This window comes from Triticum aestivum, chromosome 6B, assembly GCF_018294505.1.
Source record: "Triticum aestivum cultivar Chinese Spring chromosome 6B, IWGSC CS RefSeq v2.1, whole genome shotgun sequence".
Lineage (NCBI taxonomy): Eukaryota > Viridiplantae > Streptophyta > Magnoliopsida > Poales > Poaceae > Triticum > Triticum aestivum.
The window spans coordinates 729454913-729599091 of record NC_057810.1 but is presented as its reverse complement, the minus strand read 5'-3'; the positions used below and the strand labels follow the sequence as shown (position 1 = coordinate 729599091).

At 44.4% G+C, this 144179-nt stretch overlaps 4 protein-coding genes, 3 long non-coding RNA genes and 2 pseudogenes across 8 annotated transcripts in view; 6 read left to right on the top strand and 3 right to left on the bottom strand.

Annotated features, from left to right (window-relative positions):
• The window catches only part of LOC123135279 (uncharacterized), an 11200-nt gene extending 2252 nt beyond the window's left edge, over positions 1–8948 (top strand). The window contains exons 2-5 of the mRNA XM_044554332.1: positions 1–1162; positions 1878–1976; positions 2096–3041; positions 6927–8948. The exon at positions 1–1162 is cut by the window's left edge and continues 871 nt beyond it. Coding sequence (XP_044410267.1) covers positions 1–1162; positions 1878–1976; positions 2096–3041; positions 6927–8901 — 4182 coding nt within the window. The 3' untranslated portion in view covers positions 8902–8948. The remainder of the gene's footprint in view (positions 1163–1877; positions 1977–2095; positions 3042–6926) is intronic.
• Positions 8949–36994: 28046 nt separating this feature from the next.
• On the top strand, positions 36995–48216 carry LOC123139828 (uncharacterized). Its single transcript, XM_044559530.1, has 5 exons — positions 36995–37842; positions 38357–40389; positions 41105–41203; positions 41323–42268; positions 46195–48216. Exons 1-5 carry the CDS (start codon positions 36995–36997, stop codon positions 48167–48169), a joined length of 5901 nt encoding a protein of 1966 aa, XP_044415465.1. The 3' UTR covers positions 48170–48216.
• Positions 48217–62423: 14207 nt separating this feature from the next.
• Positions 62424–65738, top strand: LOC123135278 (disease resistance protein RGA5-like). Of its 2 annotated transcripts, none has more exons than XM_044554330.1 (2): positions 62424–63200; positions 63715–65738. In XM_044554330.1, exons 1-2 carry the CDS (start codon positions 63064–63066, stop codon positions 64442–64444), a joined length of 867 nt encoding a protein of 288 aa, XP_044410265.1. In that variant the 5' UTR covers positions 62424–63063; the 3' UTR covers positions 64445–65738. Both variants share the same exon structure in this region, with proteins under 2 accessions (XP_044410265.1, XP_044410266.1).
• Positions 64765–68170, top strand: LOC123139826 (uncharacterized). The gene is made up of 3 exons (XM_044559529.1): positions 64765–65746; positions 66427–66561; positions 66676–68170. Exons 1-3 carry the CDS (start codon positions 64765–64767, stop codon positions 67857–67859), a joined length of 2301 nt encoding a protein of 766 aa, XP_044415464.1. The 3' UTR covers positions 67860–68170.
• Positions 68171–80841: 12671 nt separating this feature from the next.
• Positions 80842–83049, bottom strand: LOC123135277 (uncharacterized). Its single transcript, XR_006465901.1, has 3 exons — positions 82804–83049; positions 81635–82159; positions 80842–81295 (listed from the first exon to the last, which is right to left on the bottom strand). It is a non-coding gene; the product is annotated as an uncharacterized lncRNA (long non-coding RNA).
• Positions 83050–91317: 8268 nt separating this feature from the next.
• Positions 91318–101398, top strand: LOC123139825 (uncharacterized; annotated as a pseudogene).
• Positions 101399–109628: 8230 nt separating this feature from the next.
• LOC123135276 (uncharacterized) lies at positions 109629–111643 on the bottom strand. The gene is made up of 3 exons (XR_006465900.1): positions 111397–111643; positions 110228–110752; positions 109629–109887 (listed from the first exon to the last, which is right to left on the bottom strand). It is a non-coding gene; the product is annotated as an uncharacterized lncRNA (long non-coding RNA).
• Positions 111644–119921: 8278 nt separating this feature from the next.
• On the top strand, positions 119922–130012 carry LOC123139824 (uncharacterized; annotated as a pseudogene).
• Positions 130013–138040: 8028 nt separating this feature from the next.
• LOC123135274 (uncharacterized) lies at positions 138041–140249 on the bottom strand. The gene is made up of 3 exons (XR_006465898.1): positions 140003–140249; positions 138834–139358; positions 138041–138494 (listed from the first exon to the last, which is right to left on the bottom strand). It is a non-coding gene; the product is annotated as an uncharacterized lncRNA (long non-coding RNA).
• Between the last annotated feature and the right edge of the window lie 3930 nt (positions 140250–144179).

Genomic DNA, 144179 nt, shown 5'->3' with positions numbered 1-144179 from the left:
TCAACCATATCTGCTTCTCCCATCCGCTCACTCACAGTTTTTGGGTCTGCTCAAAGTGCACCGATCCTTTCAAATAATCAAGCGTTACGGGTGTTAGATTTGGATGTTCAGGGAGATCCATGTAAAAACTATCTTGGAACTATAGGGAGCCTTTTTCAGTTGAAGTATTTGGGACTCCAAATGAGTGGAGTTGTTGAGCTTCCTGAACAGATAGGGGAACTGCAGTTTCTTGAGACTCTTGATCTTACCAAGACTTCCATCAGAAGGCTGCCAACAAGCATTCTTGGCTTATGGCGTTTGGTATATTTACTTGTCTGTAATGTGGAATTGCCAGATGGAGTTGGCGACATGCAGTCTCTGGAGGAGCTTTCAGGGATTCAAGTTAACACCACCAACTCAACAAATTCACTGTTGGGTGTGGGACAGTTGACTAAACTGAGGATTGTCCAACTAATATGGTCCATTTCCGATGTGTGCGGTGATATTAAAGGATATGAGGATAATCTACTCTTGTCGCTGAAGGAACTATCCAAGCTCCAATCTCTAAGCATCGAAAGCAAATATGGTTCTTCTCTCAGTTTCTTGGATTCTTGGTCACCTCATCCTCAGTCTCTTCAGAAACTCTATTTGAGCGGAGGATATTATTTCCCCAGAATTCCAGAGAGGATAATCTCGCTTGTCAACCTTGATTTCCTCGACATCAGGGTTTATCAAGTGGAAGAGGAAATGATGAATGTTTTGGGATCCCTGCCAGCTCTGTTAGTTCTCAGCATATCATCGCAGGTTGCAGCCGCAGAACAAAGGATAGTGGTTCAGCCCGGGTTGTTCCACTGTCTGACGAAATTTACACTCACTTGCTTGAATAGTTGGACAGGGTTGGTAACCGAACCAGAGGCTCTGCCGAAGCTAGCAAGGCTTGGGCTTCTGTGCTACGTGCAGGGACAGAGAGATCCTGTGTTTGGTGATTATGGCATCAAGTATCTCAGTTCTCTCAAAAATCTCCATGTTGAGATCACCTTGGGGGACGCAGGGATTTGGGAGGTTGCCACAAGATCCTCTAACATTCCGCCGCCACAAGTTCAAATATCGGACGGACATAATATGGTGGAGGAAGAGGAAATCATCGAAGCGGTGGAGTCCTTGTCTACACACATTGAAGAAGGTAAGAATAATTGATTCATATTTAAGCCCTATTCTTTTCAATACATAAAAAGAAATGGAATGGGTGTCAAGGCTAATATATAGTTCTTGTCTTAGTTTACTGAACAAGGACTACAAGTGTATCATTCATAGCTAAATTTGCGTGTGTAGTGCTTGACCAAGGGATATGATGGTCAAAGATATAGGTTGGAGTTGGATACATGTATTTGACGAGTTGATCCAAATTACACAAATATTTTTTTTGGCGGAATAAATTGTACAAATATTGTGTATTCATGTTTCTGTAGGAATATATTCTGTATTTATGTTGCATCATAAAATGTAGGCTATTTTTTGTGGATTAGAACGTGCATTATTTGCCACATTATGCACTCTGTTAGCCAAACAATTTGCAATGGTTATAGAGTATTGCAGAACACCTTTTTCTCACTTTCTTCCTATTAGCTATAGAGAGTAATCATAGGGGGGCTGCTGGAGTTGCCATTCCACAACTAACCAAATAAAACAGCTACGTTTGTGAACTTGCCATCATGGGTGTGTCTAATTATTGTGATGTTGTTGTAAAGAATCTACTATAGCATATTCGCCACTGCTAAATGCTAATTATGGCATTATTTGTTTCTATGAACTTCTGAAAGTCGAAAGCAACGCTTTATTTCTCGGCTGATACAGGTTTTACATTTCTGACAAGTGTTGGTCAAATTTCTTACCTGCAGAATCTACTATCTACAAAGATGCTCAAATGGACCCGCAACATATTGTGGGGGTGGATGTGGAAATGGATTCCCAATCTTCACAGAAAGGCACAGCAGAAGGTAAGATGGGTTCCTTAGCATATGAGGTTACAAATGTGGGAAGAGAGCATGGTGGTAGTTTAATTACAATGACTGGATGCAACATTAACCAACTACTCGCGATTGTTGCAACTGTGCAGAGTATAAAGCTGAGGCAGGGAGCGTCTCCACCTGTGATGGCATGTCTCCAAGAATCCATCCACACAAACTTGCATCAGCGAGCTCTAAGCTAACTTTCCACAACCGTGAAAGCATGGAGGTGGCTTTGGTGAGTGTGACAACTGGGGCCATAAAACTCGTCCTAGAGAAGCTAACCGCCCTTCTCGGCGACGAGTACAAGCGTTTCAAGGGTGTGCGCAAGGAGATCAAGTCCCTCACTAGCGAGCTCATTGCCATGGAGGCTTTACTCCTGAAGTTGTCAGAGGAGGAGGATCCTGATGTGCAAGATAAATTTTGGATGAATGAGTTGCGGGAGCTGTCCTATGATATGGAGGATGGCATCGACGACTTCATGCAAAGTGTCGATGACAATGACGTAAAGCCAGCTGGCTTTATTGAGAAGATCAAAACCTCACTAGGGAAGTTGGGAAAGATGAAGGCTCATCGTCGGATTGGAAAAGAGATCCATGATATGAAGAAACAAATCATCAATGTGGGTGAGTGGAATGCAAGTTACAAGAGTGGTGAGACCTTCCCCAAGACCATCAATGCGACCATTGACCCTAGAGCTCTTGCTATCTTCGAGCATGCATCAAAACTCGTTGGAATTGATAAACCAAAGTCTGAGATAATCAAGTTGTTAACGGAAGAGGTTGCCCATGCACCAGTGAAAGAACAACAACCGAAGATAGTCTCCATTGTTGGATCTGGAGGTATGGGAAAGACAACTCTTGCAAACCAAGTGTATCAAAATTTCAAAGGACAATACGAGTGCAGGGCTTTCATATCGGTGTCACGAAATGCAGACATGATCAATATCTTGAGAACCATTCTCAGTCAACTGGCTAAAAATAATTATGGTAGTACAGATGTGGGGAGTATACAACAACTCATCAGCAAGATCAATGATTTCCTAGCGGACAAAAGGTGCATGCTATCTTTATCTTTTCTTTTCCCTTTTACTTGAAACTTGAATTTATACAAAATATTATTTTGACATGTCATAGGAAGACTATACTAGTGGAATTTGTTGAACAGTTCCATGACATACTATGTTTATATTGTTTTCCCTATATCATGTTAGAAAAAATTGATTTTCAAATGTTTGTAGTAATAAAGACTGGGTTGATGTTTTAAACAAGAAGAGAAATAGAACGGATAGAGTAATGAATGTGTTCTGGTTTAAATAAAAACCATCTGCTTTGCATGAAAATCGCCCAATTTGTTCAAATCCTATTTGAAATTTAAGCGGACATGGTTGGCTGGCCGACTACCATATCACTATCCGTAGATGTGTCCAGACCGTTCACGGATAGACGCCGTGTCCGTTTTAGAGGTTCACGTTGGAGATTCCCTAATGTCCTTCTCCTTTGATATTCTACGTTCTTCAAGACATAGCTACTCCGTTTGTTGACTAATATATGGCATAAGTTTGTGTCAGAAGTAGAGCCCCGTAACCTGCCCTCAGTATTTTATGTGTGGAAAAAGTCCATTGCCTCACACTACTGACAACTTGGCTCACTTTTTTGTCCTACTAATTCTCCCTGAGCTCTTTTAACATCCTGTACTATAATTTCTGGTGCAATTACCTCACGAACTACTTTAGACCGTGGTTTTGACGATACAAACAAAATGTCTGCGTTTTGCCACAGACTAACAAAAAAATAAACACATACAAATTAACGTGGAAGGTAAGTAGCAACCTGAACATATCCCTAGCCTACACACCATTCACTGCTAGAAGGGATACTTTCATTCTTCCTTTTCTCATTCTCCCTACATCTTATAATCCTAACCTCTTCGCCAACCCGTCCCGTTGGTGCCAACCAGCACAACGTCAACATCAGTGCGTTCATCAGCGATGCCATCTCTTCTTCCTTGTTCTTCGCCAATTTTATTTCTCGTTCCTATTTATATCCTAGAATAATCTTTCTTTCTTTTTCTCTCTCTTTATTTCTTGGAACACTCTTCCCTTCTCCGTATCATGGACCACCTAGCCACTTTAGTTCCTTTTTTCCTCTTACTTCTTGGAAGACTCTTCCCTTCTACAACACCATGAACCATCTGGCCAATGTAGCGTCGTTTTGATATGTTTTCTTCCCCCAAGTGCTCAGCTTGCTACACTTACTCGTTTTCTTCCTCAGAAAATTTCTACTCGTCCTCCTCTTCCTCAGACTTCAACAATCTGTCAGGTAATATGCGGAAGCAACCGGAGACATTGAGCCAGATGGTTCATGTAACTAAATATATTTAGATTTTTCTAAATATTCTAATAATTTAGCATGTGATTGGACGTCCATAATTTGTGTATTATTACGCCTTTGCCCCATTGATAATTAATGAAACTAAATTTCTCATTAAAACTATGATGGAAATTGTCATACCCCATAAATCAAAGTGGGGAAACATGTGGGGCAACACTGTTTGACAAATACGCCTGAGGAAACAAGAAACAAATGATGTTTTAGACCATGTAGTGCAATTTTAAATACGTTCATATTGCATGTGTCAGACCAAGCATACATTTTATTGTATCTCAACCACACATCCATCATCCATTAATGGACCAGATTGCATGTATGTTATATCACATCAAATTCATGTATTTACTAATTAATTTTAATCATCTCAAGACTCCACAACACCTTAATGGGAAACATTGGACCTTAATTAGGAAATAAATAATCACATCATATACCACGTAACTGAAAAAACACATCAGCCCTAATTTCCGTAACACCTTAATTAGGAATCATTGAATCTTTTCTTTACTAGAAAAAAATTGGCACAACATATATCACATAGCTGAAAAAACACACCGGACGAAAATCACATGTCCACACGTCTCACCATCGTAACTGCTGCTCCAAAACTGCCTCCACTCAGGTAAAAAAAACTTCCTGTGCACCGTAACCCCTTGCTCGTGCCGCTACCAACGAACATGCGTTGTTGGCTCGCCATGCCTACCCGGATCTCCCCGGTCACATGCCACTCCCGACTCGACAAGTCGCACCATTCTCCATCCAGCAAAATATATCAAACAACATCAATATAAAAAACTCAAAAGGGCATATCCAATTAGTGTCGGCCATCGGACAATTATCAATACGACGACCTTGATTGCTCCATGAGAGCTCAACATGTTTAGCATTAAATGAATTGCATACCATATATAACATCAATGCACTCACATAATTAACACGTAATTGATGTCCCACCCAAGGTTTTGGATCCCGAGTCAACTTTTTTTCTAGTGGGGCAACAGAATTCGCCGTTACCACAATTTTTTGAATGAGATTTGAAAACCAAATTTGAATTCAATTTTATTAACATACTATAGATTATCACTGGACTGCTTTTCGTCAACAATCACATTATTGCGCTCTGGTTAGATCACATCTATAGTTTACTTTCCTTTGAGTGTTCGAATCCCGGCATGACCATACTTTTTTGCTAACCTCCCTTTTCTACACTCATCAAAAAAGGTGCAAAAATAAGCAGGGACGAACCACAAACCTGCAACTACACGAATCGATACTGAAGCCCGTGTTTACCACCACACCAGCACTAGCAATGCATTTATGGGAGTTCCCGCTATATTTAACCATATCTGTAATGTTTAAATTCAAACGTTTCAAAATAATTTGATTTTTTTTCTTGGTACATAGATTTCTCGTGTGTCAACGAGAAACGCAGATACCGCCCGATATCTGAATATTTCGCTGGGTACCCAAAACCATGGTCCTACCTAATATAAGCATGTATGAAATTAATTTCCTCTCCTTTTGTTTGTCTTTTAGGAAAGTGATCTCACCTATATGGTGTGATTTCGGAATTCTTAATTACCTATTATTTATGTGATTGAATTGAATTGGTACATGCCAACTCCTTTTTTAGTGTGAGAAAAAAAACCAGCATGGAGGGGTGGTGGTGGTGGTGGGAGATGGATGTGAAAATAAACAATGGAGACAAAAATAAACCGTGCGTACTGAACTACCAACTCCTTTTTTAGAAGTAGAGATAGATGGTGGTTCTGTAGGAATGTGATCCACGTCACCATTGTTTTCACCTGAAGACTGCCACGTGTCACCTTTTTTTCACCTCCACATCTCCCTTCTATGGGCATCTTTCCCTTCCAGACCAGATCCACAATGCTTCCATTCGCTCTTCTTCCTCTCATGTCTCATCCCGCCAACTCAATGCCGCAATGCTCTCTTGAGATCTGCTCCGATGAGGGCCTCAGCTACTATTTTGGCCCTACAAAGCCATGCACCTCCGGCGATTTAGCCATCCAAAATAAGTAAAATTATAATCTATGAGGTTCACTAAGCCAATTTTTAAATGAAAAGCATGGCCAAATCAATAGTCTAGGAGGTTAAGCCTACAATTTTACTATATATTGTATATGTGTAATTTACTCTATTTTGGCTTTAATCACTCAATCTGTGCGTCCACACCCAGGTTCTTGCCTTGGTTGCTAATGAACACCTAATCGACGCCCCGTTGACAAAAAATATGTATATATGATTATTCATCTTTTGATCCATATCTCGCCTTTCAACATAATTGTACAGTATTGTTCTATTTCATGGTCACGCCTCTTGTTTAAACAATTGCTTACCCCATTGCGCTCAGTAGTGCGCCAAACTAATAGGCGAGCACAACCAATTAAGTCTGTATCATATGCCCTTTTGGCACTTGTGTTTATCCTCTTCTTGTTGTTAATATTAAAGTGTTCGGTTTATTCCGTATCTGTGTACATAGTACACTCTTTATTTCAAAGTATGCTAATATTTATTTGTCCATGTACAGGTATTTTGTTGTTGTTGATGATATATGGGACATGGATACATGGGATATTATTAAGTGTGTATTCCCTACTACAAGTTCTAGCGGTAGAATAATCACAACTACTCGTATAAATGATGTCGCTCATTTCTGCTGTTCATCCTTCAATGGCCATGTTTATAATATAAGGCCTCTTGACATGGGGCACTCAAGGCAGTTATTTCACAGAAGATTATTTAAGTCTGATAAATATTGTCCTTCATACCTTCAAGAAATTTCTGAGCAGATATTGAGAAAATGTTGTGGCTCACCTCTGGCGATCATTGCGATATCTGGTTTGTTGGCTAACTCAGAAAAAACAGTGGATCTATGGGATCAAGTGAATGGTTCAATTGGTCATGCACTTGAAGGGAATTCTAGCGTCGAAGGAATGATGAAGATATTATCACTTAGTTATTTTGATCTGCCTCCTTATTTAAAAACTTGCCTCTTATATCTCAGCATTTATCTAGAAGATTCTACTATTGAGAAGGAGGGCCTTATAAGAAGATGGATTGCTGAAGGATTCATTCATAGAGAAGGCAGGTACACGTCATATGAGTTAGGAAAAAGATGTTTCAATGAACTACTCAATAGAGGTTTGATCCAACCTGAGAAGATAGATAACTATGGCAAGGTTAATAGTTGTCGAGTTCATGACACAATTCTTGATTTCATCATGTCCAAGTCTACGGAAGAGAACTTCGTTACATTACCTGTTGTTCCCATTCTAAGAATTGGGGACCAAAGCAAAGTTGTTCGTCGACTCTGTCTACAAGGTGTGAAAGGAGGAGATTCAACAGTACTGACAACAGGTCTAATGTTGTCCCATGTCCGATCACTTGTTGTGGCTAGAGGTCTTGTGGAAATCCCTTCATTGGAGGAGTTCAGACATCTGCATGTTCTTGACTTTAGCAACCAATTATTGAAAGAGCACGATCTTCAAAATATAATGAGGTTATTCCAGCTGAGGTACCTGAACCTCAAAGGTACAAAAATAAGAAAGCTGCCAGAACAAATCGGGTGTTTAGGGTGCTTAGAGATACTGGACCTAAGAGACACTTTTGTGAAGGTATTGCCCGTGTCTATTATTAATCTCGGGAAATTGAGGCATCTACTTGTTGATCATGTTAAATTTCCTAATGGTATTGCAAAGATGCAAGCATTGGAGACGTTGGAGTATGTGAAGGTCCCGATTCAGCCCTTTGACTTCTTGTACGGCCTTGGCCAACTAAAGAATTTGAGGAAATTGGGGCTTAACCTTCGTTTTGTGGTTGATTCTGATAGTGACACCGAGGATATGGATGTGGTTTGGGAGGACCGCATCAAAGCTTTCACCTCTACCCTGTGTAAGCTAGGAACCCAGAACCTTCGCTCTCTCCTTATTGTGTCGGGGAAGAGCCTTTTACGAGAACCTTTGTGCATGCCTACCCTGGAGAAACTTATTACCCAGTATTCAACCGTCCCGCGGGTTCCGGAGTGGGTTAGCTCTCTTAGAGACCTCAAACAGCTGCGGATTCATGTGGGGGTAGTCAAGCCGGATGATCTCTGCATCCTTGGAGCTTTACCCAGTCTGCTCATTCTGCATCTGGAGGAAGAAACGGAGTCAAACGACCAGCTCATAATCAATGCTGAAGTTGGGTTCCCAATCTTGAAGATTTTTATTTATGTTGCAATTGTTTGCCCAGAAGATGTGATATTTACAGCAGGATCCATGCCTAAGCTAGAGAAACTCGCGCTTAAATGTTTGCGTGCAGTTGAAGCCGACTATCTGGACTTTGGAATCCAGAACCTCCCCTGCCTCAGTACTGTCAAAGTAGAGGTCCCGTATGATTCTCTTCAAGCCGTGAAGACTGCCATGGAGAGAGCAGCCAGTGCACATCCCAACCACCCTACTATTGTCACAGAATATGGAAGGGCGAGTAGTAGTAGGATTAGGACTTGTAGCCGACTAGGTTAGCTTGTATTGGTCCTAGCTACTATATATACCTAAGGTATACCCCTGTAAACTTGTACCGTGAGTTAAAAGCAATAAAGAAACGCACAATACGTGCGTCTGGCCATCAGATCGATTCTTTGTGTTGTGCTTGTTACGTGAGATAGCTAGATCGATTTGGAACGCTTCCGGCTAGAAGTGCTCATACGTACTAGTACTAGTAGACTATCAGGCAAAGGATTGATTACTAGCTGAAGGCTAGCTTTGCTACGGTGCATCTCGGGGTAAAGCACTTCATCGACTTAGTCAGCGAGCTCCGTTCATCATCGTCGTTCGTCGTCGGTCATTGCGTGTTGCCGGAAAATACTTGGCGACGCAGTCTGGGCAAACAATCGGTATCAGAGCAAGATTGATCTTCTAGTAACGAGAGAACATGTCGGACGATGAGAAGGACAAGACCAAGCAGATGGCAGAGTACTCTGGTGCGGCTAAAGTAATTGCTGCTCCGGTGAGATGGAGTATCCACAATTAGAGCATGGGAAGTTCGTGGTGTGGGCGCTCGAAGCCAATGAGCTCTAGGAAGCCGTCGACCCCGTCGGCAACGAGTACTTGAAGGTTGGTGCCTTGTATCGGAAGGATCGCCAGACTATGACGGCCATCTGCTCGGTGATGCCGATGGACGTGCAACAACATCTAATCTCGAAGACATCAGTGAAGGAGGCGTGGGACACGCTCAATGCATTGCATCTAGGGTACTCGCATGTGCGCGAGGTGAACTTGCAAACTTTGCTGAAAAGTTACGAGAATTTGAGGATGGGCGAGGATGAGATGGTGGACACCTTTGCAGCAAGTGTCGCAACGATGGTAAACGAGATTCGCGGTCTCGAAGAGAAGTTGGAAGACGTCTATGTGGTCCGGTGTTTCCTACGTCACTAATAGAAAATAGTGCATCAGTCTTTGTTCCAGAGGGCCTTTAGTCCCGGTTCTGTAACCGGGACAAACCGATCGGGACTAATGCTCGTCACTTTTACTCCTGGTTGGCTTATGAACTATGACTAAATTAAAGGAGCTCCACGTGTCCACCGTGGGGCACCCAGGCAGGAGGACCTTTAGTCCCGGTTGGTAACACCGACCGGGACTAAAAGGTAGCCACGGGTCAGCAGCTGCCAGGCGCGGTTTTTTTTAAAGGAGGTGTTTAGGGGCTTGGAGGGTTTAGGTGTTTTCATATTGTGTTTCCCTTTCATTTTTTGTGTTTACCCTTCAATTATTTTACATTTAGGGTTTCATTTTTATTTAATGTTTTCCATTTAACTCGACCCTAGCTACTACATATAGCAATGAAGGGACCATTACACAAGATCGTCATGAATATATATAGAGAGAAGTGACCTCTCTTTCGCCGTGCTTGGTTGAACAACAAGTTTCGTATATCTATCCGATGCTACTACATATATACAATATAATATCTCTTACGATCCCTGACATCATCCACCAAAATCCATTTGCCCTTCCTAATGGTATTCTCCTTCTTTAGGTATGACGTGGTCAACAAAGAATCCCGCCAATTCCTCTTGAATTCCTCATATGCGATCATGTGGTAGGAGTTCGTTCCGGTTCTCCCATATCTAATTTAAAGAAGGGGGTCAATACATGTATATATGAATGAAAGTCAACACAACTGATGAATAAAGAAAAATTGTGAATATTGTTTACGTACTTCAAATTATTCGTCAGAGAAGCCCCGCTCAGAGGTCGAGTAGCGAATGAACTCATAGTATCAACATAAATTATTCGCGGGTGCCTGCCACAAGCCCTTTACGATAATAGAGTTCAATCAAAATGATAATCAAGCATGATAATGGTATTGATGAAACTAGAATTAATGAGAGATGCGCAGAACTAGCTAGTACTGCTTACTTTGGGGTGTGTAAATCACAACACCTTCTTCAGACCCGGAACCATTCTGGTGAACTTCTTCCAAACCCTGTCCGGCAAAGAAAATGATTACTTGATATCAAGAAACGAATGAAATTGCCGATATGGTACGATAATGATTGAACTTACTTATGGAGCACTTCACACATGTCCTCTCACAGCTTAGGCTCTTTACGTCTCGAGTCTAAGATAGTTACTACTCCCCCGTCAAGCTTAATGTATAGAAGAATAAAGTGAATGCGGCACACACATAACTCATCAATTACAGTACTTAACCTCGAGTAAGCGAAACCTAATATGCACAAGACAGTGACACTCACCTGAAGTTGTAAGGAAAGAGTATTTCCCTTTTGTTTTGATGTCGAAGGAACACGTCGAGCAAGTTTTCCTTAGTAACATTGGCTCTGTTTTGTACCGTCCATTCGTTTACGGTATTTGGGCTAATGAACCCGATGTCACAGATTTGTCCTGTCTTGCATTCGACGATCTTTAATCTGCATAATATAGCGAGGATAATTATATATACGTGCAATGAGTGAGCTAAGCTAGAAACTTAATTACAGAAATAATACTTACGGACACTAGCAAGTCATGAGAGTTTTGTCGAGGGTGTCTTGATTGAGTAACTGAAATAATTCCACAAATTCAATAAGCATCAGGTCGACTCCAATGAAGTCGTGCTCATCTTTAATTCCCAGCAACAGACTGTCGGTCCCATCCTTGTTGCAGGTTTCCAAGTACCAGTCATGCAATCTTCGCAACATCATTGGTAGATGCAGGAGCTGATCAGGTTTGACGAAAGGCTTCCCGTGCTCATATCTGGAGGGCGCTACTACCTAAGCCATTTCAAACTGTACACCATCACCCACATAATCACCAAGAGTGGTACCCGGCGCTAGCCCTGGATGATTAGTGATATTGCTAGACACCTTGAGCGGGGCACGATTGCTTCTCCTGTTCACCGAGTTGGGGATTTTTTCCCGCTTTCTCTTGCAGCACTGGTAGTAATTCCCAATCGCCGTGCTTCATCATATGTCCCTTTAATACAACGATCATAGTGTGATTGCGGCGGAGGTGGTGGTGGTCGCTTAAGGGCATCTAGAGTGCTCCCTGCTTTAACCGGATCTGTTATTTCCTCCGGAGGTGGATGTTTCTGTTCAAATGGGCCTACACTTCGGTAGGCACGATGTCCTTGGTTTCCTCGTCAGGCCTCTCATATGGTAAGTTTGGAGGAGCCCTAAGGCTTGGACCAGCTCTGAATTTCTTGCCCGTTGTACTGCTAGCCGTCGTAGCGGTGGCACCTCTCTTCCACTATTGCTGAGGCGACAGAGTCCGCTGACGCGCTAGAAGAGGCGGAGTCCACTGACGCGTCGGAGATAGCTGAGGCGGAAGAGGACTCTGATGGGGGGCCTACTCCGCCGAAGTCCGCTGAGGCGACGGAGATAGCTCACATGCCGAAGACGACTCAGGCAGGTGACGACTGAGCTTGACTATGAGGAGTCTGCCGAGGGGCCTCCTCCAGCTGAGTCTGCTGAGGCGGCGTCTAGTTTGGAAGCTTGATGTTCTCATTTCTCCATAGATAGGTAGTCCTTAAGGTATTTTCCAGAAAAAACTCCCCTTCACCTGTAGGGTAGTCAAGCTCCAGCCCTCAAATCCGTCCATTATTTCATCCACCCCGACAACAGCAAAGCCATGTCGAATCGGACGGTAATGGAAAGTTCCGTCAGCTCGAGGAGGTAATACATAGCCGACAGCTACCTTCAAGGTCAGGTTATGTCATTTCTCCATTAGCACACAATGTTCATTCTCCATGATACCATCCACGGGGTAGTGAGGAGCCGTGATACCAGGCTGAACGAGCTTCATGGAAGCCATGATGCTTCTGCGCTGAGATGGTGGGGTAGCTTCAGGGACAATATCCAATGAAGGCTCTTCATTCCGCTGAGATGGTCGACCCGTAGCTCGCTGCCTCTCAAGTTCCTGTAATTTCGCTAATCTTTCATTGATCTTCGGCGTTTCGCTCCATTCCTCTTTCTTCTTTCTCTCTCAGCTTCTATAACCAGTGCTGTTGGGAAACCCATGCACCCGCGGACTAATCGAGTTACTTTCCACTAACCAACAAATTTGCCAAGGGCAATTTCATTCTAACATGTCTATAATTATGTTCCTTGGTGACCGTGCCAAAAATAATACACCTTACATAAAGGAATGGAGGGAGTACTACGTAATCAGTAATAAAGAATCACCCTCTCTAATTGCATGCACTCACATTTATCTTTCCTCCATACCATCGATTGAAGTGAGATTTAGTTGCCTTTTATTGGGCCGCAAGTTATTTAGTTTCTCCTAATTAAGTTGCTAACTACCAAATTAGTTTAGGGTATTTTCGTCCAAAGTTCTCCTCAATTATGTGCTTTGATAACTGTGCAGAAAAATAATACTCTGTACATCTTAAATAAAGGAATGGAGTATTTGTGATGTTTTTGTTAATCTTAAAATCTAAAGTATTGCAAGGTGAGATATGTACATACATTTACTGCAGGTGGCCCTGGATGGCAAAAACACAGCAGAATTTCTTGTGCCAGCCCAAAACGCGGAGCAGTGGTTAATCAAGATTGAAGACAGCTTCTTCTTCCGCGAGCTGGAGAATAGGCCTTCGCCACGAGAGCTGCAGCGTCGGGATCTGGAGGCCACACGCTGGGCCGGCTCTCCTACTGGGGATCCTCTCACTCTCCTCAGGATCTCCTCCGATGAGGTGCTATAGGGCAAACGGTATTGAGATTTCGAGCACAGGTGTGAAAAAACAAACAGAGTCAACGAGAATAGGGATGGGGTGGGGTGGTGGGGAGGGAGATATCTCGATTGTTTCGTTTTGAGAGAATTTCATATCTAGTAAATGAGCACGTGCAATGCACGTTGATATTAGGAAGAAAATCAACTGCACGTTGATATTAGGTAGGATATCAATTACGTGTTAATTATGAGATTAATATAGATGTTGATATTTGGTATGATATCAATTGCACGCTCAACATGTTGAGAGATCACCATTGAAGCAATCTAGGTCGTTGGATTGGCATGATTTGATGACCGAGATTAGTTGGATCCGCCCCTTTGTGTCTTTTTTTATTGGTGTAGATAGATTTTTTCAGAAATAACTAAGTAGCATGGTGGCCCGCGACATGGGCCGGCAACTTCTTTGTTATCCCCGGTATTTATTTATTTGATTTGAAAAATAGGGTTGGGCTCTCAACCCACTTGTATTAACTAGAACAGAAAACGCGTGGCCGGTGTTCACAAGACAGATTAGATCGGAACGGAGTTCTGCGTCCTCCCCACATAGTTGAAGGGATGATGATGGCAAAGCCTCCACCTCGCCTCCCATATCCACGCGCTGCCATGGCCTCAATGCGGCCTTGGGTGCGGTGCCGCCAATACCGAGGATAGTGGGCCTAGGAAAGGTCCATGGCTCCATGCCTTCAACCGCACAATTCATTGACATGTGCTTCGTGTCAAGCAGAAACACAGATGTGTTTCCCAAAAAAGTGAAGCAGTCTGAAGTACAGTTGCGCTTCTATGCGTCCTCAAAAGTGAAGCACAGTTGTGTTTCTGTACGAAACATAAAAACTGCGATTCTGTGCTTTCAAAAAAAGTGAAGCACATATGTGCTTCCACCTGAAGTACAACTGTGGTTTGCTTCTGCAAAAATGAAGCACGGGTATGCTCCGGCGTGAAGTACACATCCTACGAAAGCACAAGTTAATGTTCTTTGTAGCACGGGTTAGTACAGTTGGAAAGCCTAGGCTATTACTTGTTGGATGTATATATTAGGCTGAAAAAAATAGTTTGTCAAAACCTATCAACTTATGATATAGTTTCAAAGACCTCAACGCAAGAAACGCAATGACAAAAAGGGTTCATGATTTGGACACGCGATTCAAGGGATAAAACATTTTGAAGAATAAATCTACAAAACAAACGTCTGTGCCTCTTCACTAATGATTTCGCTGCAGGTGTCAGTGACTCAAGAGACCAAGTCTGTACACTTGGTAGATATGCATATGATGCTGATGCTGCACCATATGATGCTGATGCACATCTGATGAAACTCCCGCCTGCTTGCCTAGAAAACAAGAGAAACTTTCTAACACATCTGATGCTGATGCAGCACCCGAAGATGTCAGTTTATTCTTCCCCATGATATCATTGAAGGGCAGAAAGCCTGTCTTACTCGATGACAGCGCATGGGTCGGTCAAGTTTTACATAGGATACGACAACGTGCACGGTCAAGTGGACAGATGTGCAAGTATATTATAAGCCAGAGAAACTCCGCCTTACGACCAATAACTGCCACTGGCTTGTTCATTTTATTCAAATAATATATTCCCTCTGTTTTCAATTATTAAATGTTCTAGACTATTTTTTCCTAAATCGAATGTATATAGATGCATTTTAGTGTGTTTGTTCAATCATTTGTATCTAGTCTATATCAAAATATTTAAAACATCTTATAATCACCATAGAGCTAGTATGTTTCAATTTTCTAGAGTTGATATGGATGTTAGCGCTATACGTCTACCTAACGCCAACACCAGCAACCTTCCGTTGGAATGCATATGTAGAGCTGCGAAATAGACAAGCAACTCCATCTTATTTCTGGCTACTGTTGTCTATTTCCTTTTGTCGACAACAAAGGGTTTCTTTTGGACTAGTGCTCACGCACTCCATCTTATTTTACTAGCAAATTCATTGCAACTTGTTCTATCATATCAACAGAAAAGTACGACAACAGATAAGTTCGACGACAACTTGCAGTCTTGGTAGTAAGCATGCATGATTAGGCTGGCCATAATGGGGGTATCATAGTCGGTATCATGCACTCAGGAATAGCAAACATGATGATGTGACAGAGAATTAAAGAAGAGAAAGAGAGGGTTAGAGTAACATAGGTAGATACCGTAACATAATAAATCCTATACTACTTTGTGTCATGCATGGCCATAAATAATGTCATCTGTGATACTACTCTATGATACTATGCACTATGAAGGTAGTATCATACACTAGTATCATATGCATGATACTAGTATATGATACTCCCCACTATGAATAGCCTTAGGCATGCATGCACATGACACGGATCTAGAGGACTTAACATTGTGACAGCTTTTGCCTTGGTTAACTAATCATCTGAGGCCAACAACCGATAAAAGTTACATGAGTCCCAACATAGATCATTCACCTGATAACAAACGATTAAAAAAATCATTCACCTGGTAACAGAACAACATAGATCAATCGAAATAAAACAGACATGATCTCAATAAACATTGTGACAGCTTTTGCCTTGGTTAACTAATCATCTTGGACTTGGTCGTTTCCCCCTCTATTTTCGCTTCTAGATTTCAATTCGACGGGTTTTGGCTTTTAGTGGACGGGTTCTTTCATTTGGTTACGATGAAGATCATGTCTCTTCTGAGCGCGAGAGTCAGATCTTCGGCCCTATGGATGACTGGCATTTTTTCTCTTACCACCTTCGGAATTTCCTTAGGGGTTGGGGTTGCAATCATGCGGCTGCTGCCCTCTGGGCTTTCGGCTGCTGGCTGGCAACACCGGTACGAGCTTGAGGGCTCACTTATGCAACTACACCAGCAGGCTGAAATTTACTGGAAGCAACGAGGTACAATCATCTCGATTCTTAAAGGCAATTCCCCAAAGACGTATTTTTTTGCTATTGTGAATGGCCGTCGTCGCAGGTGCTCTATTGTTAGCTTGCTCGTTGATGGTGCAAGGATTGCTGACCCACACCTGATCATGGACCACATTTTCAATTTCTGCCCTTCCCTATTAGCTGCCAGACCAGCCTCGGGTTTCATTTTATCCCCTTCCCTTTGGGCCCAGGACAGACGGGTTTCAGACGACGAGAATGTGGCCCTTTTGATCCCCCTCTCTATTGAGGAAATTGAGCTGGCCATTAACTCGGCCAATGTTAATTCGACGTCGGGCCTGGACCGTTTCTCGATCCCTTTAAGAATTTTTGGCCCTCTCTCCGCTCCTTGGTTTGTAGGATCATCCAAGGTTTCTGGCTTGGCACTGTTGAGATTTCACGTTTGAACTATGCTGTCCTCACCCTTATGCCCAAAGTTAAGGGTGCTGATTCCATCTCGCAGTTCCGTCCCATTGCCTTGATTAATAATTTTGCAAAGTGCCTGCTAAAGGTATGGCGACTAGGCTGAGTCCCGTTGCTCATCGCATCATTAGCCCTTCCCAATTTTCTTTCATCAAAGGAAGATTTATTCTAGATGGCATTCTCAGCTTGCATGAGATTGTTCATGATCTTAGGAAGAGGGATACCAGGGCTACTATTCATAAGCTTGACTCTGAGAAGGCATACGACTCGGTTAATTGGGATTTTCTCCACCACATGCTTCTTACCAAGGGTTTTGACCCCGCAATTGTTCATAGACTTATGCAGCTTGTTTCAAGTGGCCACACATCGGTGGTTGTCAATGGATGAGTCAGAAAATTCTTTGCCAATGGTCGTGGCCTCGGGCAAGGGGACTCGGCCTCCCCCATTCTGTTTAATTTTGTTGCTGATGCTTTATCTTGTATGCCTGATCGGGCAGCCTCGACCAGTCATATATCCCCCGTTATTTCTCACTTCCTACCTCAGGGGATCACTCATCTCCAGTATGCGGATGATACGATCATTTTAGTGGAGCTGAATGATTCCTCTATTGCTAATCTTAAGTTCATCCTTCTCTGTTTCGAAGCCTTGTCGGGGCCCAAAATCAACTTCTCTAAGAGCGAGGTTATTGTTACAGGAGTCAATGAGGCCGAAGCATTGTGTGTTTCCCAGCTACTCAATTGTTCTAGGGGGGGGGGGGGCTGGGCTTTCCCTTCAAATATTTGGGTCTCCCTATTTCCCCTTCCGTTTAACTTCACCACTGATTAATTTTTCCTTGTATCTCTTTATCCTCTATGGTAGATCATCTCCACCATCTCCCCAATTAACTCACCTGCCTATTGATTGTTTGATTTCAAGATCGATCCTTTCACGTTAAAAAACAACTAGTATTGTCATGGAATTGTCACGTCAAATGTCCTAGCGTAAGGACTTAGGTGTGGAGCCATCACAACGTGGTTAGCTTGAAGGGGTCAAATGGGACAAGGGACACGGAGAGTTATACTGGTTCGGACCCTCGCGGTGGAGGTAATAGTCTAATCCAGTGTAGGGTGGTTATTGCTTGGGTTTCGATTACCAGGAGCGAATATGCTTGACCTAGTTCTCGATCTCTTCTTTTTCTGCCCTAACTCGCCGTCGGGTCGTCCCTTTATATACACAGGTTGATGCCCGACGGCTTACAGAGTCCTGGCCGGCTCATAGACAACGTGTCCGGCTCGGTGACTAACTAAACCTGCCTTACAATATAAGTTATTCATATGGCGGTTCATCCTCTTGGGCCCTAAGTCGCCTCTGGGTCTTGGGCCGTCAGCGGGCTTGCTATGACCCGCCACCTTCATGGATAATCGCGAGTTGTATGACCCGGCCCCTCCTGGGCGGTTCATACCCAGTAGTTATATACCCAACAAGTATGGTGGCCTGCGACATGCGCCAACAACTTCTTTGTTATCTCCTGGTATTGTTTTCTTTATAGAAGGGGAGGAGGGGGTGGCCCTCACCCACTTTTATTTCATTAAAGAGATACAAATAGCTAGGAAACGCATCATTACAAAGCGCTCGATCACAACTTGAGAGTATCTACGACTGGATCAACCCTTAGATAGTCCATATGGCTTGGTTCCCTGTGGTGGAATCAGCCTAATGGGGTTCAAGTCCTGAACTTGGTGCTCACATTTTTCTGGAACCAACACACAATGTTCAAATCCAATCAACAATAGGCTGAATGTCTCCCCCCCCCCTAAGTTTCTTATAGTGGAGTGGTACCCTTAGATACTTGAAAGGGAAATCACCAATTTTGCAACACAAGAACTGGGCAAAAGAATTAGCTAACTCCTCACTCACATTAATAGTATGGAAGCCAGAAGTATGGGTAGTTAGTGATATATTATATTAATTGAAAATGAGATAAGGTGACAAATCGGCTGATCTAACGTGACAATTTTGACCGTCACCGTAGATAGACTTATGTGACAAAACTAGAAAAGGGGTGCCGTCGGGATTTCAATTTTTGTGATGATGCTTTGGTGATGGATTGATTGACGGTCATTGCAAACCTTCACAGATACATTTTTTGGTGACGGCAAAATGTTTTATGTGACATAAGTGGGTTTTCACAAACCAAAAATTGTTCTGTAGTGGGGGCGAGGGGGTTGCGGCGGGGTAAGCGATGCCTTCTTCACCAACGCCATTGTATTGTCCGTCACCTAGGCCGACGGACACACTCCCGTTTGGACACATTTCATAAAAAAATTTATTAGATAATCTACATTTCTTATTTAAAAATAGATCTTGTTCATCCCTAACTTAACTTCTTTATTTAACATTCACAACTTATTGTATATCTCCAAGAAAAATACAGAATATCGTAGACAACATCTATTACGCTGTTGGCTCGGACCTTACATGGAAGGAGAAGAATGATCTTATCTCCTTTATTAATGATGTTCAGTCGTTTAAGGGCACTTACAGAGCTGCTCAAAATACTACAGGATACGTGCCACTAGTCGACACCTTGAGAAATAGCAACATTCATCGAAAATGCATGATAATTTTTTTACTATATATTGTGCCACTACTTCATCTTTTTCATACATTATTCTTAAATAAACTATACTTCTTACTATGTTACTATTATGTTCTTCAACAAAAGCTCTCAAGAGTTGTTGTGCCTGCAGGGTTGAATGTGCAAGGTGAGATGACAATTATTTGCCATGAGAAGACCAATTTTGAAGGCGCATACTCAACTGAAGCCCTACCAGATGGACGCCTCAAAATTGATGGATGGAGGCAAATATTGAATGAGTGCATACCAGTAATTGGAGACCGGTGGATCTCTATGCTCCACCATGGAGATGCGGGTGTTTTCCTATTCTTTTCAATTTTTTCTAAAAGAGAGGAGTAGGTCCTAATAATTGTCATGATCGGTAGTAATTAACTAGTGGATGTTTATACTGTCAATCATGTTTTGACTGTTATGTGATGGGTAGCTAGCTAGCTAGGATAACAATAATTAGTTGGTGCATTTTTAGTCATGCTTGATAACAATTAGCTAGTGGTTAACGTATGCTGTAATGTATCGTAATTTCTTATCACAATCACTATAATGTTGCAGCATATTGCAATTTCTAGTATGGGTTTTATGCAAAATGCAGCCATGACATCAGAAATGCAGTTGTGGCTACAAATGTTTTAATTTGCATGCCTAAGCTTTCAATGGTGGGCTCTCTAATTGGCCTACCACTGCTACAACTTTCACCGTTGACGGGCTTCTAGGCACACCTGCCACTACATAGTAGCTACTAGTGGCGGGTGTGCACCTGCAACTGATGCCATGTTAGCAATGGTGGGAGGTTAGTGGCGGACGCGCCTAAGAGCCTTGCCCTCCAGTACTGGGTTTTTGCTGCCCGTCACTGCTAGGCATTCCTGCAGTAGTGCCAGCGCCTGCATTGAGGAGCTCTTGATGTCAAGCTTTGGGGGTGGTCTTCCTATTTCGATGGTCACCGAGGACAGGTATGGCCGCCTGCGGGGATGGGCTAGATAGCACTTAATTCCAAAAATCTAGAAAGTTCCTCCAATTATAACTTTTAAGGGTTCAGCTAGAAATGCTCTCGGGGATTAATTATTTGAACTAAATTTTTAATTAAAATTATATCTTTTTGTGGACAGGGCTAGAGATGCTCTAAGCTAGAGAAAAGCTTCAGCAAACCGCCCGCAAGAGAGCCATAAATAAGGTCATTCAAGCACAACACTGGAATCACTGTGGGAAGTACAACACGTTAATGACAATTTTTCAAACGGATATGCTATAGTTTGAGAGCTCCGTCTTGTGAGAAAAGAGGGAGATAGAGTGAGAGGAGAGGGCAGATGCATTGTGCAGAGGATATTGTAGAAGAAGAAGAACTTGGGGATAAGGACGTTGTCTGGTGGAGAATATTCTTTAGATAGAAGGGGGCCCACTTTCTTTTTTATGATAGGATGGTCTCTGGTGGAGAATGGATGTAAATTATTATTGCGTTAATTGCTAGATGCACACACGGTCATACCAAAGGAATGTTTCCAACTAATTCGATGTTACTTCGGTGGCAATAACCAGTAGGATCCATCTGTGATGAAAATTTATTTGGCTATGATTTACCTTGTTCTTAGATTTAATGTGACAGTCCAATTTATTCGTTCGGAACACCAAACTTGAAGCCTTATATATATTTTTCTTCTTCATATTACTGTGTTTTCATGTTTCTGTATTTTCTCATCATATGTTTCAAATGGGTCCCTAGTTTTTTCCTTTTGGCAAATATCCATATGGTATGTATTAACTATCATAGGTCCTTACAATCAGACCCTTATAAAAAATAGAAATACATTCTAAATTGTCGGGATGCGAAGTCTTCTTCCTCTTGCATCCATCGCTGGGGTGCCGTCAGCATAGCTCAATGTCCTCTTCGGGTGTCCACCATGAGGGAATAATTTTTTTGATCCCGGAAGCTTGTAGAAGCAACGGCTAGAAAGTCATAGATCCAGACAAGAGGATGCAGGTGGCCGCGATCAGCAAGGCAAATCACCATCCCAGAGAAAAAAACGATAAGGGCGTGTAGAAACTTTGAAGACCACAAAAACAGGCCGAATCAAGAAATATCCATTGAAAACCTAAGCCGTCTGGATCCCGAAAGCCCACTGCAGACACAACTCCAGATGCCCTCCACTAGTGGGAAACCCACCAAAAGGAACAAGGATAGGGCGAGGAGAACATTATTCCTACCCTGGGGCAATGCCGCTGCTTCAAAGCAAACGCAAACACTCTCTAAACATGAACTGAAAGAAATGATCCATGCCGTTGTACGACAAGTCCAGGATGTGATGTCGGGATCGCCGTTATTTAGAAGCATGCACTGATGCCCTCTTCTCGATGATTCAGCCTGGCCGGACAACCGATGAAGAACTCCATGTTGGATCCCTCCGGCCGCCGCCAACTTCACCAATGCCCTTGTTGCCACTGCCTAGCAAAGACCACCGCTCGAGCACTGCTACTTCTTGAGCTTGCGTTGGTTTTCCCTTGAAGAGGAAAGGGTGATGCAGCAAAGTGGAGATAAGTATTTCCCTCAGTTTGAGAACCAAGGTATCAATCCAGTAGGAGACAATGCACAAATCACCAAGACCTACACAAACAATCAAACAAACTTGCACCCAACGAGATAAAGGGGATGCCAATCCCTTCATAGTTACTTGCAAAAGTGAGATCTGATAAAGATAGATGAAACGAAATATAAAATAATTTTGGTATTTTTGGTTTATAGATCGGAAAGTAAAATATTGCAAAATGGTAGATTGGAAACTAATACGATGGAAAATAGTAGATCAGAATCTTATATGATGGAAAATAGACCCCGGGGCCATATGTTTCGCTAGTGGTTTCTCTCAAGAGAGCAAATAATATGGTGGATTAACAAATTACTATTGAGAAATTGATAGAAAAGCGCAAAGTTATGACGATATCTAAGGCAATGATCATGAATATAGGCATCACGTCCGTATCAAGTAGACCAAAACGATTCTGCATCTACTACTATTACTCCACACATCGACCGACTCTTGCCTGCATCTAGAGTATTAAGTTCATGAAGAACATAGTAACGCATTAAGTAAGATGACATGATGTAGAGGAATAAACTCAAGCAATATGATGTAAACCCCATCTTTTTATCCTCGATCGCAACAATACAATACATGCCTTGCTGCCCCTACTGTCACTGGGAAAGGACACCGCAAGATTGAACCCAAAGCTAAGCACTTCTCCAGTGCAAGAAAAACCAATCTAGTTGGCCAAACTAAACCGATAGTTTGAAGAGAATTACAAACATGTCAAATCATGCATATAAGAATTTAGAGGATATTCAAATAATATTCATAGATAAGATGATCATAAATCCACAATTCATCGGATCTCGACAAACACACTATAAAAGAAGATTACATCGGATGGATCTCCAAGAATATCGAGGAGAACATGGTATTGAGAATCAAAGAGAGAGAAGAAGCCATCTAGCTACTAGCTATGGACCCGTAGGTCTGTGGTAAACTACTCATGCTTCATCTGAAGGGAAATGAAGTTGATGTAGAAGCCCTCCGAGATTGAATCCTCCTCCGGCAGGATGCCGGAAAAGGCCCCTAGATGGGATCTCACGGGAACAAAAGGTTGCAGCAGTGGAAAAGTGTTTCCGTGGAAGCTTTTGGTGATTTGGGGATATTTGGGAATATATAGGCAAAAGAATTAGGTCGGGAGAAGCACGAGGGGCCCACAAGGGTGGGGGGGGGGGAGGGCGCCCTCCATCCTTGTGGCCGCCTCGAAGCTTCTCCCGACTTCATCTCCAAGTCTCCTGGTTATCTTCTGGTCCAAGAAAAATCATCGCGAAGGTTTTATTCTCTTTGGACTCCATTTGGTATTCCTTTTCTGCAAAGCTTAAAAACAAGGAAAAACAAAAACTGGCACTGGGATCTAGGTTAATAGGTTAGTCCCCACAATAATATAAAATAGCATATTAATGCATATAAAACATCCAAAACAGATAATATAATAGCACGAAACAATAAAAAAATTATAGATACGTTGGATACATATAAAGCATCCCCAAGCTTAATTACGTTGGCCGCCTCAAAACAAAAGTCAATATTGACATAAAAACAATAATACTTCAAGCATACTAACAAGGCAATTATGTCTTCTCAAAATAACATGGCCAAAAAAAGTTATCCCTACAAAATCATATAGTCTGTCTATGCTCCATCTTCATCACACAAAATACTCAAATCATGCACAACCCCGATGACAAGCCAAGCAATTGTTTCATACTTTTGGTGTTCTCAAACTTTTTCAACTTTCACGCAATACATGAGCGTGAGCCATGGACATAGCACTATAGGTGGAATAGAATATGGTGGTTGTGAAGAAGACAAAAAAGAGGGAGATAGTCTCACATCAACTGGGCATATCAACGGGCTATGGAGATGCCCATTAATAGATATCAATCTGAGTGAGTAAGGATTACCATGCAATGGATGGACTAGAGCTAAAAAACTAAGTGGGTGTTCATCCAACTTTCTTGCTCATGAAGACCTAGGGCAATTTGAGGAAGCCCATCGTTGGAATATACAAGCCAAGTTCTATAATGAAAAATTCCCACTAGTATATGAAAGTGACAACATAGGAGACTCTCCATCATGGAGATCATGGTGCTACTTTGAAGCACAAGAGTGGAAAACGGATAGTAACGTTGCCCCTTCTCTCTTTTCTCTCTCTTTATTTGGGCCTTCTCTCTTTGTTTTGGCCTTCATTTCTTTTTTTATTTACTCACATGGGACAATGTTGTAATAATGAACATCATCACACTTTTATTTACTTTACAACTCAAGAATTACAACTCGATACTTAGAACAAAATATGACTCCATATGAATGCCTCCGACGTGTACCGGGATGTGCAATGACTCAAGATTGACATGTATGAAAGAATTATGAAAGGTGGCTTTGCCACAAAAACTCCCTCCGTCCGAAAATACTTGTCATCAAAATGGATAAAAAGGAATGTATCTAGAACTAATATACATCTAGATACATCCTCTTCTATTCATTTTGATGACCGGACGGAGGGAGTACGATGCCAACTACATGATCATGCAAAGCAATATGACAATGATGAAGCGTGTCATAATAAACGGAATAGTGGAATGTTGCATGGCAATATATCTCGGAATGGCTATGAAAATGCCATAATAGGTAGGTATGATGGCTGTTTTGAGGAAGGTAATAGGTGGGTTTATGGTACCGGCAAAAGTTGTGCGGCCCTAGAGAGGCTAGCAAAAGTTGATCATCTCATCAAAGCATACATTCCAACTCCGAGATGCTTACTCCAGTCCTTAGAAGGATTGCTGGAGCTTTGCATACTTGTTAGCGTCTTTCAGGATTGTCAAAAACCTTCTGGTTGTATCACATACAACCTTTCCTCAAGAAAACTGTCAAGGAAACAATGGTTTTGACATCCTATATGCAAGATTTCATAAATAATGCAATAACTGCTAATCCAATTCCAACAGACTCTTAGCATCGCTACGAGTGAGAAAGCCTCACCGTAGTCAACTCCTTGAACTTGTCGGAAAACATCTTTAACGACAAGTCGAGCTTTCTTAATGGTGATACTTACCATCATTGTCTGTCTTCCTTTTAAAATCTGTCTTTACGCAACGGCCTTACGACCATCAAGTATTTCTTCCAAAGTCATGGATCCTCTCTCAGATTTTATGGCCTCGAGCCATTTGTTGGAATCCGGGCCCACCATCGCTTCTCCATAGCTCGTAGGTTCATTGTTGTCTAGCAACATGACCTCTAAGACAGGATTGCGTACCACTCTGAAGTAGTATGCGTCCTTGTCGACCTATGAGGTTCGGTAGTGACTTGATCCAAAGCATCATGGTCACTATCATTAGCTTCCGCTTCAATTGGTGTAGGTGCCACATGAACAACTTCCTGTGCCCTACTACACACTGGTTGAAGTGATGGTTCAATAAACTCATCAAGTCTCCACCATCCTCCCACTCAATTCTTTCGAGAGAAACTTTTCCTCGAGAAAGGACCCATTTCTAGAAACAATCTCTTTTGCTTCCGGATCTGAGATAGGAGGTATACCCAACTGTTTTGGGTGTCCTATGAAGATGCATTTTTTATCCGCTTTGGGTTTGAGCTCCTCAACCTAAAACTTTTTCACATAAGCGTCGTAGCCCCAAACTTTTAAAACACGACAACTTAGGTTTCTCCAAACCATAGTCAAACGGTGTCGTCTCAACGGAGTTACGTGGTGCCATATTAAAGTTAGTGCGGTTGTCTCTAATGCCTAACCCATGAACGATAGTGGTAATTCGATAAGAGACATCATGGTACGCACCATATCCAATAGGGTGCAACTATGATGTTCGGACACACCATCACACTATGGTGTTCCATGCGGTATTAATTGTGAAACAATTTCCACAATATCTTAATTGCGTGCCAAAGCTCGTAACTCAGATACTCATCTCTATGATCATATCATAGACATTTTATCCTCTTGTCACGATGATCTTTAACTTCACTCTGAAATTACTTGAACCATTCAATAATTCAGACTTGTGTTTCATCAAGTAAATATACTCAACATCTACTCGAATCATCTGTGAAGTAAAAACATAACGATATTCACTGCATGCCTCAGCACTCATTGGACTGCACACATCAAAATGTCTTACTTCCAACAAGTTGCTATCTTATTCCATCTTACTGAAATCGAGGCTTTTCAGTCATCTTGCCCATGTGGTATGATTTGCATATCTCAAGTGATTCAAAATCAAGTGAGTCCAAACGATCCATCTACATGGAGTTTCTTCATGCGTATACACCAATAGACATGGTTCGCATGTCTCAAACTTTTCAAAAACGAGTGAGTCCAAAGATCCATCAACATGGAGCTTCTTCATGCGTTTTATACCAATATGACTTACATGGCAGTGCCACTAGTAAGTGGTACTATCATTATTATCTTATATCTTTTGGCATGAAAATGTGTATCACTACGATCGAGATTCAATAAACCATTCCTTTTAGGTGCAATACCATTGAAGGTATTATTCAAATAAACAGAGTAACCATTATTCTCCTTAAATGAATAACCATATTGTGATAGACATAATCCAATCATATCTATGCTCAACGCAAACACCAAATAACAATTATTTTAACACCAATCTCGATGGTAGAGGGAGCGTGCGATGCTTGATGACATCAACCTTGGAAACACTTCCAACACATATGGTCAGCTCACCTTTAGCTAGTCTCCGTTTATTTCGTAGCTTTTATTTCGAGTTACGAACACTTAGCAACCAAACCGGTATCTAATACCCTGGTGCTACTAGGAGTATTAGTAAAGTACACATTAACATAATGTATATCCAATATACTTCTATCGACCTTACCAGCCTTCTCATCTACCAAGTATCTAGGGTAATTCTGCTCCAGTGGCTGTTTCAGAAGCACTTAGTTTCGGGTTTGGGTTCAACCTTGGGTTTCTTCACTAGAGTAGCAACTGTTTTGCCGTTTCATGAAGTATCCCTTCTTGCCCTTGCCCTTCTTGAAACTAGTGGTTTTGCTAACCATCAACAATTGATGCTCCTACTTGACTTCTAATTTCGCGGTGTCAAACATCGCGAACACTTCAAGGATCATCATATCTATCCCTGATATGTTATAGTTCATCACGAAGCTCTAGCAGCTTGGTGGCAATGGCTTTGGAGAAACATCACTGTCTCATCTGGAAGATCAACTCCCACTCGATTCAAGTGATTGTTGTACTCAGACAATCTGAGCACAAGCTCAACGATTGAGCTTTTCTCCCTTAGTTTGCAGGCTAAGAAAATCGTCGGAGGTCGTATACCTCTTGACGTGGGCACGAGCCTGAAATCCCAATTTCAGATCTTGGAACATCTCATATGTTCTGCGATATTTCAAAAATGTCTTTGGTGCCTCAATTCTAAACCATTTAACATTACCGAACTATCATGTAGTCATCAACATGTGTATGTCAGATGTTCGCAACATCCACAGACCACGTTCGAGGTCGAACACACCGAGCGATGCATTAAGGACATAAGCCTTCTACTGTCCGCATAATTGCTACTGTCAACTTTCAACTATATTTTCTCTAGGAACATATCTAAAACAGTAGAACTAAAGCGCGAGCTATGACATAATTTGCAAAAATCTTTTGACTATGTTCAGGATAATTAAGTTCATCTTATGAACTCCCACTCAGATAGACATCCCTCTAGTCATCCAAGTGATTACATGATCCGAGTCAACTAGGTCGTGTCCGATCATCACGTGAGACGGACTAGTCATCATCGGTGAACATCTTCATGTTGATCGTATCCACCATACGACTCATGCTCGACCTTTCGGTCTCTTGTGTTCCGAGGCCATGTCTGTACATGCTAGGCTCGTCAAGTTAACCTAAGTGTTTCGCGTGTGTAAATCTGGCTTACACCCGTTGGATGTGAACGTAAGAATCTATCACACCCGATCATCACGTGGTGCTTCGAAACGACGAACTTTCGCAACGGTGCACAGTTAGGGGGAACACTTTCTTGAAATTTTAATGAGGGATCATCTTATTTACTACCGCCGTTCTAAGCAAATAAGATGCATAAACATGATAAACATCACATGCAATCAAAAAGTGACATGATATGGCCAATATCATTTTGCTCCTTTTGATCTCCATCTTCGGGGCTCCATGATCATCATCGTCACCGGCATGACACCATGATCTCCATCATCATGATCTCCATCATCGTGTCTCCATGAAGTTGTCTCGCCAACTTATTACTTCTACTACTATGGCTATCGGTTAGCAATAAAGTAAAGTAATTACATGGCGTTGTTCAATGACACACAGGTCATACAATAAATAAAGACAACTCCTATGGCTCCTGCCAGTTGTCATACTCATCGACATGCAAGTCGTGATTCCTATTACAAGAACATGATCAATCTCATACATCACATATCATTCATCACATTCTTCTTGGCCATATCACATCACATAGCATACCCTGCAAAAACAAGTTAGACATCCTCTAATTGTTGTTTGCATGTTTTACGTGGCTGCTATGGGTTTCTAGCAAGAACGTTTCTTACCTACGCAAAACCACAAAGTGATATGCCAATTGATATTTACCCTTCATAAGGACCCTTTTCATCAAATCCGTTCCGACTAAAGTGGGAGACACTGGCACCCGCTAGCCACCTTATGCACCAAGTGCATGTCAGTCGGTGGAACCTGTCTCACGTAAGTGTACGTGTAAGGTCGGTCCGGGCCACTTCATCCCACAATACCGTCGAAACAAGATTGGACTAGTAACGGTAAGCATATTGAACAAAATCAACGCCCACAACTACTTTGTGTTCTACTCATGTAAAGAATCTACGCAATAGACCTAGCTCATTATGCCACTGTTGGGGAACGTAGCAGAAATTCAACATTTTCCTACGTGTCACCAAGATCTATCTATGGAGAAACCAGCAACGAGGGGAAGGAGAGTGCATCTACATACCCTTGTAGATCGCTAAGCGAAAGCGTTCAAGAGAACGGGGTTGAAGAATTCGTACTCATCGTGATCCAAATCACCGGAGATCCTAGTGCCGAACGGACGGCACCTCCGCGTTCAACACACGTATAGCCCGGTGACGTCTCCCATGCTTTGATCCAGCAAGGAGAGAGGGAGAGGTTGGGGAAGACTCCATCCAGTAGCAGCACAACGGCGTGGTGGTGATGGAGGAGCATGGCAATCTTGCAGGGTTTCGCCAAGCACCACGGGAGAGGAGGAGGGAGAGAGGTAGGGCTGGGCCAGGGAGAGGTGAAACTCATGTGTATGCAGCCCCAAATACCTCAACTATATATAGGGGAGAGGGAGGTGGCTGCGCCTCCCCTAGGGTTCCCACCCCAAGGGGTGCGGCTGCCCCCAAAACCCATCTAGGGTGCTGCCAAGGGGGGAGAGGGGGAAAACTTGCCCCCCACGTAAGGTGGAAGCACCACCTCCCCAAACCATAGGCGCCTTGGGCCCTTGTGGGGGGGCGCACCAGCCCACCTGGGGCTGGTCCACTCCCACACTTGGCCCATGCAGCCCTCCGGGGCCGGTGGCCCCACTTGGTGGACCCCCGGGACCCTCTCGGTGGTCCCGGTACGTTACCGATAAAACCCAAAACTTTTCCGGTGACCAAAACAGGACTTCCCATATATAAATCTTTACCTCCGAACAATTCCGGAACTCGTCGTGACGTCCGGGATCTCATCCGGGACTCCGAACAATATTCGGTAACCACATACAAACTTCCTTTATAACCCTAGCGTCATCGAACCTTAAGTGTGTAGACCCTACGGGTTCGGGAACCATGCAGACATGACCGAGACGTTCTCCGGTCAATAACCAACAGCGGGATCTGGATACCCATGTTGGCTCCCACATGTTCCACGATCATCTCATCGGATGAACCACGATGTCAAGGACTCAATCAATCCCGTATACAATTCCCTTTGTCTAGCGGTATTGTACTTGCCTGAGATTCGATCGTCAGTATGCCGATACCTTGTTCAATCTCGTTACCGGCATGTCTCTTTACTCGTTCCGTAACACATCATCCCGTGATCAACCCCTTGGTCACATTGTGCACATTATGATGATGTCCTACCGAGTGGGCCCAGAGATACCTCTCCGTCACACGGAGTGACAAATCCCAGTCTCGATTCGTGCCAACCCAACATACATTTTCGGAGATGCCTGTAGTGCACCTTTATAGCCACCCAGTTACGTTGTGACGTTTGGTACACCCAAAGCATTCCTACGGTATCTGGGAGTTGCACAATCTCATGGTCTAAGGAAATGATACTTGACATTAGAAAAGCTTTGATGTGATCCCGTTATCAACGACATCCAGTGTCCATGGTCAGGAAACCGTAACCATCTATTGATCAACGAGCTAGTCAATCAGAGGCTTACTAGGGACATGGTGTTGTCTATGTACCCACACATGTATCTGAGTTTCCTATCAATACAGTTATAGCATGGATAATAAACGATTATCATGAACAAGGAAATATAATAACAATAACTAATTTATTATTGCCTCTAGGGCATATTTCCAACAGCAGTTTGCAGTCGGAGGGCAACACTTGCAGTTGAGTGCCTAGTGCCTGACATGCAACTTCCTTCCCCTCGACAAAACACTGGTAAGTTGTAGTCGTGTTGAAGACATGCAATTGCAGTCAGGGCGACACTTGCAATCGTGTTGAAGACATTTAGTTGCATGCGGTGGCGACACCTGCAGTTACATGCTTAGTGAAAAACATGCAACTGGCCCCTCCTCCGATAAAACAACACTAAGTTGCAACAGCGTTCAAGACATGCAGTTGCATTCGTGTGCAACACTTGCAGTTGCGTGCCTAGTGCCTGACGTGCAACTTTCTTACCCTCGACAAAACACCGGTAAGTTGCAGTCGCATTGAAGACATGCAGTTGCATTCATGGCAACACTTGCAGTTGCGTGCTTAGTGGCAGACATGAAAGTGCTCCCTCCCCGAAAAAAAACACCATAGAGATGCAGTCACGTTGATGACATGCGGTTCCAGATGGGGCGACACTTGTAGTTATGTGCCTAGTGGTAGTAATGCAACTGCCTCCCTTCCCCGACCGACAAACACCACATAGTTGCAGTCAAGGGCGACACTTGCAGTTGCATGCCTAGTGACAAACATGCAACTTCCCCTCCCACACAGAAAAATAGAGTTGCGATCGAGGGTGACACTTGTAGTTGCATGCCTGGTGGCAGACATGCAGTTGACCCTCCTGCAAAATAGCACGGAGTTAGAGTCAGGCCCGACACTTGCAGTTGTGTACCTAATAGCGGACATGCAATCCCCCCGCCCCCAAGTTTTTTAATAAAAAAATGGTACAAAAAAGTTTTAAGAACAATAGAAAAGCAAGAGAAGGTTGAAAATACAAAATGCAAAAATAAAAATCATCGTCACAAGAAACATAGACAAAAAACATTACACACCTACAAAACAAACACAAAATATAATGATGATACAAAATGGTTTCGCCCGATAGTTCTCAACCGATTCCCCTCCCTCTTCCGACGATATGGTTTTCCCGGTGAAAAATTGCAGCCTAAAAAACAAAAAGGGAAATCCCAAAACTAGACAAGAAAAAATAACCACTAAAGGTCAGCCCATACCGCATACCCGGCTGACACTAGAGAAACAGAAAACAAAGAAGAAAATGAAACAGGTCGGTCGCGCACCTAAAACATTTCAATTTAATACAAAGACAAGCATAGGAAAATCTAATGGCCAAAGAGTTGATTGGGACTTGGCTAAAACTTAGTTTAACAATCCGGTATAAACCCAAAAATGGAAAACAAAATAAAAAATAAAAGGTAATAATAATAATAATTTACAAGGCTTGTAAGCTAAATCATATCGCATGCCTTGCGGTTGCAGGCGGGTTCTAACACATGCAGTTGCAACTCTAGTGCTGGACATGCAACTAGCCATCATCCATCCCCTCCAGTTGTAGTCACGTTGTACCCCTTGCAGTTGCAGACGTGTTGCGGCAAGGGCAATTGCAACTCTAGTGATGGACATGCAACTAGATAAACTTCTCTCCCATCAAGTTACAGTCAAGTTGTACTCCTAGTAGTTGCAGACGGGTTGTGACACATGTAATTGTAGGTTGCGTTATAGACACTGACACAACTCACGTTACATACAACGAAAATGACCATGAAAAAAGCATAGAATGGAAGTTAGTGCAATAGAAAAATAAATAAATATATAATATAAAGAATAACAATGAATAATAAATCAGAAAAAAGAAAAACAAGAATAAATTATCAAGAAGGATAAAATAAAAAATAAAAGGGAAACAACGTATAATTAAATAAACAAATAAGAAAAAAGAACACAAAAAATGAAGAAGAGACAAATAAGAAGGAAAAAACCATACATATGCAAAGGAGTAAATGAAAAATGAAAAATAGACAGAAATAAAAACGGCAGCCCAGCAAACAAATGAGAAAAAAGACAACTGACAATGAAAAAGGCTCCAAGCCCTGGGCAGCCCACCACGCAAGCAAGACTCACCCCGACAGAAAAAACAAATGACAAATTGGAGCAAGCCAACCCAAAACGTCATACATGGGCTGTTTACAAATCATCAAAAGAAAAAAGCAAAACAAATCTAACGCCAGGCCGGTCGACTAAGACTTTACTAAAACTCAGTCGACTGAGTTTTAGCGCTTCCGATAAAAAAAATATAAGACCGTTGAGATGACTACTCTTGACATCTAATTGTCTTTATATTTGTGGAGGGAGTACCTATTGTTCAGAAAGTAGTTGCTGAAAGTGCATCAATTCAGTGCATCAAATTTACATAAGAAGCATGACATTCCCTTTATATATAACATAACTGTGCCCAATACATAGCATCTATCCAAGAAATACCAAAGGGCAGTGCAGTCAGTCATACCAAAAGCAAAGCAACATTTTAATACAATATACCTATAAAGTTCATCCCCCTTACTTTGATTTCTCTCCACATGCAGCCCATCCACCTCAGAAAAAAAATTAGTTTTTTATGATAATCACACACTAATTACTTTCTCCTTGCTCCATGTGGCCAACCCGCAAATTAGTCCCAGTGTTTCTACGTCCCTATCTGTCCCTAATCAAGTTCACCACCGATTAATTTTTCCATGGATCTCTTTGTACTCTACGGTAGATCATCTCCACCATCTCCCCAATTAATTCACCTGCCTATTGATTGTTTCGTTTTGAGATCGATCCTTTCACTTTAAAAAACAACTAGTATGGTGGCCTACGACATGCGCCAACACTTCTTTGATATCTCCGTGTATTGTTTTCTTTATAAAGAGGGGGGGGGGGGGGGGCTCACCCCACACTTTTATTAAAGAGAGACAAATAGCTAGGAAAAGCATCTTTACAAAGCGCTTGTTCACAACTTGAGAGTATCTACGACTGGATCAACCCTCACATAGTTCAGGCTTGGTTTCCTGTGGTGGAACCAGCCCAGTGGGATTCAAGTCCCGAACTTGGTGGTCAAGGTATGGTGTAAGGACCCCCGCAAAAAAAAAGGTATGGTGTAAGGATATGTGTGGATAGCGGAAGATAGGTGAGGCGACAATATTCATGGCAATGATCACTTATATAGGCATACGTTGGGTAGACAAATTACTATTGGGCAACTGATAGAAAAGCGTATAATTATGACGATATTCATGACAATGATCATGTATATAGGCATTACGTCCGTCACAAGGAGACAGAAACGGTTCTGCATCTACTACTATTACTCCAGCAATCGATCGCCATCCAACATGCATGCAAGACTAGGTTATTGGCAACCATGAGCCCTGGGCCGACCTCGGCGACGAAGCGAGCCACGGCGGGGATCACCACTTGGACCGAGAGGACGCGGTCATCGACCACAACAGCGGGAAGGGACTCGTGGGCGGCGCAACAAAAGGAGATGGAGGCAGGAGAAAAACACGATGAGATGAACGACAGAGAGACCTAGAGACGTCCAGGGTTGAAAAGGGAGGGGAAGTCACCGTGGTCAAACACCCCAGACTGGAAGGAGGAGAGAACATGGACATGGAAGGAGATACCTAGTCGCGGAACAAGGGCAGTGGGGGCAGCTTAATGGCGGGATACCTCATCTTCGGCGGTAGCATCAGGGCCCCGGCCAAGGCGTCGTCGAGCAAGCACCGGATGTGGGCTGATGGTTAATGGCTTTCGGAGAAGGTGAGGAGCGAGGACGGCAGGCATCGGTGGTAGTGCGGGTGGCGCCACGCTCATCACCTGGCTTGTTGCTAGGCGGCATGCAAGAGCGAGACTGAGCCATCTGCTCCTTTTCCCATTTATAACTTTTAGGAGATCGGCTAGAGATGCTCTTAGGATTAATTCTTTGAACTAATTTTTTTAAAATTATTATATCTTTCTGTGGACAGGACTAGAGTGGCTCTAAGCTAGAGAAAAGCTTCAGCAAACAGCCCGCAAGAGAGCCCTGTGAGAAGTACAACACGTTAATGACAATTTTTCAAACCGATATGCTATATTTTGAGATATCCATCTTGTGAGAAAAGAGGGAGATAGAGTGAGAGGACAAGGCAGATGCGTTGTGCAGAAGAACTTGTAGAAGAAGAACTTGGGTATAAGGACGTTGTCTGGTGGAGAATATTTTTAGATAGAAGGGGCCACACGGCCCCACATTAATTTTTATGGTAGGATGTCTCTGGTGGAGAATGGATGTAAATTATTATTGCTTAATTGCTAGATGCATGCTGATGCACACACGGTTATACCAAAGGAATATTTCTAACTAATTCGATGTTGCTTCAGTGACAATAACAAGTAGGATCCATCTGTGATGAACATTTATCTGGCTGTGGTTTAACCTTGTTCTTCGTTTTAATGTGACAGTCCAATTTATTCGTTCGAAACACCAAACTTGAAGCCTTTTATATATTTTTCTTCTTCGTAGTACTGTGTTTTTTATGTTTCTGTATTTTCTGATCATGTGTTTCAAATGAGTCCTTGCTCTATGATGTATTAACTATCATGTGTCCTTGCAATCAGACCCTTATAAGAAATAGAAATACATTTAAAATTTTGGGGATGTGAAGTCTTCTTCCTCCCGCATCCAATGGATGGGGTGCCGTGAGCATAACTCAATGCCATCTCTGGGTGTCCACCTCGATGGAGTAATTTCTTTTACCCCGGAAGCTTATAGAAGCAACTGCTAGAAAGTCGTAGATGCATACCAGAAGACGTCGCTGGCCGCGATAAGGGAGGCAAATCACCGTCCCGCAAAAAAAAACCGATACTGACGTGTAGAAACTTTGAAGACCACAAAAACCTGCTGAATCAAGACAGGTCCATTGAAAACCTATGCCGACTGGACTCCGGAAGACCCGCCGGAGACACAGCTCCACACCCTCTGCCGGCAATAAACACATCAAAGGAACGTGGGCAATGTCGTTGCTTCACCGCTTCAAACCAAACACGAAGACTCTCTAAAGATGAACTGAAAGAAATGACCCATGCCGCTGTACGACAGGTCCGCGATGTGACGTCAGGCTCGCCACCATCTAGAAGGATGCACTGGCAGCCACTTCTTGATGATTCGGCCTGGCCGGACAAACCAATGAAGAACTCCATGTTGGATCCCTCCGGCCGCCGCCAGCTTCACCAATGCCCTTGTTGCCATTGCCTGGAGAAGACCGCCGCTTGGGTACACATCTCCTTCGCCATCCAATAGCAACCATCCAACGCCTTCACAACAACCTCCTTCATCCGGAGCTCCCTGCCGGCGGTGGCGTGAGGGTTTGATGACGGGTTGGCGGTTGGGGTTACACGGTCGCCCGCGTCGTCGACTCTTCTAAAAAATGGTTCTTTTTTTTAACACAGTACAGACTCAGACACTTATACATACGCATATACACTCACCCCTATGAATGCACGCACGCACACCCTAACTCTATGAGCACTTGGAGAGACTGAGTCGGTACATCATCTTGAGATTGACAAAGTCGCCATTGACGCCTTCGTAATCGACGGGTACATCTCGTTCCACTAAACGCACATCGCAGAAAGGCCTAAAATAAATTCAGAAAAATAATGCGAGCATCAGTGTCAAGTCTAAGACTTGAACCCTGGTGGGATGGGGATACCACGGTCCCTCTAACCATTCAAAATCTACCGGCTGCGAACCAATCTGTGGTTGGATGGTTAGAGGGACTCTGGTATCCCCAGCCCACCAGGGTTCAAATCCTAGTACTCGCATTTATTCCGGGATTTATTTCAGGTTTTCCGGTGATGCGCATTCAGTGGGAGGAGACGTTCCCGTCGACGACGAGGTGCCTAAGGTGACTTCGTAAATTTCAAGATGATATGCCGGCTCAGTCTTTCGGAGGTGCTCATAGGGGTAGGGTGTGCGCATGTGCGTTCATAGGGATGAGTGTATGCGCGTGTATATGAGCGCTTGTGTCTGTACTGATGTTAAAAACAAAATCTACTCTCTCGATACTAACAGACAGGATATGGTTTGCATATAGGAGTTTGTACAGCTGGGTGTATGTACCGATGTGGTTTGTTTAAGAAAAAGGCCCCTCATTGATCGCCCCTAATTAATTCATATACTAAACTACTCCCTTTGAGAAGTGACAGGCCATAAATAAATCCCTTGAGCGGTGCTATGATACTTCTCTACGCCTTCTCATCTAGAGAGCTCATCTAGAGAGAGAAGAGAAGGAGAAACACACACACACACACAGAGAGAGAGAGAGAGAGAGAGAGAGAGTTTGAGGGGGGGATGATGGAGGGTGCTGTGGTAAGCGCTTCCATGGGTGTGATTGGCCCGCTCCTGGCGGAGATCAGCATCTTGTGTGCGCGCTTGCCCGATGGCCGCCCAAAACGGGAGATGGAGTTCTTCGAGGAGAAACTGAGGAGCATCCAAGAGATGGTGTCCTCCCTCCACGCCGTGAAGATGTCGCACATGGTGGAAGAGGACACGCTGCTGAAGAAGATGTGGGCGAAGCAAGCGAGGGAGATCGCCTACGACACGCAAGACTTGGTCGACCTCTTCACGCACGGCGACGGTGATGGCGACAGCGCCGGGGTTATGCCCAAAAAGACTGCTGGGCGTGTCAAGATGCTAAAGAGGTTCAGAAGGCGCCCCAAGAAGCCCATATCAGATCTTGAGATGGTCAACAAGATCCAAGAGCTTAAGGTTCGTATGGCGGAAGTGATTGAGCGGCACAAGAGGTTCAAGATCGGCATGGAGCCCAGCTTCCCCCCAGAACAAGACATACCCAGTTGGCGCCCAGCTATGTCCATAGATGCTCATTTGTCGGCACTCTATGCCGGGGGGGACGGACTTGTTGGTATCGATGGCCCCAGGGACGAGCTCACGGCTCTGCTCATGGTCATGGATGACAAGCAACAATTGAAGGTGGTCTCTGTTCTGGGTCCTGAAGGTATAGGAAAGACTACACTTACCAAAGAGGTATTTAACGATATTCAAGGAAAATTTGATTGCTCCGCTTTTGTGTCAATGTCCCAAAACACAAGCATTCAGGAGATTCTTCAAGCTCTTGGATCACAGCTCAGTGCCCAACAAGGTGCCAGCATAGAGGCATGCCAAGAGGAGCGACTCACGCATAAGCTCATACAAGTACTCAAGGCCAAGAGGTTCATCTCTGTCCATCAACATGCAATTACTCTGTTTCTATACAAAATTACTGTGTTATGTTCCAGCTCATATCAGTTGCTACCGCGTTGTGCACATTTGTCCTTTGTTGTTTATGAAGGAAATCCACAAGTAGTTCGTTAATTTTGAGTCTACTCATTCAAATTAAACTAGTAGTACTACCTCTGTACACTAGTATAAGACGTTTTTGTAGTTCAATTTGAACTGCAAAAATGCCTTACATTAGTTTACAGAGGGAGTTGTAATTAAGCTGCTTCAGTCTGAAATTCATCTGCCCATCAATATGAGATTATTCTGGTTTAGTCAAAAGTAGTATGTCATGTTCATTGCTACTCTGTTTTAGAAAAAAAGAGAGAGGATATTTTATACATTCTGGTATGTTGGATGCATACATGTAGTCTTGTATCTGAAAATAGGCTCGATACGTACAGGAATTACACAGTGCTTCTCTCTAGAATGTGTTGACTAAATGTTGATTCTTAAACCGCATGACAGGTACTTTGTCGTGCTCGACGGTGTGTGGAGCACACGTGCATGGAGATTGATCAGATGTGCCTTGCCTGGAAATAATCTTGGCAGTCGAATATTGATGACGACATGCATCGATGACATAGCTATGTCATGTTGCTCAACTGCTGCAGACTCGATATATCGAATGAAATATCTTCCGGAAGTAGAAGGAACAAGATTATTCATGGAGAGAACATTTGGCCTTGAAAAGCAGTGGCCTTATTCCTTAGAAGAAATTGGTACTGAAATGCTGAGAAAATGTGGTGGGTGGCCAATCTTAATCCTCACCATAGCTAGTTTGCTGGCCAGCAAGTCAAGTTCAGAAGAGCAATGGAAAGTGATACAAGGTTTTATTGATTTAGCACTTGAGGGTCACCTCAAAAAGAAAGGTTTAGCACCTGAGGAGAGCCAGGCCCACAGTTGCGACAGTTTTCAAGGAGTGAAAAATATATTGTACATCTGTTATAATGACCTTCCCCAGCAGTTGAAGACATGCTTACTGTATCTATGCTTGTATCCGGAAGGCTATATCATCAGCAGAAACAAATTAGTAAGAAGATGGATAGGTGAAGGCTTCATCGGCATGAGAAGTGAACATGACAACTTGGAAGAAGTAGGGCAGCGCTATTTCAATGAACTTATTAACAGGGGGATGGTCCAACCTGTGGGAATCCAGTATGATGGTCGAGCTGAAGCCTGTCAAGTCCATAATTTGATACTTAGTCTAATTGAATCCATATCTGCTGAAGAAAACTTTGGTATGTTGGTTGATGGAAAGGCTCAAGAATTCCGCACAACAGACAAGGTCCGACGGTTATCTCTCAACTACCATGGTCAAAAACATTTTCCAATTCCATCAACCATATCTGCTTCTCCCATCCGCTCACTCACAGTTTTTGGGTCTGCTCAAAGTGCACCGATCCTTTCAAATAATCAAGCGTTACGGGTGTTAGATTTGGATGTTCAGGGAGATCCATGTAAAAACTATCTTGGAACTATAGGGAGCCTTTTTCAGTTGAAGTATTTGGGACTCCAAATGAGTGGAGTTGTTGAGCTTCCTGAACAGATAGGGGAACTGCAGTTTCTTGAGACTCTTGATCTTACCAAGACTTCCATCAGAAGGCTGCCAACAAGCATTCTTGGCTTATGGCGTTTGGTATATTTACTTGTCTGTAATGTGGAATTGCCAGATGGAGTTGGCGACATGCAGTCTCTGGAGGAGCTTTCAGGGATTCAAGTTAACACCACCAACTCAACAAATTCACTGTTGGGTGTGGGACAGTTGACTAAACTGAGGATTGTCCAACTAATATGGTCCATTTCCGATGTGTGCGGTGATATTAAAGGATATGAGGATAATCTACTCTTGTCGCTGAAGGAACTATCCAAGCTCCAATCTCTAAGCATCGAAAGCAAATATGGTTCTTCTCTCAGTTTCTTGGATTCTTGGTCACCTCATCCTCAGTCTCTTCAGAAACTCTATTTGAGCGGAGGATATTATTTCCCCAGAATTCCAGAGAGGATAATCTCGCTTGTCAACCTTGATTTCCTCGACATCAGGGTTTATCAAGTGGAAGAGGAAATGATGAATGTTTTGGGATCCCTGCCAGCTCTGTTAGTTCTCAGCATATCATCGCAGGTTGCAGCCGCAGAACAAAGGATAGTGGTTCAGCCCGGGTTGTTCCACTGTCTGACGAAATTTACACTCACTTGCTTGAATAGTTGGACAGGGTTGGTAACCGAACCAGAGGCTCTGCCGAAGCTAGCAAGGCTTGGGCTTCTGTGCTACGTGCAGGGACAGAGAGATCCTGTGTTTGGTGATTATGGCATCAAGTATCTCAGTTCTCTCAAAAATCTCCATGTTGAGATCACCTTGGGGGACGCAGGGATTTGGGAGGTTGCCACAAGATCCTCTAACATTCCGCCGCCACAAGTTCAAATATCGGACGGACATAATATGGTGGAGGAAGAGGAAATCATCGAAGCGGTGGAGTCCTTGTCTACACACATTGAAGAAGGTAAGAATAATTGATTCATATTTAAGCCCTATTCTTTTCAATACATAAAAAGAAATGGAATGGGTGTCAAGGCTAATATATAGTTCTTGTCTTAGTTTACTGAACAAGGACTACAAGTGTATCATTCATAGCTAAATTTGCGTGTGTAGTGCTTGACCAAGGGATATGATGGTCAAAGATATAGGTTGGAGTTGGATACATGTATTTGACGAGTTGATCCAAATTACACAAATATTTTTTTTGGCGGAATAAATTGTACAAATATTGTGTATTCATGTTTCTGTAGGAATATATTCTGTATTTATGTTGCATCATAAAATGTAGGCTATTTTTTGTGGATTAGAACGTGCATTATTTGCCACATTATGCACTCTGTTAGCCAAACAATTTGCAATGGTTATAGAGTATTGCAGAACACCTTTTTCTCACTTTCTTCCTATTAGCTATAGAGAGTAATCATAGGGGGGCTGCTGGAGTTGCCATTCCACAACTAACCAAATAAAACAGCTACGTTTGTGAACTTGCCATCATGGGTGTGTCTAATTATTGTGATGTTGTTGTAAAGAATCTACTATAGCATATTCGCCACTGCTAAATGCTAATTATGGCATTATTTGTTTCTATGAACTTCTGAAAGTCGAAAGCAACGCTTTATTTCTCGGCTGATACAGGTTTTACATTTCTGACAAGTGTTGGTCAAATTTCTTACCTGCAGAATCTACTATCTACAAAGATGCTCAAATGGACCCGCAACATATTGTGGGGGTGGATGTGGAAATGGATTCCCAATCTTCACAGAAAGGCACAGCAGAAGGTAAGATGGGTTCCTTAGCATATGAGGTTACAAATGTGGGAAGAGAGCATGGTGGTAGTTTAATTACAATGACTGGATGCAACATTAACCAACTACTCGCGATTGTTGCAACTGTGCAGAGTATAAAGCTGAGGCAGGGAGCGTCTCCACCTGTGATGGCATGTCTCCAAGAATCCATCCACACAAACTTGCATCAGCGAGCTCTAAGCTAACTTTCCACAACCGTGAAAGCATGGAGGTGGCTTTGGTGAGTGTGACAACTGGGGCCATAAAACCCGTCCTAGAGAAGCTAACCGCCCTTCTCGGCGACGAGTACAAGCGTTTCAAGGGTGTGCGCAAGGAGATCAAGTCCCTCACTAGCGAGCTCATTGCCATGGAGGCTTTACTCCTGAAGTTGTCAGAGGAGGAGGATCCTGATGTGCAAGATAAATTTTGGATGAATGAGTTGCGGGAGCTGTCCTATGATATGGAGGATGGCATCGACGACTTCATGCAAAGTGTCGATGACAATGACGTAAAGCCAGCTGGCTTTATTGAGAAGATCAAAACCTCACTAGGGAAGTTGGGAAAGATGAAGGCTCATCGTCGGATTGGAAAAGAGATCCATGATATGAAGAAACAAATCATCAATGTGGGTGAGTGGAATGCAAGTTACAAGAGTGGTGAGACCTTCCCCAAGACCATCAATGCGACCATTGACCCTAGAGCTCTTGCTATCTTCGAGCATGCATCAAAACTCGTTGGAATTGATAAACCAAAGTCTGAGATAATCAAGTTGTTAACGGAAGAGGTTGCCCATGCACCAGTGAAAGAACAACAACCGAAGATAGTCTCCATTGTTGGATCTGGAGGTATGGGAAAGACAACTCTTGCAAACCAAGTGTATCAAAATTTCAAAGGACAATACGAGTGCAGGGCTTTCATATCGGTGTCACGAAATGCAGACATGATCAATATCTTGAGAACCATTCTCAGTCAACTGGCTAAAAATAATTATGGTAGTACAGATGTGGGGAGTATACAACAACTCATCAGCAAGATCAATGATTTCCTAGCGGACAAAAGGTGCATGCTATCTTTATCTTTTCTTTTCCCTTTTACTTGAAACTTGAATTTATACAAAATATTATTTTGACATGTCATAGGAAGACTATACTAGTGGAATTTGTTGAACAGTTCCATGACATACTATGTTTATATTGTTTTCCCTATATCATGTTAGAAAAAATTGATTTTCAAATGTTTGTAGTAATAAAGACTGGGTTGATGTTTTAAACAAGAAGAGAAATAGAACGGAGAGAGTAATGAATGTGTTCTGGTTTAAATAAAAACCATCTGCTTTGCATGAAAATCGCCCAATTTGTTCAAATCCTATTTGAAATTTAAGCGGACATGGTTGGCTGGCCGACTACCATATCACCATCCGCAGATGTGTCCAGACCGTTCACGGATAGACGCCGTGTCCGTTTTAGAGGTTCACGTTGGAGATTCCCTAATGTCCTTCTCCTTTGATATTCTACGTTCTTCAAGACATAGCTACTCCGTTTGTTGACTAATATATGGCATAAGTTTGTGTCAGAAGTAGAGCCCCGTAACCTGCCCTCAGTATTTTATGTGTGGAAAAAGTCCATTGCCTCACACTACTGACAACTTGGCTCACTTTTTTGTCCTACTAATTCTCCCTGAGCTCTTTTAACATCCTGTACTATAATTTCTGGTGCAATTACCTCACGAACTACTTTAGACCGTGGTTTTGACGATACAAACAAAATGTCTGCGTTTTGCCACAGACTAACAAAAAAAATAAACACATACAAATTAACGTGGAAGGTAAGTAGCAACCTGAACATATCCCTAGCCTACACACCATTCACTGCTAGAAGGGATACTTTCATTCTTCCTTTTCTCATTCTCCCTACATCTTATACTCCTAACCTCTTCGCCAACCCGTCCCGTTGGTGCCAACCAGCACAACGTCAACATCAGTGCATTCATCAGCGATGCCATATCTTCTTCCTTGTTCTTCGCCAATTTTATTTCTCGTTCCTATTTATATCCTAGAATAATCTTTCTTTCTTTTTCTCTCTCTTTATTTCTTGGAACACTCTTCCCTTCTCCGTATCATGGACCACCTAGCCACTTTAGTTCCTTTTTTCCTCTTACTTCTTGGAAGACTCTTCCCTTCTACAACACCATGAACCATCTGGCCAATGTAGCGTCGTTTTGATATGTTTTCTTCCCCCAAGTGCTCAGCTTGCTACACTTACTCGTTTTCTTCCTCAGAAAATTTCTACTCGTCCTCCTCTTCCTCAGACTTCAACAATCTGTCAGGTAATATGCGGAAGCAACCGGAGACATTGAGCCAGATGGTTCATGTAACTAAATATATTTAGATTTTTCTAAATATTCTAATAATTTAGCATGTGATTGGACGTCCATAATTTGTGTATTATTACGCCTTTGCCCCATTGATAATTAATGAAACTAAATTTCTCATTAAAACTATGATGGAAATTGTCATACCCCATAAATCAAAGTGGGGAAACATGTGGGGCAACACTGTTTGACAAATACGCCTGAGGAAACAAGAAACAAATGATGTTTTAGACCATGTAGTGCAATTTTAAATACGTTCATATTGCATGTGTCAGACCAAGCATACATTCTATTGTATCTCAACTACACATCCATCATCCATTAATGGACCAGATTGCATGTATGTTATATCACATCAAATTCATGTATTTACTAATTAATTTTAATCATCTCAAGACTCCACAACACCTTAATGGGAAACATTGGACCTTAATTAGGAAATAAATAATCACATCATATACCACGTAACTGAAAAAACACATCAGCCCTAATTTCCGTAACACCTTAATTAGGAATCATTGAATCTTTTCTTTACTAGAAAAAAATTGGCACAACATATATCACATAGCTGAAAAAACACACCGGACGAAAATCACATGTCCACACGTCTCACCACCGTAACTGCTGCTCCAAAACTGCCTCCACTCAGGTAAAAAAAAACTTCCTGTGCACCGTAGCCCCTTGCTCGTGCCGCTACCAACGAACATGCGTTGTTGGCTCGCCATGCCTACCCGGATCTCCCCGGTCACATGCCACTCCCGACTCGACAAGTCGCACCATTCTCCATCCAGCAAAATATATCAAACAATATCAATATAAAAAACTCAAAAGGGCATATCCAATTAGTGTCGGCCATCGGACAATTATCAATACGACGACCTTGATTGCTCCATGAGAGCTCAACATGTTTAGCATTAAATGAATTGCATATCATATATAACATCAATGCACTCACATAATTAACACGTAATTGATGTCCCACCCAAGGTTTTGGATCCCGAGTCAACTTTTTTTCTAGTGGGGCAACAGAATTCGCCGTTACCACAATTTTTTGAATGAGATTTGAAAACCAAATTTGAATTCAATTTTATTAACATACTATAGATTATCACTGGACTGCTTTTCGTCAACAATCACATTATTGCGCTCTGGTTAGATCACATCTATAGTTTACTTTCGTTTGAGTGTTCGAATCCCGGCATGACCATACTTTTTTGCTAACCTCCCTTTTCTACACTCATCAAAAAAGGTGCAAAAATAAGCAGGGACGAACCACAAACCTGCAACTACACGAATCGATACTGAAGCCCGTGTTTACCACCACACCAGCACTAGCAATGCATTTATGGGAGTTCCCGCTATATTTAACCATATCTGTAATGTTTAAATTCAAACGTTTCAAAATAATTTGATTTTTTTCTTGGTACATAGATTTCTCGTGTGTCAACGAGAAACGCAGATACCGCCCGATATCTGAATATTTCGCTGGGTACCCAAAACCATGGTCCTACCTAATATAAGCATGTATGAAATTAATTTCCTCTCCTTTTGTTTGTCTTTTAGGAAAGTGATCTCACCTATATGGTGTGATTTCGGAATTCTTAATTACCTATTATTTATGTGATTGAATTGAATTGGTACATGCCAAAGCAAGCACAAAAAGACAATAGGAGGGTCATGAATCATTTGGATTTTTAGTGTGAGAGAAAAAAAACCAGCATGGAGGGGTGGTGGTGGTGGTGGGAGATGGATGTGAAAATAAACCATGGAGACAAAAATAAACCGTGCGTACTGAACTACCAACTCCTTTTTTAGAAGTAGAGATAGATGGTGGTTCTGTAGGAATGTGATCCACGTCACCATTGTTTTCACCTGAAGACTGCCACGTGTCACCTTTTTTTCACCTCCACATCTCCCTTCTATGGGCATCTTTCCCTTCCAGACCAGATCCACAATGCTTCCATTCGCTCTTCTTCCTCTCATGTCTCATCCCGCCAACTCAATGCCGCAATGCTCTCTTGAGATCTGCTCCGATGAGGGCCTCAGCTACTATTTTGGCCCTACAAAGCCATGCACCACCGGCGATTTAGCCATCCAAAATAAGTAAAATTATAATCTATGAGGTTCACTAAGCCAATTTTTAAATGAAAAGCATGGCCAAATCAATAGTCTAGGAGGTTAAGCCTACAATTTTACTATATATTGTATATGTGTAATTTACTCTATTTTGGCTTTAATCACTCAATCTGTGCGTCCACACCCAGGTTCTTGCCTTGGTTGCTAATGAACACCTAATCGACGCCCCGTTGACAAAAAATATGTATATATGATTATTCATCTTTTGATCCATATCTCGCCTTTCAACATAATTGTACAGTATTGTTCTATTTCATGGTCACGCCTCTTGTTTAAACAATTGCTTACCCCATTGCGCTCAGTAGTGCGCCAAACTAATAGGCGAGCACAACCAATTAAGTCTGTATCATATGCCCTTTTGGCACTTGTGTTTATCCTCTTCTTGTTGTTAATATTAAAGTGTTCGGTTTATTCCGTATCTGTGTACATAGTACACTCTTTATTTCAAAGTATGCTAATATTTATTTGTCCATGTACAGGTATTTTGTTGTTGTTGATGATATATTGGACATGGATACATGGGATATTATTAAGTGTGTATTCCCTACTACAAGTTCTAGCGGTAGAATAATCACAACTACTCGTATAAATGATGTCGCTCATTTCTGCTGTTCATCCTTCAATGGCCATGTTTATAATATAAGGCCTCTTGACATGGGGCACTCAAGGCAGTTATTTCACAGAAGATTATTTAAGTCTGATAAATATTGTCCTTCATACCTTCAAGAAATTTCTGAGCAGATATTGAGAAAATGTTGTGGCTCACCTCTGGCGATCATTGCGATATCTGGTTTGTTGGCTAACTCAGAAAAAACAGTGGATCTATGGGATCAAGTGAATGGTTCAATTGGTCATGCACTTGAAGGGAATTCTAGCGTCGAAGGAATGATGAAGATATTATCACTTAGTTATTTTGATCTGCCTCCTTATTTAAAAACTTGCCTCTTATATCTCAGCATTTATCTAGAAGATTCTACTATTGAGAAGGAGGGCCTTATAAGAAGATGGATTGCTGAAGGATTCATTCATAGAGAAGGCAGATACACGTCATATGAGTTAGGAAAAAGATGTTTCAATGAACTACTCAATAGAGGTTTGATCCAACCTGAGAAGATAGATAACTATGGCAAGGTTAATAGTTGTCGAGTTCATGACACAATTCTTGATTTCATCATGTCCAAGTCTACGGAAGAGAACTTCGTTACATTACCTGGTGTTCCCATTCTAAGAATTGGGGACCAAAGCAAAGTTGTTCGTCGACTCTGTCTACAAGGTGTGAAAGGAGGAGATTCAACAGTACTGACAACAGGTCTAATGTTGTCCCATGTCCGATCACTTGTTGTGGCTAGAGGTCTTGTGGAAATCCCTTCATTGGAGGAGTTCAGACATCTGCATGTTCTTGACTTTAGCAACCAATTATTGAAAGAGCACGATCTTCAAAATATAATGAGGTTATTCCAGCTGAGGTACCTGAACCTCAAAGGTACAAAAATAAGAAAGCTGCCAGAACAAATCGGGTGTTTAGGGTGCTTAGAGATACTGGACCTAAGAGACACTTTTGTGAAGGTATTGCCCGTGTCTATTATTAATCTCGGGAAATTGAGGCATCTACTTGTTGATCATGTTAAATTTCCTAATGGTATTGCAAAGATGCAAGCATTGGAGACGTTGGAGTATGTGAAGGTCCCGATTCAGCCCTTTGACTTCTTGTACGGCCTTGGCCAACTAAAGAATTTGAGGAAATTGGGGCTTAACCTTCGTTTTGTGGTTGATTCTGATAGTGACACCGAGGATATGGATGTGGTTTGGGAGGACCGCATCAAAGCTTTCACCTCTACCCTGTGTAAGCTAGGAACCCAGAACCTTCGCTCTCTCCTTATTGTGTCGGGGAAGAGCCTTTTACGAGAACCTTTGTGCATGCCTACCCTGGAGAAACTTATTACCCAGTATTCAACCGTCCCGCGGGTTCCGGAGTGGGTTAGCTCTCTTAGAGACCTCAAACAGCTGCGGATTCATGTGGGGGTAGTCAAGCCGGATGATCTCTGCATCCTTGGAGCTTTACCCAGTCTGCTCATTCTGCATCTGGAGGAAGAAACGGAGTCAAACGACCAGCTCATAATCAATGCTGAAGTTGGGTTCCCAATCTTGAAGATTTTTATTTATGTTGCAATTGTTTGCCCAGAAGATGTGATATTTACAGCAGGATCCATGCCTAAGCTAGAGAAACTCGCGCTTAAATGTTTGCGTGCAGTTGAAGCCGACTATCTGGACTTTGGAATCCAGAACCTCCCCTGCCTCAGTACTGTCAAAGTAGAGGTCCCGTATGATTCTCTTCAAGCCGTGAAGACTGCCATGGAGAGAGCAGCCAGTGCACATCCCAACCACCCTACTATTGTCACAGAATATGGAAGGGCGAGTAGTAGTAGGATTAGGACTTGTAGCCGACTAGGTTAGCTTGTATTGGTCCTAGCTACTATATATACCTAAGGTATACCCCTGTAAACTTGTACCGTGAGTTAAAAGCAATAAAGAAACGCACAATACGTGCGTCTGGCCATCAGATCGATTCTTTGTGTTGTGCTTGTTACGTGAGATAGCTAGATCGATTTGGAACGCTTCCGGCTAGAAGTGCTCATACGTACTAGTACTAGTAGACTATCAGGCAAAGGATTGATTACTAGCTGAAGGCTAGCTTTGCTACGGTGCATCTCGGGGTAAAGCACTTCATCGACTTAGTCAGCGAGCTCCGTTCATCATCGTCGTTCGTCGTCGGTCATTGCGTGTTGCCGGAAAATACTTGGCGACGCAGTCTGGGCAAACAATTGGTATCAGAGCAAGATTGATCTTCTAGTAACGAGAGAACATGTCGGACGATGAGAAGGACAAGACCAAGCAGATGGCAGAGTACTCTGGTGCGGCTAAAGTAATTGCTGCTCCGGTGAGATGGAGTATCCACAATTAGAGCATGGGAAGTTCGTGGTGTGGGCGCTCGAAGCCAATGAGCTCTAGGAAGCCGTCGACCCCGTCGGCAACGAGTACTTGAAGGTTGGTGCCTTGTATCGGAAGGATCGCCAGACTATGACGGCCATCTGCTCGGTGATGCCGATGGACGTGCAACAACATCTAATCTCGAAGACATCAGTGAAGGAGGCGTGGGACACGCTCAATGCATTGCATCTAGGGTACTCGCATGTGCGCGAGGTGAACTTGCAAACTTTGCTGAAAAGTTACGAGAATTTGAGGATGGGCGAGGATGAGATGGTGGACACCTTTGCAGCAAGTGTCGCAACGATGGTAAACGAGATTCGCGGTCTCGAAGAGAAGTTGGAAGACGTCTATGTGGTCCGGTGTTTCCTACGTCACTAATAGAAAATAGTGCATCAGTCTTTGTTCCAGAGGGCCTTTAGTCCCGGTTCTGTAACCGGGACAAACCGATCGGGACTAATGCTCGTCACTTTTACTCCTGGTTGGCTTATGAACTATGACTAAATTAAAGGAGCTCCACGTGTCCACCGTGGGGCACCCAGGCAGGAGGACCTTTAGTCCCTGTTGGTAACACCGACCGGGACTAAAAGGTAGCCACGGGTCAGCAGCTGCCAGGCGCGGTTTTTGTTAAAGGAGGTGTTTAGGGGCTTGGAGGGTTTAGGTGTTTTCATATTGTGTTTCCCTTTCATTTTTTGTGTTTACCCTTCAATTATTTTACATTTAGGGTTTCATTTTTATTTAATGTTTTCCATTTAACTCGACCCTAGCTACTACATATAGCAATGAAGGGACCATTACACAAGATCGTCATGAATATATATAGAGAGAAGTGACCTCTCTTTCGCCGTGCTTGGTTGAACAACAAGTTTCGTATATCTATCCGATGCTACTACATATATACAATATAATATCTCTTACGATCCCTGACATCATCCACCAAAATCCATTTGCCCTTCCTAATGGTATTCTCCTTCTTTAGGTATGACGTGGTCAACAAAGAATCCCGCCAATTCCTCTTGAATTCCTCATATGCGATCATGTGGTAGGAGTTCGTTCCGGTTCTCCCATATCTAATTTAAAGAAGGGGGTCAATACATGTATATATGAATGAAAGTCAACACAACTGATGAATAAAGTAAAATTGTGAATATTGTTTACGTACTTCAAATTATTCGTCAGAGAAGCCCCGCTCAGAGGTCGAGTAGCGAATGAACTCATAGTATCAACATAAATTATTCGCGGGTGCCTGCCACAAGCCCTTTACGATAATAGAGTTCAATCAAAATGATAATCAAGCATGATAATGGTATTGATGAAACTAGAATTAATGAGAGATGCGCAGAACTAGCTAGTACTGCTTACTTTGGGGTGTGTAAATCACAACACCTTCTTCAGACCCGGAACCATTCTGGTGAACTTCTTCCAAACCCTGTCCGGCAAAGAAAATGATTACTTGATATCAAGAAACGAATGAAATTGCCGATATGGTACGATAATGATTGAACTTACTTATGGAGCACTTCACACATGTCCTCTCACAGCTTAGGCTCTTTACGTCTCGAGTCTAAGATAGTTACTACTCCCCCGTCAAGCTTAATGTATAGAAGAATAAAGTGAATGCGGCACACACATAACTCATCAATTACAGTACTTAACCTCGAGTAAGCAAAACCTAATATGCACAAGACAGTAACACTCACCTGAAGTTGTAAGGAAAGAGTATTTCCCTTTTGTTTTGATGTCGAAGGAACACGTTGAGCAAGCTTTCCTTAGTAACATTGGCTCTGTTTTGTACCGTCCATTCGTTTACGGTATTTGGGCTAATGAACCCGATGTCATAGATTTGTCCTGTCTTGCATTCGACGATCTTTAATCTGCATAATATAGCGAGGATAATTATATATACGTGCAATGAGTGAGCTAAGCTAGAAACTTAATTACAGAAATAATACTTACGGACACTAGAAAGTCATGAGAGTTTTGTCGAGGGTGTCTTGATTGAGTAACTAAAATAATTCCACAAATTCAATAAGCATCAGGTCGACTCCAATGAAGTCGTGCTCATCTTTAATTCCCAGCAACAGACTGTCGGTCCCATCCTTGTTGCAGGTTTCCAAGTACCAGTCATGCAATCTTCGCAACATCATTGGTAGATGCAGGAGCTGATCAGGTTTGACGAAAGGCTTCCCGTGCTCATATCTGGAGGGCACTACTACCTAAGCCATTTCAAACTGTACACCATCGCCCACATAATCACCAAGAGTGGTACCCGGCGCTAGCCCTGGATGATTAGTGATATTGCTAGACACCTTGAGCGGGGCACGATTGCTTCTCCTGTTCACCGAGTTGGGGATTTTTTTCCCGCTTTCTCTTGCAGCACTGGTAGTAATTCCCAATCGCCGTGCTTCATCATATGTCCCTTTAATACAACGATCATAGTGTGATTGCGGCGGAGGTGGTGGTGGTCGCTTAAGGGCATCTAGAGTGCTCCCTGCTTTAACCGGATCTGTTATTTCCTCCGGAGGTGGATGTTTCTGTTCAAATGGGCCTACACTTCGGTAGGCACGATGTCCTTGGTTTCCTCGTCAGGCCTCTCATATGGTAAGTTTGGAGGAGCCCTAAGGCTTGGACCAGCTCTGAATTTCTTGCCCGTTGTACTGCTAGCCGTCGTAGCGGTGGCACCTCTCTTCCACTATTGCTGAGGCGACAGAGTCCGCTGACGCGCTAGAAGAGGCGGAGTCCACTGACGCGTCGGAGATAGCTGAGGCGGAAGAGGACTCTGATGGGGGGCCTACTCCGCCGAAGTCCGCTGAGGCGACGGAGATAGCTCACATGCCGAAGACGACTCAGGCAGGTGACGACTGAGCTTGACTATGAGGAGTCTGCCGAGGGGCCTCCTCCAGCTGAGTCTGCTGAGGCGGCGTCTAGTTTGGAAGCTTGATGTTCTCATTTCTCCATAGATAGGTAGTCCTTAAGGTATTTTCCAGAAAAAACTCCCCTTCACCTGTAGGGTAGTCAAGCTCCAGCCCTCAAATCCGTCCATTATTTCATCCAGCCCGACAACAGCAAAGCCATGTCGAATCGGACGGTAATGGAAAGTTCCGTCAGCTCGAGGAGGTAATACATAGCCGACAGCTACCTTCAAGGTCAGGTTATGTCATTTCTCCATTAGCACACAATGTTCATTCTCCATGATACCATCCACGGGGTAGTGAGGAGCCGTGATACCAGGCTGAACGAGCTTCATGGAAGCCATGATGCTTCTGCGCTGAGATGGTGGGGTAGCTTCAGGGACAATATCCAATGAAGGCTCTTCATTCCGCTGAGATGGTCGACCCGTAGCTCGCTGCCTCTCAAGTTCCTGTAATTTCGCTAATCTTTCATTGATCTTCGGCGTTTCGCTCCATTCCTCTTTCTTCTTTCTCTCTCAGCTTCTATAACCAGTGCTGTTGGGAAACCCATGCACCCGCGGACTAATCGAGTTACTTTCCACTAACCAACAAATTTGCCAAGGGCAATTTCATTCTAACATGTCTATAATTATGTTCCTTGGTGACCGTGCCAAAAATAATACACCTTACATAAAGGAATGGAGGGAGTACTACGTAATCAGTAATAAAGAATCACCCTCTCTAATTGCATGCACTCACATTTATCTTTCCTCCATACCATCGATTGAAGTGAGATTTAGTTGCCTTTTATTGGGCCGCAAGTTATTTAGTTTCTCCTAATTAAGTTGCTAACTACCAAATTAGTTTAGGGTATTTTCGTCCAAAGTTCTCCTCAATTATGTGCTTTGATAACTGTGCAGAAAAATAATACTCTGTACATCTTAAATAAAGGAATGGAGTATTTGTGATGTTTTTGTTAATCTTAAAATCTAAAGTATTGCAAGGTGAGATATGTACATACATTTACTGCAGGTGGCCCTGGATGGCAAAAACACAGCAGAATTTCTTGTGCCAGCCCAAAACGCGGAGCAGTGGTTAATCAAGATTGAAGACAGCTTCTTCTTCCGCGAGCTGGAGAATAGGCCTTCGCCACGAGAGCTGCAGCGTCGGGATCTGGAGGCCACACGCTGGGCCGGCTCTCCTACTGGGGATCCTCTCACTCTCCTCAGGATCTCCTCCGATGAGGTGCTATAGGGCAAACGGTATTGAGATTTCGAGCACAGGTGTGAAAAAACAAACAGAGTCAACGAGAATAGGGATGGGGTGGGGTGGTGGGGAGGGAGATATCTCGATTGTTTCGTTTTGAGAGAATTTCATATCTAGTAAATGAGCACGTGCAATGCACGTTGATATTAGGAAGAAAATCAACTGCACGTTGATATTAGGTAGGATATCAATTACGTGTTAATTATGAGATTAATATAGATGTTGATATTTGGTATGATATCAATTGCACGCTCAACATGTTGAGAGATCACCATTGAAGCAATCTAGGTCGTTGGATTGGCATGATTTGATGACCGAGATTAGTTGGATCCGCCCCTTTGTGTCTTTTTTTATTGGTGTAGATAGATTTTTTCAGAAATAACTAAGTAGCATGGTGGCCCGCGACATGGGCCAGCAACTTCTTTGTTATCCCCGGTATTTATTTATTTGATTTGAAAAATAGGGTTGGGCTCTCAACCCACTTGTATTAACTAGAACAGAAAACGCGTGGCCGGTGTTCACAAGACAGATTAGATCGGAACGGAGTTCTGCGTCCTCCCCACATAGTTGAAGGGATGATGATGGCAAAGCCTCCACCTCGCCTCCCATATCCACGCGCTGCCATGGCCTCAATGCGGCCTTGGGTGCGGTGCCGCCAATACCGAGGATAGTGGGCCTAGGAAAGGTCCATGGCTCCATGCCTTCAACCGCACAATTCATTGACATGTGCTTCGTGTCAAGCAGAAACACAGATGTGTTTCCCAAAAAAGTGAAGCAGTCTGAAGTACAGTTGCGCTTCTATGCGTCCTCAAAAGTGAAGCACAGTTGTGTTTCTGTACGAAACATAAAAACTGCGATTCTGTGCTTTCAAAAAAAGTGAAGCACATATGTGCTTCCACCTGAAGTACAACTGTGGTTTGCTTCTGCAAAAATGAAGCACGGGTATGCTCCGGCGTGAAGTACACATCCTACGAAAGCACAAGTTAATGTTCTTTGTAGCACGGGTTAGTACAGTTGGAAAGCCTAGGCTATTACTTGTTGGATGTATATATTAGGCTGAAAAAAATAGTTTGTCAAAACCTATCAACTTATGATATAGTTTCAAAGACCTCAACGCGAGAAACGCAATGACAAAAAGGGTTCATGATTTGGACACGCGATTCAAGGGATAAAACATTTTGAAGAATAAATCTACAAAACAAACGTCTGTGCCTCTTCACTAATGATTTCGCTGCAGGTGTCAGTGACTCAAGAGACCAAGTCTGTACACTTGGTAGATATGCATATGATGCTGATGCTGCACCATATGATGCTGATGCACATCTGATGAAACTCCCGCCTGCTTGCCTAGAAAACAAGAGAAACTTTCTAACACATCTGATGCTGATGCAGCACCCGAAGATGTCAGTTTATTCTTCCCCATGATATCATTGAAGGGCAGAAAGCCTGTCTTACTCGATGACAGCGCATGGGTCGGTCAAGTTTTACATAGGATACGACAACGTGCACGGTCAAGTGGACAGATGTGCAAGTATATTATAAGCCAGAGAAACTCCGCCTTACGACCAATAACTGCCACTGGCTTGTTCATTTTATTCAAATAATATATTCCCTCTGTTTTCAATTATTAAATGTTCTAGACTATTTTTTTCCTAAATCGAATGTATATAGATGCATTTTAGTGTGTTTGTTCAATCATTTGTATCTAGTCTATATCAAAATATTTAAAACATCTTATAATCACCATAGAGCTAGTATGTTTCAATTTTCTAGAGTTGATATGGATGTTAGCGCTATACGTCTACCTAACGCCAACACCAGCAACCTTCCGTTGGAATGCATATGTAGAGCTGCGAAATAGCCAAGCAACTCCATCTTATTTCTGGCTACTGTTGTCTATTTCCTTTTGTCGACAACAAAGGGTTTCTTTTGGACTAGTGCTCACGCACTCCATCTTATTTTACTAGCAAATTAATTGCAACTTGTTCTATCATATCAACAGAAAAGTACGACAACAGATAAGTTCGACGACAACTTGCAGTCTTGGTAGTAAGCATGCATGATTAGGCTGGCCATAATGGGGGTATCATAGTCGGTATCATGCACTCAGGAATAGCAAACATGATGATGTGACAGAGAATTAAAGAAGAGAAAGAGAGGGTTAGAGTAACATAGGTAGATACCGTAACATAATAAATCCTATACTACTTTGTGTCATGCATGGCCATAAATAATGTCATCTGTGATACTACTCTATGATACTATGCACTATGAAGGTAGTATCATACACTAGTATCATATGCATGATACTAGTATATGATACTCCCCACTATGAATAGCCTTAGGCATGCATGCACATGACACGGATCTAGAGGACTTAACATTGTGACAGCTTTTGCCTTGGTTAACTAATCATCTGAGGCCAACAACCGATAAAAGTTACATGAGTCCCAACATAGATCATTCACCTGATAACAAACGATTAAAAAAAATCATTCACCTGGTAACAGAACAACATAGATCAATCGAAATAAAACAGACATGATCTCAATAAACATTGTGACAGCTTTTGCCTTGGTTAACTAATCATCTTGGACTTGGTCGTTTCCCCCTCTATTTTCGCTTCTAGATTTCAATTCGACGGGTTTTGGCTTTTAGTGGACGGGTTCTTTCATTTGGTTACGATGAAGATCATGTCTCTTCTGAGCGCGAGAGTCAGATCTTCGGCCCTATGGATGACTGGCATTTTTGCTCTTACCACCTTCGGAATTTCCTTAGGGGTTGGGGTTGCAATCATGCGGCTGCTGCCCTCTGGGCTTTCGGCTGCTGGCTGGCAACACCGGTACGAGCTTGAGGGCTCACTTATGCAACTACACCAGCAGGCTGAAATTTACTGGAAGCAACGAGGTACAATCATCTCGATTCTTAAAGGCGATTCCCCAAAGACGTATTTTTTGCTATTGTGAATGGCCGTCGTCGCAGGTGCTCTATTGTTAGCTTGCTCGTTGATGGTGCAAGGATTGCTGACCCACACCTGATCATGGACCACATTTTCAATTTCTTCCCTTCCCTATTAGCTGCCAGACCAGCCTCGGGTTTCATTTTATCCCCTTCCCTTTGGGCCCAGGACAGACGGGTTTCAGATGACGAGAATGTGGCCCTTTTGATCCCCCTCTCTGTTGAGGAAATTGAGCTGGCCATTAACTCGGCCAATGTTAATTCGACGTCGGGCCTGGACCGTTTCTCGATCCCTTTAAGCATTTTTGGCCCTCTCTCCGCTCCTTGGTTTGTAGGATCATCCAAGGTTTCTGGCTTGGCACTGTTGATATTTCACGTTTGAACTATGCTGTCCTCACCCTTATGCCCAAAGTTAAGGGTGCTGATTCCATCTCGCAGTTCCGTCCCATTGCCTTGATTAATAATTTTGCAAAGTGCCTGCTAAAGGTATGGCGACTAGGCTGAGTCCCGTTGCTCATCGCATCATTAGCCCTTCCCAATTTTCTTTCATCAAAGGAAGATTTATTCTAGATGGCATTCTCAGCTTGCATGAGATTGTTCATGATCTTAGGAAGAGGGATACCAGGGCTACTATTCATAAGCTTGACTCTGAGAAGGCATACGACTCGGTTAATTGGGATTTTCTCCACCACATGCTTCTTACCAAGGGTTTTGACCCCGCAATTGTTCATAGACTTATGCAGCTTGTTTCAAGTGGCCACACATCGGTGGTTGTCAATGGATGAGTCAGAAAATTCTTTGCCAATGGTCGTGGCCTCGGGCAAGGGGACTCGGCCTCCCCCATTCTGTTTAATTTTGTTGCTGATGCTTTATCTTGTATGCCTGATCGGGCAGCCTCGACCAGTCATATATCCCCCGTTATTTCTCACTTCCTACCTCAGGGGATCACTCATCTCCAGTATGCGGATGATACGATCATTTTAGTGGAGCTGAATGATTCCTCTATTGCTAATCTTAAGTTCATCCTTCTCTGTTTCGAAGCCTTGTCGGGGCCCAAAATCAACTTCTCTAAGAGCGAGGTTATTGTTACAGGAGTCAATGAGGCCGAAGCATTGTGTGTTTCCCAGCTACTCAATTGTTCTTGGGGGGGGGGGGCTGGGCTTTCCCTTCAAATATTTGGGTCTCCCTATTTCCCCTTCCGTTTAACTTCACCATTGATTAATTTTTCCTTGGATCTCTTTATCCTCTATGGTAGATCATCTCCACCATCTCCCCAATTAACTCACCTGCCTATTGATTGTTTGATTTCAAGATCGATCCTTTCACGTTAAAAAACAACTAGTATTGTCATGGAATTGTCACGTCAAATGTCCTAGCGTAAGGACTTAGGTGTGGAGCCATCACAACGTGGTTAGCTTTAAGGGGTCAAATGGGACAAGGGACACGGAGAGTTATACTGGTTCGGCCCCTCGCGGTGGAGGTAATAGTCTAATCCAGTGTAGGGTGGTTATTGCTTGGGTTTCGATTACCAGGAGCGAATATGCTTGACCTAGTTCTCGATCTCTTCTTTTTCTGCCCTAACTCGCCGTCGGGTCGTCCCTTTATATACACAGGTTGACGCCCGACGGCTTACAGAGTCCTGGCCGGCTCATAGACAACGTGTCCGGCTCGGTGACTAACTAAACCTGCCTTACAATATAAGTTATTCATATGGTGGTTCATCCTCTTGGGCCCTAAGTCGCCTCTGGGTCTTGGGCCGTCAGCGGACTTGCTATGACCCGCCACCTTCATGGATAATCGCGAGTTGTATGACCCGGCCCCTCCTGGGCGGTTCATACCCAGTAGTTATATACCCAACAAGTATGGTGGCCTGCGACATGCGCCAACAACTTCTTTGTTATCTCCTGGTATTGTTTTCTTTATAGAAGGGGGGAGGGGGTGGCCCTCACCCCACTTTTATTTCATTAAAGAGATACAAATAGCTAGGAAACGCATCATTACAAAGCGCTCGATCACAACTTGAGAGTATCTACGACTGGATCAACCCTTAGATAGTCCATATGGCTTGGTTCCCTGTGGTGGAATCAGCCTAATGGGGTTCAAGTCCTGAACTTGGTGCTCACATTTTTCTGGAACCAACACAACAATGTTCAAATCCAATCAACAATAGGCTGAATGTCTCCCCCCCCCCCCTAAGTTTCTTATAGTGGAGTGGTACCCTTAAATACTTGAAAGGGAAATCACCAATTTTGCAACACAAGAACTGGGCAAAAGAATTAGCTAACTCCTCACTCACATTAATAGTATGGAAGCCAGAAGTATGGGTAGTTAGTGATATATTATATTAATTGAAAATGAGATAAGGTGACAAATCGGTTGATCTAACGTGACAATTTTGACCGTCACCGTAGATAGACTTATGTGACAAAACTAGAAAAGGGGTGCCGTCGGGATTTCAATTTTTGTGATGATGCTTTGGTGATGGATTGATTGACGGTCATTGCAAACCTTCACAGATACATTTTTTGGTGACGGCAAAATGTTTTATGTGACATAAGTGGGTTTTCACAAACCAAAAATTGTTCTGTAGTGGGGGCGAGGGGGTTGCGGCGGGGTGAGCGATGCCTTCTTCACCAACGCCATTGTATTGTCCGTCACCTAGGCCGACGGACACACTCCCGTTTGGACACATTTCATAAAAAAAAATATTAGATAATCTACATTTCTTATTTAAAAATAGATCTTGTTCATCCCTAACTTAACTTCTTTATTTAACATTCACAACTTATTGTATATCTCCAAGAAAAATACAGAATATCGTAGACAACATCTATTACGCTGTTGGCTCGGACCTTACATGGAAGGAGAAGAATGATCTTATCTCCTTTATTAATGATGTTCAGTCGTTTAAGGGCACTTACAGAGCTGCTCAAAATACTACAGGATACGTGCCACTAGTCGACACCTTGAGAAATAGCAACATTCATCGAAAATGCATGATAATTTTTTTACTATATATTGTGCCACTACTTCATCTTTTTCATACATTATTCTTAAATAAACTATACTTCTTACTATGTTACTATTATGTTCTTCAACAAAAGCTCTCAAGAGTTGTTGTGCCTGCAGGGTTGAATGTGCAAGGTGAGATGACAATTATTTGCCATGAGAAGACCAATTTTGAAGGCGCATACTCAACTGAAGCCCTACCAGATGGACGCCTCAAAATTGATGGATGGAGGCAAATATTGAATGAGTGCATACCAGTAATTGGAGACCGGTGGATCTCTATGCTCCACCATGGAGATGCGGGTGTTTTCCTATTCTTTTCAATTTTTTCTAAAAGAGAGGAGTAGGTCCTAATAATTGTCATGATCGGTAGTAATTAACTAGTGGATGTTTATACTGTCAATCATGTTTTGACTGTTATGTGATGGGTAGCTAGCTAGCTAGGATAACAATAATTAGTTGGTGCATTTTTAGTCATGCTTGATAACAATTAGCTAGTGGTTAACGTATGCTGTAATGTATCGTAATTTCTTATCACAATCACTATAATGTTGCAGCATATTGCAATTTCTAGTATGGGTTTTATGCAAAATGCAGCCATGACATCAGAAATGCAGTTGTGGCTACAAATGTTTTAATTTGCATGCCTAAGCTTTCAATGGTGGGCTCTCTAATTGGCCTACCACTGCTACAACTTTCACCGTTGACGGGCTTCTAGGCACACCTGCCACTACATAGTAGCTACTAGTGGCGGGTGTGCACCTGCAACTGATGCCATGTTAGCAATGGTGGGAGGTTAGTGGCGGACGCGCCTAAGAGCCTTGCCCTCCAGTACTGGGTTTTTGCTGCCCGTCACTGCTAGGCATTCCTGCAGTAGTGCCAGCGCCTGCATTGAGGAGCTCTTGATGTCAAGCTTTGGGGGTGGTCTTCCTATTTCGATGGTCACCGAGGACAGGTATGGCCGCCTGCGGGGATGGGCTAGATAGCACTTAATTCCAAAAATCTAGAAAGTTCCTCCAATTATAACTTTTAAGGGTTCAGCTAGAAATGCTCTCGGGGATTAATTATTTGAACTAAATTTTTAATTAAAATTATATCTTTTTGTGGACAGGGCTAGAGATGCTCTAAGCTAGAGAAAAGCTTCAGCAAACCGCCCGCAAGAGAGCCATAAATAAGGTCATTCAAGCACAACACTGGAATCACTGTGGGAAGTACAACACGTTAATGACAATTTTTCAAACGGATATGCTATAGTTTGAGAGCTCCGTCTTGTGAGAAAAGAGGGAGATAGAGTGAGAGGAGAGGGCAGATGCATTGTGCAGAGGATATTGTAGAAGAAGAAGAACTTGGGGATAAGGACGTTGTCTGGTGGAGAATATTCTTTAGATAGAAGGGGGCCCACTTTCTTTTTTATGATAGGATGGTCTCTGGTGGAGAATGGATGTAAATTATTATTGCGTTAATTGCTAGATGCACACACGGTCATACCAAAGGAATGTTTCCAACTAATTCGATGTTACTTCGGTGGCAATAACCAGTAGGATCCATCTGTGATGAAAATTTATTTGGCTATGATTTACCTTGTTCTTAGATTTAATGTGACAGTCCAATTTATTCGTTCGGAACACCAAACTTGAAGCCTTATATATATTTTTCTTCTTCATATTACTGTGTTTTCATGTTTCTGTATTTTCTCATCATATGTTTCAAATGGGTCCTTGCTCTATGATGTATTAACTATCATGGGTCCTTGCAATCAGACCCTTATAAGAAATAGAAATACATTTAAAATTTTGGGGATGTGAAGTCTTCTTCCTCCCGCATCCAATGGATGGGGTGCCGTGAGCATAACTCAATGCCATCTCTGGGTGTCCACCTCGATGGAGTAATTTCTTTTACCCCGGAAGCTTATAGAAGCAACTGCTAGAAAGTCGTAGATGCATACCAGAAGACGTCGCTGGCCGCGATAAGGGAGGCAAATCACCGTCCCGCAAAAAAAACCGATACTGACGTGTAGAAACTTTGAAGACCACAAAAACCTGCTGAATCAAGACAGGTCCATTGAAAACCTATGCCGACTGGACCCCGGAAGACCCGCCGGAGACACAGCTCCACACCCTCTGCCGGCAATAAACACATCAAAGGAACGTGGGCAATGTCGTTGCTTCACCGCTTCAAACCAAACACGAAGACTCTCTAAAGATGAACTGAAAGAAATGACCCATGCCGTTGTACGACAGGTCCGCGATGTGACGTCAGGCTCGCCACCATCTAGAAGCATGCACTGGCAGCCTCTTCTTGATGATTCGGCCTGGCCGGACAAACCAATGAAGAACTCCATGTTGGATCCCTCCGGCCGCCGCCAGCTTCACCAATGCCCTTGTTGCCATTGCCTGGAGAAGACCGCCGCTTGGGTACACATCTCCTTCGCCATCCAATAGCAACCCTACAACGCCTTCACAACAACCTCCTTCATCCGGAGCTCCCTGCCGGCGGTGGCATGAGGGTTTGATGACGGGTTGGCGGTTGGGGTTACACGGTCGCCCGCGTCGTCGAGTCTTCTAAAAAATGGTTCTTTTTTCAACACAGTACAGACTCAGACACTTATACATACGCATATACACTCACCCCTATGAATGCACGCACGCACACCCTAACTCTATGAGCACTTGGAGAGACTGAGTCGGCACATCATCTTGAGATTGACAAAGTCGCCATTGACGCCTTCGTAATCGACGGGTACATCTCGTTCCACTAAACGCACATCGCAGAAAGGCCTAAAATAAATTCAGAAAAATAATGCGAGCATCAGTGTCAAGTCTAAGACTTGAACCCTGGTGGGATAGGGATACCACGGTCCCTCTAACCATTCAAAATCTACCGGCTGCGAACCAATCTGTGGTTGGATGGTTAGAGGGACTCTGGTATCCCCAGCCCACCAGGGTTCAAATCCTAGTACTCGCATTTATTCCGGGATTTATTTCAGGTTTTCCGGTGATGCGCATTCAGTGGGAGGAGACGTTCCCGTCGACGACGAGGTGCCTAAGGTGACTTCGTAAATTTCAAGATGATATGCCGGCTCAGTCTTTCGGAGGTGCTCATAGGGGTAGGGTGTGCGCATGTGCGTTCATAGGGATGAGTGTATGCGCGTGTATATGAGCGCTTGTGTCTGTACTGATGTTAAAAAAAAAATCTACTCTCTGGATACTAACAGACAGGATATGGTTTGCATATAGGAGTTTGTACAGCTGGGTGTATGTACCGATGTGGTTTGTTTAAGAAAAAGGCCCCTCATTGATCGCCCCTAATTAATTCATATACTAAACTACTCCCTTTGAGAAGTGACAGGCCATAAATAAATCCCTTGAGCGGTGCTATGATACTTCTCTACGCCTTCTCATCTAGAGAGCTCATCTAGAGAGAGAAGAGAAGGAGAAACACACACACACACACACACACAGAGAGAGAGAGAGAGAGAGAGAGAGTTTGAGGGGGGGATGATGGAGGGTGCTGTGGTAAGCGCTTCCATGGGTGTGATTGGCCCGCTCCTGGCGGAGATCAGCATCTTGTGTGCGCGCTTGCCCGATGGCCGCCCAAAACGGGAGATGGAATTCTTCGAGGAGAAACTGAGGAGCATCCAAGAGATGGTGTCCTCCCTCCACGCCGTGAAGATGTCGCACATGGTGGAAGAGGACACGCTGCTGAAGAAGATGTGGGCGAAGCAAGCGAGGGAGATCGCCTACGACACGCAAGACTTGGTCGACCTCTTCACGCACGGCGACGGTGATGGCGACAGCGCCGGGGTTATGCCCAAAAAGACTGCTGGGCGTGTCAAGATGCTAAAGAGGTTCAGAAGGCGCCCCAAGAAGCCCATATCAGATCTTGAGATGGTCAACAAGATCCAAGAGCTTAAGGTTCGTATGGCGGAAGTGATTGAGCGGCACAAGAGGTTCAAGATCGGCATGGAGCCCAGCTTCCCCCCAGAACAAGACATACCCAGTTGGCGCCCAGCTATGTCCATAGATGCTCATTTGTCGGCACTCTATGCCGGGGGGGACGGACTTGTTGGTATCGATGGCCCCAGGGACGAGCTCACGGCTCTGCTCATGGTCATGGATGACAAGCAACAATTGAAGGTGGTCTCTGTTCTGGGTCCTGAAGGTATAGGAAAGACTACACTTACCAAAGAGGTATTTAACGGATATTCAAGGAAAATTTGATTGCTCCGCTTTTGTGTCAATGTCCCAAAACACAAGCATTCAGGAGATTCTTCAAGCTCTTGGATCACAGCTCAGTGCCCAACAAGGTGCCAGCATAGAGGCATGCCAAGAGGAGCGACTCACGCATAAGCTCATACAAGTACTCAAGGCCAAGAGGTTCATCTCTGTCCATCAACATGCAATTACTCTGTTTCTATACAAAATTACTGTGTTATGTTCCAGCTCATATCAGTTGCTACCGCGTTGTGCACATTTGTCCTTTGTTGTTTATGAAGGAAATCCACAAGTAGTTCGTTAATTTTGAGTCTACTCATTCAAATTAAACTAGTAGTACTACCTCTGTACACTAGTATAAGACGTTTTTGTAGTTCAATTTGAACTGCAAAAATGCCTTACATTAGTTTACAGAGGGAGTTGTAATTAAGCTGCTTCAGTCTGAAATTCATCTGCCCATCAATATGAGATTATTCTGGTTTAGTCAAAAGTAGTATGTCATGTTCATTGCTACTCTGTTTTAGAAAAAAAGAGAGAGGATATTTTATACATTCTGGTATGTTGGATGCATACATGTAGTCTTGTATCTGAAAATAGGCTCGATACGTACAGGAATTACACAGTGCTTCTCTCTAGAATGTGTTGACTAAATGTTGATTCTTAAACCGCATGACAGGTACTTTGTCGTGCTCGACGGTGTGTGGAGCACACGTGCATGGAGATTGATCAGATGTGCCTTGCCTGGAAATAATCTTGGCAGTCGAATATTGATGACGACATGCATCGATGACATAGCTATGTCATGTTGCTCAACTGCTGCAGACTCGATATATCGAATGAAATATCTTCCGGAAGTAGAAGGAACAAGATTATTCATGGAGAGAACATTTGGCCTTGAAAAGCAGTGGCCTTATTCCTTAGAAGAAATTGGTACTGAAATGCTGACAAAATGTGGTGGGTGGCCCATCTTAATCCTCACCATAGCTAGTTTGCTGGCCAGCAAGTCAAGTTCAGAAGAGCAATGGAAAGTGATACAAGGTTTTATTGATTTAGCACTTGAGGGTCACCTCAAAAAGAAAGGTTTAGCACCTGAGGAGAGCCAGGCCCACAGTTGCGACAGTTTTCAAGGAGTGAAAAATATATTGTACATCTATTATAATGACCTTCCCCAGCAGTTGAAGACATGCTTACTGTATCTATGCTTGTATCCGGAAGGCTATATCATCAGCAGAAACAAATTAGTAAGAAGATGGATAGGTGAAGGCTTCATCGGCATGAGAAGTGAACATGGCAACTTGGAAGAAGTAGGGCAGCGCTATTTCAATGAACTTATTAACAGGGGATGGTCCAACCTGTGGGAATCCAGTATGATGGTCGAGCTGAAGCCTGTCAAGTCCATAATTTGATACTTAGTCTAATTGAATCCATATCTGCTGAAGAAAACTTTGGTATGTTGGTTGATGGACAGGCTCAAGAATTCCGCACAACAGACAAGGTCCGACGGTTATCTCTCAACTACCATGGTCAAAAACATTTTCCAATTCCATCAACCATATCTGCTTCTCCCATCCGCTCACTCACAGTTTTTGGGTCTGCTCAAAGTGCACCGATCCTTTCAAATAATCGAGCGTTACGGGTGTTAGATTTGGATGTTCAGGGAGATCCATGTAAAAACTATCTTGGAACTATAGGGAGCCTTTTTCAGTTGAAGTATTTGGGACTCCAAATGAGTGGAGTTGTTGAGCTTCCTGAACAGATAGGGGAACTGCAGTTTCTTGAGACTCTTGATCTTACCAAGACTTCCATCAGAAGGCTGCCAACAAGCATTCTTGGCTTATGGCGTTTGGTATATTTACTTGTCTGTAATGTGGAATTGCCAGATGGAGTTGGCGACATGCAGTCTCTGGAGGAGCTTTCAGGGATTCAAGTTAACACCACCAACTCAACAAATTCACTGTTGGGTGTGGGACAGTTGACTAAACTGAGGATTGTCCAACTAATATGGTCCATTTCCGATGTGTGCGGTGATATTAAAGGATATGAGGATAATCTACTCTTGTCGCTGAAGGAACTATCCAAGCTCCAATCTCTAAGCATCGAAAGCAAATATGGTTCTTCTCTCAGTTTCTTGGATTCTTGGTCACCTCATCCTCAGTCTCTTCAGAAACTCTATTTGAGCGGAGGATATTATTTCCCCAGAATTCCAGAGAGGATAATCTCGCTTGTCAACCTTGATTTCCTCGACATCAGGGTTTATCAAGTGGAAGAGGAAATGATGAATGTTTTGGGATCCCTGCCAGCTCTGTTAGTTCTCAGCATATCATCGCAGGTTGCAGCCGCAGAACAAAGGATAGTGGTTCAGCCCGGGTTGTTCCACTGTCTGACGAAATTTACACTCACTTGCTTGAATAGTTGGACAGGGTTGGTAACCGAACCAGAGGCTCTGCCGAAGCTAGCAAGGCTTGGGCTTCTGTGCTACGTGCAGGGACAGAGAGATCCTGTGTTTGGTGATTATGGCATCAAGTATCTCAGTTCTCTCAAAAATCTCCATGTTGAGATCACCTTGGGGGACGCAGGGATTTGGGAGGTTGCCACAAGATCCTCTAACATTCCGCCGCCACAAGTTCAAATATCGGACGGACATAATATGGTGGAGGAAGAGGAAATCATCGAAGCGGTGGAGTCCTTGTCTACACACATTGAAGAAGGTAAGAATAATTGATTCATATTTAAGCCCTATTCTTTTCAATACATAAAAAAAATGGAATGGGTGTCAAGGCTAATATATAGTTCTTGTCTTAGTTTACTGAACAAGGACTACAAGTGTATCATTCATAGCTAAATTTGCGTGTATAGTGCTTGACCAAGGATATGATGGTCAAAGATATAGGTTGGAGTTGGATACATGTATTTGACGAGTTGATCCAAATTACACAAATATTTTTTTGCGGAATAAATTATTGTTTCTGTACGAATATATCTGTATTTATGTTGCATCATAAAATGTAGGCTATTTTTGTGTGGATTAGCTCGTGCCTTATTTGCCACATTATGCACTCTGTTAGCCAAACGATTTGCAATGGCTATAGAGGATTACAGAACACCTTTTTCTCACTTTCTACCTATTAGGTATAGAGGGTAATGATAGTGGGGCTGCTGGACTTGCCATTCGATAACTAAACAAATAAAACCGCAACTTTTGTGAACTTGCCATCACGGGTGTGTCTGATAATTTAGGTGTCGTTGTAAAGAATCTATAGTAGTATATGTTCCACTGCTAAATTCTAATTATGGCATTTGTTTGTATGAACTTCTGAAAGTCGAAAGCAACACTTTATTTCTTGGGGGATACAGGTTTTACATTTCTCATAAATGTATTGGTCTGCAGAATCTACTATCTACAAAGATGCTAAAATGCTCCCTAAGCCTCCCACCTATGATTTCAAAAGTTGGGGCCCACAACATATTGTGGGGGTGGATGTGAAAATGGATTCCCAATCTTCACAGGAAGGCCCAGAAGATGGTAAGATGGGTTCCTTAGCATATGATGTAGTTTGAAAGCAACTGAATTAATACTAGTTTAATTAGAGACTAGATGCAACATTAACCAACTACTCATGATTGTTGCAATTTGCAGAGTACAAGGCTGAGGCAGGGAGTATCCATTCCACCTATGATGGCATGTCTCCGAGCGAGAATTCAAGTAAGAGTCAGAATATTGCCAGCAATGCTCAGATGACAACTTCTTTTTCAACTGAATGTCAAGTGTATGGGAGGGATGCAGAAAGAGACAAGATAATAGACCTGTTGATAAAGGGGGAATCTGGTGATCTGAATATTTTGCCAGTGGTTGGTATTGGTGGAATTGGGAAGACAACGCTTGCTAGATATGTATACCATGATAAAAGAATTAAAGGTCATTTCGATTTGCAAATGTGGGTCTGTGTATCCACCAACTTTGATGTAGTGGGTCTAACACTTCAGATCCTAGAGCTTGTATGTGAAGATAGATCGTATGAGAAAAAAAGCAGCTTGAATAAGTTGCAGGAGATCCTTTTGGAGAATATTAGGAACAAAAGATTTCTGCTTGTATTGGACGATATGTGGGAAGACACGGACAGGAGTGGATGGATTAAACTCTTGGCTCCATTGAAAAGTAACCAAGCAAATGGTTGCATGGTACTAGCAACAACTAGAACAAAATCAGTAGCAAAAATGATACGAACTATGGATGAAATCACATTGAGTGGTCTGGATGAAAAGGAGTTTTGGCTGTTCTTCAAGGCATGTGCATTTCGCAATGACAACTGTGAGCATCATCCTTGTTTGCAATCTATTGGGAAACAGATTGCTAAAGCACTGAAAGGCTGCCCACTAGCTGCACGAAGTGTTGGTGCACTTCTGAGCACAGATGTTAGCTATAAGCACTGGACGGCAGTTTGGGACAAATGGAAATCTCATCAAGAATATCCTGATGATATTTTACCCATCTTGAACCTCAGTTATGATTATTTACCAGTCCACCTTCAACGTTGTTTCTCATACTGCTCTTTGTTTCCAAAGGACTACCGATTTAATGAGGAAGTTTTGGTCTATGCTTGGATGTCACAAAGTTTTGTGCAGTGCGAAGACCCTGCGATGAGATTGGAGGAAACAGGGCAGAAATATTTCGATAGATTAGTGGATTTGGGCTTCTTCCAGAAGGATGGCTCACTCTGTGTTATGCATGATCTAATGCATGAATTGGCAGTGATGGTTTCATCAAATGAGTGTGCTACTGTACATGGATTGAAACCTGAGAGGTTTGACAAAATACCATAAATTGGCAATTCGACCAAGTGTTCGCCATTTTTCAATCATAACTACTGCTTTTGATAAAGATGAAAATATCAATTTTCCTAGTGAGAGGCTTGACAAAATACCATAGAAGGTTGGGCCTTTGCAAAAAATTGAGGACCTTGATGTTGTTTGGGTGAAGCAGCATAAATATATTAGGGTCCATACGTAGTTTATGCAAGGAGGCAAAATGTTTACGGTTCCTAAGAATCTATGTGACAGGTGCTGACGTCAGCTCTATAAACAGTTTGATAAATCCATGCCATCTTCACTATCTTGAATATGTTTGTGTATACAAAAGGAATATATTTGTATATGGAGTCGACCGTGCAGAGAGAGCCTTGGCTCAGTGGTTGGGTATGTGGTTGTGCAACCCAATGACGCGAGTTCAATTCCCAGAATTGACAGGTGATGCACAGGGGTTTTCTCCCGTTTATTGAGGATCAAGCTTGATGTGTGGTGGAACCACTCGTGAAGAAATATCTTGATACTCATTTAAAAAATTCTGAGGATCATGTTTATCTTGGTACTCATACTAAAATGGCCGTATGCATCCTTAGTTGGTGCAGAGGCCGGGAAGTGAAACTCTCCCCATTTTAAAAGACATCACGTCCCTCGCGTCGCCCCCGCCCTGGACGACTCGGGGCCTCCAACCCTAGGCACAGCCGCCGCCCCCTCCTTCTCCCCTCCTTGCACCGCTGCCGGGTTACGCTGTCGGGTGAAACCCGCGTGGCAGACGGCGGCGGCGGGGGGATTCCCTCTCCCGACTCCCCTTCTTCTGCGGGCGGCGGATCTAGGCGGCTGGCGGCGGTGTCCTGCGGCGGCAGGCCTCGGCGAGCGGTGGCGGGGCGCGGGGCACGCGGCGGCGAGCCTCGGCAGGCGGTGGCGGCTGCGCGCGGAGCAGACTCCGGGGCGGCGGCGCGGGCTTGGATCCATCGCGGATCTGATCCTGTGTGCGCGGCCTCGGCCTCCCCTGCTCGGCCGGAGGGTCTCGGTGGGCGGGCTTCTCCGTGCTAAGATCTGGCAGGCGGGATCATCCAGATCCCGACAAGGACGGCGGCGACCCGTGCACGAGAGATGGAGGTCTTCGATCAGATCTGGGTGAAAACCTGCCGTTGGCTATTGCCAAGGCCGGCGATGGCGACGATGTCTGCGTCGTTCCCTTTCTGAAGGTATCGCCATGGAGATGTTCAAGGCCACTCTCTGCGACCTCCGGGGGAAACCCTAGATCAGTAGATCGGATGACGGCGGCTCTTTGGTGTCGTTTCCCCCCTGGGGGCGTCATTCTTGGAGGAGCACACAGACTCGAGGGACTAGAGGACAACGACTTTGGTGGAGCGGTGCTTCATCTTACCATTGATGGTGGCGGATCTCGACGGCATGGTGCTGTGGAGACTCGGTGCCTGATACGCGGAGGTGGACTCGTGCAGGAGGAGGATGCTGTCTGGCGTCATGGGGGCGTCGATGGCTGAGTGGCCTGACAAGGTAGAAGCCTCAATATGATCTGAAGATGGACCTGTGGAAGATGGCGGCGACGACACACGAGTGCGTCTGACCGGATTGTGCCCCAGACCCGGTATGTGGCTCGGCTGGGGCTTCCGAATATGTTTCAGCTTCCGGCTTTTGATGTTAGGCTTAGGTGAGTGGTTTGGGTAGTGGCCCAGCTAGCACCCCTTCATCATTTTGGATAGGAGTAGCGGCATGTGTTGCCAAGACGGTGGATTCAGACACTTTGTTGTAATACTTTGTAAGGTCCTCGAGAATAATCAATAAAGTGGCCGTATGCATCTCCCAGATAGATGCAGAGGCCGGGGGTCATCCTCCTTTTCTAAAAAAAAATATGGAGTCGACCGTAACACTGCGCTTCCTGAAGATTTGACATAACTTTATCACCTTCAAGTATTGAATGTGGGTATTTCAGGCAATCTTGCTGTTCCTGCCGATATGCATAATCTTGTTAATTTGCGCCATTTTATTTCTCATGAGAAAGTGCATCATGCAATAGCTTGTGTTGGCAACATGAAGTCTCTTCAGGAACTAAGATTCAAGGTTAAAAATGTTGGCAGTTTTGAGATAAGTCAACTTCAGTCCATGGATGAGCTTGTACAACTTGAAATTTCTCAACTTCAAAATGTGAAGACTAAAGAAGAGGCGAGGGGAGCCAGGCTGTTAGACAAAGAGTATCTAGAAACATTGTCCTTGTCATGGGAGGATAACAGCACGAGCCTTCAACCAGAGGCAGCAAAGAATGTGCTTGAAGGTCTCCAACCACACCAGGATCTCAAAACTCTTGAAATAACATGATATGGTGGTGCTACCTCCCCAACCTGGCTTTCCAGTACGCTCTCGGTTACCTCACTGCAAATACTTCATCTAGAGAACTGCAGGGAATGGAAAATTCTTCGATCTATTGAAATGCCTTCCCTTAGGAAGCTAACATTGATCAGGATGTTGAATTTGATGGAAATCTCAGTTCCTTCCTTGGAAGAGTTGACCCTGATTGATATGCCAAAATTGTAAAAAGTATTGGTTCTTATGGGATGGAATTGACTTCCAGTCTAAGGGTTTTGATGATGAAGAACTGCCCTCAACTGAATGAGTTCACTCTTTTCCAGAGTTACTCTTCTTTCGATGCACAGGAGAAGTCATGGTTTACGTCTCTCGGCAAACTCTCCATCGGGCAGTGTCCTCGTATAATGAAGTAATTTTCTTCCCTCTAATTTTTCATGCTCAAGACATTTGCAAATTCTTGGACACTTACATTGATATATGTTGTTGCGGCAACTGGCCAATCCTTCCACTAAGAGAAATGAGGGCGCTCAAGGAGTTGGAGTTGATGGACCTGCATGTTCTCAGAGAGTTAACAGTTCCTTCTCTGGAGAAGTTGGTGTTGATTAGAATGCCAATCCTGGAATTTTGCAGTAGTCTAACGACTTGTCCACCTCTACAATTTTTACCTTCCCAAGGAGATCAAAAGTAATGGACATCGAATCTCCGTAGACTCACCATCCATGATTGCCCTTGTTTGATATTGTCACATCATCTTCCACCTTCTGGTCTAATTTCTGAGTTGTCCATCAGGGAAGTTCCTACACTTCCAACAATGAGGATAAACGGCAGATTTTTCACTTCTCAAATCTAATGAGTCGAGTGTGCTGGATTACAGTATCCTGATATTCCATAACCTTAGGGGCATAACATATTTAGAAATAAGCGGCAAATTTGGTCTCTCTTCCAAGTGAAGCTTTCAGCCAGCTCATCGCTTCCATGTCAAGCATTATGTCAGAGGTTCTCCAGGCAAACAATTTCAGAGAGGCTCCACCATTTCAGGTACGTTCTTTTCGTTGTTTGATTACTTCATTAGCACGTATGTGAGGCAGCTTTTCTGATTCATACGCCGTACCTTATCTTACATTCATGTATTTGCCTGCTTTTACACGGTGGACATTTGTTTCAGCTTTTGGCCAAAGTTATGTCGTAGTAACAAAACGAACGGAAGTACTTCAAAAAGAATTTGCTTGTAATAAAACTGAAAAAAAAAAAACTCTGCCACGATAACGAACTGTATCACATTGGAGTATGTTATGAATCTGACATCTGTCCAGGGCTCTTGTTAACATCTTCATCATCCTATAAGCAGAACGAATTAGGAGCTTATTTGATCAATTATTTACCTTTTTTTGTAATCTGGAGCATGCAACACACGTCTAATCTAAGTAGGACGAATTTACTGATCAACAACTTCGATGGTGTCAGGTGCGGATTGGCAGTTGGCCATGTCCTTGAAATACTGAAGAATGTACAGCAAATCAGTCGGTGACGATATCCCACTAGAATTGGAGGCCGGCATCAGGTGAGGGTGGCAGTAGTGGACGCAATCGTACAACTTTTATATATGAACCTGCCGGGAACTAAACAAGTCAGACCATCAACACACCGTACGTCTCGTTTCGCTTCCTCCATCGTCTGCTCAGCTCATGACCTCCCCTACCGCCTTGTCGCTTTTCAGCAGCATGGTGAGTGTGGCATGCAACCTGCGCTACCGAACGAGTTGATGGGGTGGGTCGTCACCGAATTTGACGTTGCTGGAGATGTTGTCATCGAGCTCGGCGAAGAGGGCCTTCTCGCGGCTCATCTAGTTTGAGGCATACTAGGCCTCCTAGAAAGCTTTGGAGAAGAAGATAGGAAAAGAAGCCGCCGCCCTGTTTGTGTGGAACGGAGGGAGACCACACTGTGATGAGAGATGGAAATCAGTAGTAAAATAGTAGAATGACGACACAATACTCAATAAGAGTTGAATTTGTAATAGCATTGCTGGAGTGTATGGATAGCAAGTCCAGGTAAACTGCTCCCTAAATTGTACCTAGAGATAAAAAAACTTCTATACATTGTTCTTGAAGAACATGATAAGATCAAGACAAGGATAGCTACCTAACTAGTACGTACTCACTTTACTTGCCCTCCATTGTACTCCTATATAAGATAATACATCATCGGTAGTACATAACTTCCATGATAGACCGTCTTTTTTTCTTTTGTGAGATATGTGATAGATCGTCATTCGAGACAGTTCAACAAAATCGTCGTGGATAACATTATCTGAGACAGCACACACATGTCAGTTCTCTTGAGAGGCTCCTGTGATAATTAAATTGTCCGACAGGATTTTTGTGAAAAAACATTTGAGGACGACCTTTTTTTTGCAATTTAAATAGATAAGGTTTTATTTTATGCTCTCAACCGAAGTGAATAGCAAAAAACCAAGACAATTACGGTTAGGGTTCCAACAATATACTGCTTTAATAATGTTCGCCCATACCTACCACTTTGAAGGATTTTCGTTGGGTTGTTAAACTTAACCTCGATTATGACAGCTGTGGCCTGACAAAAAACTGCCACGCCGTGCAGGGAGCCGCTGTGCTTGTGCGGGGCGACGGCCTGCGCGTGGAGGCGGCGTGGTGATGTGGGTGTGCACCGGCCTGCTGGTGCTTGAGCGCTGCTGCCGCCTGTGTGTTGCTGCTGGTGATTGCTACTGTTGCTTCGATTTTACTCCTATTTTAGTATTGCTTACCCTCATCATAGTCCTCTATTTTGTGCATTTATGTTGTCTATCAGTTTCATAATTTGTTTTTGTGCTGACATCACACATGATTTTTCCCTTCCATTTTTCCTACACATTTTTTATGTTTTATATTTGCTTCTTTAACATTTTTTATATTAGAAATATTGTAAATGCATATATATTACATAAAATAAAAAAAAATGTTAATCATGCATTTGAAGTTATTAAATGTATATAGAAAAATGTTTCTGGTTTATGCGCAAAATGTATGATGTGAATGAAACAGGTAGCAAATGTTAAAAAATATTAACCATTTTTACAAAAACAATTGTGACATTAAAAAATGCCACATATTTCAAAATAAAGTATCTAGCATCTAAAAAAATCTTTCTTTTTTTAAATAACATAATTCATATAAAATGTACATTAAATTTTGAAAAAGGTTCACGAGTTTCAAAAATTTGTTCGTGACAATATAATATTTAAAAAAATATTTGTTCCATACAATTTTTTTATAATTGAAAAAAATGCTCCAATATGTATTTGGAACATGGGTAACACATATTTGAAAGGAAAAGTCAAGAATATTTTATGAGAAAATATCAATCATGTATTAAAAAAATTCCTTATGTATACAAAAATATGCATTGTGTGGGAAAAAGCAGACATGTGTTGAAAAATGAAAAATAGGGAGAAACCAAGAAAAAACGAAAATTGAAAGAAACACCAAAATAAAGCCGGAAAGAAACAGAAGAAAAACCAAAAAACATACCATGTAAAACTAAGAATCCCGAAAAAAAAACAGCAAATATAGTCCTGCCGCTTCCACATTTTTTAGGGGGAATGCGTCCCGTTGGCGCACAGTTCCATGGCCCGTGCACCAGATTGCTCGGTACCCCAGATTCTTCAAAAAAAAAAAAGGATTGCTCGGTACTCCTATGCACGAGTCCAGGCAAAGATATTCAACTCACAGGACCCCTCGCTGCAGAACGTGCAAAAATTGCTCTTCTCAGAAAGTACATTGCACCAGACAACAATATTTAATACTCGATCACTATTTTAATGATCAAACGCTCTTATATTTCTTTATAAAGGGAGTATATAGGAATACACCATGATTACCGAAAACGGCTTTCGTCTCGCTTTATATATAAAGCAAAGATCCACGGTGCCCGGTACAACCGCACTCACCCATCACAAACACACACACGCACCAGAGGCAGGATACATAGGCGCTGAGCGCAACAACACACACCCTAGCACTACAAGAGCCGCCCGGAGCTTCATCCGAAGAAGTGAAGCCGCATATGACGAACCGTGGGCTCCAAGGCGGTGCCTTCAGGAAGGATACGGCACCGGAGCGTCGCCACCGCCCGATCCGAGGATCAGAGTTTCCCCTGGAGCACCACGACGGGCAGTGATAGCCGCGACGACGCCTTCAAGAAGAGAGCGATCTTCGCCGTCGCCAGTCCGTCCGAAGATAGAGTAGGTTTTCACCCCGGCGAATATTCACCGACACCGAACGCCACACCCCGGCTACCACGCCCCCACACGGCCGTTATAGCCGGGCAACACCGAGGCACGAGCTCTGCCCATGAGCACCGCGCCACCACCACCAGGGCCGCCGCCCCGGAATCCAAGACCTTGACACCAAGTCGCCCGCGCCCCACCGCTACCTCCACCGCAGAGACGGGCGGAAAGGATCCGCCTTTCACACCCCTAGCCGGTCCCAACGCCGAGACCCAATAGGCCGGCCACAACAAGCCTCCATCGAGCCATCCTGCTACACCGGGCGCGAGACGAGCGCAGTCCTGCCGCCGGGCGCGAGACAAGCGTAGTCCTGCTGCCGGGCACGAGATGAGCCGGTCCTGCTGCTGGGCGCGAGACCAGCTCGGTCCTACGTCATCGGGTGCGAGACGGATGATGGACCGCAGCGTGAGAAGGCCAGCCCTCCGGTGAGAGAAGCGAACGGACTCCGAAGAGAGGGGTCGAAGGCCCATACAGGCAGCATACAGACGGGCCGACGCTAGAAAAGTCTGGCCGCCACCGCAATCAACCTGCCACCACCGCCGCCGCCAGCAGCAGCAACTAGCGCGCCGCCATGGGCCACGGTCATGGCCATGACCACACCAGGTCGCAGCCCGCCCCCGCGCCGCCCGACGCCCACGCGCCCGCCAGACCAAAATGGTGCTGAACGGGGTCGCCGCCGCCAAGCACGCACCACCGTCCCGGACACCAGCCAAGGCCACACCGCTGCCACGGACGACCACCGCCGCACCGGCGCCGTCCGCCGTCCTCGCTGCCCGCAGCCCACGTCGCGACGCGGCTAGATCTGGCGGAGCTGCGTTGACCCGCAGCATCCGCCGCCACCGGCCGCCCAGCACGCTCCGCCACCACGACGCCCGTCGCGCAGCCGGCAAGAAGCCGTCGCCGCACAGCTCCGGCTCCCTGCCGTCGCAATGCCGCAGTGCCCGCCGCCAGCGCCGCACCCCAGCCCGGCCGCCCCGTCCCGCATCAGGGCCCCGCGCGAGAGGACGAAATCTCCCCGCCGCCGCCGGCGCCAGCCGCGCTTCGCCCGGCTGCACCCCCTGGCAGCGGCGAGGGAGGGAGGAGAGGGCGGTTAGGGTTCCCTCCTGGCCGCCCGCGGGGGGCGAGGGGGGGGGGGCGGGACGGGGGACGCAGGAGGGTCACACCATGATTTCCATGAGTAATGCTTCTATGCGAACCTCGAGGGACTCAACTGATCTGCATATCCTCGAGTCTACTTCTCGGTCGAATTTTGTCGGATATACAGTCACACATCTCAATACGTAAAGTAGCACGTGATGTACAAAAATATGCAATCACTTAATTACCTATCACATGGAAAAAAGGTCAATTTACAAAATTCATGGACTTGGAAATTACTATCAACAAACAACACCGGGAATAGGCACTCATAAAAATGCATATAATTGCATTTTTTTTTTGACTTGAACAGCAGGAGCTCTGCTTTTGCATTAAAGAAGAATAGAAGTTTTACACAATTCGAACAAAACCAGGCCAGGAGCCCGACCTTTCGTCAGAAAGTATTGACAGGTGAAAGAGAAAGAAAATGAAAATAAAACGACGCCATGTGCTCTTATGTGTCCCCAGCGCCCGCCGCTCTGGTGGCCTCATAAAATAGCTTGACATCTTCTCTTATCAGTCTAGCAAGTGCAGTCGGCGTCAGCTCCTTCTGCTCAAAGACCCTACGATTTCTTTCTTTCCATAGGTTCCACGCTATGTATGCAGCTAGTGTGATTTCATCTCTGTTCTTGTCCTTGGTTCCATCGCATGTGCATAGCCGACACCACCAATCTCCAATCGAGGTTGCCGAGGAGGCCACCATGCCCATCCTGTCATCAGCTTGCTGGAACTGGAGCCAAACCTCTTTCGCAAAGCAGCATGTCAGGGTGATGTGTTCGGCCGTCTCCTTTTCTTGATCACAAAGGCAACATAGGTCATTGTGCGGCAACCCCCTCGCTTGCAGGCGATCCGCCGTCCAATTTCTGTTTTGCAGCAGCAACCATAAGTAGAATTTAACTTTTCCTTCCATCTTGCCCCTCCACACTTGGGTCAGCCCAGCCCAGTCCTTGCCACAAAGTGGGCGTCATAAGCAGAGACAGCAGAGTATTTTCAATTAGCAGTCAGGGTTCAGAGGATCTTGTCTTTGCTGTCCGTGAGCTGGATCGATTGAAGTTCCTCCCAAAGCCGAACGAACTGATTAAGCTGCCTTTCCGTTGTCATTCTCTGCAGCCCAAGCATCCATCTTCCATTGTGGAGCACCTCTCTAACCGACATCTTCTTGAATCTGGCCAGATGGTACGGTTCAGGAAACATAACACATGGGGCATTCCCCTTTAGCCATCGGTCCCTTCAGAACGCCACAATGCTGCCGTCTCCCAGCTGAATCGACGTGCAGCTCGAAAACAACTGCTTATCCATCTCATCGCTAGGCGTCGGCGAGCCCTTCCATGGCCTATCCTCATCTTCCCATCGAAACCATTCCCACCTTAGACGGAGAGCACGACTGAAGCATTCAATGTTTTTTACCCCAAGCCCACCACATCTTATTGGAGAGCAAACTTGCTTCCAGTTGACAAGGCTTTTCGCTCCAATGTTTGCATCTTCGGCCTCCCAAAGAAAGGTTCTTCTCAACTTATCCACCTTCTTAATAAATCACTTATCCGGGGCAAAGGCTGTCAAGAAGTAAGCTGCCGTTGCCGTGACCACCGAGTTGATGTACACTAATCTTCCTCTCCTATTAAGCATTCTGCCTTTCCTCAAAGAATTTTCCCGGCCATTTTATCAATCAGCGGTTGAATCTCAACTCTCTTTGGTTTTCGTATCCCAAAGGGTAATCCCAAGTATTGGTAGGGAAGGGAGCCTTGCACAATCCCAACATCAACCAACAAATGTTGCAAGTCACTGGCCTGGAAAGCAACTGGGTACGCCACTGATTTTGCCATGTTTGTTTTGAGTCTAGAGGCGTTCCCAAACATTTCTAGGATGGCCTGGACAACAGCAATCTCTTCTTGCGCCGGGTTGATGAAGAGTGCCGCATCATCGGCATAGAAACTCGCCCAGAATCTGGCCATGCGCGTTCCCAAAGGCTTCAAAATATTCTTCTCCGTGGCCATCTCAAGCAGTCTCTGCAGCGGTTCCACAACAATGATAAACAACAGGGGGACAGAGGGTCTCCCTGTCTCAAGCCACGCATGTGAGCAAACGGTGAGCCGGGTGTTCCATTCAACAGAATTCTGGAGGAGGAGGATGCCAAGATCAAAGCAATCACGTCCCTCCATCTTTGTCCAAATCCCATGGCCTCCATGATCTCAAATAGATATCCCCATGACACGGAACCGAAAGCCTTCGCTACATCAAGCTTTAGGAGAACCAGGGGGATTTCGACAAGTGAGCCACTTTGATCACATTCTTGACGTATAGAAAATTGTCTTGGATGGACCGTCCTCAAATGAAGGCACTCTGATTATGCGTGATCAGGTTGTGGATTTCAGGGGCCAGCCGGGATGTGAGCATCTTACTGACCAGCTTCGGGACACTACGCATTAGGCTTATTGGCCTGAAATCCCCTGGATCATGCGCCTCCGCATGCTTAGGGATCAAAACAATATTCATCGTATTTAACGGATCCCAATTCCTTCCGCGGAGATTGTGAACACAGTTAACAGCAGCAAGGAGATCCATTTTTATGATCATCCAACATCTCTCGAAGAAAGCCCCGGTGAATCCATCAGGCCCCAGTGTTTTCTCACCATGCATTTCGTTGATCGCCGACAAAATCTCAGTCTCCATGAACGCCCGTCCAGGTGCTCGAGCTGACCTCGCGGCATCCCCAGTGTTGCAGATCGCACGAAAGGCGTGCCCATCAAATTCTTTAACCGATCTCTGAGGATGTCGGCCTTCCCAATATGGTCGGAGACTGGCCCATCTCTTCCCTGAAGGACCGGGATGTGATTCTTCCGCCGGTGGTCACTCGCTCTTAGGTGGAAAACCGGGTACTAGCGTCCCCCTCTTTTATATCAGTAATTCTGGATTTTTGCCGCTACCTTGCCCTGTCGACAGCCGCAATGCCCAGCAGCTTAGCTTTGAGCAGACCTCTCAGGTGTCTCTCCTCCTCTGAAAGCGCCCTCTCCTCTTGAGCCAGGTCCAGTCTGAAGATGACCTCATTATCTAGCCTGGACATGAAGACGACCCATCTCCTCTTGTGCTTGCTCCAAATTCTGAGAGCCTTTGCAGTCCTTGTCATTTTGGTGTGCAACACCCTGATTGGGTCTCTGGACTTTGACCTCTTTTGCCCATGCATGAGCCACAATCCCTTCAAAATCTGGGCAATTTAGCCAGTGGTTCTCAAAACGAAATGCTTTGTGAGGAGATGCATCCATTCGTCTGAGCACAAGCGGGCAATGGTCTGATATATTTGCTGAGGCAGGAGACAGTTGATAGTGAGGGAACTCCGCCTCCCACTCACTGGACACCATGACCCAGTCAATCTTTGTGAGGGTTACATTCTCGCGCTCGCTTGACCAAGTAAATCTTCTCCCAAACAGCGGAAACTTAATTAGTTTCAAGTCATCTATGGCTGCTCTAAATCTGCCCATCATCCGCCTGTTGATGTTGTTGTTGCTTTTGTCACTTGCTCGCGAGATCATATTGAAGTCTCTCATCGTCATCCATTGCGGCAGCATATGATGCTTTATTCTCTTCAGCTCATCAATGAAGTGGACCTTGTCCGCCTCCAATTGTGGCCCATACACGCCGGTGATCGACCAACAAACTCCACCAGCCCTTCTCCTAATTGTCCCAGAGATCGAGAATTCACCGGCCGCCAGAGGCTCTGTCGCGATCTCATAATCCTCGGAGCAGGCAATGAGAATACCCCCCCCCCCCCCCCCTTGAGCCAACAGCCGGTAGCGAGATGAAGCTATCAGCGAAGCGCGGCCCCAGTGTGTCCACCACAATGCTTCGAGCCATGCCACTGATCTTCGTCTTTAGACAACACTGCACTTAAGCTCAGCAGCAAAAATCTGAATCGCCCTTCTCTTCGCTGGGTTGTTTAAACCCCTCACATTCCAATTCAAGAAAGAGCAATCCATAAAACAAACTGGGCCAACTCGGGTACAGGACAAGCAACGTAGGAGCTGGAACGCATCGTGTGCGCGGCCTGGGTGAGCAAGCCGCTAGGCATGCGTGCGCAGCGGAGGGCTCGCGTGGGCGCTACGTCCGAATCGGCCGTATCGGCGAGCTGCATGCATGCATGAGTTGCTGGATAAGGTTAGTTAGCTAGCTAGCTTAGTGCGTGGGTTAGTGGTCGTGTTCGTGTGTGCACCTGGGTATAAAAACCACCACTGTGTATCGATGTATTGCGGTGGTTTGTTGCCGCGCCACGGTGACGGTATGTGTCGAGCCGATGGGGAGGGACCTAAGGAAGATGTAGTCTCCGTCGGTACCGTGGTATGCGCCCGGTCGATGTGAGAGTTCTTCCGGGGTTGTGCTGCGTGTGTGTAACATATATGCAGCTCCCCGCAAAAAAAAATAAAAAAAACAAAAAAAAAACATATAGTATGTAGCAACACGGCGCTGCTCCTCTCGGTGGAGAGCCCGAACCAAATATATCGATGCAACACGTGGGGATACCGGGGTTCGAAGACCTCAGCTTCTCCTCAATATCGATCACAGTCTCCAGGGCCCAACCACGGGTTGCCTGAGTGATGCCACACGGATGTGATGGCTTTCTCGCGTTCCGTTGGAGCTAGAGCATGTTCGCTCGGACGTGGGCGATTACATCGCTGTGCCGACGTTGTTCCACTCCCAAGGAGACATCGAGGCCACCTAGGGATGCACCGCCATTATCTCAAAAAAGTAGGCACAACGGCTGGGAACGACTACAATAGAAGATGATGTACAGGTGCAAAAATAGAAAAATGCAATCTGAGCCGTCAGATTATAGACCGATGGTACAGATTCTGAAGGAAGGGGTCTGCTCCCACTTATTGTACATTTTATGGAGCACACCCTAGTTCTAGTTAGATATAAACATGACATTTGCAGTAACAACCTCAAGCTTTTCATCCGTTTCCAAATCTTCACAGCGTTGCATGTCTTTGTGTACATGAGAAAGTGGACCATCCGAAACAAAATAGAACACAAAAGATGATTCACATTAGTCCAGACTCAGTAAACACCTTATGACACTTGTATGTCTTGTAGCTTGATCTTCACAACCAAGCATTAGAAGTTTAACAGAATTATCATAATGAAAAGTAAAATAACATGACCATAGATCTGGATAAATAGGGAATAGCCCAGCAATTAAACAAGAAAAATAATGTTTTCCTTTGTAAAAATTATGCATATATTAAATTAAAGCCAACATTAACTTTATCTGGCAATACACACCCACATCTGAATATAATGGTGAAAATGGATTTCAGCAAGGTATCCATTTTCTGGGTCCTTCTGATCCACTTGCATGCATATCAAATGTTACATAACATGAGATGGCCATTTTAGTACATGACCGAGAACCATTGCAACTAAAATTGCATCAGTTTTACTATCTTCATGGTACATAGAAAACACGTCAGTTGACCTTTGCCTCTAGCTCAACTTCTTCTTGCTCATCTTGTTTCATCTGAAGGGAGAGATCACACCAAACAAGTATGATTCAGCAGCACAAGTCTGTGCGGCTGTATGCATAGGCTTACTAAATAAATTAAAATTATCAGACAAATTAGTTTCGCTCACGTGGTTGGTAAGCAAGGGAAGCCTTTCCTAAATGCTTCTTCTCTCCATTTGTACTCCTGATTCTTCGTCTCTGCAAACACATTTATGTGGTTTACATCACATGGCAAGAAATTAGAAATGATGCTCTTTGGTGGACTAAACAGTTGTAAGTGAGTTAAGTAAAATTGCCAGAACTGAAACAGTGAACAAAGTAGTGCACCCTTGCAAGTGAAATACCAACATTGGTTGTGTACAGACCCAAAAGAATTGCTTGCAGTAGTGGCATAGTGCTTACTTCGTATTTATACTACAAATTTCTAGACTTGAATAATAGCTCGTGTCCTAATCGTGTAGGTGTTCAACAATTAAGAATGGAACTGAAGTTCGTTTGCTTTTCTAAACTCGTACATGATGAAAAGGAACAACCCACCACAAATGATAGAAACCCTGTTAAAATGCTGCAGCACAAAGACGTATGTCAGGCTAGAGAAAAGAAAAAGGAGTACCATCTGGCAAAATATATTCACAGCAAGGACGAATCTCTTGTATAATTGGAAAAGTGAAAGTGCAATTTTATGGTGTTGCAAGTTACAACTTCTGATTGTTTAAATATCAAAGTTTAGTTGACTCCCAAGCAATCAGAAAAGCATGATTCATGAATGCTCATATAGAATAAGAAAACTGCAACAGAGTTTTGATTTAAAGGCAAGTGACACATGTGATAAGTGTGTATAATGTCCTATCAAACATGAATAAATTCAGGGACTTAAACTTGGACAGATATAAGAAATTATGTTAGATTAAAATTCAGCTGTGTGGGTACCTCGTTAGAGAATGATTGGTTCTTTTCCGGTGTACTGAAATCATCAATGAGAAGCACTGGGAAATTAATCGCTGCAAATGAGGTAGCAGCTCCGACATTTATATTTTGAACACCATTTGACCGACACCATGGCTACAAACGAATCTTAGCAAACAACATCAAACGAGGGATGTACAAAAAGTATTATGAAGAAATTTGAACATCGCTGAACTAGGATGCCAATCAAAGACGAAATCCTCAGTCGGACAATAGCATAGACACAGAAAACTACAAGTAAACAAAGTAACAGTTCCAGTCCATCATTCCTTTGTTAACCACCTGTTCTGAACTCCTAAAATGAACTAATCACATGCAACAGTCCAGTGCAACCCATTTTGCTGCCTACTACACAGCACCTCCAAATGTGGAATGCAATGTCACCACAGTCTCTGTAACTTCACTATCATTAACACGTTTCCTAATCAATGTAACCAAAGCATTGAGAGATTAAAGATCTCCAAGCTAATAATTATGCACAACAAAGAAAATCACTGTATCACCTCATCGGCACTACAGGAAAGCAGCGAGGTACCAACAAAGTTTTAAATAGCGCGCTAAGCCTCTTAGCGGCGGACCTTTTCTAAATGCTATAGCGTGCTATAGCGGTGCTATAGCGAGCTATTTAAAATGTTTACTCATGTGTTTGGACAAAAGATCCTTAGCGCAGGACCTCTTCTAAACGCTATAGCATGCTATAGCGGAGCTATAGCGGGCTATTTAAAACCATGGGTACCAACCTTGCAGCTTGGCTGCTGGCAGGGTGGGCTCCTCCTTGTTGCAGATGTGACAGAAGCGGGCTTCAAGAAGGCCGTGTGGTGTATCCTGGGCAGCTACGCGGGCGGGGCACCCGCACCCCCTGGGTGCAGTAGCCCATGGCGGCGGGGGTGCCCGTGAGGAGGAGACAGACGACCTGGAAACCATAGGGAGAAGGGACGCGCGCGGAGCAGAGTACATCCTCGTAGAAGGCGGCGACGTGGTGCACGTCGATGGTTTGCGGCAAGATGTAGTCAAGCACCTCCCGTCGGCGTAGCCCTCAAGCTCTGCACCGGATCTGGATTGCCGCCGCCACCGTCAGGCAAATCGATAAAGAGATGGGCGGGGACTCTCGTTGGAAAGAGGAGGACGCCGCGGGGAAAAGTATACATAAACGAGGGGTCTTTCTGCACAGATAACTTGCACCATCGATCATCAATCCGAGGGCCCAAATGTTTTTTCTATTTTTGCACCCTAGGCTCAGCTTTTATCCTAGTCGCTCCCACAACGGCTGCACCTGTCTCTGAAGGGTTAACATACGCCCTCCTCCCTCCCACGCCTCTCCATCTCCAGTGTTCTACTCCTTCGTCGAATCTGCTCAGCTCATCTTGCCGTGGTAGCCAAGCACAACAGCCAAGGGCCTGAGAAGTTAAGGATGACAGATCGGCCACTGAGGCCCGCATTCAGGTCCACACACATGTCGGTCGCATAGATGGAGGAGCTCATGTGTCACCTCAATGGCATGCCGCACTGTACCATCATCCAGGACCTCACCGACAAGTTCAACGCATCTACCGAGCGCTCCGACAAGATTCATGTCTAGTCCAAGTAGGTATTATGGTTTCCCTTCCCGTTGCCAAAGATCCTCGTCCGCCCTATTTCCTTATTGCATTGTGATCTATACTTGTGAGGTTGTGGGTTGTCGCAGGTGTGGACCTGGTTCCATAACCGAAAGTACTTGCAGCAGCAGTCCAAGACTACCTGGTTCCACTGACGCAAGGGAAGTTGCAAGGGAAGTTCCGGTTGTTGAGCCAGCTCTGCACCTGCGCCGACCCACAAACCCACATGTATACATCGCAATATGGAAATAGGGCAGACGGGGATCTTGGACAACAGGAAGGGAAACTGTACTACCTGCTTGTAGTGGACGGGAATCTTACCAGAGCTATCGGCGGATGAGTTGAACTTGTCAGTGAGGTCCTGGATGACGGTATGGTGTGGCATGCCATTGAGGTCACGCAGGTGCTCCTCCGTCTGCGCGACCTCCTCGTGCGTGAACTAGAACGCGCGCGTCGGCGACTGCCCCATCATCCTTAACTTCTCCGGCCTCTAGTTGCTGCGCCTGGCTAGCACGGTGAGATGAGCGAAGCAAATTCGATTGAGGAGTAGAAGACTGGAGATGGAGGGGTGGGAGAGAGGAGGGCGTACGTTACCACTTCAGACAAAACTACGCCTTCTAGCCTCTAGGAGCTGTCGAGGGCAGGGTAGTGGTATCTCTACTACTTATGAAAGACAGAACTTTAATTCTCTTAAAGCCACACCGCCAAGTATACACGGGATAACCAGGTTCTTCCTAGTCTGTCTGATCCATCTAACGAAATCTAAGAGTCCATATTATTTTGATGGTCCGCCGCCTGATCAAACGGCTCACGATCAACTACATTGCATGGATACTTGGATATGCATCGGATACACGATACGGGGAAACACCCGATACACCATTTTTCTAAAAACTAGGATAGAGATACAATCGTGTATATGTATATATTATTAAAAATATGAAAAATAACGAGTTTTTTGATATGAAGCATACTTTTTGTATTTATGGGGAAGAGAGATCCGAGAACGGAAGGGAGATCAAAGAGACATACCTCCGGCATGTGAGAGGCGCAAGTGTCCTGCCGGCGGTGAGCTGGAGACCGATAAGTAATTGGATTGGAATTCAGAAGGACAAACCATGTGGGAGAGGAGAGGACTCGACCAGCTGAGAATTTATGGAGACGTATGGTGGCTCCATGGAGTCAAGGGATTTTCACATTAAACGAAGGATTTCCCGTATCCAAAATGTATTGCAGCAGTATCTCAGACGTATCAAACATTAATTTATTTTTAAATCAATAAATCAAAGGATATGAATAGGATACATATCCAGCCGTATCAGGGTAGTATCTGGCTGGATACGCACGCTTTCTGAAATATCTACACAACATAGGCGATCAATGTTCTGCCAGAGCCTACACCAGATCCTGCACACGGTATATCAATAACATCAAATTACCTTAATAAGAAATTAAAAGCTGTCAAAATAATTTAGGAAATCAATCACGAACCAGATCAGAATCACCTTAATTAGGAATGAAAAATGTAATCAATTAGGAAACGAGTCATGCATCCGATCCTAATCACCTTAATTAGGAAATAAAAATGTCAAAATTAATTTAGGAAACAAAGCACGCATCGAATCGCCTACCAATGACATCAGATAGTTCTTCGGCTTTGTCCCACCACCGCCGTTCCCCACCGTCCATCAATGACGACGTACGTTAAGGGCATGTTTGGAACTACCCCGCTCCTTGAAATTTAGCTTCGTTCTAGAAAACGCAAGCCAAATGGGGTAGCTTCACGATAATGCCGTTTCAAAAAAAAACTAGAATCTGGGGTACAACTCCCTATCTTTTGTGAAGCTCTTTAGGAGGTGATCCAAAAAAAACTGTAGAAGCTGGAGTTAGAAGGAAATTACCAACCACTGCCACCAGTAAGTGAATACCCCTTCGTTTTTCCCCACTCATCGAATCAAATAGATTTCCCATTCTTGAAGTTGGAGCTAGATGAAAGCCAAACATTCTCTTTGGAAGAGTTGGAACTTCTGTATGAAACTGCTCCAAAATGAATATGGTGGCGCGAAACTGATTTTGATGGAGGAGAGTAGTCCCAAACATGCCATGTTTTCCCTTCTTTCCGATAAAGGGTGTTTTACATTGACTCATAGAGTAGCATCGAGAGATACAATCATAATGAGTACACATCCGGCCTCTATATAATTAGGATGCACACAACCAACACAACACACACACACACACATGAACGACCATCCTGGCAAAGTGCAAAGTCACTAGTGCAGAACCGGGCTATAGCACCGGTTCGTAAGGGCTTTTAGTGCTGATTGTGTAACCGACACTAAAGGGTGGGGGACTAAAGGTCCTCCCTTTAGTACCGGTTCGTCACGAACCGCCACTAAAGTGCCACCACGTGGCACGAGCCAGGGCCGGGTGCGGGGAGACCTATAGTACCGGTTGGTAACACCAACCGGTACTAAATGTTCGGGGGGTTTTGGTTTTTTTATTTTTCCTTTAGTTTTGTGTTTTCAATTTAATTTAGAGATTGTTTTTACATTATAATGATTTGTTAAATCATTAGGTGAAAGTACCCGCAGATTAGTTTCAATTGGATGCATGCATGGATCCTAGCTAAAGTGATCACTTAGCTAGCTAGGATCCATCCAGTTGAAACTAATCTGCGGTTTCTTTCATAAATGATATAATAACTCATCATCATCATCATCATCATCATCACCAACAAGTTAACGGTATACTAGCTAGCTAAAAATCATTATAGTCGTCATTATCACTGTTTAATCATCATAGTCATTACCGCTATCTAATCGCCATCAATATCAGCTTAAAGAAGAAACATTCACTTTGTATCAGAAGGAAAGATATCATCGAGTTCAACATGATCACTCTTTGAGATTAAATTCAGGACGAAGAACACGGACATGAGAGGAAAGTACTAAGAGCATGCTAATCACTCCTGCTGCTCTCTCTCAGGTAAAATGGCATAGAACATGTGTAGCTCTCATGATCATCATATTGGAGCATGCAGACGAACCTGTCTCCTAATCGTGGGTTGCGCTTCTGCTTGTTGACTCCTAGTACTTCTCTGCGATCATTCACAATTTTGGTCCAGTCTTTCACTACTAAGCATTCCTCGGTTCTAGAAATCCTGAATGCACTCGTGTGTAATGTAGGATGTCTTGGCCGTAAGCTAACAATTGACATGCGACCTTTAGTAGAGATCCACTGAGGCACAACTATCATCGGGAGTCCCTGTTGAAGAGAACATCGTATAGTATCATACTTAGCAACATGAAGTTTAGCTTAAAAAAATAATGTATGCAAAAGATGCACTGAGGATAAATAGTAAAAATCTTACCATCTTTCCTAAATACATGTGACCGTAGTTCAATACGAACACTATTGGTCGCACGTTTTGAGTACTAAGATTTGCAAGTCTAGGAAAATAATTTCTCTTGACAGCATCAAGATCCTCAAGCCATGAAACATATTGACTTATCTCCTCGTAGTTTAGTTCAGCCCCGAGACAGTGGACGGTCCTGTCTACCAAGCGCTGGACATGTTTGCTTGAATGGAAATAAGCTGTCAATAGAAATTAGTTGTCAACTATTTTTGAAAAAACAATATCGAACATAAATATGGCATGAGAAACTCACATAATGGTAGAACTGGAGGCGTCTGCACATCGACCCAAATGTCTCTATTACCTTCAATATCATCTTCGAGACGAATATCAAAGGTGATAAACATATCAGGCTCAAATGCATAAGCCTTACATAGTGCTTGCCAAGTTTTGCATTCAAAATGGGTGTAGGTTTCTTGATTATATAATTTGACGTTGAAGGTATAACCATGCTCGGTCTTCAAGTAAACTCTCTTTACCTCCATAGTTTTGTTACGACTGAAACCTATCTTATCCAAGACAAAAATTCTTGCATGGCAGGGGATACGGTAGTAGAACAGTGAAAATTTAAAATAATAAGTTGAAGCAAATGAAGCATATATAGGTCATGCTTAATTATGAAAAAAGATTTGTCGTTGTGACTTACTGTATCCACTTCGAAGGTCTCATCCAACTTGATGCTGAAGCGCCTATCATCAACTAGGAAATTTCTGTCGCACAGGCCGCGTTGGTCTTCGCAGTCGTTGTGACATTCTTTTGCATTAAGATTTTGTGCATCCAACCATAAAAGCACATGACAACCTCTGCTTCCCTCTGCGAAGGGCCTATCTTTTACTTTATGTCTTTTTACTTTATGCAAGATCAAGGTGATCTTCACCTTTCCCTTTTTCATAATTGTAGAAGACTATATGATAGTTGAGTATGTGGAGTTAGCATGAACTATTATTGTTGACATCACCCAAAGGTGAATACGTTGGGAGGCAACACTATAAGCCCCTATCTTTCTTAGTGTCCAATTAAAACTCCATAACCATAAGTATTACGTGAGTGTTAGCAATTGTAGAAGACTATATGATAGTTGAGTATGTGGAGTTTGCTAAATCAAAGCTCTGACATAGACCCTTCCTAAAAATAAGATGAATTGCAATTGTTTGATGACTAAGAATGAAGTTTGCTAGTTTTCAAGAAAGTTTATGGTCTATGCTTTAACATGTGAATTGCTTGTTACTTGTTCGTGAGAAGTTTTACGAGATGAACTACTATTATGACATATAATCATGCTAGAAAAGGTGATTGAAATTATCATTGATCAAACTTGTGCCCCTGCTAGCATTCACACTTCATAAATTCTTTCTTTTATCATTTACCTACTCGAGGACGAGCAGGAATTAAGCTTGGGGATGCTGATACGTCTCCGACGTATCTATAATTTATGAAGCATTCATGCTATTTTCTTATTTGTTTTGAATGATTACGGGCTGTATTAGACACTTTTATATTACTTTTGGGACTAACCTACTAATCGGTGGCCCAGCCCATATTGCTGTTTTATTGCCTGTTTCAGTATGTCGAAGAAAAGGAATATCAAATGGAGTCCAAACGGAATGAAACCTTCGGGAGCGTGATTTCTGAAACGAACATGATCCGGGAGACTTGGAGTACAAGACAGGGAAGCTTCGAAGAGGCCAGGAGATAGGAGGGCGCGCCCCCTGTCTCATGGGCCCCTCGAGCCTCCCCCGGCCGACTTCTTTCGCCTATATCTTCCCATATACCCTAAAAACATCGAAGAACAAGATAGATCGGGAGTTCCGCCGCCGCAAGCCTCTGTAGCCACCAAAAACCTCTCGTGAGCCCGTTCCGGCACCCTGCCGGAGGGGGAATCCCTCACCGGTGGCCATCTTCATCATCCCGGTGCTCTCCATGACAAGGAGGGAGTAGTTCACCCTCGGGGCTGAGGGTATGTACCAGTAGCTATGTGTTTGATCTCTCTCTCTCTCTCGTGTTCTCTCTATGGCACGATCTTGATGTATCGCGAGCTTTGCTATTATAGTTGGATCTTATGATGTTTCTCCCCCTCTACTCTCTTGTAATGGATTGAGTTTTCCCTTTGAAGTTATCTTATCGGATTGAGTCTTTAAGGATTTGAGAACACTTGATGTATGTCTTGCCGTGCTTATCTGTGGTGACAATGGGATATTCACGTGATCCACTTGATGTATGTTTTGGTGATCAACTTGCGGCTTCCGCCCATGAACCTATGCATAGGGGTTGGCACATGTTTTTGTCTTGACTCTCCGGTAGAAACTTTGGGGCACTCTTTGAAGTACTTTGTGTTGGTTGAATAGATGAATCTGAGATTGTGTGATGCATATCGTATAATCATGCCCAAGGATACTTGAGGTGACAATGGAGTATCTAGGTGACATTAGGGTTTTGGCTGATTTGTGTCTTAAGGTGTTATTCTAGTACGAACTCTTGAATAGATCGATCCGAAAGAATAACTTTGAGATGGTTTCGTACCCTATCATAATCTCTTTGTTTGTTCTCCGCTATTAGTGTCTTTGGAGGGACTCTTTGTTGCATGTTGAGGGATTGTTTTATGATCTATCTATGTTATTATTATTGAGAGAACTTGCACTAGTGAAAGTATGAACCCGAGGCCTTGTTTCCTATCATTGCAATACCGTTTACGCTCACTTTTACCACTTGTTACCTTGTTGTTTTTATAATTTCAGATTACAAAAACCTTTATCTACCATCTATATTGCACTTGTATCACCATCTCTTCGCCAAACTACCGCACCTATACAATTTACCATTCTATTGGGTGTGTTGGTGACACAAGAGACTCTTTGTTATTTGGTTGCAGGGTTGTTTGAGAGAGACCATCTTCATCCTACACCTCCTACGGATTGATGAACCTTAGGTCATCCACTTGAGTGAAATTTGCTACTGTCCTACAAACCTCTGCACTTGGAGGCCCAACAACGTCTACGAGAAGAAGGTTGTGTAGTAGACATCAGTTATATAGGGGAGGCCTTTAGTACCAGTTGGAGCCAGGAACCGGTAGTAAAGTTTAAATTTGGCCAGGAACCCCCTTTAGTACCGGTTCGTGGCTCCACTGGTACTAAAGACCCACCCTTTAGTACCGGTTTGAGCCACGAACCGGTAGTAAAGGGGGTGCGCTCCCGTTCCGCGCTGCTCATCGTTTAGTCCCACCTCGCCGAGCAAAGGGCAGCCGCACTGGTTTATAAACCCAGCCACCGCTGCTCCTTCGAGCTCGTATATAATGCAGGCCTCTGGGCCTAACTTTACCGCGCTGCCCTGTGAGCCTGCTGGGCCTTATGGGCCTGCATGTGCACACCCAAGGCCGAGCAGGCCCACTGGGCAGCGCGAAAATAATTTTTTTCATATAGTTTTTTCTTTTGTGGTTTATATATTTTCTTCTATTTATTTGTGAGTAGTTTTTTGCTGTATTTAGAGTTTCTTATATTTAATATTAGTGTATTTTATCATTATATTCATATTAGTAGTGATTTTTTAGTTCATTTTGTAGTGCTTTTCACTTTCACGGTGATTTAGCTCTGAAAACAAATCAGTAAATGCATCGAAAACAACAAATTATGTCAGAAAGGGTTGAAAGTGGATGACATGGATTTGAATTGTGCACCTGAACACAAAAAAAGTCCGGAGTTGTGCTAAGTTATTAAAATATTGAATACTCGGTGTAAGAGATGAGTTTTGGTTCGAAACCCTGATACTTCCTAAGAGATTGTCCAGTTTGTACACGAAGTGCATCCAGTTTTTGCCGTAACCCTCTGTACTTTTTTGCACATGCTATGCGGGAGAAATGATGATACCTTGCCAAGTTTCAACCTTTTCAGAGTTCATTTTGTAGTGCTTTTCACTTTCACGGTGATTTAGCTCTGAAAACAAATCAGTAAATGCATCGAAAATAGCAAATTATGTCAGAAAGGGTTGAAAGTTGATGACATGGATTTGAATTGTGCATCTGAACGCCAAAAAAGTCCGGAGTTGTACTAAGTTATTAAAATGTTGAATAGCCAGTGTAACAGATGAGTTTTCGTGCGAAACCCTGATAGTTCCTAAGAGATTGTCCAGTTTGTACACGAAGTGCATCTAGTTTTTGCCGTAACCCTCTCTACTTTTTTGCACATGCTATGCGGGTGAAATGATGATACCTTGCCAAGTTTCAACCTTTTCAAGAGCTTAAGGTTCGTATGGCGGAAGTGATTGAGCGGCACAAGAGGTTCAAGATCGGCATGGAGCCCAGCTTCCCCCCAGAACAAGACATACCCAGTTGGCGCCCAGCTATGTCCATAGATGCTCATTTGTCGGCACTCTATGCCGGGGGGGACGGACTTGTTGGTATCGATGGCCCCAGGGACGAGCTCACGGCTCTGCTCATGGTCATGGATGACAAGCAACAATTGAAGGTGGTCTCTGTTCTGGGTCCTGAAGGTATAGGAAAGACTACACTTACCAAAGAGGTATTTAACGATATTCAAGGAAAATTTGATTGCTCCGCTTTTGTGTCAATGTCCCAAAACACAAGCATTCAGGAGATTCTTCAAGCTCTTGGATCACAGCTCAGTGCCCAACAAGGTGCCAGCATAGAGGCATGCCAAGAGGAGCGACTCACGCATAAGCTCATACAAGTACTCAAGGCCAAGAGGTTCATCTCTGTCCATCAACATGCAATTACTCTGTTTCTATACAAAATTACTGTGTTATGTTCCAGCTCATATCAGTTGCTACCGCGTTGTGCACATTTGTCCTTTGTTGTTTATGAAGGAAATCCACAAGTAGTTCGTTAATTTTGAGTCTACTCATTCAAATTAAACTAGTAGTACTACCTCTGTACACTAGTATAAGACGTTTTTGTAGTTCAATTTGAACTGCAAAAATGCCTTACATTAGTTTACAGAGGGAGTTGTAATTAAGCTGCTTCAGTCTGAAATTCATCTGCCCATCAATATGAGATTATTCTGGTTTAGTCAAAAGTAGTATGTCATGTTCATTGCTACTCTGTTTTAGAAAAAAAAGAGAGAGGATATTTTATACATTCTGGTATGTTGGATGCATACATGTAGTCTTGTATCTGAAAATAGGCTCGATACGTACAGGAATTACACAGTGCTTCTCTCTAGAATGTGTTGACTAAATGTTGATTCTTAAACCGCATGACAGGTACTTTGTCGTGCTCGACGGTGTGTGGAGCACACGTGCATGGAGATTGATCAGATGTGCCTTGCCTGGAAATAATCTTGGCAGTCGAATATTGATGACGACATGCATCGATGACATAGCTATGTCATGTTGCTCAACTGCTGCAGACTCGATATATCGAATGAAATATCTTCCGGAAGTAGAAGGAACAAGATTATTCATGGAGAGAACATTTGGCCTTGAAAAGCAGTGGCCTTATTCCTTAGAAGAAATTGGTACTGAAATGCTGAGAAAATGTGGTGGGTGGCCCATCTTAATCCTCACCATAGCTAGTTTGCTGGCCAGCAAGTCAAGTTCAGAAGAGCAATGGAAAGTGATACAAGGTTTTATTGATTTAGCACTTGAGGGTCACCTCAAAAAGAAAGGTTTAGCACCTGAGGAGAGCCAGGCCCACAGTTGCGACAGTTTTCAAGGAGTGAAAAATATATTGTACATCTATTATAATGACCTTCCCCAGCAGTTGAAGACATGCTTACTGTATCTATGCTTGTATCCGGAAGGCTATATCATCAGCAGAAACAAATTAGTAAGAAGATGGATAGGTGAAGGCTTCATCGGCATGAGAAGTGAACATGGCAACTTGGAAGAAGTAGGGCAGCGCTATTTCAATGAACTTATTAACAGGGGATGGTCCAACCTGTGGGAATCCAGTATGATGGTCGAGCTGAAGCCTGTCAAGTCCATAATTTGATACTTAGTCTAATTGAATCCATATCTGCTGAAGAAAACTTTGGTATGTTGGTTGATGGACAGGCTCAAGAATTCCGCACAACAGACAAGGTCCGACGGTTATCTCTCAACTACCATGGTCAAAAACATTTTCCAATTCCATCAACCATATCTGCTTCTCCCATCCGCTCACTCACAGTTTTTGGGTCTGCTCAAAGTGCACCGATCCTTTCAAATAATCGAGCGTTACGGGTGTTAGATTTGGATGTTCAGGGAGATCCATGTAAAAACTATCTTGGAACTATAGGGAGCCTTTTTCAGTTGAAGTATTTGGGACTCCAAATGAGTGGAGTTGTTGAGCTTCCTGAACAGATAGGGGAACTGCAGTTTCTTGAGACTCTTGATCTTACCAAGACTTCCATCAGAAGGCTGCCAACAAGCATTCTTGGCTTATGGCGTTTGGTATATTTACTTGTCTGTAATGTGGAATTGCCAGATGGAGTTGGCGACATGCAGTCTCTGGAGGAGCTTTCAGGGATTCAAGTTAACACCACCAACTCAACAAATTCACTGTTGGGTGTGGGACAGTTGACTAAACTGAGGATTGTCCAACTAATATGGTCCATTTCCGATGTGTGCGGTGATATTAAAGGATATGAGGATAATCTACTCTTGTCGCTGAAGGAACTATCCAAGCTCCAATCTCTAAGCATCGAAAGCAAATATGGTTCTTCTCTCAGTTTCTTGGATTCTTGGTCACCTCATCCTCAGTCTCTTCAGAAACTCTATTTGAGCGGAGGATATTATTTCCCCAGAATTCCAGAGAGGATAATCTCGCTTGTCAACCTTGATTTCCTCGACATCAGGGTTTATCAAGTGGAAGAGGAAATGATGAATGTTTTGGGATCCCTGCCAGCTCTGTTAGTTCTCAGCATATCATCGCAGGTTGCAGCCGCAGAACAAAGGATAGTGGTTCAGCCCGGGTTGTTCCACTGTCTGACGAAATTTACACTCACTTGCTTGAATAGTTGGACAGGGTTGGTAACCGAACCAGAGGCTCTGCCGAAGCTAGCAAGGCTTGGGCTTCTGTGCTACGTGCAGGGACAGAGAGATCCTGTGTTTGGTGATTATGGCATCAAGTATCTCAGTTCTCTCAAAAATCTCCATGTTGAGATCACCTTGGGGGACGCAGGGATTTGGGAGGTTGCCACAAGATCCTCTAACATTCCGCCGCCACAAGTTCAAATATCGGACGGACATAATATGGTGGAGGAAGAGGAAATCATCGAAGCGGTGGAGTCCTTGTCTACACACATTGAAGAAGGTAAGAATAATTGATTCATATTTAAGCCCTATTCTTTTCAATACATAAAAAAAATGGAATGGGTGTCAAGGCTAATATATAGTTCTTGTCTTAGTTTACTGAACAAGGACTACAAGTGTATCATTCATAGCTAAATTTGCGTGTATAGTGCTTGACCAAGGATATGATGGTCAAAGATATAGGTTGGAGTTGGATACATGTATTTGACGAGTTGATCCAAATTACACAAATATTTTTTTGCGGAATAAATTATTGTTTCTGTACAAATATATCTGTATTTATGTTGCATCATAAAATGTAGGCTATTTTTGTGTGGATTAGCTCGTGCATTATTTGCCACATTATGCACTCTGTTAGCCAAACGATTTGCAATGGCTATAGAGGATTACAGAACACCTTTTTCTCACTTTCTACCTATTAGGTATAGAGGGTAATGATAGTGGGGCTGCTGGACTTGCCATTCGATAACTAAACAAATAAAACCGCAACTTTTGTGAACTTGCCATCACGGGTGTGTCTGATAATTTAGGTGTCGTTGTAAAGAATCTATAGTAGTATATGTTCCACTGCTAAATTCTAATTATGGCATTTGTTTGTATGAACTTCTGAAAGTCGAAAGCAACACTTTATTTCTTGGGGGATACAGGTTTTACATTTCTCATAAATGTATTGGTCTGCAGAATCTACTATCTACAAAGATGCTAAAATGCTCCCTAAGCCTCCCACCTATGATTTCAAAAGTTGGGGCCCACAACATATTGTGGGGGTGGATGTGAAAATGGATTCCCAATCTTCACAGGAAGGCCCAGAAGATGGTAAGATGGGTTCCTTAGCATATGATGTAGTTTGAAAGCAACTGAATTAATACTAGTTTAATTAGAGACTAGATGCAACATTAACCAACTACTCATGATTGTTGCAATTTGCAGAGTACAAGGCTGAGGCAGGGAGTATCCATTCCACCTATGATGGCATGTCTCCGAGCGAGAATTCAAGTAAGAGTCAGAATATTGCCAGCAATGCTCAGATGACAACTTCTTTTTCAACTGAATGTCAAGTGTATGGGAGGGATGCAGAAAGAGACAAGATAATAGACCTGTTGATAAAGGGGGAATCTGGTGATCTGAATATTTTGCCAGTGGTTGGTATTGGTGGAATTGGGAAGACAACGCTTGCTAGATATGTATACCATGATAAAAGAATTAAAGGTCATTTCGATTTGCAAATGTGGGTCTGTGTATCCACTAACTTTGATGTAGTGGGTCTAACACTTCAGATCCTAGAGCTTGTATGTGAAGATAGATCGTATGAGAAAAAAAGCAGCTTGAATAAGTTGCAGGAGATCCTTTTGGAGAATATTAGGAACAAAAGATTTCTGCTTGTATTGGACGATATGAGGGAAGACACGGACAGGAGTGGATGGATTAAACTCTTGGCTCCATTGAAAAGTAACCAAGCAAATGGTTGCATGGTACTAGCAACAACTAGAACAAAATCAGTGGCAAAAATGATACGAACTATGGATGAAATCACATTGAGTGGTCTGGATGAAAAGGAGTTTTGGCTGTTCTTCAAGGCATGTGCATTTCGCAATGACAACTGTGAGCATCATCCTTGTTTGCAATCTATTGGGAAACAGATTGCTAAAGCACTGAAAGGCTGCCCACTAGCTGCACGAAGTGTTGGTGCACTTCTGAGCACAGATGTTAGCTATAAGCACTGGACGGCAGTTTGGGACAAATGGAAATCTCATCAAGAATATCCTGATGATATTTTACCCATCTTGAAGCTCAGTTATGATTATTTACCAGTCACCTTCAACGTTGTTTCTCATACTGCTCTTTGTTTCCAAAGGACTACCGATTTAATGAGGAAGTTTTGGTCTATGCTTGGATGTCACAAAGTTTTGTGCAGTGTGAAGACCCTGCGATGAGATTGGAGGAAACAGGGCAGAAATATTTCGATAGATTAGTGGATTTGGGCTTCTTCCAGAAGGATGGCTCACTCTGTGTTATGCATGATCTAATGCATGAATTGGCAGTGATGGTTTCATCAAATGAGTGTGCTACTGTACATGGATTGAAACCTGAGAGGTTTGACAAAATACCATAAATTGGCAATTCGACCAAGTGTTCGCCATTTTTCAATCATAACTACTGCTTTTGATAAAGATGAAAATATCAATTTTCCTAGTGAGAGGCTTGACAAAATACCATAGAAGGTTGGGCCTTTGCAAAAAATTGAGGACCTTGATGTTGTTTGGGTGAAGCAGCATAAATATATTAGGGTCCATACGTAGTTTATGCAAGGAGGCAAAATGTTTACGGTTCCTAAGAATCTATGTGACAGGTGCTGACGTCAGCTCTATAAACAGTTTGATAAATCCATGCCATCTTCACTATCTTGAATATGTTTGTGTATACAAAAGGAATATATTTGTATATGGAGTCGACCGTGCAGAGAGAGCCTTGGCTCAGTGGTTGGGTATGTGGTTGTGCAACCCAATGACGCGAGTTCAATTCCCAGAATTGACAGGTGATGCACAGGGGTTTTCTCCCGTTTATTGAGGATCAAGCTTGATGTGTGGTGGAACCACTCGTGAAGAAATATCTTGATACTCATTTAAAAAATTCTGAGAATCATGTTTATCTTGGTACTCATACTAAAATGGCCGTATGCATCCTTAGTTGGTGCAGAGGCCGGGAAGTGAAACTCTCCCCATTTTAAAAGACATCACGTCCCTCGCGTCGCCCCCGCCCTGGACGACTCGGGGCCTCCAACCCTAGGCACAGCCGCCGCCCCTCCTTCTCCCCTCCTCGCACCGCTGCCGGGTTACGCTGTCGGGTGAAACCCGCGTGGCAGACGGCGGCGGCGGGGGGATTCCCTCTCCCGACTCCCCTTCTTCTGCGGGCGCGGATCTAGGCGGCTGGCGGCGGTGTCCTGCGGCGGCAGGCCTCGGCGAGCGGTGGCGGGGCGCGGGGCACGCGGCGGCGAGCCTCGGCAGGCCGGTGGCGGCTGCGCGCGGAGCAGACTCCGGGGCGGCGGCGCGGGCTTGGATCCATCGCGGATCTGATCCTGTGTGCGCGGCCTCGGCCTCCCCTGCTCGGCCGGAGGGTCTCGGTGGGCGGGCTTCTCCGTGCTAAGATCTGGCAGGCGGGATCATCCAGATCCCGACAAGGACGGCGGCGACCCGTGCACGAGAGATGGAGGTCTTCGATCAGATCTGGGTGAAAACCTGCCGTTGGCTATGCCAAGGCCGGCGATGGCGACGATGTCTGCGTCGTTCCCTTTCTGAAGGTATCGCCATGGAGATGTTCAAGGCCACTCTCTGCGACCTCCGGGGAAACCCTAGATCAGTAGATCGGATGACGGCGGCTCTTTGGTGTCGTTTCCCCCCTGGGGCGTCATTCTTGGAGGAGCACACAGACTCGAGGGACTAGAGGACAACGACTTTGGTGGAGCGGTGCTTCATCTTACCATTGATGGTGGCGGATCTCGACGGCATGGTGCTGTGGAGACTCGGTGCCTGATACGCGGAGGTGGACTCGTGCAGGAGGAGGATGCTGTCTGGCGTCATGGGGGCGTCGATGGCTGAGTGGCCTGACAAGGTAGAAGCCTCAATATGATCTGAAGATGGACCTGTGGAAGATGGCGGCGACGACACACGAGTGCGTCTGACCGGATTGTGCCCCAGACCCGGTATGTGGCTCGGCTGGGGCTTCCGAATATGTTCAGCTTCCGGCTTTTGATGTTAGGCTTAGGTGAGTGGTTTGGGTAGTGGCCCAGCTAGCACCCCTTCATCATTTTGGATAGGAGTAGCGGCATGTGTTGCCAAGATCGGTGGATTCAGACACTTTGTTGTAATACTTTGTAAGGTCCTCGAGAATAATCAATAAAGTGGCCGTATGCATCTCCCAGATAGATGCAGAGGCCGGGGGTCATCCTCCTTTTCTAAAAAAAATATGGAGTCGACCGTAACACTGCGCTTCCTGAAGATTTGACATAACTTTATCACCTTCAAGTATTGAATTGGGTATTTCAGGCAATCTTGCTGTTCCTGCCGATATGCATAATCTTGTTAATTTGCGCCATTTTATTTCTCATGAGAAAGTGCATCATGCAATAGCTTGTGTTGGCAACATGAAGTCTCTTCAGGAACTAAGATTCAAGGTTAAAATGTTGGCAGTTTTGAGATAAGTCAACTTCAGTCCATGGATGAGCTTGTACAACTTGAAATTTCTCAACTTCAAAATGTGAAGACTAAAGAAGAGGCGAGGGGAGCCAGGCTGTTAGACAAAGAGTATCTAGAAACATTGTCCTTGTCATGGGAGGATAACAGCACGAGCCTTCAACCAGAGGCAGCAAAGAATGTGCTTGAAGGTCTTCCAACCACACCAGGATCTCAAACTCTTGAAATAACATGATATGGTGGTGCTACCTCCCCAACCTGGCTTCCAGTACGCTCTCGGTTACCTCACTGCAATACTTCATCTAGAGAACTGCAGGGAATGGAAAATTCTTCGATCTATTGAATGCCTTCCCTTAGGAAGCTAACATTGATCAGGATGTTGAATTTGATGGAAATCTCAGTTCCTTCCTTGGAAGAGTTGACCCTGATTGATATGCCAAAATTGTAAAAAAGTATTGGTTCTTATGGGATGGAATTGACTTCCAGTCTAAGGGTTTTGATGATGAAGAACTGCCCTCAACTGAATGAGTTCACTCTTTTCCAGAGTTACTCTTCTTTCGATGCACAGGAGAAGTCATGGTTTACGTCTCTCGGCAAACTCTCCATCGGGCAGTGTCCTCGTATAATGAAGTAATTTTCTTCCCTCTAATTTTTCATGCTCAAGACATTTGCAAATTCTTGGACACTTACATTGATATATGTTGTTGCGGCAACTGGCCAATCCTTCCACTAAGAGAAATGAGGGCGCTCAAGGAGTTGGAGTTGATGGACCTGCATGTTCTCAGAGAGTTAACAGTTCCTTCTCTGGAGAAGTTGGGTGTTGATTAGAATGCCAATCCTGGAATTTTGCAGTAGTCTAACGACTTGTCCACCTCTACAATTTTACCTTCCCAAGGAGATCAAAAGTAATGGACATCGAATCTCCGTAGACTCACCATCCATGATTGCCCTTGTTTGATATTGTCACATCATCTTCCACCTTCTGGTCTAATTTCTGAGTTGTCCATCAGGGAAGTTCCTACACTTCCAACAATGAGGATAAACGGCAGATTTTTCACTTCTCAAATCTAATGAGTCGAGTGTGCTGGATTACAGTATCCTGATATTCCATAACCTTAGGGGCATAACATATTTAGAAATAAGCGGCAATTTGGTCTCTCTTCCAAGTGAAGCTTTCAGCCAGCTCATCGCTTCCATGTCAAGCATTATGTCAGAGGTTCTCCAGGCAAACAATTTCAGAGAGGCTCCACCATTTCAGGTACGTTCTTTTCGTTGTTTGATTACTTCATTAGCACGTATGTGAGGCAGCTTTTCTGATTCATACGCCGTACCTTATCTTACATTCATGTATTTGCCTGCTTTTACACGGTGGACATTTGTTTCAGCTTTTGGCCAAAGTTATGTCGTAGTAACAAAACGAACGGAAGTACTTTCAAAAGAATTTGCTTGTAATAAAACTGAAAAAAAAAAAACTCTGCCACGATAACGAACTGTATCACATTGGAGTATGTTATGAATCTGACATCTGTCCAGGGCTCTTGTTAACATCTTCATCATCCTATAAGCAGAACGAATTAGGAGCTTATTTGATCAATTATTTACCTTTTTTGTAATCTGGAGCATGCAACACACGTCTAATCTAAGTAGGACGAATTTACTGATCAACAACTTCGATGGTGTCAGGTGCGGATTGGCAGTTGGCCATGTCCTTGAAATACTGAAGAATGTACAGCAAATCAGTCAGGTGACGATATCCCACTAGAATTGGAGGCCGGCATCAGGTGAGGGTGGCAGTAGTGGACGCAATCGTACAACTTTTATATATGAACCTGCCGGGAACTAAACAAGTCAGACCATCAACACACCGTACGTCTCGTTTCGCTTCCTCTATCGTCTGCTCAGCTCATGACCTCCCCTACCGCCTTGTCGCTTTTCAGCAGCATGGTGAGTGTGGCATGCAACCTGCGCTACCGAACGAGTTGATGGGGTGGGTCGTCACCGATTTGACGTTGCTGAGATGTTGTCATCGAGCTCGGCGAAGAGGGCCTTCTCGCGCTCATCTAGTTTGAGGCATACTAGGCCTCCTAGAAAGCTTTGGAGAAGAAGATAGGAAAAGAAAGCCGCCGCCCTGTTTGTGTGGAACGGAGGGAGACCACACTGTGATGAGAGATGGAAATCAGTAGTAAAATAGTAGAATGACGACACAATACTCAATAAGAGTTGAATTTGTAATAGCATTGCTGGAGTGTATGGATAGCAAGTCCAGGTAAACTGCTCCCTAAATTGTACCTAGAGATAAAAAAACTTCTATACATTGTTCTTGAAGAACATGATAAGATCAAGACAAGGACAGCTACCTAACTAGTACGTACTCACTTTACTTGCCCTCCATTGTACTCCTATATAAGATAATACACCATTCGGTAGTACATAACTTCCATGATAGACCGTCTTTTTTTCTTTTGTGAGATATGTGATAGATCGTCATTCGAGACAGTTCAACAAAATCGTCGTGGATAACATTATCTGAGACAGCCACACACATGTCAGTTCTCTTGAGAGCCTCCTGTGATAATTAAATTGTCCGACAGGATTTTTGTGAAAAAACATTTGAGGACGACCTTTTTTTTGCCAATTTAAATAGATAAGGTTTATTTTTATGCTCTCAACCGAAGTGAATAGCAAAAAACCAAGACAATTACGGTTAGGGTTCCAACAATATACTGCTTTAATAATGTTCGCCCATACCTACCACTTTGAAGGATTTTCATTGGGTTGTTAAACTTAACCTCGATTATGACAGCTGTGGCCTGACAAAAAACTGCCACGCCGTGCAGGGAGCCGCTGTGCTTGTGCGGGCGACGGCCTGCGCGTGGAGGCGGCGTGGTGATGTGGGTGTGCACCGGCCTGCTGGTGGCTTGAGCGCTGCTGCCGGCCTGTGTGTTGCTGCTGGTGATTGCTACTGTTGCTTCGATTTTACTCCTATTTTAGTATTGCTTACCCTCATCATAGTCCTCTATTTTGTGCATTTATGTTGTCTATCAGTTTCATAATTTGTTTTTGTGCTGACATCACACATGATTTTTCCCTTCCATTTTTCCTACACATTTTTTCATGTTTTATATTTGCTTCTTTAACATTTTTTATTATAGAAGTATTGTAAATGCATATATATTACATAAAATAAAAAAAATGTTAATCATGCATTTGAAGTTATTAAATGATATAGAAAAATGTTTCTGGTTTATGCGCAAATGTATGATGTGAATGAAACAGGTAGCAAATGTTAAACATGTGAAAACAAAATATTAACCATTTTTACAAAACAATTGTGACATAAAAAATGCCACATATTTCCAAAATAAAGTATCTAGCATCTAAAAAAAATCTTTCTTTTTTGTAAATAACATAATTCATATAAAATGTACATTAAATTTTGAAAAAGGTTCACGAGTTTCAAAAATTTGTTCGTGACAATATAATATTAAAAAATATTTGTTCCATACAATTTTTTATAATTGAAAAAAATGCTCCAATATGTATTTGAACATGGGTTAACACATATTTGAAAGGAAAAGTCAAGAATATTTTATGAGAAAATATCAATCATGTATTAAAAAAATTCCTTTATGTATACAAAAAATATGCATTGTGTGGGAAAAGCAGACATGTGTTGAAAAATGAAAAATAGGGAGAAACCAAAGAAAAAAGACGAAAATTGAAAGAAACACCAAAATAAAGCCGGAAAGAAACAGAAGAAAAACCAAAAAACATACCATGTAAAACTAAGAATCCCGAAAAAAAAACAGCAAATATAGTCCTGCCGCTTCCACATTTTTTAGGGGAATGCGTCCCGTTGGCGCACAGTTCCATGGCCCGTGCACCAGATTGCTCGGTACCCCCAGATTCTTCAAAAAAAAAAAAGGATTGCTCGGTACTCCTATGCACGAGTCCAGGCAAAGATATTCAACTCACCAGGACCCCTCGCTGCAGAACGTGCAAAAATTGCTCTTCTCAAGAAAGTACATTGCACCAGACAACAATATTTAATACTCGATCACTATTTTAATGATCAAACGCTCTTATATTTCTTTATAAAGGGAGTATATAGGAATACACCATGATTACCGAAAACGGCTTTCGTCTCGCTTTATATATAAAGCAAAGATCCACGGTGCCCGGTACAACCGCACTCACCCATCACAAACACACACACGCACCAGAGGCAGGATACATAGGCGCTGAGCGCAACAACACACACCCTAGCACTACAAGAGCCGCCCGGAGCTTCATCCGAAGAAGTGAAGCCGCATATGACGAACCGTGGGCTCCAAGGCGGTGCCTTCAGGAAGGATACGGCACCGGAGCGTCGCCACCGCCCGATCGAGGATCAGAGTTTCCCCTGGAGCACCACGACGGGCAGTGATAGCCGCGACGACGGCCTTCAAGAAGAGCGATCTTCGCCGGTCGCCAAGTCCGTCCGAAGATGAGAGTAGGTTTTCACCCCGGCCAATATTCACCGACACCGAACGCCACACCCCGGCTACCACGCCCCACACGGGCCCGTGTATAGCCGGGCAACACCGAGGCACGAAGCTCTGCCCATGAGCACCGCGCCACCACCACCAGGGGCCGCCGCCCCCGGATCCAAGACCTTGACACCAAGTCGCCCGCGCCCCACCCGCTACCTCCACCGCATGAGACGGCGGAAAGGAATCCGCCTTCACACCCCTAGCCGGTCCCAACGCCGAGACCCAATGGCCGGCCACAACAAGCCTCCATCGAGCCATCTGCTACACCGGCGCGAGACGAGCGCAGTCCTGCCGCCGGGCGCGAGACAAGCGTATCCTGCTGCCGGGCACGAGATGAGCCGGTCCTGCTGCCCGGGCGCGAGACCAGCTCGGTCCTACGTCATCGGGGTGCGAGACGGATGATGGACCGCAGCGTGAGAAGGCCAGCCCCTCCGTGAGAGAAGCGAACGGACTCCGAAGAGAAGGGGTCGAAGGCCCATACAGGCAGCATACAGACGGGCCGACGCTAGAAAAATCTGGCCGCCACCGCAATCAACCTGCCACCACCGCCGCCGCCAGCAGCAGCAACTAGCGCCCGCCATGGGCCACGGTCATGGCCATGACCACACCAGGTCGCAGCCCGCCCCCGCGCCGCCCGACGCCCACGCGCCCGCCAGACCAAAATGGTGCTGAACGGGGTCGCCGCCGCCAAGCACGCACCACCGTCCCGGACACCAGCCAAGGCCACACCGCTGCCACGGACGACCACCGCCGCACCGGCGCCGTCCGCCGTCCTCGCTGCCCGCAGCCCACGTCGCGACGCGGCTAGATCTGGCGGAGCTGCGTTGACCCGCAGCATCCGCCGCCACCGGCCGCCCAGCACGCTCCGCCACCACGACGCCCGTCGCGCAGCCGGCAAGAAGCCGTCGCCGCACAGCTCCGGCTCCCTGCCGTCGCAATGCCGCAGTGCCCGCCGCCAGCGCCGCACCCCAGCCCGGCCGCCCCGTCCCGCATCAGGGCCCCGCGCGAGAGGACGAAATCTCCCCGCCGCCGCCGGCGCCAGCCGCGCTTCGCCCTGCACCCCCTGGCAGCGGCGAGGGAGGGAGGAGAGGGCGGTTAGGGTTCCCTCCTGGCCGCCCGCGGGGGGCGAGGGGGGGGGGCGGGACGGGGGACGCAGGAGGGTCACACCATGATTTCCATGAGTAATGCTTCTATGCGAACCTCGAGGGACTCAACTGATCTGCATATCCTCGAGTCTACTTCTCGGTCGAATTTTGTCGGATATACAGTCACACATCTCAATACGTAAAGTAGCACGTGATGTACAAAAATATGCAATCACTTAATTACCTATCACATGGAAAAAAGGTCAATTTACAAAATTCATGGACTTGGAAATTACTATCAACAAACAACACCGGGAATAGGCACTCATAAAAATGCATATAATTGCATTTTTTTTTTGACTTGAACAGCAGGAGCTCTGCTTTTGCATTAAAGAAGAATAGAAGTTTTACACAATTCGAACAAAACCAGGCCAGGAGCCCGACCTTTCGTCAGAAAGTATTGACAGGTGAAAGAGAAAGAAAATGAAAATAAAACGACGCCATGTGCTCTTATGTGTCCCCAGCGCCCGCCGCTCTGGTGGCCTCATAAAATAGCTTGACATCTTCTCTTATCAGTCTAGCAAGTGCAGTCGCGTCAGCTCCTTCTGCTCAAAAGACCCTACGATTTCTTTCTTTCCATAGGTTCCACGCTATGTATGCAGCTAGTGTGATTTCATCTCTGTTCTTGTCCTTGGTTCCATCGCATGTGCATAGCCGACACCACCAATCTCCAATCGAGGTTGCCGAGGAGGCCCACCATGCCCATCCTGTCATCAGCTTGCCTGGAACTGGAGCCAAACCTCTTTCGCAAAGCAGCATGTCAGGGTGATGTGTTCGGCCGTCTCCTTTTCTTGATCACAAAGGCAACATAGGTCATTGTGCGGCAACCCCCTCGCTTGCAGGCGATCCGCCGTCCAATTTCTGTTTTGCACAGCAACCATAAGTAGAATTTAACTTTTCCTTCCATCTTGCCCCTCCACACTTGGGTCAGCCCAGCTATGATCCTTGCCACAAAGTGGGCGTCATAAGCAGAGACAGCAGAGTATTTTCAATTAGCAGTCAGGGTTCAGAGGATCTTGTCTTTGCTGTCCGTGAGCTGGATCGATTGAAGTTCCTCCCAAAGCCGAACGAACTGATTAAGCTGCCTTTCCGTTGTCATTCTCTGCAGCCAAGCATCCATCTTCCATTGTGGAGCACCTCTCTAACCGACATCTTTCTTGAATCTGGCCAGATGGTACGGTTCAGGAAACATAACACATGGGGCATTCGCCCTTTAGCCATCGGTCCCTTCAGAACGCCACAATGCTGCGTCTCCACGCTGAATCGACGTTGCAGCTCGAAAACAACTGCTATCCATCTCATCGCTAGGCGTCGGCGAGCCCTTCCATGGCCATCCTCATCTTCCATCGAAACCATTCCCACCTTAGACGGAGAGCACGACTGAAGCATTCAATGTTTTTTACCCCAAGCCCACCACATCTTATTGGAGAGCAAACTTGGCTTCAGTTGACAAGGCTTTTCGCTCCAATTTTGCATCTTCGGCCTCCAAAGAAAGGTTCTTCTCAACTTATCCACCTTCTTAATAAATCACTTATCCGGGGCAAAGGCTGTCAAGAAGTAAGCTGCCGTTGCCGTGACCACCGAGTTGATGTACACTAATCTTCCTCTCCTATTAAGCATTCTGCCTTTCCTCAAAGAATTTTCCGGCCATTTTATCAATCAGCGGTTGAATCTCAACTCTCTTTGGTTTTCGTATCCCAAAGGGTAATCCCAAGTATTGGTAGGGAAGGGAGCCTTGCACAATCCCAACATCAACCAACAAATGTTGCAAGTCACTGGCGCTGGAAAGCAACTGGGTACGCCACTGATTTTGCCATGTTTGTTTTGAGTCTAGAGGCGTTCCAAACATTTCTAGGATGGCCTGGACAACAGCAATCTCTTCTTGCGCCGGGTTGATGAAAGAGTGCCGCATCATCGGCATAGAAACTCGCCAGAATCTGGCCACGCGCGTTCCCAAAGGCTTCAAAATATTCTTCTCCGTGGCCATCTCAAGCAGTCTCTGCCAGCGGTTCCACAACAATGATAAACAACAGGGGGACAGAGGGTCTCCCTGTCTCAAGCCACGCATGTGAGGCAAACGGTGAGCCGGGTGTTCCATTCAACAGAATTCTGGAGGAGGAGGATGCCAAGATCAAAGCAATCACGTCCCTCCATCTTTGTCCAAATCCCATGGCCTCCATGGATCTCAAATAGATATCCCCATGACACGGAACCGAAAGCCTTCGCTACATCAAGCTTTAGGAGAAGCCAGGGGGATTTCGACAAGTGAAGCCACTTTGATCACATTCTTGACGTATAGAAAATTGTCTTGGGATGGACCGTCCTCAAATGAAGGCACTCTGATTATGCGTGATCAGGTTGTGGATGTCAGGGCCAGCCGGGATGTGAGCATCTTACTGACCAGCTTCGGGACACTACGCATTAGGCTTATTGCCTGAAATCCCCTGGATCATGCGCCTCCGCATGCTTAGGGATCAAAACAATATTCATCGTATTTAACGGATCCCAATTCCTTCCGCGGAGATTGTGAACACATTAACAGCAGCAAGGAGATCCATTTTTATGATCATCCAACATCTCTCGAAGAAAGCCCCGGTGAATCCATCAGGCCCCAGTGTTTTCTCACCATGCATTTCGTTGATCGCCGACAAAATCTCAGTCTCCATGAACGCCCGTCCAGGGTGCTCGAGCTGACCTCGCGGCATCCCCAGTGTTGCAGATCGCACGAAAGGCGTGCCCATCAAATTCTTTAACCGATCTCTGAGGATGTCGGCCTTCCCAATATGGTCGGAGACTGGCCCATCTCTTCCCTGAAGGACCGGGATGTGATTCTTCCGCCGGGTGGCCACTCCTCTTAGGTGGAAAACCGGGTACTAGCGTTCCCCCTCTTTTATATCAGTAATTCTGGATTTTTGCCGCTACCTTGCCCTGTCGAGCAGCCGCAATGCCCAGCAGCTTAGCTTTGAGCAGACCTCTCAGGTGTCTCTCCTCCTCTGAAAGCGCCCTCTCCTCTTGAGCCAGGTCCAGTCTGAAGATGCCTCATTATCTAGCCTGGACATGAAGACGACCCATCTCCTCTTGTGCTTGCTCCAAATTCTGAGAGCCTTTGCAGTCCTTGTCATTTTGGTGTGCAACACCCTGATTGGGTCTCTGGACTTTGACCTCTTTTGCCCATGCATGAGCCACAATCCCTTCAAAATCTGGGCAAGTTTAGCCAGTGGTTCTCAAAACCGAAATGCTTTGTGAGGAGATGCATCCATTCGTCTGAGCACAAGCGGGCAATGGTCTGATATATTTGCTGAGGCAGGAGACAGTTGATAGTGAGGGAACTCCGCCTCCCACTCACTGGACACCATGACCCAGTCAAATCTTTGTGAGGGTTACATTCTCGCGCTCGCTTGACCAAGTAAATCTTCTCCCAAACAGCGGAAACTTAATTAGTTTCAGTCATCTATGGCTGCTCTAAATCTGCCCATCATCCGCCTGTTGATGTTGTTGTTGCTTTTGCACTTGCTCGCGAGATCATATTGAAGTCTCTCATCGTCATCCATTGCGGCAGCATATGATGCTTTATTCTCTTCAGCTCATCAATGAAGTGACCTTGTCCGCCTCCAATTGTGGCCCATACACGCCGGTGATCGACCAACAAACTCCCACCAGCCCTTCTCCTAATTGTCCCAGAGATCGAGAATTCACCGGCCGCCAGAGGCTCTGTCGCGATCTCATAATCCTCGGAGCAGGCAATGAGAATACCCCCCCCCCCCCCCCCTTGAGCCAACAGCCGGGTAGCGAGATGAAGCTATCAGCGAAGCGCCGGCCCCAGTGGTGTCCACCACAATGCTTCGAGCCATTGCCCTGATCTTCGTCTTTAGACAACACTGCACTTAAGCTCAGCAGCAAAAATCTGAATCGCCCTTCTCTTCGCGGGTTGTTTAAAACCCCTCACATTCCAATTCAAGAAAGAGCAATCCATAAAACAAACTGGGCCAACTCGGGTACAGGACAAGCAATCGTAGGAGCTGGAACGCATCGTGTGCGCGCCTGGGTGAGCAAGCCGCTAGGCATGCGTGCGCAGCGGAGGGCTCGCGTGGGCCGCTACGTCCGAATCGGCCGTATCGGCGAGCTGCATGCATGCATGAGTTGCTGGAGTAAGGTTTAGTTAGCTAGCTAGCTTAGTGCGTGGGTTAGTGGTCGTGTTCGTGTGTGCACCGGGTATAAAAACCACCACTGTGTATCGATGTATTGCGGTGGTTTGTTGCCGCGCCACGGTGACGGTATGTGTCGAGCCGATGGGGAGGGACCTAAGGAAGATGTAGTCTCGTCGTGGTACCGTGGTATGCGCACCGGTCGATGTGAGAGTTCTTCCGGGGTTGTGCTGCGGTGGCCTGTAACATATATGCAGCTCCCCGCAAAAAAAAATAAAAAAAACAAAAAAAACAAAATAGATATGTGTAGCAACACAGGCGCTGCTCCTTCGGTGGAGAAGCCGAACCAAATATATCGAATGCACACGTGGGGATACCGGGGTTCGAAGACTCAGCTTCTCCTCAATATCGATCACAGTCTCCAGGGCCCAACCACGGGTTGCCTGAGTGATGCCACACGGATGTGATGGCTTCTCGCGTCCGTTGGAGCTAGAGCATGTTCGCTCGGACGTGGGCGATTACATCGCTGTGCCGACGTTGTTCCACTCCCAAGGAGACATCGAGGCCACCTAGGGATGGCACCGCCATTATCTCAAAAAAGTAGGCACAACGGCTGGGAACGACTACAATAGAAGAGATGTACAGGTGCAAAAATAGAAAATGCAATCTGAGCCGTCAGATTATAGACCGATGGTACAGATTCTGGAAGGAAGGGGTCTGCTCCCACTTATTGTACATTTTATGGAGCACACCCTAGTTCTAGTTAGATTATAAACATGACATTTGCAGTAACAACCTCAAGCTTTTCATCCGTTTCCAAATCTTCACAGCGTTGCATGTCTTTGTGTACATGAGAAAGTGGACCATCCGAAACAAAATAGAACACAAAAGATGATTCACATTAGTCCCAGACTCAGTAAACACCTTATGACACTTGTATGTCTTGTAGCTTGATCTTCACAACCAAGCATTAGAAGTTTAACAGAATTATCATAATGAAAGTAAAATAACATGACCATAGATCTGGATAAATAGGGAATAGCCCAGCAATTAAAACAAGAAAAATAATGTTTTCCTTTGTAAAAATTATGCATATATTAAATTAAAGCCAACATTAACTTTATCTGGCAATACACACCCACATCTGAATATAATGGTGAAAATGGATTTCAGCAAGGTATCCATTTTCTGGGTCCTTCTGATCCACTTGCATGCATATCAAATGTTACATAACATGAGATGGCCATTTTAGTACATGACCGAGAACCATTGCAACTAAAATTGCATCAGTTTTTACTATCTTCATGGTACATAGAAAACACGTCAGTTGACCTTTGCCTCTAGCTCAACTTCTTCTTGCTCATCTTGTTTCATCTGAAGGGAGAGATCACACCAAACAAGTATGATTCAGCAGCACAAGTCTGTGCGGCTGTATGCATAGGCTTACTAAATAAATTAAAATTATCAGACAAATTAGTTTCGCTCACGTGGTTGGTAAGCAAGGGAAGCCTTTCCTAAATGCTTCTTCTCTCCATTTGTACTCCTGATTCTTCGTCTCTGCAAACACATTTATGTGGTTTACATCACATGGCAAGAAATTAGAAATGATGCTCTTTGGTGGACCTAAACAGTTGTAAGTGAGTTAAGTAAAATTGCCAGAACTGAAACAGTGAACAAAGTAGTGCACCCTTGCAAGTGAAATACCAACATTGGTTGTGTACAGACCCAAAAGAATTGCTTGCAGTAGTGGCATAGTGCTTACTTCGTATTTATACTACAAATTTCTAGACTTGAATAATAGCTCGTGTCCTAATCGTGTAGGTGTTCAACAATTAAGAATGGAACTGAAGTTCGTTTGCTTTTCTAAACTCGTACATGATGAAAAGGAACAACCCACCACAAATGATAGAAACCCTGTTAAAATGCTGCAGCACAAAGACGTATGTCAGGCTAGAGAAAAGAAAAAGGAGTACCATCTGGCAAAATATATTCACAGCAAGGACGAATCTCTTGTATAATTGGAAAAGTGAAAGTGCAATTTTATGGTGTTGCAAGTTACAACTTCTGATTGTTTAAATATCAAAGTTTAGTTGACTCCCAAGCAATCAGAAAAGCATGATTCATGAATGCTCATATAGAATAAGAAAACTGCAACAGAGTTTTGATTTAAAGGCAAGTGACACATGTGATAAGTGTGTATAATGTCCTATCAAACATGAATAAATTCAGGGACTTAAACTTGGACAGATATAAGAAATTATGTTAGATTAAAATTCAGCTGTGTGGGTACCTCGTTAGAGAATGATTGGTTCTTTTCCGGTGTACTGAAATCATCAATGAGAAGCACTGGGAAATTAATCGCTGCAAATGAGGTAGCAGCTCCGACATTTATATTTTGAACACCATTTGACCGACACCATGGCTACAAACGAATCTTAGCAAACAACATCAAACGAGGGATGTACAAAAAGTATTATGAAGAAATTTGAACATCGCTGAACTAGGATGCCAATCAAAGACGAAATCCTCAGTCGGACAATAGCATAGACACAGAAAACTACAAGTAAACAAAGTAACAGTTCCAGTCCATCATTCCTTTGTTAACCACCTGTTCTGAACTCCTAAAATGAACTAATCACATGCAACAGTCCAGTGCAACCCATTTTGCTGCCTACTACACAGCACCTCCAAATGTGGAATGCAATGTCACCACAGTCTCTGTAACTTCACTATCATTAACACGTTTCCTAATCAATGTAACCAAAGCATTGAGAGATTAAAGATCTCCAAGCTAATAATTATGCACAACAAAGAAAATCACTGTATCACCTCATCGGCACTACAGGAAAGCAGCGAGGTACCAACAAAGTTTTAAATAGCGCGCTAAGCCTCTTAGCGGCGGACCTTTTCTAAATGCTATAGCGTGCTATAGCGGTGCTATAGCGAGCTATTTAAAATGTTTACTCATGTGTTTGGACAAAAGATCCTTAGCGCAGGACCTCTTCTAAACGCTATAGCATGCTATAGCGGAGCTATAGCGGGCTATTTAAAACCATGGGTACCAACCTTGCAGCTTGGCTGCTGGCAGGGTGGGCTCCTCCTTGTTGCAGATGTGACAGAAGCGGGCTTCAAGAAGGCCGTGTGGTGTATCCTGGGCAGCTACGCGGGCGGGGCACCCGCACCCCCTGGGTGCAGTAGCCCATGGCGGCGGGGGTGCCCGTGAGGAGGAGACAGACGACCTGGAAACCATAGGGAGAAGGGACGCGCGCGGAGCAGAGTACATCCTCGTAGAAGGCGGCGACGTGGTGCACGTCGATGGTTTGCGGCAAGATGTAGTCAAGCACCTCCCGTCGGCGTAGCCCTCAAGCTCTGCACCGGATCTGGATTGCCGCCGCCACCGTCAGGCAAATCGATAAAGAGATGGGCGGGGACTCTCGTTGGAAAGAGGAGGACGCCGCGGGGAAAAGTATACATAAACGAGGGGTCTTTCTGCACAGATAACTTGCACCATCGATCATCAATCCGAGGGCCCAAATGTTTTTTCTATTTTTGCACCCTAGGCTCAGCTTTTATCCTAGTCGCTCCCACAACGGCTGCACCTGTCTCTGAAGGGTTAACATACGCCCTCCTCCCTCCCACGCCTCTCCATCTCCAGTGTTCTACTCCTTCGTCGAATCTGCTCAGCTCATCTTGCCGTGGTAGCCAAGCACAACAGCCAAGGGCCTGAGAAGTTAAGGATGACAGATCGGCCACTGAGGCCCGCATTCAGGTCCACACACATGTTGGTCGCATAGATGGAGGAGCTCATGTGTCACCTCAATGGCATGCCGCACTGTACCATCATCCAGGACCTCACCGACAAGTTCAACGCATCTACCGAGCGCTCCGACAAGATTCATGTCTAGTCCAAGTAGGTATTATGGTTTCCCTTCCCGTTGCCAAAGATCCTCGTCCGCCCTATTTCCTTATTGCATTGTGATCTATACTTGTGAGGTTGTGGGTTGTCGCAGGTGTGGACCTGGTTCCATAACCGAAAGTACTTGCAGCAGCAGTCCAAGACTACCTGGTTCCACTGACGCAAGGGAAGTTGCAAGGGAAGTTCCGGTTGTTGAGCCAGCTCTGCACCTGCGCCGACCCACAAACCCACATGTATACATCGCAATATGGAAATAGGGCAGACGGGGATCTTGGACAACAGGAAGGGAAACTGTACTACCTGCTTGTAGTGGACGGGAATCTTACCAGAGCTATCGGCGGATGAGTTGAACTTGTCAGTGAGGTCCTGGATGACGGTATGGTGTGGCATGCCATTGAGGTCACGCAGGTGCTCCTCCGTCTGCGCGACCTCCTCGTGCGTGAACTAGAACGCGCGCGTCGGCGACTGCCCCATCATCCTTAACTTCTCCGGCCTCTAGTTGCTGCGCCTGGCTAGCACGGTGAGATGAGCGAAGCAAATTCGATTGAGGAGTAGAAGACTGGAGATGGAGGGGTGGGAGAGAGGAGGGCGTACGTTACCACTTCAGACAAAACTACGCCTTCTAGCCTCTAGGAGCTGTCGAGGGCAGGGTAGTGGTATCTCTACTACTTATGAAAGACAGAACTTTAATTCTCTTAAAGCCACACCGCCAAGTATACACGGGATAACCAGGTTCTTCCTAGTCTGTCTGATCCATCTAACGAAATCTAAGAGTCCATATTATTTTGATGGTCCGCCGCCTGATCAAACGGCTCACGATCAACTACATTGCATGGATACTTGGATATGCATCGGATACACGATACGGGGAAACACCCGATACACCATTTTTCTAAAAACTAGGATAGAGATACAATCGTGTATATGTATATATTATTGAAAATATGAAAAATAACGAGTTTTTTGATATGAAGCATACTTTTTGTATTTATGGGGAAGAGAGATCCGAGAACGGAAGGGAGATCAAAGAGACATACCTCCGGCATGTGAGAGGCGCAAGTGTCCTGCCGGCGGTGAGCTGGAGACCGATAAGTAATTGGATTGGAATTCAGAAGGACAAACCATGTGGGAGAGGAGAGGACTCGACCAGCTGAGAATTTATGGAGACGTATGGTGGCTCCATGGAGTCAAGGGATTTTCACATTAAACGAAGGATTTCCCGTATCCAAAATGTATTGCAGCAGTATCTCAGACGTATCAAACATTAATTTATTTTTAAATCAATAAATCAAAGGATATGAATAGGATACATATCCAGCCGTATCAGGGTAGTATCTGGCTGGATACGCACGCTTTCTGAAATATCTACACAACATAGGCGATCAATGTTCTGCCAGAGCCTACACCAGATCCTGCACACGGTATATCAATAACATCAAATTACCTTAATAAGAAATTAAAAGCTGTCAAAATAATTTAGGAAATCAATCACGAACCAGATCAGAATCACCTTAATTAGGAATGAAAAATGTAATCAATTAGGAAACGAGTCATGCATCCGATCCTAATCACCTTAATTAGGAAATAAAAATGTCAAAATTAATTTAGGAAACAAAGCACGCATCGAATCGCCTACCAATGACATCAGATAGTTCTTCGGCTTTGTCCCACCACCGCCGTTCCCCACCGTCCATCAATGACGACGTACGTTAAGGGCATGTTTGGAACTACCCCGCTCCTTGAAATTTAGCTTCGTTCTAGAAAACGCAAGCCAAATGGGGTAGCTTCACGATAATGCCGTTTCAAAAAAAAACTAGAATCTGGGGTACAACTCCCTATCTTTTGTGAAGCTCTTTAGGAGGTGATCCAAAAAAAACTGTAGAAGCTGGAGTTAGAAGGAAATTACCAACCACTGCCACCAGTAAGTGAATACCCCTTCGTTTTTCCCCACTCATCGAATCAAATAGATTTCCCATTCTTGAAGTTGGAGCTAGATGAAAGCCAAACATTCTCTTTGGAAGAGTTGGAACTTCTGTATGAAACTGCTCCAAAATGAATATGGTGGCGCGAAACTGATTTTGATGGAGGAGAGTAGTCCCAAACATGCCATGTTTTCCCTTCTTTCCGATAAAGGGTGTTTTACATTGACTCATAGAGTAGCATCGAGAGATACAATCATAATGAGTACACATCCGGCCTCTATATAATTAGGATGCACACAACCAACACAACACACACACACACACATGAACGACCATCCTGGCAAAGTGCAAAGTCACTAGTGCAGAACCGGGCTATAGCACCGGTTCGTAAGGGCTTTTAGTGCTGATTGTGTAACCGACACTAAAGGGTGGGGGACTAAAGGTCCTCCCTTTAGTACCGGTTCGTCACGAACCGCCACTAAAGTGCCACCACGTGGCACGAGCCAGGGCCGGGTGCGGGGAGACCTATAGTACCGGTTGGTAACACCAACCGGTACTAAATGTTCGGGGGGTTTTGGTTTTTTTATTTTTCCTTTAGTTTTGTGTTTTCAATTTAATTTAGAGATTGTTTTTACATTATAATGATTTGTTAAATCATTAGGTGAAAGTACCCGCAGATTAGTTTCAACTGGATGCATGCATGGATCCTAGCTAAAGTGATCACTTAGCTAGCTAGGATCCATCCAGTTGAAACTAATCTGCGGTTTCTTTCATAAATGATATAATAACTCATCATCATCATCATCATCATCATCATCACCAACAAGTTAACGGTATACTAGCTAGCTAAAAATCATTATAGTCGTCATTATCACTGTTTAATCATCATAGTCATTACCGCTATCTAATCGCCATCAATATCAGCTTAAAGAAGAAACATTCACTTTGTATCAGAAGGAAAGATATCATCGAGTTCAACATGATCACTCTTTGAGATTAAATTCAGGACGAAGAACACGGACATGAGAGGAAAGTACTAAGAGCATGCTAATCACTCCTGCTGCTCTCTCTCAGGTAAAATGGCATAGAACATGTGTAGCTCTCATGATCATCATATTGGAGCATGCAGACGAACCTGTCTCCTAATCGTGGGTTGCGCTTCTGCTTGTTGACTCCTAGTACTTCTCTGCGATCATTCACAATTTTGGTCCAGTCTTTCACTACTAAGCATTCCTCGGTTCTAGAAATCCTGAATGCACTCGCGTGTAATGTAGGATGTCTTGGCCGTAAGCTAACAATTGACATGCGACCTTTAGTAGAGATCCACTGAGGCACAACTATCATCGGGAGTCCCTGTTGAAGAGAACATCGTATAGTATCATACTTAGCAACATGAAGTTTAGCTTAAAAAAATAATGTATGCAAAAGATGCACTGAGGATAAATAGTAAAAATCTTACCATCTTTCCTAAATACATGTGACCGTAGTTCAATACGAACACTATTGGTCGCACGTTTTGAGTACTAAGATTTGCAAGTCTAGGAAAATAATTTCTCTTGACAGCATCAAGATCCTCAAGCCATGAAACATATTGACTTATCTCCTCGTAGTTTAGTTCAGCCCCGAGACAGTGGACGGTCCTGTCTACCAAGCGCTGGACATGTTTGCTTGAATGGAAATAAGCTGTCAATAGAAATTAGTTGTCAACTATTTTTGAAAAAACAATATCGAACATAAATATGGCATGAGAAACTCACATAATGGTAGAACTGGAGGCGTCTGCACATCGACCCAAATGTCTCTATTACCTTCAATATCATCTTCGAGACGAATATCAAAGGTGATAAACATATCAGGCTCAAATGCATAAGCCTTACATAGTGCTTGCCAAGTTTTGCATTCAAAATGGGTGTAGGTTTCTTGATTATATAATTTGACGTTGAAGGTATAACCATGCTCGGTCTTCAAGTAAACTCTCTTTACCTCCATAGTTTTGTTACGACTGAAACCTATCTTATCCAAGACAAAAATTCTTGCATGACAGGGGATACGGTAGTAGAACAGTGAAAATTTAAAATAATAAGTTGAAGCAAATGAAGCATATATAGGTCATGCTTAATTATGAAAAAAGATTTGTCGTTGTGACTTACTGTATCCACTTCGAAGGTCTCATCCAACTTGATGCTGAAGCGCCTATCATCAACTAGGAAATTTCTGTCGCACAGGCCGCGTTGGTCTTCGCAGTCGTTGTGACATTCTTTTGCATTAAGATTTTGTGCATCCAACCATAAAAGCACATGACAACCTCTGCTTCCCTCTGCGAAGGGCCTATCTTTTACTTTATGTCTTTTTACTTTATGCAAGATCAAGGTGATCTTCACCTTTCCCTTTTTCATAATTGTAGAAGACTATATGATAGTTGAGTATGTGGAGTTAGCATGAACTATTATTGTTGACATCACCCAAAGGTGAATACGTTGGGAGGCAACACTATAAGCCCCTATCTTTCTTAGTGTCCGATTAAAACTCCATAACCATAAGTATTACGTGAGTGTTAGCAATTGTAGAAGACTATATGATAGTTGAGTATGTGGAGTTTGCTAAATCAAAGCTCTGACATAGACCCTTCCTAAAAATAAGATGAATTGCAATTGTTTGATGACTAAGAATGAAGTTTGCTAGTTTTCAAGAAAGTTTATGGTCTATGCTTTAACATGTGAATTGCTTGTTACTTGTTCATGAGAAGTTTTACGAGATGAACTACTATTATGACATATAATCATGCTAGAAAAGGTGATTGAAATTATCATTGATCAAACTTGTGCCCCTGCTAGCATTCACACTTCATAAATTCTTTCTTTTATCATTTACCTACTCGAGGACGAGCAGGAATTAAGCTTGGGGATGCTGATACGTCTCCGACGTATCTATAATTTATGAAGCATTCATGCTATTTTCTTATTTGTTTTGAATGATTACGGGCTGTATTAGACACTTTTATATTACTTTTGGGACTAACCTACTAATCGGTGGCCCAGCCCATATTGCTGTTTTATTGCCTGTTTCAGTATGTCGAAGAAAAGGAATATCAAATGGAGTCCAAACGGAATGAAACCTTCGGGAGCGTGATTTCTGAAACGAACATGATCCGGGAGACTTGGAGTACAAGATAGGGAAGCTTCGAAGAGGCCAGGAGATAGGAGGGCGCGCCCCCTGTCTCATGGGCCCCTCGAGCCTCCCCCGGCCGACTTCTTTCGCCTATATCTTCCCATATACCCTAAAAACATCGAAGAACAAGATAGATCGGGAGTTCCGCCGCCGCAAGCCTCTGTAGCCACCAAAAACCTCTCGTGAGCCCGTTCCGGCACCCTGCCGGAGGGGGAATCCCTCACCGGTGGCCATCTTCATCATCCCGGTGCTCTCCATGACAAGGAGGGAGTAGTTCACCCTCGGGGCTGAGGGTATGTACCAGTAGCTATGTGTTTGATCTCTCTCTCTCTCTCTCTCTCTCGTGTTCTCTCTATGGCACGATCTTGATGTATCGCGAGCTTTGCTATTATAGTTGGATCTTATGATGTTTCTCCCCCTCTACTCTCTTGTAATGGATTGAGTTTTCCCTTTGAAGTTATCTTATCGGATTGAGTCTTTAAGGATTTGAGAACACTTGATGTATGTCTTGCCGTGCTTATCTGTGGTGACAATGGGATATTCACGTGATCCACTTGATGTATGTTTTGGTGATCAACTTGCGGCTTCCGCCCATGAACCTATGCATAGGGGTTGGCACATGTTTTTGTCTTGACTCTCCGGTAGAAACTTTGGGGCACTCTTTGAAGTACTTTGTGTTGGTTGAATAGATGAATCTGAGATTGTGTGATGCATATCGTATAATCATGCCCAAGGATACTTGAGGTGACAATGGAGTATCTAGGTGACATTAGGGTTTTGGCTGATTTGTGTCTTAAGGTGTTATTCTAGTACGAACTCTTGAATAGATCGATCCGAAAGAATAACTTTGAGATGGTTTCGTACCCTATCATAATCTCTTTGTTTGTTCTCCGCTATTAGTGTCTTTGGAGGGACTCTTTGTTGCATGTTGAGGGATTGTTTTATGATCTATCTATGTTATTATTATTGAGAGAACTTGCACTAGTGAAAGTATGAACCCGAGGCCTTGTTTCCTATCATTGCAATACCGTTTACGCTCACTTTTACTACTTGTTACCTTGTTGTTTTTATAATTTCAGATTACAAAAACCTTTATCTACCATCTATATTGCACTTGTATCACCATCTCTTCGCCAAACTACCGCACCTATACAATTTACCATTCTATTGGGTGTGTTGGTGACACAAGAGACTCTTTGTTATTTGGTTGCAGGGTTGTTTGAGAGAGACCATCTTCATCCTACACCTCCTACGGATTGATGAACCTTAGGTCATCCACTTGAGTGAAATTTGCTACTGTCCTACAAACCTCTGCACTTGGAGGCCCAACAACGTCTATGAGAAGAAGGTTGTGTAGTAGACATCAGTTATATAGGGGAGGCCTTTAGTACCAGTTGGAGCCAGGAACCGGTAGTAAAGTTTAAATTTGGCCAGGAACCCCCTTTAGTACCGGTTCGTGGCTCCACTGGTACTAAAGACCCACCCTTTAGTACCGGTTTGAGACACGAACCGGTAGTAAAGGGGGTGCGCTCCCGTTCCGCGCTGCTCATCGTTTAGTCCCACCTCGCCGAGCAAAGGGCAGCCGCACTGGTTTATAAACCCAGCCACCGCTGCTCCTTCGAGCTCGTATATAATGCAGGCCTCTGGGCCTAACTTTACCGCGCTGCCCTGTGAGCCTGCTGGGCCTTATGGGCCTGCATGTGCACACCCAAGGCCGAGCAGGCCCACTGGGCAGCGCGAAAATAATTTTTTTCATATAGTTTTTTCTTTTGTGGTTTATATATTTTCTTCTATTTATTTGTGAGTAGTTTTTTGTTGTATTTAGAGTTTCTTATATTTAATATTAGTGTATTTTATCATTATATTCATATTAGTAGTGATTTTTTAGTTCATTTTGTAGTGCTTTTCACTTTCACGGTGATTTAGCTCTGAAAACAAATCAGTAAATGCATCGAAAACAACAAATTATGTCAGAAAGGGTTGAAAGTGGATGACATGGATTTGAATTGTGCACCTGAACACAAAAAAAGTCCGGAGTTGTGCTAAGTTATTAAAATATTGAATACTCGGTGTAAGAGATGAGTTTTGGTTCGAAACCCTGATACTTCCTAAGAGATTGTTCAGTTTGTACACGAAGTGCATCCAGTTTTTGCCGTAACCCTCTGTACTTTTTTGCACATGCTATGCGGGAGAAATGATGATACCTTGCCAAGTTTCAACCTTTTCAGAGTTCATTTTGTAGTGCTTTTCACTTTCACGGTGATTTAGCTCTGAAAACAAATCAGTAAATGCATCGAAAATAGCAAATTATGTCAGAAAGGGTTGAAAGTTGATGACATGGATTTGAATTGTGCATCTGAACGCCAAAAAAGTCCGGAGTTGTACTAAGTTATTAAAATGTTGAATAGCCAGTGTAACAGATGAGTTTTCGTGCGAAACCCTGATAGTTCCTAAGAGATTGTCCAGTTTGTACACGAAGTGCATCTAGTTTTTGCCGTAACCCTCTCTACTTTTTTGCACATGCTATGCGGGTGAAATGATGATACCTTGCCAAGTTTCAACCTTTTCAAGAGCTTAAGGTTCGTATGGCGGAAGTGATTGAGCGGCACAAGAGGTTCAAGATCGGCATGGAGCCCAGCTTCCCCCCAGAACAAGACATACCCAGTTGGCGCCCAGCTATGTCCATAGATGCTCATTTGTCGGCACTCTATGCCGGGGGGGACGGACTTGTTGGTATCGATGGCCCCAGGGACGAGCTCACGGCTCTGCTCATGGTCATGGATGACAAGCAACAATTGAAGGTGGTCTCTGTTCTGGGTCCTGAAGGTATAGGAAAGACTACACTTACCAAAGAGGTATTTAACGATATTCAAGGAAAATTTGATTGCTCCGCTTTTGTGTCAATGTCCCAAAACACAAGCATTCAGGAGATTCTTCAAGCTCTTGGATCACAGCTCAGTGCCCAACAAGGTGCCAGCATAGAGGCATGCCAAGAGGAGCGACTCACGCATAAGCTCATACAAGTACTCAAGGCCAAGAGGTTCATCTCTGTCCATCAACATGCAATTACTCTGTTTCTATACAAAATTACTGTGTTATGTTCCAGCTCATATCAGTTGCTACCGCGTTGTGCACATTTGTCCTTTGTTGTTTATGAAGGAAATCCACAAGTAGTTCGTTAATTTTGAGTCTACTCATTCAAATTAAACTAGTAGTACTACCTCTGTACACTAGTATAAGACGTTTTTGTAGTTCAATTTGAACTGCAAAAATGCCTTACATTAGTTTACAGAGGGAGTTGTAATTAAGCTGCTTCAGTCTGAAATTCATCTGCCCATCAATATGAGATTATTCTGGTTTAGTCAAAAGTAGTATGTCATGTTCATTGCTACTCTGTTTTAGAAAAAAAAGAGAGAGGATATTTTATACATTCTGGTATGTTGGATGCATACATGTAGTCTTGTATCTGAAAATAGGCTCGATACGTACAGGAATTACACAGTGCTTCTCTCTAGAATGTGTTGACTAAATGTTGATTCTTAAACCGCATGACAGGTACTTTGTCGTGCTCGACGGTGTGTGGAGCACACGTGCATGGAGATTGATCAGATGTGCCTTGCCTGGAAATAATCTTGGCAGTCGAATATTGATGACGACATGCATCGATGACATAGCTATGTCATGTTGCTCAACTGCTGCAGACTCGATATATCGAATGAAATATCTTCCGGAAGTAGAAGGAACAAGATTATTCATGGAGAGAACATTTGGCCTTGAAAAGCAGTGGCCTTATTCCTTAGAAGAAATTGGTACTGAAATGCTGAGAAAATGTGGTGGGTGGCCCATCTTAATCCTCACCATAGCTAGTTTGCTGGCCAGCAAGTCAAGTTCAGAAGAGCAATGGAAAGTGATACAAGGTTTTATTGATTTAGCACTTGAGGGTCACCTCAAAAAGAAAGGTTTAGCACCTGAGGAGAGCCAGGCCCACAGTTGCGACAGTTTTCAAGGAGTGAAAAATATATTGTACATCTATTATAATGACCTTCCCCAGCAGTTGAAGACATGCTTACTGTATCTATGCTTGTATCCGGAAGGCTATATCATCAGCAGAAACAAATTAGTAAGAAGATGGATAGGTGAAGGCTTCATCGGCATGAGAAGTGAACATGGCAACTTGGAAGAAGTAGGGCAGCGCTATTTCAATGAACTTATTAACAGGGGATGGTCCAACCTGTGGGAATCCAGTATGATGGTCGAGCTGAAGCCTGTCAAGTCCATAATTTGATACTTAGTCTAATTGAATCCATATCTGCTGAAGAAAACTTTGGTATGTTGGTTGATGGACAGGCTCAAGAATTCCGCACAACAGACAAGGTCCGACGGTTATCTCTCAACTACCATGGTCAAAAACATTTTCCAATTCCATCAACCATATCTGCTTCTCCCATCCGCTCACTCACAGTTTTTGGGTCTGCTCAAAGTGCACCGATCCTTTCAAATAATCGAGCGTTACGGGTGTTAGATTTGGATGTTCAGGGAGATCCATGTAAAAACTATCTTGGAACTATAGGGAGCCTTTTTCAGTTGAAGTATTTGGGACTCCAAATGAGTGGAGTTGTTGAGCTTCCTGAACAGATAGGGGAACTGCAGTTTCTTGAGACTCTTGATCTTACCAAGACTTCCATCAGAAGGCTGCCAACAAGCATTCTTGGCTTATGGCGTTTGGTATATTTACTTGTCTGTAATGTGGAATTGCCAGATGGAGTTGGCGACATGCAGTCTCTGGAGGAGCTTTCAGGGATTCAAGTTAACACCACCAACTCAACAAATTCACTGTTGGGTGTGGGACAGTTGACTAAACTGAGGATTGTCCAACTAATATGGTCCATTTCCGATGTGTGCGGTGATATTAAAGGATATGAGGATAATCTACTCTTGTCGCTGAAGGAACTATCCAAGCTCCAATCTCTAAGCATCGAAAGCAAATATGGTTCTTCTCTCAGTTTCTTGGATTCTTGGTCACCTCATCCTCAGTCTCTTCAGAAACTCTATTTGAGCGGAGGATATTATTTCCCCAGAATTCCAGAGAGGATAATCTCGCTTGTCAACCTTGATTTCCTCGACATCAGGGTTTATCAAGTGGAAGAGGAAATGATGAATGTTTTGGGATCCCTGCCAGCTCTGTTAGTTCTCAGCATATCATCGCAGGTTGCAGCCGCAGAACAAAGGATAGTGGTTCAGCCCGGGTTGTTCCACTGTCTGACGAAATTTACACTCACTTGCTTGAATAGTTGGACAGGGTTGGTAACCGAACCAGAGGCTCTGCCGAAGCTAGCAAGGCTTGGGCTTCTGTGCTACGTGCAGGGACAGAGAGATCCTGTGTTTGGTGATTATGGCATCAAGTATCTTAGTTCTCTCAAAAATCTCCATGTTGAGATCACCTTGGGGGACGCAGGGATTTGGGAGGTTGCCACAAGATCCTCTAACATTCCGCCGCCACAAGTTCAAATATCGGACGGACATAATATGGTGGAGGAAGAGGAAATCATCGAAGCGGTGGAGTCCTTGTCTACACACATTGAAGAAGGTAAGAATAATTGATTCATATTTAAGCCCTATTCTTTTCAATACATAAAAAAATGGAATGGGTGTCAAGGCTAATATATAGTTCTTGTCTTAGTTTACTGAACAAGGACTACAAGTGTATCATTCATAGCTAAATTTGCGTGTATAGTGCTTGACCAAGGATATGATGGTCAAAGATATAGGTTGGAGTTGGATACATGTATTTGACGAGTTGATCCAAATTACACAAATATTTTTTTGCGGAATAAATTATTGTTTCTGTACGAATATATCTGTATTTATGTTGCATCATAAAATGTAGGCTATTTTTGTGTGGATTAGCTCGTGCATTATTTGCCACATTATGCACTCTGTTAGCCAAACGATTTGCAATGGCTATAGAGGATTACAGAACACCTTTTTCTCACTTTCTACCTATTAGGTATAGAGGGTAATGATAGTGGGGCTGCTGGACTTGCCATTCGATAACTAAACAAATAAAACCGCAACTTTTGTGAACTTGCCATCACGGGTGTGTCTGATAATTTAGGTGTCGTTGTAAAGAATCTATAGTAGTATATGTTCCACTGCTAAATTCTAATTATGGCATTTGTTTGTATGAACTTCTGAAAGTCGAAAGCAACACTTTATTTCTTGGGGGATACAGGTTTTACATTTCTCATAAATGTATTGGTCTGCAGAATCTACTATCTACAAAGATGCTAAAATGCTCCCTAAGCCTCCCACCTATGATTTCAAAAGTTGGGGCCCACAACATATTGTGGGGGTGGATGTGAAAATGGATTCCCAATCTTCACAGGAAGGCCCAGAAGATGGTAAGATGGGTTCCTTAGCATATGATGTAGTTTGAAAGCAACTGAATTAATACTAGTTTAATTAGAGACTAGATGCAACATTAACCAACTACTCATGATTGTTGCAATTTGCAGAGTACAAGGCTGAGGCAGGGAGTATCCATTCCACCTATGATGGCATGTCTCCGAGCGAGAATTCAAGTAAGAGTCAGAATATTGCCAGCAATGCTCAGATGACAACTTCTTTTTCAACTGAATGTCAAGTGTATGGGAGGGATGCAGAAAGAGACAAGATAATAGACCTGTTGATAAAGGGGGAATCTGGTGATCTGAATATTTTGCCAGTGGTTGGTATTGGTGGAATTGGGAAGACAACGCTTGCTAGATATGTATACCATGATAAAAGAATTAAAGGTCATTTCGATTTGCAAATGTGGGTCTGTGTATCCACTAACTTTGATGTAGTGGGTCTAACACTTCAGATCCTAGAGCTTGTATGTGAAGATAGATCGTATGAGAAAAAAAGCAGCTTGAATAAGTTGCAGGAGATCCTTTTGGAGAATATTAGGAACAAAAGATTTCTGCTTGTATTGGACGATATGAGGGAAGACACGGACAGGAGTGGATGGATTAAACTCTTGGCTCCATTGAAAAGTAACCAAGCAAATGGTTGCATGGTACTAGCAACAACTAGAACAAAATCAGTGGCAAAAATGATACGAACTATGGATGAAATCACATTGAGTGGTCTGGATGAAAAGGAGTTTTGGCTGTTCTTCAAGGCATGTGCATTTCGCAATGACAACTGTGAGCATCATCCTTGTTTGCAATCTATTGGGAAACAGATTGCTAAAGCACTGAAAGGCTGCCCACTAGCTGCACGAAGTGTTGGTGCACTTCTGAGCACAGATGTTAGCTATAAGCACTGGACGGCAGTTTGGGACAAATGGAAATCTCATCAAGAATATCCTGATGATATTTTACCCATCTTGAAGCTCAGTTATGATTATTTACCAGTCCACCTTCAACGTTGTTTCTCATACTGCTCTTTGTTTCCAAAGGACTACCGATTTAATGAGGAAGTTTTGGTCTATGCTTGGATGTCACAAAGTTTTGTGCAGTGCGAAGACCCTGCGATGAGATTGGAGGAAACAGGGCAGAAATATTTCGATAGATTAGTGGATTTGGGCTTCTTCCAGAAGGATGGCTCACTCTGTGTTATGCATGATCTAATGCATGAATTGGCAGTGATGGTTTCATCAAATGAGTGTGCTACTGTACATGGATTGAAACCTGAGAGGTTTGACAAAATACCATAAATTGGCAATTCGACCAAGTGTTCGCCATTTTTCAATCATAACTACTGCTTTTGATAAAGATGAAAATATCAATTTTCCTAGTGAGAGGCTTGACAAAATACCATAGAAGGTTGGGCCTTTGCAAAAAATTGAGGACCTTGATGTTGTTTGGGTGAAGCAGCATAAATATATTAGGGTCCATACGTAGTTTATGCAAGGAGGCAAAATGTTTACGGTTCCTAAGAATCTATGTGACAGGTGCTGACGTCAGCTCTATAAACAGTTTGATAAATCCATGCCATCTTCACTATCTTGAATATGTTTGTGTATACAAAAGGAATATATTTGTATATGGAGTCGACCGTGCAGAGAGAGCCTTGGCTCAGTGGTTGGGTATGTGGTTGTGCAACCCAATGACGCGAGTTCAATTCCCAGAATTGACAGGTGATGCACAGGGGTTTTCTCCCGTTTATTGAGGATCAAGCTTGATGTGTGGTGGAACCACTCGTGAAGAAATATCTTGATACTCATTTAAAAAATTCTGAGGATCATGTTTATCTTGGTACTCATACTAAAATGGCCGTATGCATCCTTAGTTGGTGCAGAGGCCGGGAAGTGAAACTCTCCCCATTTTAAAAGACATCACGTCCCTCGCGTCGCCCCCGCCCTGGACGACTCGGGGCCTCCAACCCTAGGCACAGCCGCCGCCCCCTCCTTCTCCCCTCCTTGCACCGCTGCCGGGTTACGCTGTCGGGTGAAACCCGCGTGGCAGACGGCGGCGGCGGGGGGATTCCCTCTCCCGACTCCCCTTCTTCTGCGGGCGGCGGATCTAGGCGGCTGGCGGCGGTGTCCTGCGGCGGCAGGCCTCGGCGAGCGGTGGCGGGGCGCGGGGCACGCGGCGGCGAGCCTCGGCAGGCGGTGGCGGCTGTGCGCGGAGCAGACTCCGGGGCGGCGGCGCGGGCTTGGATCCATCGCGGATCTGATCCTGTGTGCGCGGCCTCTGCCTCCCCTGCTCGGCCGGAGGGTCTCGGTGGGCGGGCTTCTCCGTGCTAAGATCTGGCAGGCGGGATCATCCAGATCCCGACAAGGACGGCGGCGACCCGTGCACGAGAGATGGAGGTCTTCGATCAGATCTGGGTGAAAACCTGCCGTTGGCTATTGCCAAGGCCGGCGATGGCGACGATGTCTGCGTCGTTCCCTTTCTGAAGGTATCGCCATGGAGATGTTCAAGGCCACTCTCTGCGACCTCCGGGGGAAACCCTAGATCAGTAGATCGGATGACGGCGGCTCTTTGGTGTCGTTTCCCCCCTGGGGGCGTCATTCTTGGAGGAGCACACAGACTCGAGGGACTAGAGGACAACGACTTTGGTGGAGCGGTGCTTCATCTTACCATTGATGGTGGCGGATCTCGACGGCATGGTGCTGTGGAGACTCGGTGCCTGATACGCGGAGGTGGACTCGTGCAGGAGGAGGATGCTGTCTGGCGTCATGGGGGCGTCGATGGCTGAGTGGCCTGACAAGGTAGAAGCCTCAATATGATCTGAAGATGGACCTGTGGAAGATGGCGGCGACGACACACGAGTGCGTCTGACCGGATTGTGCCCCAGACCCGGTATGTGGCTCGGCTGGGGCTTCCGAATATGTTTCAGCTTCCGGCTTTTGATGTTAGGCTTAGGTGAGTGGTTTGGGTAGTGGCCCAGCTAGCACCCCTTCATCATTTTGGATAGGAGTAGCGGCATGTGTTGCCAAGACGGTGGATTCAGACACTTTGTTGTAATACTTTGTAAGGTCCTCGAGAATAATCAATAAAGTGGCCGTATGCATCTCCCAGATAGATGCAGAGGCCGGGGGTCATCCTCCTTTTCTAAAAAAAAATATGGAGTCGACCGTAACACTGCGCTTCCTGAAGATTTGACATAACTTTATCACCTTCAAGTATTGAATGTGGGTATTTCAGGCAATCTTGCTGTTCCTGCCGATATGCATAATCTTGTTAATTTGCGCCATTTTATTTCTCATGAGAAAGTGCATCATGCAATAGCTTGTGTTGGCAACATGAAGTCTCTTCAGGAACTAAGATTCAAGGTTAAAAATGTTGGCAGTTTTGAGATAAGTCAACTTCAGTCCATGGATGAGCTTGTACAACTTGAAATTTCTCAACTTCAAAATGTGAAGACTAAAGAAGAGGCGAGGGGAGCCAGGCTGTTAGACAAAGAGTATCTAGAAACATTGTCCTTGTCATGGGAGGATAACAGCACGAGCCTTCAACCAGAGGCAGCAAAGAATGTGCTTGAAGGTCTCCAACCACACCAGGATCTCAAAACTCTTGAAATAACATGATATGGTGGTGCTACCTCCCCAACCTGGCTTTCCAGTACGCTCTCGGTTACCTCACTGCAAATACTTCATCTAGAGAACTGCAGGGAATGGAAAATTCTTCGATCTATTGAAATGCCTTCCCTTAGGAAGCTAACATTGATCAGGATGTTGAATTTGATGGAAATCTCAGTTCCTTCCTTGGAAGAGTTGACCCTGATTGATATGCCAAAATTGTAAAAAGTATTGGTTCTTATGGGATGGAATTGACTTCCAGTCTAAGGGTTTTGATGATGAAGAACTGCCCTCAACTGAATGAGTTCACTCTTTTCCAGAGTTACTCTTCTTTCGATGCACAGGAGAAGTCATGGTTTACGTCTCTCGGCAAACTCTCCATCGGGCAGTGTCCTCGTATAATGAAGTAATTTTCTTCCCTCTAATTTTTCATGCTCAAGACATTTGCAAATTCTTGGACACTTACATTGATATATGTTGTTGCGGCAACTGGCCAATCCTTCCACTAAGAGAAATGAGGGCGCTCAAGGAGTTGGAGTTGATGGACCTGCATGTTCTCAGAGAGTTAACAGTTCCTTCTCTGGAGAAGTTGGTGTTGATTAGAATGCCAATCCTGGAATTTTGCAGTAGTCTAACGACTTGTCCACCTCTACAATTTTTACCTTCCCAAGGAGATCAAAAGTAATGGACATCGAATCTCCGTAGACTCACCATCCATGATTGCCCTTGTTTGATATTGTCACATCATCTTCCACCTTCTGGTCTAATTTCTGAGTTGTCCATCAGGGAAGTTCCTACACTTCCAACAATGAGGATAAACGGCAGATTTTTCACTTCTCAAATCTAATGAGTCGAGTGTGCTGGATTACAGTATCCTGATATTCCATAACCTTAGGGGCATAACATATTTAGAAATAAGCGGCAAATTTGGTCTCTCTTCCAAGTGAAGCTTTCAGCCAGCTCATCGCTTCCATGTCAAGCATTATGTCAGAGGTTCTCCAGGCAAACAATTTCAGAGAGGCTCCACCATTTCAGGTACGTTCTTTTCGTTGTTTGATTACTTCATTAGCACGTATGTGAGGCAGCTTTTCTGATTCATACGCCGTACCTTATCTTACATTCATGTATTTGCCTGCTTTTACACGGTGGACATTTGTTTCAGCTTTTGGCCAAAGTTATGTCGTAGTAACAAAACGAACGGAAGTACTTCAAAAAGAATTTGCTTGTAATAAAACTGAAAAAAAAAAAACTCTGCCACGATAACGAACTGTATCACATTGGAGTATGTTATGAATCTGACATCTGTCCAGGGCTCTTGTTAACATCTTCATCATCCTATAAGCAGAACGAATTAGGAGCTTATTTGATCAATTATTTACCTTTTTTTGTAATCTGGAGCATGCAACACACGTCTAATCTAAGTAGGACGAATTTACTGATCAACAACTTCGATGGTGTCAGGTGCGGATTGGCAGTTGGCCATGTCCTTGAAATACTGAAGAATGTACAGCAAATCAGTCGGTGACGATATCCCACTAGAATTGGAGGCCGGCATCAGGTGAGGGTGGCAGTAGTGGACGCAATCGTACAACTTTTATATATGAACCTGCCGGGAACTAAACAAGTCAGACCATCAACACACCGTACGTCTCGTTTCGCTTCCTCTATCGTCTGCTCAGCTCATGACCTCCCCTACCGCCTTGTCGCTTTTCAGCAGCATGGTGAGTGTGGCATGCAACCTGCGCTACCGAACGAGTTGATGGGGTGGGTCGTCACCGAATTTGACGTTGCTGGAGATGTTGTCATCGAGCTCGGCGAAGAGGGCCTTCTCGCGGCTCATCTAGTTTGAGGCATACTAGGCCTCCTAGAAAGCTTTGGAGAAGAAGATAGGAAAAGAAGCCGCCGCCCTGTTTGTGTGGAACGGAGGGAGACCACACTGTGATGAGAGATGGAAATCAGTAGTAAAATAGTAGAATGACGACACAATACTCAATAAGAGTTGAATTTGTAATAGCATTGCTGGAGTGTATGGATAGCAAGTCCAGGTAAACTGCTCCCTAAATTGTACCTAGAGATAAAAAAACTTCTATACATTGTTCTTGAAGAACATGATAAGATCAAGACAAGGACAGCTACCTAACTAGTACGTACTCACTTTACTTGCCCTCCATTGTACTCCTATATAAGATAATACACCATCGGTAGTACATAACTTCCATGATAGACCGTCTTTTTTTCTTTTGTGAGATATGTGATAGATCGTCATTCGAGACAGTTCAACAAAATCGTCGTGGATAACATTATCTGAGACAGCACACACATGTCAGTTCTCTTGAGAGCCTCCTGTGATAATTAAATTGTCCGACAGGATTTTTGTGAAAAAACATTTGAGGACGACCTTTTTTTTGCAATTTAAATAGATAAGGTTTTATTTTATGCTCTCAACCGAAGTGAATAGCAAAAAACCAAGACAATTACGGTTAGGGTTCCAACAATATACTGCTTTAATAATGTTCGCCCATACCTACCACTTTGAAGGATTTTCATTGGGTTGTTAAACTTAACCTCGATTATGACAGCTGTGGCCTGACAAAAAACTGCCACGCCGTGCAGGGAGCCGCTGTGCTTGTGCGGGGCGACGGCCTGCGCGTGGAGGCGGCGTGGTGATGTGGGTGTGCACCGGCCTGCTGGTGCTTGAGCGCTGCTGCCGCCTGTGTGTTGCTGCTGGTGATTGCTACTGTTGCTTCGATTTTACTCCTATTTTAGTATTGCTTACCCTCATCATAGTCCTCTATTTTGTGCATTTATGTTGTCTATCAGTTTCATAATTTGTTTTTGTGCTGACATCACACATGATTTTTCCCTTCCATTTTTCCTACACATTTTTTATGTTTTATATTTGCTTCTTTAACATTTTTTATTATAGAAGTATTGTAAATGCATATATATTACATAAAATAAAAAAAATGTTAATCATGCATTTGAAGTTATTAAATGTATATAGAAAAATGTTTCTGGTTTATGCGCAAAATGTATGATGTGAATGAAACAGGTAGCAAATGTTAAACATGTGAAAACAAAATATTAACCATTTTTACAAAAACAATTGTGACATTAAAAAATGCCACATATTTCAAAATAAAGTATCTAGCATCTAAAAAAAATCTTTCTTTTTTTAAATAACATAATTCATATAAAATGTACATTAAATTTTGAAAAAGGTTCACGAGTTTCAAAAATTTGTTCGTGACAATATAATATTTAAAAAAATATTTGTTCCATACAATTTTTTTATAATTGAAAAAAATGCTCCAATATGTATTTGGAACATGGGTAACACATATTTGAAAGGAAAAGTCAAGAATATTTTATGAGAAAATATCAATCATGTATTAAAAAAATTCCTTATGTATACAAAAATATGCATTGTGTGGGAAAAAGCAGACATGTGTTGAAAAATGAAAAATAGGGAGAAACCAAGAAAACCGGAGAAAAAACGAAAATTGAAAGAAACACCAAAATAAAGCCGGAAAGAAACAGAAGAAAAACCAAAAAACATACCATGTAAAACTAAGAATCCCGAAAAAAAAACAGCAAATATAGTCCTGCCGCTTCCACATTTTTTAGGGGAATGCGTCCCGTTGGCGCACAGTTCCATGGCCCGTGCACCAGATTGCTCGGTACCCCATATTCTTCAAAAAAAAAAAAGGATTGCTCGGTACTCCTATGCACGAGTCCAGGCAAAGATATTCAACTCACAGGACCCCTCGCTGCAGAACGTGCAAAAATTGCTCTTCTCAGAAAGTACATTGCACCAGACAACAATATTTAATACTCGATCACTATTTTAATGATCAAACGCTCTTATATTTCTTTATAAAGGGAGTATATAGGAATACACCATGATTACCGAAAACGGCTTTCGTCTCGCTTTATATATAAAGCAAAGATCCACGGTGCCCGGTACAACCGCACTCACCCATCACAAACACACACACGCACCAGAGGCAGGATACATAGGCGCTGAGCGCAACAACACACACCCTAGCACTACAAGAGCCGCCCGGAGCTTCATCCGAAGAAGTGAAGCCGCATATGACGAACCGTGGGCTCCAAGGCGGTGCCTTCAGGAAGGATACGGCACCGGAGCGTCGCCACCGCCCGATCCGAGGATCAGAGTTTCCCCTGGAGCACCACGACGGGCAGTGATAGCCGCGACGACGCCTTCAAGAAGAGAGCGATCTTCGCCGTCGCCAGTCCGTCCGAAGATAGAGTAGGTTTTCACCCCGGCCAATATTCACCGACACCGAACGCCACACCCCGGCTACCACGCCCCCACACGGCCGTTATAGCCGGGCAACACCGAGGCACGAGCTCTGCCCATGAGCACCGCGCCACCACCACCAGGGCCGCCGCCCCGGAATCCAAGACCTTGACACCAAGTCGCCCGCGCCCCACCGCTACCTCCACCGCAGAGACGGGCGGAAAGGATCCGCCTTTCACACCCCTAGCCGGTCCCAACGCCGAGACCCAATAGGCCGGCCACAACAAGCCTCCATCGAGCCATCCTGCTACACCGGGCGCGAGACGAGCGCAGTCCTGCCGCCGGGCGCGAGACAAGCGTAGTCCTGCTGCCGGGCACGAGATGAGCCGGTCCTGCTGCCGGGCGCGAGACCAGCTCGGTCCTACGTCATCGGGTGCGAGACGGATGATGGACCACAGCGTGAGAAGGCCAGCCCTCCGGTGAGAGAAGCGAACGAACTCCGAAGAGAGGGGTCGAAGGCCCATACAGGCAGCATACAGACGGGCCGACGCTAGAAAAATCTGGCCGCCACCGCAATCAACCTGCCACCACCGCCGCCGCCAGCAGCAGCAACTAGCGCGCCGCCATGGGCCACGGTCATGGCCATGACCACACCAGGTCGCAGCCCGCCCCCGCGCCGCCCGACGCCCACGCGCCCGCCAGACCAAAATGGTGCTGAACGGGGTCGCCGCCGCCAAGCACGCACCACCGTCCCGGACACCAGCCAAGGCCACACCGCTGCCACGGACGACCACCGCCGCACCGGCGCCGTCCGCCGTCCTCGCTGCCCGCAGCCCACGTCGCGACGCGGCTAGATCTGGCGGAGCTGCGTTGACCCGCAGCATCCGCCGCCACCGGCCGCCCAGCACGCTCCGCCACCACGACGCCCGTCGCGCAGCCGGCAAGAAGCCGTCGCCGCACAGCTCCGGCTCCCTGCCGTCGCAATGCCGCAGTGCCCGCCGCCAGCGCCGCACCCCAGCCCGGCCGCCCCGTCCCGCATCAGGGCCCCGCGCGAGAGGACGAAATCTCCCCGCCGCCGCCGGCGCCAGCCGCGCTTCGCCCGACTGCACCCCCTGGCAGCGGCGAGGGAGGGAGGAGAGGGCGGTTAGGGTTCCCTCCTGGCCGCCCGCGGGGGGCGAGGGGGGGGGGGCGGGACGGGGGACGCAGGAGGGTCACACCATGATTTCCATGAGTAATGCTTCTATGCGAACCTCGAGGGACTCAACTGATCTGCATATCCTCGAGTCTACTTCTCGGTCGAATTTTGTCGGATATACAGTCACACATCTCAATACGTAAAGTAGCACGTGATGTACAAAAATATGCAATCACTTAATTACCTATCACATGGAAAAAAGGTCAATTTACAAAATTCATGGACTTGGAAATTACTATCAACAAACAACACCGGGAATAGGCACTCATAAAAATGCATATAATTGCATTTTTTTTTTGACTTGAACAGCAGGAGATCTGCTTTTGCATTAAAGAAGAATAGAAGTTTTACACAATTCGAACAAAACCAGGCCAGGAGCCCGACCTTTCGTCAGAAAGTATTGACAGGTGAAAGAGAAAGAAAATGAAAATAAAACGACGCCATGTGCTCATATGTGTCCCCAGCGCCCGCCGCTCTGGTGGCCTCATAAAATAGCTTGACATCTTCTCTTATCAGTCTAGCAAGTGCAGTCGGCGTCAGCTCCTTCTGCTCAAAGACCCTACGATTTCTTTCTTTCCATAGGTTCCACGCTATGTATGCAGCTAGTGTGATTTCATCTCTGTTCTTGTCCTTGGTTCCATCGCATGTGCATAGCCGACACCACCAATCTCCAATCGAGGTTGCCGAGGAGGCCACCATGCCCATCCTGTCATCAGCTTGCTGGAACTGGAGCCAAACCTCTTTCGCAAAGCAGCATGTCAGGGTGATGTGTTCGGCCGTCTCCTTTTCTTGATCACAAAGGCAACATAGGTCATTGTGCGGCAACCCCCTCGCTTGCAGGCGATCCGCCGTCCAATTTCTGTTTTGCAGCAGCAACCATAAGTAGAATTTAACTTTTCCTTCCATCTTGCCCCTCCACACTTGGGTCAGCCCAGTCTTATTGATCCTTGCCACAAAGTGGGCGTCATAAGCAGAGACAGCAGAGTATTTTCAATTAGCAGTCAGGGTTCAGAGGATCTTGTCTTTGCTGTCCGTGAGCTGGATCGATTGAAGTTCCTCCCAAAGCCGAACGAACTGATTAAGCTGCCTTTCCGTTGTCATTCTCTGCAGCCCAAGCATCCATCTTCCATTGTGGAGCACCTCTCTAACCGACATCTTCTTGAATCTGGCCAGATGGTACGGTTCAGGAAACATAACACATGGGGCATTCCCCTTTAGCCATCGGTCCCTTCAGAACGCCACAATGCTGCCGTCTCCCAGCTGAATCGACGTGCAGCTCGAAAACAACTGCTTATCCATCTCATCGCTAGGCGTCGGCGAGCCCTTCCATGGCCTATCCTCATCTTCCCATCGAAACCATTCCCACCTTAGACGGAGAGCACGACTGAAGCATTCAATGTTTTTTACCCCAAGCCCACCACATCTTATTGGAGAGCAAACTTGCTTCCAGTTGACAAGGCTTTTCGCTCCAATGTTTGCATCTTCGGCCTCCCAAAGAAAGGTTCTTCTCAACTTATCCACCTTCTTAATAAATCACTTATCCGGGGCAAAGGCTGTCAAGAAGTAAGCTGCCGTTGCCGTGACCACCGAGTTGATGTACACTAATCTTCCTCTCCTATTAAGCATTCTGCCTTTCCTCAAAGAATTTTCCCGGCCATTTTATCAATCAGCGGTTGAATCTCAACTCTCTTTGGTTTTCGTATCCCAAAGGGTAATCCCAAGTATTGGTAGGGAAGGGAGCCTTGCACAATCCCAACATCAACCAACAAATGTTGCAAGTCACTGGCCTGGAAAGCAACTGGGTACGCCACTGATTTTGCCATGTTTGTTTTGAGTCTAGAGGCGTTCCCAAACATTTCTAGGATGGCCTGGACAACAGCAATCTCTTCTTGCGCCGGGTTGATGAAGAGTGCCGCATCATCGGCATAGAAACTCGCCCAGAATCTGGCCACGCGCGTTCCCAAAGGCTTCAAAATATTCTTCTCCGTGGCCATCTCAAGCAGTCTCTGCAGCGGTTCCACAACAATGATAAACAACAGGGGGACAGAGGGTCTCCCTGTCTCAAGCCACGCATGTGAGCAAACGGTGAGCCGGGTGTTCCATTCAACAAAATTCTGGAGGAGGAGGATGCCAAGATCAAAGCAATCACGTCCCTCCATCTTTGTCCAAATCCCATGGCCTCCATGATCTCAAATAGATATCCCCATGACACGGAACCGAAAGCCTTCGCTACATCAAGCTTTAGGAGAACCAGGGGGATTTCGACAAGTGAGCCACTTTGATCACATTCTTGACGTATAGAAAATTGTCTTGGATGGACCGTCCTCAAATGAAGGCACTCTGATTATGCGTGATCAGGTTGTGGATTTCAGGGGCCAGCCGGGATGTGAGCATCTTACTGACCAGCTTCGGGACACTACGCATTAGGCTTATTGGCCTGAAATCCCCTGGATCATGCGCCTCCGCATGCTTAGGGATCAAAACAATATTCATCGTATTTAACGGATCCCAATTCCTTCCGCGGAGATTGTGAACACAGTTAACAGCAGCAAGGAGATCCATTTTTATGATCATCCAACATCTCTCGAAGAAAGCCCCGGTGAATCCATCAGGCCCCAGTGTTTTCTCACCATGCATTTCGTTGATCGCCGACAAAATCTCAGTCTCCATGAACGCCCGTCCAGGTGCTCGAGCTGACCTCGCGGCATCCCCAGTGTTGCAGATCGCACGAAAGGCGTGCCCATCAAATTCTTTAACCGATCTCTGAGGATGTCGGCCTTCCCAATATGGTCGGAGACTGGCCCATCTCTTCCCTGAAGGACCGGGATGTGATTCTTCCGCCGGTGGCCACTCGCTCTTAGGTGGAAAACCGGGTACTAGCGTCCCCCTCTTTTATATCAGTAATTCTGGATTTTTGCCGCTACCTTGCCCTGTCGACAGCCGCAATGCCCAGCAGCTTAGCTTTGAGCAGACCTCTCAGGTGTCTCTCCTCCTCTGAAAGCGCCCTCTCCTCTTGAGCCAGGTCCAGTCTGAAGATGACCTCATTATCTAGCCTGGACATGAAGACGACCCATCTCCTCTTGTGCTTGCTCCAAATTCTGAGAGCCTTTGCAGTCCTTGTCATTTTGGTGTGCAACACCCTGATTGGGTCTCTGGACTTTGACCTCTTTTGCCCATGCATGAGCCACAATCCCTTCAAAATCTGGGCAATTTAGCCAGTGGTTCTCAAAACGAAATGCTTTGTGAGGAGATGCATCCATTCGTCTGAGCACAAGCGGGCAATGGTCTGATATATTTGCTGAGGCAGGAGACAGTTGATAGTGAGGGAACTCCGCCTCCCACTCACTGGACACCATGACCCAGTCAATCTTTGTGAGGGTTACATTCTCGCGCTCGCTTGACCAAGTAAATCTTCTCCCAAACAGCGGAAACTTAATTAGTTTCAAGTCATCTATGGCTGCTCTAAATCTGCCCATCATCCGCCTGTTGATGTTGTTGTTGCTTTTGTCACTTGCTCGCGAGATCATATTGAAGTCTCTCATCGTCATCCATTGCGGCAGCATATGATGCTTTATTCTCTTCAGCTCATCAATGAAGTGGACCTTGTCCGCCTCCAATTGTGGCCCATACACGCCGGTGATCGACCAACAAACTCCACCAGCCCTTCTCCTAATTGTCCCAGAGATCGAGAATTCACCGGCCGCCAGAGGCTCTGTCGCGATCTCATAATCCTCGGAGCAGGCAATGAGAATACCCCCCCCCCCCCCCCTTGAGCCAACAGCCGGTAGCGAGATGAAGCTATCAGCGAAGCGCGGCCCCAGTGTGTCCACCACAATGCTTCGAGCCATGCCACTGATCTTCGTCTTTAGACAACACTGCACTTAAGCTCAGCAGCAAAAATCTGAATCGCCCTTCTCTTCGCTGGGTTGTTTAAACCCCTCACATTCCAATTCAAGAAAGAGCAATCCATAAAACAAACTGGGCCAACTCGGGTACAGGACAAGCAACGTAGGAGCTGGAACGCATCGTGTGCGCGGCCTGGGTGAGCAAGCCGCTAGGCATGCGTGCGCAGCGGAGGGCTCGCGTGGGCGCTACGTCCGAATCGGCCGTATCGGCGAGCTGCATGCATGCATGAGTTGCTGGATAAGGTTAGTTAGCTAGCTAGCTTAGTGCGTGGGTTAGTGGTCGTGTTCGTGTGTGCACCTGGGTATAAAAACCACCACTGTGTATCGATGTATTGCGGTGGTTTGTTGCCGCGCCACGGTGACGGTATGTGTCGAGCCGATGGGGAGGGACCTAAGGAAGATGTAGTCTCCGTCGGTACCGTGGTATGCGCCCGGTCGATGTGAGAGTTCTTCCGGGGTTGTGCTGCGTGTGTGTAACATATATGCAGCTCCCCGCAAAAAAAAATAAAAAAAACAAAAAAAAACATATAGTATGTAGCAACACGGCGCTGCTCCTCTCGGTGGAGAGCCCGAACCAAATATATCGATGCAACACGTGGGGATACCGGGGTTCGAAGACCTCAGCTTCTCCTCAATATCGATCACAGTCTCCAGGGCCCAACCACGGGTTGCCTGAGTGATGCCACACGGATGTGATGGCTTTCTCGCGTTCCGTTGGAGCTAGAGCATGTTCGCTCGGACGTGGGCGATTACATCGCTGTGCCGACGTTGTTCCACTCCCAAGGAGACATCGAGGCCACCTAGGGATGCACCGCCATTATCTCAAAAAAGTAGGCACAACGGCTGGGAACGACTACAATAGAAGATGATGTACAGGTGCAAAAATAGAAAAATGCAATCTGAGCCGTCAGATTATAGACCGATGGTACAGATTCTGAAGGAAGGGGTCTGCTCCCACTTATTGTACATTTTATGGAGCACACCCTAGTTCTAGTTAGATATAAACATGACATTTGCAGTAACAACCTCAAGCTTTTCATCCGTTTCCAAATCTTCACAGCGTTGCATGTCTTTGTGTACATGAGAAAGTGGACCATCCGAAACAAAATAGAACACAAAAGATGATTCACATTAGTCCAGACTCAGTAAACACCTTATGACACTTGTATGTCTTGTAGCTTGATCTTCACAACCAAGCATTAGAAGTTTAACAGAATTATCATAATGAAAAGTAAAATAACATGACCATAGATCTGGATAAATAGGGAATAGCCCAGCAATTAAACAAGAAAAATAATGTTTTCCTTTGTAAAAATTATGCATATATTAAATTAAAGCCAACATTAACTTTATCTGGCAATACACACCCACATCTGAATATAATGGTGAAAATGGATTTCAGCAAGGTATCCATTTTCTGGGTCCTTCTGATCCACTTGCATGCATATCAAATGTTACATAACATGAGATGGCCATTTTAGTACATGACCGAGAACCATTGCAACTAAAATTGCATCAGTTTTACTATCTTCATGGTACATAGAAAACACGTCAGTTGACCTTTGCCTCTAGCTCAACTTCTTCTTGCTCATCTTGTTTCATCTGAAGGGAGAGATCACACCAAACAAGTATGATTCAGCAGCACAAGTCTGTGCGGCTGTATGCATAGGCTTACTAAATAAATTAAAATTATCAGACAAATTAGTTTCGCTCACGTGGTTGGTAAGCAAGGGAAGCCTTTCCTAAATGCTTCTTCTCTCCATTTGTACTCCTGATTCTTCGTCTCTGCAAACACATTTATGTGGTTTACATCACATGGCAAGAAATTAGAAATGATGCTCTTTGGTGGACTAAACAGTTGTAAGTGAGTTAAGTAAAATTGCCAGAACTGAAACAGTGAACAAAGTAGTGCACCCTTGCAAGTGAAATACCAACATTGGTTGTGTACAGACCCAAAAGAATTGCTTGCAGTAGTGGCATAGTGCTTACTTCGTATTTATACTACAAATTTCTAGACTTGAATAATAGCTCGTGTCCTAATCGTGTAGGTGTTCAACAATTAAGAATGGAACTGAAGTTCGTTTGCTTTTCTAAACTCGTACATGATGAAAAGGAACAACCCACCACAAATGATAGAAACCCTGTTAAAATGCTGCAGCACAAAGACGTATGTCAGGCTAGAGAAAAGAAAAAGGAGTACCATCTGGCAAAATATATTCACAGCAAGGACGAATCTCTTGTATAATTGGAAAAGTGAAAGTGCAATTTTATGGTGTTGCAAGTTACAACTTCTGATTGTTTAAATATCAAAGTTTAGTTGACTCCCAAGCAATCAGAAAAGCATGATTCATGAATGCTCATATAGAATAAGAAAACTGCAACAGAGTTTTGATTTAAAGGCAAGTGACACATGTGATAAGTGTGTATAATGTCCTATCAAACATGAATAAATTCAGGGACTTAAACTTGGACAGATATAAGAAATTATGTTAGATTAAAATTCAGCTGTGTGGGTACCTCGTTAGAGAATGATTGGTTCTTTTCCGGTGTACTGAAATCATCAATGAGAAGCACTGGGAAATTAATCGCTGCAAATGAGGTAGCAGCTCCGACATTTATATTTTGAACACCATTTGACCGACACCATGGCTACAAACGAATCTTAGCAAACAACATCAAACGAGGGATGTACAAAAAGTATTATGAAGAAATTTGAACATCGCTGAACTAGGATGCCAATCAAAGACGAAATCCTCAGTCGGACAATAGCATAGACACAGAAAACTACAAGTAAACAAAGTAACAGTTCCAGTCCATCATTCCTTTGTTAACCACCTGTTCTGAACTCCTAAAATGAACTAATCACATGCAACAGTCCAGTGCAACCCATTTTGCTGCCTACTACACAGCACCTCCAAATGTGGAATGCAATGTCACCACAGTCTCTGTAACTTCACTATCATTAACACGTTTCCTAATCAATGTAACCAAAGCATTGAGAGATTAAAGATCTCCAAGCTAATAATTATGCACAACAAAGAAAATCACTGTATCACCTCATCGGCACTACAGGAAAGCAGCGAGGTACCAACAAAGTTTTAAATAGCGCGCTAAGCCTCTTAGCGGCGGACCTTTTCTAAATGCTATAGCGTGCTATAGCGGTGCTATAGCGAGCTATTTAAAATGTTTACTCATGTGTTTGGACAAAAGATCCTTAGCGCAGGACCTCTTCTAAACGCTATAGCATGCTATAGCGGAGCTATAGCGGGCTATTTAAAACCATGGGTACCAACCTTGCAGCTTGGCTGCTGGCAGGGTGGGCTCCTCCTTGTTGCAGATGTGACAGAAGCGGGCTTCAAGAAGGCCGTGTGGTGTATCCTGGGCAGCTACGCGGGCGGGGCACCCGCACCCCCTGGGTGCAGTAGCCCATGGCGGCGGGGGTGCCCGTGAGGAGGAGACAGACGACCTGGAAACCATAGGGAGAAGGGACGCGCGCGGAGCAGAGTACATCCTCGTAGAAGGCGGCGACGTGGTGCACGTCGATGGTTTGCGGCAAGATGTAGTCAAGCACCTCCCGTCGGCGTAGCCCTCAAGCTCTGCACCGGATCTGGATTGCCGCCGCCACCGTCAGGCAAATCGATAAAGAGATGGGCGGGGACTCTCGTTGGAAAGAGGAGGACGCCGCGGGGAAAAGTATACATAAACGAGGGGTCTTTCTGCACAGATAACTTGCACCATCGATCATCAATCCGAGGGCCCAAATGTTTTTTCTATTTTTGCACCCTAGGCTCAGCTTTTATCCTAGTCGCTCCCACAACGGCTGCACCTGTCTCTGAAGGGTTAACATACGCCCTCCTCCCTCCCACGCCTCTCCATCTCCAGTGTTCTACTCCTTCGTCGAATCTGCTCAGCTCATCTTGCCGTGGTAGCCAAGCACAACAGCCAAGGGCCTGAGAAGTTAAGGATGACAGATCGGCCACTGAGGCCCGCATTCAGGTCCACACACATGTCGGTCGCATAGATGGAGGAGCTCATGTGTCACCTCAATGGCATGCCGCACTGTACCATCATCCAGGACCTCACCGACAAGTTCAACGCATCTACCGAGCGCTCCGACAAGATTCATGTCTAGTCCAAGTAGGTATTATGGTTTCCCTTCCCGTTGCCAAAGATCCTCGTCCGCCCTATTTCCTTATTGCATTGTGATCTATACTTGTGAGGTTGTGGGTTGTCGCAGGTGTGGACCTGGTTCCATAACCGAAAGTACTTGCAGCAGCAGTCCAAGACTACCTGGTTCCACTGACGCAAGGGAAGTTGCAAGGGAAGTTCCGGTTGTTGAGCCAGCTCTGCACCTGCGCCGACCCACAAACCCACATGTATACATCGCAATATGGAAATAGGGCAGACGGGGATCTTGGACAACAGGAAGGGAAACTGTACTACCTGCTTGTAGTGGACGGGAATCTTACCAGAGCTATCGGCGGATGAGTTGAACTTGTCAGTGAGGTCCTGGATGACGGTATGGTGTGGCATGCCATTGAGGTCACGCAGGTGCTCCTCCGTCTGCGCGACCTCCTCGTGCGTGAACTAGAACGCGCGCGTCGGCGACTGCCCCATCATCCTTAACTTCTCCGGCCTCTAGTTGCTGCGCCTGGCTAGCACGGTGAGATGAGCGAAGCAAATTCGATTGAGGAGTAGAAGACTGGAGATGGAGGGGTGGGAGAGAGGAGGGCGTACGTTACCACTTCAGACAAAACTACGCCTTCTAGCCTCTAGGAGCTGTCGAGGGCAGGGTAGTGGTATCTCTACTACTTATGAAAGACAGAACTTTAATTCTCTTAAAGCCACACCGCCAAGTATACACGGGATAACCAGGTTCTTCCTAGTCTGTCTGATCCATCTAACGAAATCTAAGAGTCCATATTATTTTGATGGTCCGCCGCCTGATCAAACGGCTCACGATCAACTACATTGCATGGATACTTGGATATGCATCGGATACACGATACGGGGAAACACCCGATACACCATTTTTCTAAAAACTAGGATAGAGATACAATCGTGTATATGTATATATTATTAAAAATATGAAAAATAACGAGTTTTTTGATATGAAGCATACTTTTTGTATTTATGGGGAAGAGAGATCCGAGAACGGAAGGGAGATCAAAGAGACATACCTCCGGCATGTGAGAGGCGCAAGTGTCCTGCCGGCGGTGAGCTGGAGACCGATAAGTAATTGGATTGGAATTCAGAAGGACAAACCATGTGGGAGAGGAGAGGACTCGACCAGCTGAGAATTTATGGAGACGTATGGTGGCTCCATGGAGTCAAGGGATTTTCACATTAAACGAAGGATTTCCCGTATCCAAAATGTATTGCAGCAGTATCTCAGACGTATCAAACATTAATTTATTTTTAAATCAATAAATCAAAGGATATGAATAGGATACATATCCAGCCGTATCAGGGTAGTATCTGGTTGGATACGCACGCTTTCTGAAATATCTACACAACATAGGCGATCAATGTTCTGCCAGAGCCTACACCAGATCCTGCACACGGTATATCAATAACATCAAATTACCTTAATAAGAAATTAAAAGCTGTCAAAATAATTTAGGAAATCAATCACGAACCAGATCAGAATCACCTTAATTAGGAATGAAAATGTAATCAATTAGGAAACGAGTCATGCATCCGATCCTAATCACCTTAATTAGGAAATAAAAATGTCAAAATTAATTTAGGAAACAAAGCACGCATCGAATCGCCTACCAATGACATCAGATAGTTCTTCGGCTTTGTCCCACCACCGCCGTTCCCCACCGTCCATCAATGACGACGTACGTTAAGGGCATGTTTGGAACTACCCCGCTCCTTGAAATTTAGCTTCGTTCTAGAAAACGCAAGCCAAATGGGGTAGCTTCACGATAATGCCGTTTCAAAAAAAAACTAGAATCTGGGGTACAACTCCCTATCTTTTGTGAAGCTCTTTAGGAGGTGATCCAAAAAAAACTGTAGAAGCTGGAGTTAGAAGGAAATTACCAACCACTGCCACCAGTAAGTGAATACCCCTTCATTTTTCCCCACTCATCAAATCAAATAGATTTCCCATTCTTGAAGTTGGAGCTAGATGAAAGCCAAACATTCTCTTTGGAAGAGTTGGAACTTCTGTATGAAACTGCTCCAAAATGAATATGGTGGCGCGAAACTGATTTTGATGGAGGAGAGTAGTCCCAAACATGCCATGTTTTCCCTTCTTTCCGATAAAGGGTGTTTTACATTGACTCATAGAGTAGCATCGAGAGATACAATCATAATGAGTACACATCCGGCCTCTATATAATTAGGATGCACACAACCAACACAACACACACACACACACATGAACGACCATCCTGGCAAAGTGCAAAGTCACTAGTGCAGAACCGGGCTATAGCACCGGTTCGTAAGGGCTTTTAGTGCTGATTGTGTAACCGACACTAAAGGGTGGGGGACTAAAGGTCCTCCCTTTAGTACCGGTTCGTCACGAACCGCCACTAAAGTGCCACCACGTGGCACGAGCCAGGGCCGGGTGCGGGGAGACCTATAGTACCGGTTGGTAACACCAACCGGTACTAAATGTTCGGGGGGTTTTGGTTTTTTTATTTTTCCTTTAGTTTTGTGTTTTCAATTTAATTTAGAGATTGTTTTTACATTATAATGATTTGTTAAATCATTAGGTGAAAGTACCCGCAGATTAGTTTCAATTGGATGCATGCATGGATCCTAGCTAAAGTGATCACTTAGCTAGCTAGGATCCATCCAGTTGAAACTAATCTGCGGTTTCTTTCATAAATGATATAATAACTCATCATCATCATCATCATCATCATCACCAACAAGTTAACGGTATACTAGCTAGCTAAAAATCATTATAGTCGTCATTATCACTGTTTAATCATCATAGTCATTACCGCTATCTAATCGCCATCAATATCAGCTTAAAGAAGAAACATTCACTTTGTATCAGAAGGAAAGATATCATCAAGTTCAACATGATCACTCTTTGAGATTAAATTCAGGACGAAGAACACGGACATGAGAGGAAAGTACTAAGAGCATGCTAATCACTCCTGCTGCTCTCTCTCAGGTAAAATGGCATAGAACATGTGTAGCTCTCATGATCATCATATTGGAGCATGCAGACGAACCTGTCTCCTAATCGTGGGTTGCGCTTCTGCTTGTTGACTCCTAGTACTTCTCTGCGATCATTCACAATTTTGGTCCAGTCTTTCACTACTAAGCATTCCTCGGTTCTAGAAATCCTGAATGCACTCGTGTGTAATGTAGGATGTCTTGGCCGTAAGCTAACAATTGACATGCGACCTTTAGTAGAGATCCACTGAGGCACAACTATCATCGGGAGTCCCTGTTGAAGAGAACATCGTATAGTATCATACTTAGCAACATGAAGTTTAGCTTAAA

What these genes read in the sequence shown, in the direction of transcription:
- LOC123139828 (XM_044559530.1), top strand. Translation starts at nt 36,995, where the DNA reads ATGGGTGTGATTGGCCCGCTCCTGGCGGAGATCAGCATCTTGTGTGCG. An exon ending in GTCTACACACATTGAAGAAG is followed by an intron (nt 40,390 to 41,104) that starts GTAAGAATAATT and finishes TCTTACCTGCAG; the next exon opens with AATCTACTATCTACAAAGAT. An exon ending in ACAGAAAGGCACAGCAGAAG is followed by an intron (nt 41,204 to 41,322) that starts GTAAGATGGGTT and finishes GCAACTGTGCAG; the next exon opens with AGTATAAAGCTGAGGCAGGG.
- LOC123135278 (XM_044554330.1), top strand. Translation starts at nt 63,064, where the DNA reads ATGTCCCAAAACACAAGCATTCAGGAGATTCTTCAAGCTCTTGGATCA. An exon ending in CAAGTACTCAAGGCCAAGAG is followed by an intron (nt 63,201 to 63,714) that starts GTTCATCTCTGT and finishes ACCGCATGACAG; the next exon opens with GTACTTTGTCGTGCTCGACG.
- LOC123139826 (XM_044559529.1), top strand. Translation starts at nt 64,765, where the DNA reads ATGAGTGGAGTTGTTGAGCTTCCTGAACAGATAGGGGAACTGCAGTTT. An exon ending in GTCTACACACATTGAAGAAG is followed by an intron (nt 65,747 to 66,426) that starts GTAAGAATAATT and finishes ATTGGTCTGCAG; the next exon opens with AATCTACTATCTACAAAGAT. An exon ending in ACAGGAAGGCCCAGAAGATG is followed by an intron (nt 66,562 to 66,675) that starts GTAAGATGGGTT and finishes TGCAATTTGCAG; the next exon opens with AGTACAAGGCTGAGGCAGGG.